The sequence below is a fragment of the Hemitrygon akajei genome, chromosome 4 (assembly GCF_048418815.1).
Source record: "Hemitrygon akajei chromosome 4, sHemAka1.3, whole genome shotgun sequence".
Taxonomy (NCBI): domain Eukaryota; kingdom Metazoa; phylum Chordata; class Chondrichthyes; order Myliobatiformes; family Dasyatidae; genus Hemitrygon; species Hemitrygon akajei.
The window spans coordinates 1,943,792-2,087,970 of record NC_133127.1 but is presented as its reverse complement, the minus strand read 5'-3'; the positions used below and the strand labels follow the sequence as shown (position 1 = coordinate 2,087,970).

The following is a 144,179-nucleotide window of genomic DNA, read 5'->3' as shown; positions in this document are numbered from 1 at the left end:
GCTTCCGCTCAACATGTGATAGCTTTTTCAACTTTACTGGTTCGGAGAGCTATCTTGTTATACTGGAAAGAATCTAACCCACCTGCTGTCTTTTATTGGCTCTCCTCCATCATGTCATGTCTAAGCTTGGAGAAAATTAGAAGCAGGACATTTGATACATCTTTTAATTTTGAACAAGTCTGGCGACCCTTTATTCAATATTTTCACATGATTTAATTTATTTTTTATTTATTTATTATCCTTTACTCTCTTTAGGGAAAATCCTTATCCGTGAAGGTTCGGAGATGACGGGAAGGATTTTTTTTATCTCTTTCTCTTTTTTCTAATTTTATCCTCAAATGGACTGCCCAATCTTTCTTTTCTTTTCCTTTTTTTTTGTTTTAGTTTAGTTAGTGTTTTTTTCTCTTTATTAAATAAAATTTCCAATCTTTTTTTCTTTATGATTGTTATGAGGAGTTGTAGTTCTTTCGATTATATTGTATATATAACAGCGTAACATTTTACCTATCTTATTTTGACAATATATACTTTCTTTTTTACTGCTGTTTATATGTCTTTTATATTATCTGTTTGCTAAACTTCTCATCTGATTTGTATTTTCTTTATTGGAAAATCAATAAAAAGATTGAAAATGAGATATTTCTCATCTGCCTCTGATACAGCAGTCTTGTCCGCAGATTGTCAATTTTATTCTCCAGCAATTGTACATTAGTCAACAAAATGCTGGGTAGAGGAAGTCTCATCCCTCTGCATTCCAGCCTGGCCAGGAGACCCCCTCTCCTGCCACAGTCCCGGCCATGGTGATGAGCCTGATTGGTGTGTAGGTTCTTTACTCCATCATGAGATCTGAAGGCTATTGATGTGATTTAGAAGTTCATTGTTAGGAGGAAGCTTAGATACTGCAGATTGCAACTGAAGTATGTTTAAGAGGAAATCTGAAAACAATTTTCTGCAGCTCACAGAAAGTCACTGATCATCAGCAGTGCCATCCTAAGAAGGGTAGTTTAGTAAAGTTTGCAGATGATATGAAGGTTGGTGGTGTTATAAATAGTGTAGAAGGACTACCATCAGGAGATAGATAGGATGCAGAGCTGGGCTGAGAAGTTAAATCCGGAAAAGTCTGAAGTGATTCATTTTGGAAGGTGAAACATGAAGGCGAGTACAGGATTAGTAGCAGGATTCTTAGCAGTGTGGAGGGACAGAGGGATCTTGGGGTCCACACCTTTAGATCCCTCCAAGTTGCCATGCAAGTTGCTAGGGTTGGTAAGAAGTCATATGGTGTGTTGGCCTTTATTAGTCAGGGGATTGAGTTCAAGAGCCATGAGGTAACGTTGCAGCTCTAATGAACCCTGGTTAGACAATACTTGGAATATTGTCTTCAGTTCTGGTCACTTCATTATAGGAAGTGATGTGGAAGCTTTCAAGAGACTGTGGAGGAAATTTAGCAAGATGTGGCTTGGGGTAGAGAGTATGTCTTATGAAGCTAAGTTGAGCAAAAGCTAGGACTTTTTCTTTGGAGAGGAGGAAGATGAGAGGTGACTTGATAGAGGCATAGATAGAATGGATAGCCAGAGACTTTTTCCCAAGACAGAAATGGTTAATACAATATGGCATAACTTCAAGGTCATTGGAGCAGCATAGGAGTGATAGGACCATAAGATACAGGAGCAGAATGAGGCCATTTGGCCCATCAAGTCTGATCTGCCATTTCATCGTGGCTGATCCAATTTTCCTCACGGCATCAATCTCCTGCCTTCTCCCCATATCAAATCATGCCCTGACCAATCAATAATCTATCAACCTCTGTCTTAAATATATATAAAGATTTGGCATCCACAGCAGCCTGAGGAAAAGAATTCCACAGATTCGCTACTCTGTCTAAAGAAATTCCTCCTCATCTCTGTTCTAAAGAGATGTCCCTCTGTTTTGAGGCTGTATCCTCTAGTCTTAGACTACCCCACATTAGGGAACATCCTCTCCACATTCACCCTCTCAAGGCCTTTCACCATTTGATATGTTTCAATGAGGTCACCCCTCATTCTTCAGAATTCTAGTGAATACAAGCCCAGATGCTCTTCATATGACAATTCATTCAATTCTGGAATCATTTTTTGAGCCTCCTTTGAACTCTTCAGTTTCAGCACATACTTTCTTAGATAAGGGACTCAAAACTGCTTACAATACTTCAAGTGAGGCCTCACCAGTGCTTTATGAAGTCTCAACATTACATCCTTGCTTTCATATTCTAATCCTCTTGAAATAAATGCTGACTTCACATTTCCCTTCCTCAGCACAGACTCAACCTGCAAATTAACTTTTCATTTTTTAGAATCTTTTATTGGTACATAATCTTCTACAGCTATAAAATGATACAAAACTTCAACAGATTAATATGTATACAATTAATAAAGCAGAAGGAAAAAAAGCTGATCGTAAAGTATAAAAATGGGAAAAAAATTATATTATATATATATATAGAGATAGGAAAAAGGAAAAAAAAGAACCCCGTCTAACTAGGAAAAAAAACCCACTAACTACAAAGGAAAATAAAACCATTAGGAATCAAACCACTGGAGCAATATGTTCGACCATCATCTAAATACTTTAAATAAAAGTCATCAACCGCCAATTCATATTTATAAAAAAAATAAAATTGGAAGGAAACCATATAGCATAATTCAAATTAAATGATAACATTGGCAAAAGAACCCCATCTTCTCTCAAAATTGAATCAAGGATCAAAAATTCTACTTCTAATTTTTTCCAAACTAAGACATAACATTGCTTGAGAAAACCATTCAATTAATGTAGGGGAAGAGATATCTTTCCATTTTAATAAAATAGCCCTTCTTGCCAGTAGTGTAACAAATGCAATTACATGTTGATCTGAAGATGAGATACCCTGAATATGATGCGGAACTATTCCAAATAGAACAGTCAATGTCAGTGCAGGTTGTAAATTAATTTTCAAAGCTTTAGAAATTGTGGAAAATAAAGATTTCCAAAACAATTTTAATGAAGAACATGACCAGAACATATGTGACAAAGTAGCTACTTCAGTTTTACATTTATCACAGTAGTTGGCTATACTAGGAAATATTTTAGATAGTCTCTCCTTTGTTAAATAATAACGGTGAACAATTTTAAATTGAATTAAACAGTGGTTAGCACATACAGAAGAATTTACATTTTTCAAAACTCAAAGCCAATCTTTATTAACAAAGGTCATATTAAGTTCTCTCTCCCAATCTTGTTTAATCTTTAGTGGTAGGTTCACTTTTTGTAACAAAAATAAATTATAAATTCTGCTAATGGAACCTTCATTAAGGGATTCAATTTCAAGATGGTATCCAACAAATCAGATTCTTGTAAATATGGAAACTTAGGTAAATATTGTTGTAAAAAATGTCTAACCTGAAAATATTGCAAATAATGTGTATGAGCGAGAGAATATTTGTTAATTAACTCTTCAAAGGTCATCAATCAACCATCACAAAATAAATCTGTAAAAGAATGTGTCACGTACCCCATAACCGGGGTACCAAACCAGCAGAAATGGAATGAAGCATTGGAGTCTGGTATTACTGTAACTAAAAGTGTTTATTAGTAAACTAAGTAATACAGTACAATAAAATGCAAATATACATATAAAACAGGTTAGCAATGATATATACAGAAGTGTGGAAATATAAATCAAAACCAAGTTCTATCGAAGTCTAGGGGTAAATGAATAGTCTTATGGTGCAGACTTCAGTTCCGTTTAGTTTAGGTCAAGGTAGTTGCTGTTGTACCGTTGGAGAGCGAGGGAGAGGTGAGCAGCTGCAGCAAGCAAACTTTCCATTGTCTTCTTGTCCTGTTGTGCTGTTGTGGTCACCGACTGTGACTCCTCCGTTCCCGGCCAGACCATTCTTCAGTGGTGAGCCTGTCACCCAGTCGAGGGTGGACACACACACAAGCCCCCCACTGGTCTGCCTTCTCAAACTGTGAGCCTCTGATCAATTCCCCCGAATCGATCCTCCAAGCCCCCACCTTCCTGTGGGTGCACAATGCTCTATCAGTGTCCCGTGGCATGTCTGCCTGTGTCTGAGAAGACCTGCTTTTATCTCCCCTAATGGGGTACCAGCCATCCTTCAACTGTCCATCACCTGGCATCGCTTTGCTGTCCCAGCAAGAATTCACACAAGCAGGCAAAGTGTCCTTGGAGCAAAAGTAAATAATCATCCATGGAGCCATAACATTAAATCTTTGTCTCTCTCTCTCACATCTGCTCTGGGTGCTTCCCCCCCCCCCACCTCTTCTTCTTTCTCTCTCATTAGCAGTACAAACAGTGTCCAAAAACCAGACTCATTCTCCTGACATTTTAAAGAGGTTGTCAACAGAAAATATGAACCCTAGGGGTACATAACAAATGGATCCCTTTATTTTTCCATAGGAGAAAAATGGGGTCAGTTGTTGAAGGTTTAAATGAAAAGTTTCAATGTAAAGAACTAGAAAACTTAAATTGTTTAAAATTTAAAAAATTACGAAACTGAACCCAAATCCATAAGGATTGTTTAATAACCAGGTAAAGATTTAAATTTGGAATTTTAGAGAGCTGTAAAGGTAATGGAGTTCCTAAAATTGAAGTTAAATGAAATTGTTTAACAGCTTTTAATTCCAAATCAACCCATAATGGTTTTGGTTCTTATCGAGCCAATATAACCAAAAACATAATTGTCTGATATTCACAGCCCAATAATACAATCTTAAATTAGGAAGTGCAAGTCCACCATCTTTTTTAGATTTTTGTAAATGATACTTATTAATTCTTGGTCTCTTATTGTTCCAAATAAAAGAAGAAATAAGAGAGTCAATTTGATCGAAAATTTTTTAGTTAAAAAGATAGGTATATTTTGGAAAATATATAAAAATCTAGGTAAAATCATAATTTTCACAGCATGACTACAACCTGTTAAAGAAAGAGTAAGTGGATTCCATCTAGAAGATAGTTGTTTCACGGAGTCCATTAAAGGAATTATATTCGCTTTATGGAGATCTTTATATTTTTTAGTAATTATAATACCTAAATATCTAAATGTGTTAACAATTCTAAAAGGAATATAATTATATATACTAACAGGGACATTTAATGGAAACAATTCACTTTTATTCAAGTTAAGTTTATATCCTGAAAATTTACCAAAACCTTTAAGTGTTTCCAAAAGATTAGGAATTGATTCCTCAAGATTTGAAATAAAAACCAAAAGATCATCTGCATAAAGAGAAATCTTATGTATGGTTCCATTCATAGAGATACCATGAATATTTTAGCTTCACATAGTGTTATAGCTAAAGGCTCCAATACAAGATTAAATAATAAAGGGCTTAATGTCTAGTGCCAGGAGAAAGTGAGAAAAAAGACCTGCAGTTATTTGTAATGACCGTGGCGATAGGATTCTTATAAATCATTTGAATCCATCTATTGAAATTATTACTAAAACCAAATTTTTCTAATACTTTAAACAAATTTGGCCACTAGACTCTATCAAATGCCTTTTCTGAATCAAGAGAGATAACACATTGAGGTTGCATAGATAATGATGAATATATAATGTCATCAATGTCCGAACGTTAGAGAAAGAGTAATGGCCTTTAATAAAGCCCGTTTGATCCATAGAAATAATGTTAGTTATAATATTTTCCAAGTGATTAGCCATTATTTTAGAGAGAATTTTTGCATCCACATTTAATAGAGAAATAGGTCTATATGATGAACAGTCAACAGGATCTTTATCTTTTTTAAAAATTAAGGAAATAGATACTTCATAAAAAGAAGGTAAATTACCCTTCTCAAAGGATTCATGAAATATTTCCAAAAGATACGGAGAAAGTAATCTTTCAAATTTTTTTGTAAAATCCCACTGAATAACCATCAAGTCCAGGAGCTTTACCTGATTGCATTGAGAACATAGCTTTCTGAATTTCATGCTCAGTAATTGGAGCATCAAGCATCTGTTGATCTTCAACAGAAATTTGTGGAAATTTAATCTTATGTAAAAAAGCCTTCATTTTGGAGGAATCTGCAGGAAATTGAGATCTATAAAGATTAGAGTAAAAATCTTGAAAAGTATTATTAATATCCTCATGGTTACTTGCTATATCTCCATTATTTTTATGAATCTTTAAGATTTGTCTTTTAGCTCTAGATGCTCTTAATTGAGAAGCTAAGAGCTTATTATTTTTTGCCCCAAAAATATAAAATTGACTTTTCAATTTAAGCAAATATCCTTCAATAAGATATGTTAGTAATAAATTATACTGTGATTGTAATTCTACTCTTCTTTAAAATGAAACAACATTTGGAGAGATTGCATTAATGTTATCTAATTCTTTAATTTGTTTAGAGATTTTATCTAAATCCATTCTTGTTTGTATCTTCAGTTTAGCTATATATGAAATAATTTGACCACATAAATAAGCTTTTAATGTATCCCAAATTACTAACTTAGAGATGTTTCCCATATTATTAAAGAGAAAAAACTTATCTGAGCTTCAATAAACTCAACAAATTCTGAACTTTGTAATAAATGTTCTGGAAAATGCCAAAATGGTCTGGTAAGAACAACACCTTTCAGTTCAAATATTAAGTTTAAAGGAGCATGATCAGAGATAGCAATCGTATCATACTCACATTTCTGAACATTAAATAAAAGTCGAGGGTCAACTATAAAATAGTCGATTCTCAAATATTTATTATGAGTATGTGAGAAAAAAGAGTATTCTCTATCACTAGGGTGCATATCCCTCCAGATCTCAATTAAACCATAATCAATTAAAAAGGAATTAATAAGTGATGCAGAATGATTAGGGAGTTGATATTTGGATGATGACTTATCCATTAAAGGATTTAGACAAGTATTAAAATCACCACCCATTAATAACATATGTTCATTTAAATCAGGTAATAGAGCAAAAGCAGCTTTAAAAAATGAGGGATCATCAACATTTGGTCCATAAATATTAACCAAAACCATTTTCCTGTTACAAATTATTCCTTTAACAATCAAAAATCTACTGTTAATATCAGCTATAATATCCTCCTGATTAAAAGGAATATTGGAATCAATAAAAATAGAGACACTTCTAGTTTTACTCTGGGAGTTTGCATGAAACTGAGGATCTACCAAAATTTAAAAAATTGATTTTTATCACATTACCTGATATGCGTCTCTTGAGCTAAGATTATATCAGGCTGGAATCGGTTAATAACTTTAAATGTTTTCTTACACTTAATAGGATGATTCCAACCATGAATATTCCAAGTTAAAACATTTAACTTTTTTTTTGTTTTTTTTAAATTTTTTTATTAGTTTTTCAAAACATTTTACAAATTAAAAACCCCAAATCCCAATGAGGAGCATTAATACAGTGCAAAATTAAGCATACAATAACAATATGCTACAAAGGAAGAGAATTTAACAAAAAAGCACCTAAATTAAAGACAAGTAAGCTTAGTGTCCTCCCCAAGCCCCACAACACAAGAAAAAAAAACAACTCGAGACCGACCACAACACAGTATAAAGAGTATAGGTCAGGACGGTCAAACTCCCAGACTGTGAATACACTTAGCAACAGAGGATAATAATGCCTACTACCAGAAAAAAAAGGGAGCTGAAAGCAAGGGACCGAAAAGAACAAAAAAAAAGAAAAAAAAACCCTAGTCAAGAGGAAGGTTATGAAAGTACTCGATAAAAGGTCCCCAGACCTTATGGAACTTTAGATCCGAATTAAGAACTGAATAATGAATTTTTTCGAGGTCCAAGCAGGCCATAATATCGTTAAGCCATTGTGCATGAGTGGGCGGGGCAACATCTCTCCATCTAAGGAGGATCAAGCGTCTAGCCAGGAGAGAGGCAAAGGATAGTATTCGGCATTTGGTCGGACCCAGACATAAATCTGTCTCGCCCCAAAAACCGAACAGAGCAATTAAGGGGTTTGGTTCTAGGTGCTGATTCAGAATACCCGATAATGTAGTGAAGACATCTTTCCAGAATTTCTCCAAGCTAGGACAGAGCCAGTACATATGGATGAGAGAGGCCACACCCCTCTTGCATTTATCACAGAGCAGACTAATGCCAGGGTAGAATCGAGATAGTTTAGATTTAGACATATGGGCTCTATGAACAATCTTAAACTGTAAAAGGCAATGGGGAGCACAAAGAGAGGTTGAGTTAACCGATTTGAGAACTGAGTCCCAGCTCTCCTCGGATAAGGAGATATTTAAATCCTGCTCCCAGGCCATTTTAATTTTATCCACAGGGGCCCGTCGTAAGGCTGTTAGTTTATCTCAGATAATTGATATTAAACCTTTACCTAGTGGATTGATGGAAAGAAATAGGTCCATAGCATTCTTCGCAGGCATTTCAGGAAAGTTAGGAATTAAAGGAGCAATAAAGTGTCGGATTTGGAGATATCTGAAAAAGTGAGCGTGAGGCAGGTTGAACTTAACAGAGAGCTGCTGAAAAGAAGCGAAGTGATTATCAATGAAAAGATCTTCAAAATGTCTAATGCCCTTCCTATACCAAACATGGAATGCTGAATCGTACGTAGTAGGTAAAAAAAGGTGATTATGTGCGACAGGGCTAGAAACGGAAAACCCCTGGAAACCATAGCATTTCCTAAACTGAGCCCATCTACGCAAAGTGTGTCTAACAAGAGGATTAGCTATTGATCTGGGCAGACTGCTAGGGAGTGCAGAGCCAAGAAGTGCAGATATAGATAATTCTTTAGTGGAGCTCAACTCCATTGCCACCCAGTTAGGGCACTCAGGTTGGCCGTGGAAGAAAGACCAGAAGGTAGCACAACGTATATTAGCTGCCCAATAATATAAGCGAAAGTTAAGTAAAGCCATGCCACCCTCTTTTTTAGATTTTTGGAGGTGGATTTTATTAATTCTAGAGCGCTTATTCTGCCACAGATATGACAAAATAATAGAGTCTAAGGAATCAAAAAAAGATTTAGGAATAAAAATTGGGATAGATTGAAATAAGTATAAAAATTTGGGGAGAACATACATTTTAACAACATTAATACGACCTACCAAAGACATAGATAGAGGTGACCATTGTACCAGACTCTGTTTTATAGCATATGAAAGATTGACAAAGTTTTCACGAAAGAGATCTTTAAACTTCCTTGTGACTGTAATTCCAAGATAAGTAAATTGATTATGGACTACTTTAAAAGGGAGATCACGAAATATTAGTTCTTGTGCTTCTTTATTAATTGGGAAAAGTTCACTCTTATGTAAATTAAGTTTATAGCCAGAGATCTGGCTAAACTGGTCAAGAAGTGAAAACGTTAGAGGTAAGGATGTAGACGGATTTGAGAGAAAGAGTAATAAGTCATCAGCATAGAGAGAAACTTTATGCTGAACACCCCCTCTCCAAATCCCGGTCAATTCAGGACAGTTTTGAAATGCTATCGCCAGAGGTTCTATAGCCAAATCAAAGAGAAAGGGACTTAGGGGGCATCCCTGACGGGTACCACGTTTGAGATTAAATACTTGGGATTTCTGAAAATTAGTTAAAACAGAAGCAGTAGGACACAGGTACAGCAATTGGATCCAAGAGATGAAACTTTGGCCGAGGTCAAATTTTTCTAAGACTGCAAAAAGGTAGTTCCACTCTATACGATCAAATGCTTTCTCCACATCGAGGGAAATAACACATTCAGGAGTCCCAGTTGGAGCTGAGTATAAAATATTAAATAGACGCCGAATGTTAAAAAAAGGGAGACGGTTTTTAATAAAGCCTGTTTGGTCATCAGAGATAATGGAGGGAATAACGGTTTCTAATCTATGAGCCAACACTTTAGCTAAGATCTTAACATCAACATTGAGCAGAGAGATCGGCCTGTATGAGGAACACTCTGTTGGGTCTTTGCCCTTTTTTAAAAGAAGAATAATAGATGCCTCATTGAAAGAGGGTGGCAATTTGCCGTAATTAAACGAGTCAGATAATACTGAAAGTAACTGAGGAGAGAGAAGTGAAGAGAATGATTTATAAAATTCTACAGGGAACCCATCAGGTCCAGGAGATTTCCCTGAGGACAGTGCAGAAATTGCAAAAGATATTTCTTCTGATGATATAGGCGCATTGAGTTTGGCTTTGAAATCAGATGGGAGTGAGGGGATATTCAGATTCTGTAAAAATTGATCAACAGAGATATTGTCATTCAGAGATTCAGAGGAATAAAGCCGAGAATAAAAATTTTTAAATGCGTCATTAATTTCTAAATGATCCGATGTAAAGTCTCCGTTCTCCTTCCGGATCTTTGTAATATGTTGTTTGGCTTTGGAACGCCTCAGCTGATTGGCTAGGAATTTACCAGACTTATCCCCATGAATGTAAAAGCGACTCTTGCTTTCGAGAAGTTGGCGTTCGACAGGTTGAGTGGACAGAAGGTTAAATTTAGTTTGGAGTTCAACGCGCTTCTTGTATAATTCAGGGTTCTTAGTTTGGGCATATGTTTGATCCAAATCTTTAATCTGGTTAATGAGGTCTGATCGATCTGCACGGGATCTTCTGTTGAGATTTGCTGTGTAAGAGATTATTTGACCCCTCAGATATGCTTTCATGGCATCCCAGACAATCTGGGATGGCACTTCAGGTGATGTATTAGTGTTAAAATAAAAGGTTATCTGATCCTTAATAAATTTTACAAAATCATCATCCGATAATAAAGTTGAATCAAACCGCCAGTGTTTATTCCTCTGAGGGAGACCAGGAAAGTTCAGAGAGAGGGTAATTGGGGCATGTTCAGAAATCAGTATACTCTGATAGTCACAAGAGTGGGCAAATGGGATAAGTTGGTTATCGAGTAAAAAATAGTCAATTCTAGTGAAGGTATGGTGAACATGTGAGAAAAAAGAATAATCTCTCTCCGTAGGATGGAGGAAATGCCATATATCAGAGATACCAAAATTAGAGAGAAACAATTGGATAGCTAAGGCAGATTTAGTAGGTGATCTGGTAACAGAGGACGATCGTTCCAGTTTAGGATCCAACCAACAGTTGGAAGTCACCACCCAGTATAAGAGAGTATGAGTTCAAGTCTGGTAGTGAGGAAAAGAACCGTTCAAAAATTAACATCATCAAAGTTGGGGGCATACAGGTTTGCTAGTGCAACTTTAGTGTTATATAGTTTACCAGAAACAATAATAAAACGGCCATTTGTATCAGATATTTTATTATGGAGTTCAAAAGGAATATTTGAGTTAATAAGAATGGAGACTCCCCTAGCTTTAGCGGCAAAGGATGAATGAAAGTGCTGACCCGCCCACTTGGACAGAAGCCGGGAGTTATCAAAACAACGAATATGAGTTTCTTGAAGGAAAGCAATGTCAGCTTTGAGTTGTTTGATCTGTGAGAATACCTTCCTCCTTTTAACAGGGTGATTCAATCCCTTTACATTCCAGCTCACAAATTTAAGTGCACTAGCCATTATCAATTACTAATGCATAAAAGGCAGCAGGCATATAAAAAGTCAAGCAGTACACTAGCAGTCTGGGAGCAGAGATGTAACCATAGATTCGTAAAATCAAAACATATACATGTCCTGAGCAATAAAGAGAAACAATACAGTGAGTGATGTTGGAACTGGAAAATCCACCCCAGCCACACAACCCAAAACTAGACGGCTACCAAAACAAGTAGCTAGCTCTACCAAAAAAATTAACCCAAATACAGCTTCCAGATCTGTGTCATTGACAACAGTTCCGTATAAATACTATAGCAAATAGTAACTAGTTTATGCACTAGAAAACATAACTACAGATTAGAACACCTTCTGCAGAAATTTAAAACTTAATACAGAGAAAATTGAAAGAAAACCAAAACTAACCTACCCGCGAAAAATTATAGAAGAATAAAGTAAGAGAAAGGGAAAAAAAAGGTTAAAAAAAAAGGAGAGGAAGGGGAAAATTATAAATTCAGGACGAGTATTTATCAACCATTTACAGAGAGGAGAGAAAAAAATTCAGAGATTAGAAAAAAGGGGTGAAGAAAGGAAAAAAAAGATAAAATAAATAAATATTTAAAAAAGGAAAAATAAATCAGCAATTAAACTGAGAACCAACAAACAGGGAGGCCTTCACTAAAGACTTTGAACCTCCAAAACAAGTTAGAGTCCATTGTAAAACTCTGTAGATAAGGTTATACAAGAGTAAAAATAGATTACAGACACACCAGATCCCGGGAGAGATTGTCAACAGCCCTTAGAGTTTCAATGAATAATGTCTGAGTGACTCAAGTGAAGTCTGAGTCCAGAAACAGTAATTTTACTACGAGGAGTACTTATCCACCATTTTAGGAGGTCCGATCAGATTCCGAAGATGACTGGATAGCCAGAAGACTTGCCACAAATGCTTCAGCTTGCTTCTCCGACCTGAACCAGTCGGTATTTTCCAGTATTAAGCTTGATTCATAGATCAGCAGGATTGCGGAGAGAGGGTTTAAAACCACGATCAAAGAGCACATTCATTACGCCTTTAAACTCAGCGCGCATCTTTAAGGTCTGGGGTGCAAAATCTTCCACAAAGCGAATGGTTGTATCCTGGAAAGGAAGAGACCCCCTGCGACATGCCTCCACAATCAGACTGTGCTTTACCTGGTATTGATGGAAACACAAGATTACTGGTCGCGGACAGGAGCCCAGAATTCTGAGGGGAACATAAACTCTGTGTGCCCGTTCGAGCTCGGGCGGGTTCGGAAGCAAATCTTTCCCGAATATCTCACAGAGAAACTCGGCGAAAAACTTCACGGTTGATCCCTGTTCGGTCGCCTCTGGCAATCCAAGAATTCTGAGATTGCAACGTCTGCTGCGATTTTCGAGATCCACCATTTTGGAAAGGAGTTTGTTAGATTTTTCCTCTAAGTTGGAACAGAGAGTCTCCAGTATCGAACACGACTTTCTAAATCTTCAGAAGTCGAATCGATGCGAGATAAGTGTTCAGCATGCTTGTCCACTTTATCGTTAATCCGATCCAGTTTGTCTTCCAACTTTTTGAAAGCGGTTTTAAATTCCTTTAAAATTTCATCTCGGAGCTTTCCGAGCGCAACCAAGGTCTCGTCTGAGGGCACCATAGCTTCCTTTCTCCCAGATTTAGAACTCTTGCTAGACATTGTAAGTTAGATATGTTCACAGGCAAGTAAGAGATACCGAAAAAATTCCTAAAGTTTAAAAAATGGAGACATTTAATGCAAAGATAGCGACATTAATGGAACAAAAGTTCGGAGCAGCTAAACAATCGCCATCTTACTGGAAGAAAACATTTAACTGTTTAGATATCATCATGGAACTTTGTATCTAAAAAGAGTAGTTAGACGCATGTCAGGATAAGGTAGTTGAAAACAGCGGAGATGAACAACAATAAAAATAATTGGCGTATGCTCCGGGATTCCATAAAGGGAAAAAGAAAAAAATCCCACCCAAAGTACAAAGCCCAGAAACAAGTCGATATCAATCGACGCAAGCCCCAAGAAAAGCGTAGATGCAGATACAAACTCCGCATACTTAAGTAATAAAAATGAAAAAAAGTAATCACTGTCTCCCTCTACTGAACATAAAACTCATTACAGTTGACATGTATCTCAATATAATTATATTGAGGAAAGTGTTTTTCTTGTAAAACAAAACGATCTTCAATTTGATAGTAACCTTCATAATATTGGATAAGGGAATAAAAAGACATCCAGAACAATTCTTGAAATATTTGCACAAAAGAAAAACAATCGCCATCTTTAAATTGTCCGGTCTATCTTTAAAACATAAGGAAATCTAATTAATTACTTAATAGATCTTTACAAAAGCATACAAAACAAAAAAAAACAATTAATTCATTTAAATGCTGCAGAAAAACAAATTCTAAATGGTTCAAACTTATTACAGTTTATCAACAGTTCTCCCGCTATGTCTTCTGAAGTTGAAGCCATCCAAACCAGTCTTTTTCAGAGATAAAAATGCATTTTAAGGTAAAGACTTCTGTAACCATCAAATCTTCCAATCTCATCACTCTTTACACCGCGAGATGATCAAGCCATTATAAATCATTCAGGCTTCAGACTCGTCATCGGATGCGTCTGGTAAAGAGTTAATAAAACACAATGCTTCGGCTGGATCATCAAAAATATGAGCGCCAGACTTTTTGACTAAAAGCCTTAATTTCACTGGGTACAGAAGCAGTGGAAAAAGTTTTTTTTTGATATGCTAATTTCATAACCAATGCAAATCCAGCACACTTCTTAACAATTTCACATGGAAAATCTTCAAAAAAGCGAATGTATGAATCTTGATACTGAAATAGTCTTTTTTTTCCTCACAAGCTTAATAATACAGTCTTTGTCTCTGAAACGGAGAAAATGCACAACAATGTGTCTGTTTTTACCTCGATCTAAAAATTTTAAAGTGCCAATTCTGTGAGCCATTTCGATATCTGAAGGCTGTAAATAAACCTCCAGAAATAAAGACTGAAACATTTTTGCAAAATAATCCAGTGTGTCGGCCGATTCTGATTTCTCTTTTAATCCAACAATTCGAATATTATTCCAATGTGATCGAGCTTCGAGATCAACAATCTGTTGTTGGGCTTTTTCCAAACGAGAAGGAAGGTTAGCAGCATTTCGACTAACTTCTTTAAGATCAAGGCTCAGAGAGTCAACTTTTCCTTCGAATTTCTCTTTTAATTGAGTTATCTCAATGCCGATATTGCTGATTTGAGATTCTAGTCTTTTCACCCAGGAGGGTTTCTCCGAGAATTCTTCAGCTTTTTTGGGCTTCCCATTGGCTGGGTCCGGATTTCTTTTGGCGCTTCTGAGAGTAGCCATAATTATAACTTACTCTACAGATCCGACTGAATAAAGTTGAAATTTCAAAGTTTAAGTCAGAAAAGGAAGAGATTAAAGGCGGACAAGAAGCGACTGTGTCTTATGTGCCCGTAAATGGGAGGCGGAGTCAAATTAACTTTTAGAGAATCAGGCAGAAGTCTTAATTGGTCAGGGCATCCAAGGATATGGCAAGGAGGCAGGAGTATAGGACTGAGTGGGATCTGGGATCAGCCATGATGGAATGGCAGAGCAGACTCATTGGACTGAATGGCCTAATTCTGGTCCCATGTTTATGGCCTTCTGGCCTTAAGTCCCTTTGCACCTCAGTTTTTTTGTATTTTCTCTCCATTTAATTTCTTCTATCAAAGTTCATGACCGTAAACATCCAGACATATTCCATCTGTGTTTGGTTCCCTATTCTCCTAATCTGTCTAAGTCCTTCTGTAGCCTCTCTACTTCCTCATAATTACCCGCCCCTCCACCCATCTTCTTACAATTCGCAGTGTCAGAGGTAAGTTTGTTTGGTTTTTTTTGCACATGATAGTGGGTGCATGGGTGCCAGGGTATTGGTAGAGGCAGATTTATCAGGGACATTTAAGAGACTCTTAGGCACATGGATGATTTTTTAAATGCAGGTTATGTAGGAGGGAAGGGTTTTTAGAGTAGATGAAAAGGTTGGCACAACATCGTGGGCTGAAGGGCATGTACTGTGTTATAGTAGTCTATATTCTGAAGAATGGGTCTGAAATTCCTTTTAGAAGGATGTCGAGTAGCGTGTCCAGATCTATATCTACAGTGTCAATGTTCTTACAATCAAATACAGTGGATTCCGGTTAATCGGGACACATCAAGACCAGTACATTTTGGCCCAATTAAGCTGCTGCCCACATTAGCCAAAGTTTCATGGAAATAGTTACAAAGGTATAAAGATAAACTATTGTTTAACTGAGTAACAATTAAGTATTTAAATAAAATACAGAATAAATTAGAACACTACCTAAACTACTACAGTACTATAAAATTGTGTATTAGTTCCTGATAGTTATTGATGGAGGAATTCATTCAGTTTTACGTTGCCGTATTCTTTTGATTGACTGTAAATGAACAAAAGTGGTGCACACACCTCGTGAGCTTTCAACGATTGCATCCTCCAAATCTTCATTTTCATTGTAATATCCAAGATGATTGTTGATGCCTTCAAATTCTTCATCGGTCCTAACTTGTTGAAGTAGTGAAATCGTTTAATTTTTACTCATGGCTGTTTCTCCAAGCCTGAATGCTTGAAACCACAGCAAGCAAAACAGTTCTGAATAATTTTACTGTTTATTAGTGGCAAAAATCACTGCTTTTGAGCACAAACATGCAACTGACGCTTTTTAAAAACTATTCACTCTAAGCATGCTGTAGTGTCTAATGGCTACATAACATGCAGATAACTGATTCCAGTTAGAAAATGTTCAGCAACAGTCTTCTGGCCCAATTAAGTGGCATAGTGTCCCAAATAAACAAAACGAATCCCAACTATTTTGTTCTTTAAGTGTTGTCCAAAAAAAGCAGCTCAACTGACCAGAATTCACTGTGTCACCTTTTCTTTACCGCAGACAATGGGGCTTGCTGACTCATTTTCTGTGCAGATGTCAGTTTCCTTTTGATAATCTTCTGAACTATAAAACTGATTTTCATTCCCACTCTCCAGTTCCCACAGCTCCATGCACATCTCTCTGTCCAGAAAGGGTTCCGATGCTGCATCTAGCCAGTCGAGTGCATAGGATTTCAGGCTGCAACACCAGTGATGTGAGTCCAGGGCAAGACGCTTGACCATATGCACCGGTCACTGTACCCTAGGTTTTGGAGACTGTCTACTGGGTATGTCTTAATCTTCAAATTCAAGGGTAGCATCACCCTGCATGTTTGGAAATATCCACGAAGAGCTAACTATTTCACTGAGAAGACTGCCACACCATCACAATGTCTGTTTCAATTTTGCTTCTTTTTTGGCATTTAGTGTACAAGCAATATAAAAACAATAATAAAATTTGGAGTGAAAATTTAAAATATGTTGCTAGGGGCATAGTTGTCGACTGTCTAGGGATTTTGTAGCCTTAGACATATAGGACAATACAGCACCAGCATTGTCCCTTCAGACAACAATGTATAAAACCATAAGACATTGGAGCAGAATTAGGCCATTTGACCCATTGAGTCTGCTCCACCATTACATCATGGCTAATTTATTATCTCTCTCAATCCTATTCTCCTGCCTTCTTCACATAATCTTTGACACCCTGACTAATCAAGAACATCAACCTCCACTTTAAATATACCCATTGACTTGGCCTTCACGGCCACCTATGGTAGTGAATTCCACAGATTCACCAGCCTCTGGCTAAAGAAATTCCTCCTCATCTATTTTCTAAAGGGAGAAACTTGTATTCTGAGGCTGTGCCCTCTGGTCTTACATTCACCCACTTTAGGAAACAGGCTCTCTATATCAACTCTACCAAGGCCTTTCATTGTGAGCCCTCCCTCATTCTTCTAAACTCCAACAAGTACAGGCCCAGAGCCATCAAACGCTTCTCATATGTTAACCCTTCCATCCCCAGGAACATTCTCATGAACAACTTATGGACCCTCTCCATTGCCAGTAGCCTTTCTTAGATAAGGGTTTAAACTAACTTAGCGGGGGGGGGGGGGGGGGGGGGGGGAAGGTGGGAACCGTAGTGAAGGGACTCAGGATAGGACAGATGGTAAAAAAGTAAAGATGGTGTATAGACTTAGTTGCAGCAAACAAGCTGAGTATCAAATCATTAGGGATGCAGAGCAAATACAGTACTCAAGGTGTTGTATCTAAATGTGCATAGTATAAGAAATAAGGTGGATGATCTTCTTGCAATATTATAGATTGCCAGGTATTATGTTGTGGCGATCACTGAATCATGGCTGAAGGATGGTTGTAGTTGGGAGCTGAATGTCCAAGGTTACACGTTATATCAAGGGATAGGAAGGTAGACAGAGGGAGTGGTGAGGCTGTACTGGTAAAGAATACGATCCAATCAGTAGAAAGATGTGACATAGGATCGGAAGATGTTGAATCCTTGTGGGTTGAGTTAAGAAACTGCAAGGGTAAAAAGACGTCGATGGCAGTTATATACAGGCCTCCCAACAGTGGCTGGGATGTGGACCGCAGGTTACAACAGGAAATAGAAATGGCAAGTCAAAAGAGCAATGTTATGGTAGTCATGGGAGATTTTAACATGCAGGTCAATTGGGAAAATCAGGTTGGTAATGGATCTCGAGAGTGAGTTTGTTGAATGCCTAAGAGATAGCTTTTTAGAGCAGTTTTTCATTGAGCCTACTAGGGGATCAGCTATACTGGATTGGGTGTTACGTAATGAACCGAAGGCGATTAGGGAGCTTAAGGTAAAAGAACCCTTAAGAACCAGTGATCATAATATGATTGAGTTCAACTTGGAATTTGACAGGGAGAAAGTAAAATCTGATGTAACAGCATTTCAGTAGAATAAAGGAAATTACAGAGGTATGAGAGAGGAGCTGGCCAAAGTAAATTGGAAGGAGCTGCTGGCAGGGATGTCAGCAGAGCAGCAATGGTGTGCGTTCCTGGGAGAAGTGAGAAAGGTAAAGGACATGTGTATTTCAAAAATGAAGAATTACTCAAATGTAATATAGTCCAACCATGGCTGACAAGGGAAGTCAAAGCTATTGTAAAAGTAAAAGAAAGGGCATACAACAAAGCAAAAATTAGTGGGAAGATATGTAGAAGATTGGGAGGTTCTTAAAAACCTATAGACAGCAACTGAAAAAATCATTACAAGAGAAAAGATGAAATATGAGAGCAAGCTAGCAAATAACATCAAAGTGGTTAGTAAAAGTTTTTTTCGAGTATTTTAAAAATAAGAGAAATGAGAGTGGATATAGGACCACTAGAAAATGAGGCAGGAGAAATAATAATGGGTGACAAGGAGATGGCTGATGAACTAAATGAGTATTGTGCTTCCAGGTGACTTATGTACCTTTAGTTCTTTCAACTTCTTGAGCACCTTCTCTCTTGTAATAGTAACTGCACTCACTTCTCTTCCTTCACACAGTACAACATCAGGCACACTGCTGGTGTCTTCTTCACTGTGAAAGACACAAGCAGTATGCCTGATGTTATAGTGTATGAAGGAAGAGAAATGGGTGCAGTTACTATTACAAGAGAGAAAGTGCTCAAAAAGTTGAAAGAACTAAAGGTTCATAAGTCACTTGGACCAGATGAACTGCACCCTAGGGTTCCGAAAGAGGTAGTGTTAGAATCTTTCAAAAATCATTGCACTCTGGCATGGTGACAGAGGACTGGAAAATCACAAACATTACTCCACTCTTTTAAGAAAGGAGGAAGGCAGCAGAATGGAAATTATAGACCAGTTAGCCTGACCTCAGTGGTTGGGAAGATGTTGGAGTCAATTGTTAAGGATGAGGTGATGGAGTACTTGGTGACACAGGACAAGATAGTACAAAGTCAGCATGGTTTCCTTCAGGGAAAATTCAGCCAGACAAACCAGTTGGAATTCTCTGAGGAGATGACAATTAGGATAGATAAAGGGGATGCAGTGGATGTTGTATATTTGGACTTTCAGAAGACCTTTGACAAGGTGCCACACATGAGGCTGCTTACCAAGTTAAGAGTCCATGGTATTACAGGAAAGTTACTAACATGGTTAGAGCATTGGCTGACTGGTAGGAGGCAGTGAGTGGGAATAAAAGGATCCTTTTTTGGTTGACTGCCAGTGACTAGTGATGTTCCGCAGGGGTCTGTGTTGGGGCCACTTCTTTGCATGCTGTATACAAAAATTGGTGGAGGGGAAGGTAGTGTTGAGGAAACAGGTAGGATGCAGAAGAACTTAGACAGATTAGGAGAATGGGCAAGAAAGTGGCAAATGAAATACAATGTTGAAAAAGTGCATGGTTATGTACTTTGGTAGTAGAAATAAATGTGCGGAATATTTTCTAAATGGGGAGAAAATCCAGGAATCTGAGATGCAGAGGGACTTGGGAATCCTTGTGCAGAATGCCGTGAAGGTTAACTTGCAGGTCAAGTCAGTGGTGAGGAAGGCAAATGCCATGTTAACATTCATTTCAAGAGGTCTAGAATATAAGAGCAAGGATGTGATGCTGAGGTTTTATAAGGCACTGGTGAGTATTGTGAGCAGTTTTGGGACCCTCATCTTAGAACAGATGTGCTGGCATTGGAGAGGGCCTAGAGGAGGTTCACTAGGACAATTCCAGAAATGAAAGGGTTATGAGGATCGTTTGATGGCTCTGGGCCAGTACTGGCTGGAATTCAGAAGAATGAGGGGGGATTTCATTGAAACCTTTTGAATGTTGAAAGGCTTAGATGGAGTAGCGGTGGAAAAAATGGTTCCTATGGTGGGGGAGTCTAGGACAAAAGGGCACAGCTTCAGGATGGAGGGGCTCCCTTTCAAAACAGAGATGCAGTGAAATTTCTTCAGCCAAAGGCTGGTGAATTTGTGGAATTTGTTGCCACGTGCAGCTGTGGAGCCAGGTCATTGGGTGTATTTGTAGCAGAGATTGATAGGTTCTTGATTGGAGATGGCATCAAAGGTTACAGGGAAAAGGCCGGGACTGGGGTTGAGGAGGAGAAAGAAATAAAGGATCAGCCATGATTGAATAGTGGAGCAGACTTGATGGGCCAGATGGCCTTATTACAGTGTTATAAAGGACCCAAACTGCTTACAATACTCCAAATGCAGACTGACTAATGCCCTATAAAGCCTCAATATTACACCTTTGCCCTTATATTCTTATACTTTTGAAATGAATGCTAACATTGCATTCGCCTTCCTTACCACTGACTCAAGCTCCAAATTAACCTTTAAGGAATCCTGCACAAGGATCCCCAAGTCCCTTTGCAAATCTAATTTTTGAATTTTCTCCCCATTTAGAAAATAGTCTGTGCCTTTATTCCTTGTATCAATGTGTATGACCATTTTCTCAATCTGTCTAAATCCTTCTGCAGACTCCTTGCCTCATCAACACTACCTGCCCCCTTCACTCATCTCTGTATTGTCCACAAACTTGGCCACAAAGCTATTAATTCCATCATCCAAATGACTGAATTATTGACATATATTGTCAAAAGAAGCTGTCCCAACACCAGAACCTGCAGAGAACACCCGTAATCACCAGTAGCCAACCAGTCAATCTTATAACCATGATGGTTTCTTTCCTGTAATACCAAGTTAAGAGTCAATGGTATTTCTTGTTAAGCCCTTTTCTTCTTTAGCAGCCTCATGTGCAGCACCTTATCAAAGGCCTTCTGAAAATCCAAGTAAACAACATCCACTGACTCTCCTTTGTCTATCCTGTTTGTTATTTCCTCAAAGAATTCCAACAGATTTTTTTCAGGCAAGATATTCCCTGAAGGAGGCCATGCTGACTGCAGCCTATTTTGTCATGATTTTATCAGGTCCTGATGAAGAATCTCGGCCTGAAATGTCAACTGTTTATTCTTTTCCATAGATGGTGCCTAGCTGACTGAGGCCATCCAGCATTTTGTGCATATTAACCCCAAAGCCTTATCCTTAATAGAACATTACAGCACAGAAACAGGCCCTTCGGCCCTTCTTGACTGTGCCAAACCATTTTTCTGCCTAGTCCCACTGACCTGCACTTAGACCCTATCCCTCAATATACCCCTCTCATCCATGTACCATCCAAGTTTTTCTTAAATGTTAAAAGTGAGCCTGCATTCACCACTTCAGCTGGCAGCTCATTCCACACTCCCACCACTCTCTGTGGGAAGAAACCCTTCTAATGTTCCCTTTAAACTTTTCCCTCTTCACCCTTAACCCATGTCCTCTGGTTTTTTTCTCCCCTGGCCTCAGTGGAAAAAGCCTGCTTGCATTCACTCTATCTATACCCATCATAATTTTAGACACCTCTATCAAATTTCCCAACGTTCTTCTACGCTCCAGGGAATAAAGTCCTAACCTATTCAACCTTTCTCTGTAACTCAGTTTCTCAAGTCCCAGCAACATCCTTGTAAACCTTCTCTGCACTCTTTCAACCTTATTAATATTCTTCCTGTAATTAGGTGACCAAAACTGTACACAATACTCCAAATTCGGTCTCACCAATGTCTTATACAACCTCACCATTACATTCCAACTCTTATACTCAATACTTTGATTTATAAAGGCCGATGTACCAAAAGCTCTCTTTACAACCCTATCTAACCATGACGCCACTTTTAGGGAATTATGTATCTGTATTCCCAGATCCCTCTGTTCTACTGTACTCCTTAGTGCCCTAACATTTACCTTGTATGTTCTACCTTGGTTTGTCCTTCCAAAGTGCAATACCTCACACTTGTCTGCATTAAACTCCATCTGCCATTTGTCAGCCCATTTTTCAAGCTGGTCCAAATCCCTCTGCAAGCTTTGGAAACCTTCCGCTGTCATAATGGGGGTGTTGGGAATGGACCCAAGTGCAGGACACAGACACTGAAGTACTAGGAACAGGATGGGACAGGTCGCAGACTAGGCTAGGGAAGCAGGACCAGGACGAGGGACTGGGAACAAGGAGCCTGGGCATGGACTCCGAGCTCGAGACTGTATTAGGACCCAGAACCTGGGTCTTGACTCGGGCTCGGATCCCAAACCAGGCGAAGACGTGACAAGGTCTGGTTTCTTGGAGCTGGAGGCTGGAGTCTCAAGGCTCGTGGCTTGTATAACTCGAAGGCTGGAGCTTGGAGGCAGACTAGGAACTGTACATCAACATAGAGCCAGGACTTATCCTTCGACAAGGCAGGACTCCTCTTTAACAATAGACAATAGACAATAGGTGCAGGAGTAGGCCATTCGGCCTTTCTAGCCAGCACCGCCATTCACTGTGATCATGGCTGATCATACACAATCAGTACCCTGTTCCTGCCCTCTCCCCATATCCCTTGAACCCACTATCTATAAGAGCTATATCTAACTCTCTCTTGAAAGCATCCAGAGACTTGGCCTCCACTGCCTTCTGGGGCAGAGCATTCCACATATCCACTACTCTCTGGATGAAACAATTTTCCACATCTCTGTTCTAAATGGTCTACCCCTTATTCTTAAACTGTGACCTCTGGTTCTGGACTCACCCATCAGCGGGAACATGCTTCCTGCCTCCAGCGTGCCAATCTCTTAATAATCTTATATGTTTCAATCAGATTCCCTCTCATTCTTCTAAATTCCAGTGTACACAAGCCCAGTCGCTCCAATCTTTCAACATATGACAGTCCCGCCATTCCGGGAATTAAACTTGTGAACCTACGCTGAACTCCCTCAATAGCAAGAATTAACAAGACACTAACATGAGACTGGACAGTACATAGACATAGAGTCGGGACTTCTCCTTTGACAAGCCAGGACTCAACTTTCACTCCACACCAAGGTGGGGCAGGACCATCCATCAGGTAACGGCAGAATGGCCTGATTTACCCGATGGAGACAAAGACAAGACAAGACAAGACAGATTCCCCCCGCAGGGCAACAGTAGATCCTATCTCTTAGTACTCCTTCCAATAATTTACCTACTTCTGACGTCAAACTTACCAGCCTATAATTTCCTGGAACACACACAAAATGCTGGTGGAACGCAGCAGGTCAGGCAGCATCTATAGGGAGAAGCAATGTTGACGTTTCGGGCCGAGACCCTTCGTCAGGACTAACTGAAAGGAAAGATAGTAAGAGATTTGAAAATAGGAGGGGGAGGGGAAAATGCGAAATGATAGGAGAGGACCGGAGGGGGTGGGGTGAAGCTGAGAGCCGGAAAGGTGATTGGCAAAAGGGATACAGAGCTGGAAAAGGGAAAGGATCATGGGGCGGGAGGCCCAGAGAGAAAGAAAAGGGGAGGGGAGCACCAGAGGGAGATGGAGAACAGGCAGAGTGATGGGCAGAGAGAGAGAAAAAGGAGGGGGAAAAAAACCAAAAAAAACTAAATATATCAGGGATGTGGTAAGAAGGGGAGGAGGGGCATTAACGGAAGTTAGAGAAGTCAATGTTCATTTATAATTTCCCAGACTACTTTCCCAACCATTGGTTGCCCGTGTCTTTCTAATGCATCTTAAAAGATCCTAACATCGTCTGATTCAACCTGTTAATACTCACTGTAATTTATATGGTGAAGATCATCAACATTGTCAGGAGGTCATGTTGCAGCTATATAAATCTGTGGTTAGGCTGCATGGAGTATTGTGTGCTCATTATGGAAAGGATATGGAGGCTTCAGAGTGGATGCAGAAGAGCTTTACTAGGAATGCTGTCTGAATTATAAGGAGAGGTTGGACAAATCTGGGTTGTTTTCTCTAGAGTGTTAGAGACTGATGGAGATCTGATAGAAGTTTATAAGGTTATTTGAGGCATTACTTAGAGGGTGGTGAATCTGTGGAATTCATTGCCACATACAGCTATGGAGGCCAATTCATTTAATATATTGAAAATGAAGGTTGAAAGGTTCTTGATTAGTCAGGGCATCAAAGATGAAAGGGGGAAGGCAGGAGAATGGGGTTGAGAGGGATAATTAATCAGCCATGATGGACTGACAGAGCAGACTCGTTGGGCTGAATGGCCTGATTCTGCTCCTCCGTCTTATGGTCTAAAAGCTTGATAAATGCCACTATCTATGTGCCAGCAGTAGATATGATAGTGGTACTCAATAGACTTTTAGACAGGCACATGAATATGCAGGCAATGGTGGGATATAGATCACATGCAGGCACACGATATTTGGCTTAGTGAGGCACAGACATTGTGGGCCAAGATCTATTCTGTGTTCTCAAAACCACTGTCCTGTCTGCTTCCATTACCACCCCATTGTGAAAAAAAACTTACCCCGCACATGCCCTATCTATGTTTTAGTCTTCATCATTTTGTACATCTCTGTCAGGTCTCCCTGGCGAACCTCTTTTGCACCCACTCTAAAGCCTCCACACCCTTCCTTTGTGTGGCACCATACACTACTCAAAATGTGACCGATATTTTACCCATCTGCAACAATACTTTCTGGTTCTTGTATTCAACACCCGAATCAATGAAAGCTTCTTTACCAAACATTCGGACATAAGATATGTAACATCTAGGTAGGATTCAATGCAGTGAGCCATTTTTCCCCTTGTTCCCCTTGAGAGCTAGGTAACAGAAAGTGATTAGTTAGAGCACCCTCATCTCTACTTTGTCACTCTTGATAAAATTAATTTAGGTTTATCGAGCAAGACCTACCTGAACAGTCATTGCTGGCTGTCTCTCATCAAATAATATATCTCAGAAGTTTGCCCTTTGTTTATAAACTATAGTTATTTCCCAAAAGGGTTGATAATAAATTAACTGGCCCTTATTTCCTGATTTCCCCCATTCTCTCCTTTCTTATACAACAGGAACATACATAATTTCCTAATGTAAAGGAATGATTCCGACATCTACATTATGTTTACTAACTCTATGATACTGGCAGCCTGTTATTCATTCATTACTTTGAATTTTGCCACATTCTGACCCATGCATGACATTTACTAATTTACACCTAAATTAACTCTGCTGATTGAGTGTATTTTCTCTAGAGTAGCAGAGGCTGAGGGGAGATCTGATAGAGGTTATAAAATAACGAGAGACCTAGAAAGGGTAGACATTCTTTTTCCCAGGGTGGAAGTATCAAATCCTTATTACTTATCATAGCTTTAAGATGAGAGGGGTAAGTTTAAAGGAGATTGTGGGCCAAAGGGCCTGTAATGTGTTGAAATGTTCTATTTTCTATCAGATTTTGAAGCAAGTTTTTGTATCGAGGCAGATAGTGGTGTTTAAGAGGCATTTAGACAGGCCGTGAATAGAAAAGCAATGAACTGCTAGAGGAACTCAACAGGTCGAGCAACATCTGTTGGAGGAAAGGAATTCAGGATTGAGAGAGGAGATTGTCAGAATACAGAAGAAGGGTGAGGAATGAGTCAGGAGTGAGTAGGTGATTGGTGGAGTGAAATATGATGAAGGACAATGAGCACATGGAGCCAGGAGTGGGAAGCAGAGCTTGAAGATGAGGAAAGCTGCTGGAGGGACATAAGTGGGAATACAAAGGGAATCAGTGCTCAACACTGGTAGGTTAGAAAGGTGATAAAGGGACCTTATTGAGAAAGTAAGGAGGCATGGGATCCAAGGGGACATTGCTTTGTGGATCCAGAACTGGCTTGCCCACAGAAGGCAAAGAGTGGTTATAGACGGGTCATATTCTGCATGGAGGTTGGTCACCAGTGGAGTGCCTCAGGGATCTGTTCTGGAACCCTTACTCTTCGTGATTTTTATAAATGACCTGGATGAGGAAGTGGAGTGATGGGTTAGTAAGTTTGCTGATGACACAAAGGTTGGAGGAGGTGTGGAGAATGTTGGGGGCTGTCAGAGGTTACAGCAGGACATTGATAGGATGCAAAACTGGGCTGAGAAGTGGCAGTTGGAGTTCAGCCCAGATGAGTGTGAGGTGGTTCATTTTGGTAGGTCAACTATGATGGCAGAATATAGTATTAATGGTAAGACTCTTGGCAGTGTGGAGGTTCAGAGGGAGCTTGGGGTCCAAGTCCATAGGACGCTCAAAGCAGCTGCGCAGGTTGACTCTGTGGTTAGGAAGGCATACAGTGATTTGGCCTTCATTAATAGTGGAATTGAATTTAGGAGCCGAGAGGTAATGTTGCAGCTATATAGGACCCTGGTCAGACCCCACTTGGAGTACTCTGTTCAGTTCTAGTCGTCTCACTACAGGAAGGATGTGGAAACCATAGAAAGGGTGCAGAGGAGATTTACAAGGATGTTGCCTGGACTGGGGAGCATGCCTTATGAGAATAAGCTGAGTGAACTCGACCTTTTCTCCTTGGAGCGACGGAGGATGAGAGGTGACCTGATAGAGGTGTATAAGATAATGAGAGGCATTGATTGTGTGGAGAGTCAGAGGTTTTTTCCCAGGGCTGAAATGGTTGCCACAAGAGGACACAGGTTTAAGGTGCTGGGGAGTAGGTACAGAGGAGATGTCAGTGGTAAGTTTTTTACTCAGAGAGTGGTGAGTGCGTGGAATGGGCTGCCGGCAGCAGTGGTGGAGGCGGATATGATAGGGTCTTTTAAGAGACTTTTGGATAGGTACATGGAGCTTAGAAAAATAGAGAGCTATGGGGAAGTCTTCCAATTTAAGCTTCCAATTTCCTGCCTAATAGACTCATTATTCCCCTTACTCCAATTAAACACTTTTCTAACTTGGCTGTTCCTATCTCTCTCCAATGCTATTGTAAAGGAGATAGAATTATGATCACTATCTCCAAAATGTTCTCCCACTGAGAGATCTGACACCTGACCAGGTTCATTTCCCAATACCAAATCAAGTACAGCCTCTCCTCTTGTAGGCTTATCTACATACTGTGTTAAGAATCCTTCCTGTACACACCTAACAAAATCCACCTCATCTAAACTCCTCACTCCAGGGAGATGCCAATCAATATTTGGGAAATTAAAATCTCCCATCACGACAACTCTGTTATTATTACACCTTTCCAGAATCTGTCTTCCTATCTGCTCCTCGATGGCCCTGTTATGGGTCGTCTATAAAGAACACCCAGTAAAGTTATTGACCCCTTCCTGCTCCTAACACCCACCCACAGAGACTCCGGAAACAATCCCTCCCTGGCGTCCACCTTTTCTGCAGCCGTGACTCTATCTCTGATCAACAGTGCCACACCCCCACCTCTTTTGCCTCTCTCCCTGTCCTTTCTGAAACATCTAAAACCTGGCACTTGAAGTAACCATTCCTGTCCCTGAGCCATCCAAAACTCTGTAATGGCCACCACATCAAAGCTCCATTTAGTTTAAATTTCTGTGGTGGTGCAGATGTGATGGAATGAAGGGCCTGTTCTTTTGCTGTGGTGTGCTATCTTCAGAGTAAGTTACTGGGTTTCTCATTTACCTCCTCAGATTTTTTACATCAATGTCTTCACCTTGATGACTCTCTGCAACCAGTATTGAAAGGACTGCTTCCTGGATATGAGAACATTAACACAGACGCACCCATCCAGAAATGTATACGTACTCCCTCAGCCAAGTCCCCCATGTCTGCACAGCAGCAATGAATAATCATTTCCCTTATAAAGTAATTTTCTGCAGTATGTTTCCAGAAATGCAGACTACCTATGTGAAGTGGTAGTAAATGGGTATTCTGTGTATATAAATTCTATTCCTATTAAATCTTGTATTTTAATATATCATAGTAAACTGCTTAAATAGAAAATATTAGTTATAGTTTGATAATAATAATTTATTGCCTGCTGTTGTTCCTGGTGTTTTTTGATTTACTTTAATAATTTGCATAATGCACAGTTGTCTGTAATACCAGTTCTTGGTTATGCATCCCAATGCAGCAGAATACTGAATGAGCTGCTATACAAACACAGTGTCAGTCCTTACTAGGCTGGACTTTCAGATATTAAAACAGAATGACAACAAGGAACACAGGGATTATGCCATATTGGATAAAATCCAATGTCACACGATATATCTACATGCTCAAGCTTTTCAGTCTGCTGTAAGTCAGCACTACAATCACCAAGATCCTTTTCCATAGTGAATACTGAAGTAAAGTATTCATTAAGTACCTCTGCAATTTCCTCCGGTTTCATACACACTTACCCACTGTCACACTTGATAGGTCCTATTCTTTCACATCTTATCCTCTTGTTCTACACATACTTCTAGAATGCTTTGGGGTTTTCCTTAATCCTGCCCACCAAGGCCTTCTCATGGCCCCATCTGGCTCTCCTAATTTCTTTTTTAAGCTCCTTCCTATTAGCCTTATAATCTTCTAGATCCCGAACATTACCTAACCTCTAAACCTTTTGTAAGCTTTTCTTTTCTTTTTGACTAGATTTATTACAGCCTTTGTACACCACGGTTCCTGTACCCTACCATAACTTCTCTGTCTCATGGGAACATACCTATGCAGAACTCCACACAAATATCCCCTGAACATTTGCCACATTTCTTCCATACTTTTCCCTGAGAACATCTGTTCCCAATTTAAGCTTCCAATTTCCTGCCTGATAGCCTCATAATTCCCCTTACTCTAATTAAATGCTTTTCTAACTTGTCTGTTCCAATCTCTCTCCCATGCTATTGTAAAAGAAATAGAATTATGATCACTATCTCCAAAATGCTCTCCCACTGAGAGATCTGACACCTGACCAGGATCATTTCCCAATACTAAATCAAATACGGTCTCTCTTCTCCACCCACAGAGACCTCCGTAGACAATCCCACCATAATGTCCACCTTTTCTGCAGCCATGACACTATCTCTGATCAACAGTGCTACGCCCCCAGCTGTTTTGCCTCCCTCCCTGTCTTTTCGGAAACTTCTAAAACCCAGTACTCGAAGTAACCATTCCTGTCCCTGAGCCATCCAAGTCTCCGCAATGGCCACCACATCAAAGCTCCAAGTACTGATCCAAGATCTGAGCACATCCCTTCTCTATCACCTGCCTATCCTCCCTTACACACTCTCTCCATGCTTTCCCTATTTGTGAGCCAACAGCCTCTTCTCCAGTCTCTTCAGTTTGGTTCCCACCCCCCAGCAATTCTAGTTTAAACTCTCCCCAGTTGCCTTAGCAAACCTCCCCCCATGATATTGATCCCCATCGGATCCAAGAACAATCCATCCTTTTTGTACAGGTCACACCTGCCCCAGAAGAGGTTCCAATGATCCAGAAATCGGAATCCCTGCTCCATGCTCCAATTCCTCAGCCACACATTTATCCTCCACCTCATTCTATTCCTATACTCACTATCACGTGGCACAGGCAGTAATCCCAAGATTACTACCTTTGCGGTCCTGCTTCTCAACTTCTTTCCTAACTCCCTGTAGTCTTTTTTCAGGATCTCTTCCCTTTTCCTACCTACATCATTGGTACCAATATGTACCACGACCTCTGGCTGTTCTCCCTCCCACTGCAGGATATCTTTGATGTGATCTGAAACATCCCGGATCTGGCACCTGGGAGGCAAACTATCATCCTATTTTCTTTCCTGCGTCCATGGAATCGCCTGACTGACCCCCTAACTATAGAGTCCCTTATCGCTACTGCCATCCTCTTCCTTTCCCGACCCTTCTGAGCCACAGGGCCAGACTCTGTGCCAGAGGCACGGCCACTGCCGCTTCCCCCAGGTAGGCTGTTGCCCCCCCAACAGTACTCAAACAGGAGTACTTATTGTCAAGGGGTACAGCCACAGGGGTACTCTCTAGTACCTGACTCTTCCCCTTCCTTCTCCTGACTTTTACCCACTTGTCTGTCTCCCATGGCCCTGGTATGACCACCTGCCTATAACTCCTTTCTATCACCTCCTCACTCTCCCTGACCAGATGAAGGTCATCGAGCTGCATCTCCAGTTCCCTAACGCAGTCCCTTAGGAGCTGCAGCTCGGTGCACCTGGCGCAGATATGGCCGTCCGGGGGGCTGGGAGACTCCAGGACCTCCCACATCTGACACCGAGCACAGAAAACTGGCCTCACACACATACTACTTCCTTTCCACAATTAACACAGGTGGACCTACCTCACCTTGTTACCGTCTAAGCCCATTGAGCCAAAGCCTTATCACTCTGCTACCCCTTACTCTGCTGCCCGCTCCAAATGCTGCCCGCTGGATATGGCAGTCTTCTTTTTAAACTTTTCCCTCTCTGCTGGCTGACATTGTGCACCTGCTCAGTCTTTCTTCTCTTTTACCCCAAGTAGTAAAAATGCCTTCTCTCTGGAAATCCTTAGCCATTCATTCGCAGCCTTCTTGCTCCGAATCTTCCATGACTTGATGGTTGTTAAATTTGCCATGCGTCAAACCACCAGCAGATAACACAGTAAAAAGAACAGCTAGTGAGGTCAAGGATGGCCATTACAGATGTGGACTCCTCCACTGCATCTTCCTCCTTGTGTCAGCACACTAGCCTAATCACTGTGAGAAATCAAAACTATCATAGCATCTCCAAAAAAGATTTCACTCTGCCTCACAGAAAGAGAAGAAACAGCTGGGAGATTCACCAATATTGTAGGATCAAGAGTTTCACCATTTGTTGTCATACCTCTTCCAAGAGGACCACAACCTTGTCATGTAGTTTGGAGGCTTGCATGCCTCAATGACCTGAAGAGCTATGCTGGCTGAGTCAGGGCATTTGAAAGACTACTAGACAGGTATATGGAGGAATTTAAGGTGGAGGGTTATATGGGAGGCAGGGTTTAAGGGTCGGCACAACATTGTGGGCTGAAGGGCCTGTATTGTGCTATGATCTATTATACTCTGGCTCTTGGTAGGGTAACCCATGTCAAACAGGTCAAAGGGCAGAGGCCACCAGACCTTCAGGTTTGAGGATTCAGTTCAGGGCTAACAACCCTGAGTGGTAAAACAAAATTGTTACAGAAATAGCTATGAAGAATCCTTCTATGTCTGAGTGTGATGGTATTCCTGAGTCTCCAGCAGGAACTTGCATGACTGACAGTAGTAAAAACTGAAAGGAAGCTACTAATATGATGAAGGAAGTCAGAGATAGAGGACCTTCATTGCTGCCCTAAATACCAGTGGCGTAATGGGCAGTAAGTAAGTAAATCACACCTGTACATGTTACATCCCAATAAAGGTGACATGAAACTACCATATTACCATACGAAACAATGGTTGCTTTAATCTAATTTGATCTAATTGTGAGCCCAGGCCAAGAGCAAAATATATAACCATATAACAATTACAACACGGAAACGGGCCATCTCGGCCCTTCTAGTCCGTGCCAAACACTTACTCTCACCTAGTCCCACTGGCCCGCACTCAGCCCATAACCCTCCATTCCTTTCCTGTCCATATACAATAGACAATAGGTGCAGAAGTAGACCATTCGGCCCTTTGAGCCTGCACCGCCATTTTGAGATCATGGCTGATCATCTACTATCAATACCCGGTTCCTGCCTTGTCCCCATATCCCTTGATTCCCCTATCCATAAGATACCTATCTAGCTCCTTCTTGAAAGCATCCAGAGAATTGGCCTCCACTGCCTTCTGAGGCAGTGCATTCCACACCCCCACAACTCTCTGGGAGAAGAAGTTTTTCCTTAACTCTGTCCTAAATGACCTACCCCTTATTCGTAAACTATGCCCTCTGGTACTGGACTCTCCCAGCATCTGGAACATATTTCCTGCCTCTATCTTGTCCAATCCCTTAATAATCTTATATGTTGCAATCAGATCCCCTCTCAATCTCCTTAATTCCAGCGTGTACAAGCCCAGTCTCTCTAACCTCTCTGCGTAAGACAGTCCTGACATTCCAGGAATTAACCTTGTGAATTTACTCTGCACTTCCTCTACAGCCAGGATGTCCTTCCTTAACCCTGGAGACCAAAACTGTACACAATACTCCAGGTGTGGTCTCACCAGGGCCCTGTACAAATGCAAGAGGATTTCCTTGCTCTTGTACTCAATTCCCTTTGTAATAAAGGCCAACATTCCATTAGCCTTCTTCACTGCCTGCTGCACTTGCTCATTCACCTTCAGTGACTGATGAACAAGGACTCCTAGATCTCCTTGTATTTCTCCCTTACCTAACTCTACACCGTTCAGATAATAATCTGCCTTCCTGTTCTTACTCCCAAAGTGGATAACCTCACACTTATTCACATTAAACATCATCTGCCAAGTATCTGCCCACTCACCCAGCCTATCCAGGTCACCCTGAATTACCCTTACATCCTCATCACATGTCACACTGCCACCCAGCTTAGTATCATCAGCAAACTTGCTGATGTTATTCTCAATGCCTTCATCTAAATCGTTGACGTAAATCATAAACAGCTGTGGTCAATACCGAGCCCTGTGGCACCCCACTAGTCACCATCTGCCATTCCGAGAAATACCCATTCACCGCTACCCTTTGCTTTCTATCTGCCAACCAGTTTTCTATCCATGTCAATGTCTTCCCCCCAATGCCATGAGCTTTGATTTTACCCACCAATCTCCTATGTGGGACCTTATCAAATGCCTTCTGAAAATCGAGGTACACGACATCCACTGGATCTCCCTTGTCTAAATTCCTGGTTACATCCTCGAAAAACTCAAATAGATTAGTCAAGTATGATTTACCCTTGGTAAATCCATGCTGTCTCGGCCCAATCTTATCACTGCTATCTAGATATGCCACTATTTCATCTTTAATAATGGACTCTAGCATCTTCCCCACTACTGATGTTAGGCTGACAGGTCGATAGTTCTGTTTTCTCCCTCCCTCCTTTCTTAAAAAGTGGGATAACATTAGCCATTCTCCAATCCTCAGGAACTGATCCTGAATCTACGGAACATTGGAAAATGATTACCAATGCATCCGCAATTTCCAGTGCCACCTCCTTTAGTACCCTAGGATGCAGACCATCTGGACCTGGGGATTTGTCAGCCTTCAGTCCCATCAGACTACTCATCACCGTTTCCTTCTTAATGTCAATCTGATTCATTTCCTCTGTTACCCTATGTCCTTGGCCCATCCATACATCTGGGAGATTGCTTGTGTCTTCCCTAGTGAAGACAGATCTAAAATACTTATTAAATTCTTCTGTCATTTCTCTGTTTCCCATAACAATTTCACCCAATTCATTCTTCAAGGGCCCAACATTGTTCTTAACTATCTTCTTTCTCTTCACATACCTAAAAAAGCTTTTGCTATTCTCCTTTATATTCCTGGCTAGCTTGCGTTCGTACCTCATTTTTTCTCCTCATATTGCCTCTTTAGTTAAGTTCTGTTGTTCCTTAAAAATTTCCCAATCATCTGTCCTCCCACTCACCTTAGCTCTGTCATACTTCCTTTTTTTTTTAATGCTATGCAATCTCTGACTTCCTTTGTCAACCACTGTGGCCCCTTCCCCCCTTTGAATCCTTCCTTCTCCGGGGGATGAACTGATTTTGCACCTTGTGCATTATTCCCAAGAATACCTGCCATTGCTGTTCCACTGTCTTTTCTCCTAGGATATCCATCCAGTTAACTTTGGCCAGCTCCTCCCTCATGGCTCCATAGTCTCCTTTGTTCAACTGCAACACTGACACCTCCGATCTGCCCTTATCCTTCTCAAATTGCAGATAAAAACTTATCATATTATGGTCACTACCTCCTAATGGCTCCTTTACTTCAAGATCGCTTATCAAATCCTGTTAATTACATAACACTAAATCCAGAATAGTCTTGTCCCTGGTCAGCTCTCGTACAAGCTGTTCCAAGAATGCATCCCTTAGGCACTCTACAAACTCCCTATCCTGGGGTCCAGCACCAACCTGATTCTTCCAGTTCACCTGCATGTTAAAAGCCCCCATAACTACTGCGGCATTACCTTTGCCACATGCCAAAGTTAACTCCCTATTCAACTTGCACCCAATATCCATGCTACTGTTTGGTGGCCTATAGACAACACCCATTAGGGTCCTTTTGCCCTTACTGTTCCTCAATTCTATCCACACAGACTACACTTCTCCTGATCCTATGTCCCCCCTTGCAAAGGACTGCTAAACCTATATACCTATCTAATTTTACTTTAAATGACAATACCAAACCTGCCTCTACCACTTCTACTGGAAGCTCGTTCCACACAGCTACCACTGTCTGAGTAAAGAAGTTCCCAATCGTGTTACCCCTAAACTTTTGCCCATTTATGTACAAATGTTTGTAAAATTGCTGTTTTAACACACAAGATAATGGGAATAAAGTCAGACAGACTACCTAAGTAGAAAATCTGAAAGTAGCAAACACAATTCAGTCAACCTTGCTCAATATTTTAAGAATGCCTTTAACTTTGGAGAACAGTCCTACAAACCAGTCAAACAACAGTCTGACATAGCTGTACTGTACTGTATTCACAAAGAGTTATTGTACAGACATCACCAGGCTCTCTCGATGTGTCTCTCCAATGAGCAACACAGATTCACCGTTGCAGTATTCAAGGATATGGTTATACCCATGAAGTTCTCATGGCATCAAATCAAAGACCGGCAGAAAGCACTATGACTCTTTCATCAGCCACTGGTCCTCCAAAACCCACTGTGCCACTGTTGTGTATGGATGTTCTTCTGTTTGAAAGTCTGTGACCTGTGGTGTTATACAGTGATCAGAGCTGGCATCTTTGCTGGTTGTGATACATATTAATAATAGGAGGGAATGTAAAACGAGTACCCAAGCTTTTTTATGCCATGGGCCCCTCCATTAACCAGGTTGGGGACCCCTGATGTAGAAGGAATGATTGAAAAGTTTTCCCTAGAACTGAAATAAGATTATAAGGTTATTACAAAACAGAAATTGGATAGTCATAAGCTGCCCTATTTAGCTTTCATTTCAAAAAGATTAGCAGATAAAAGCAAGGGTGTAATGCTGAGGCACTGGTCAGACACCATTTGAAGTGTTATGAGCAGTTTTAGGCCACTTATTGAAAAATGGTGTGCTGACATTGGAGAGGGTCCAGAGGAGGTACACGAGTATGATTCTGGGAATAAAGGGGTTAACATATTGTTGGCCAGAAGAAACTGCAGTCTGATCAAAGACGGGGAAGCAGACAAGCCAGTTGTTTTTGTTTCTCCCATTTTGTGGACTCTGAACAGTTTCTTGGTCTTGGATAACCTGATCAGAGTAACTGAATGTGGACACAGGAAGCTTCAGGTAATGATCTGCTAAACCCGAGACCACTCTCAAACAAATAGCCATTTGTTATGTAAAGGGAATGGACTCTGAACTGATCCTTGCGCTGGGACAATCTTATCAGAGCAATATACCTGAGACCAATAGAAATATTAAAAAACCTACAGCACAATGCAGGCTCTTCGGCACACAAAGTTGTGCTGAACATGCCCCTATCTCAGAATTACTAGGGTTACCCATTGCTCTCTATTTTTCTAAGCTCCATGTACCTCTATGGTAAGGCCAAATTTGAAGTATTATGTACAGTCTGGCTAGGAGAGCTATCTTGTTACACTGGAAAGATTCTTATCCGCCTACTGTTTTTAATGACTCTCCTCCATTATGTCATGTCTAAGTTTGAAGAAAATTAGAAGCCAGACGTTTGATACATCTTTTAATTTTGAGCCAGTCTGGCGACCTTTTATTCAATATTTTCATATGATTTAATTTATTTTTTCTTCATTTATTTTTCTTAATTCTCTTTAGGGAAAATCCTTATCTGTGAAGGTTCAGAGGTGACTGGAAGGATGTTTTCTCTCTTTTTCTACTAATTTTATCCTCAAATGGACTGCCCAATCTTTCTTTTCTTTTTTCTTTTTTTTGTTCCATTTTAGTTTAGTCGGTTTTTTTCTTTTATTAAATAAAATTTCCAAACTTTTTTTTAACAATTTGTTAAGAGGAGTTGTGGTTTCTTGATTATATTGTATATATAACAGCATAACATTTTACCTATCTGATTTTGACAATATATACTTATTTACTACTGTTTATAGCTGTTTATATATCTTTTGTATTATCTATTTACCAAACTTCTCCTCTGACTTGTATAATTTTTACTGGAAAATTAATACAAAGATTGAAAAATTTAAAAAAAGAAATATTAAAAAACCTACAGCACAATACAGGCTCTTCAGTGCACAAAGTTGTGCCGAACATGTCCCTATCTCAGAAATTACTAGGGTTACCCATAGCCCTCTATTTTTCTAAGCTCCATGTATCTCCATGGTAAGGCCAAATTTGAAGTATTGTGTACAGTTCTGGTCACCGAATTATGGGAAAGATGTCAACAAAATAGAGAGAGGACAGAGAAGATTTACTAGAATGTTACCTGGGTTTCAGCACCTAAGTTACAGGGAAAGATTGAACAAGTTAGGTCTTTATTCTTTGGAGCGTAGAAGGTTGAGGGGAGACTTGATAGAGGTATTTAAAATTATGCGGGGGATAGATAGAGTTGACGTGGAGAGGCTTTTTCCATTGAGAGTAGGGGAGATTCAAACAAGAGGACATGAGTTGAGAGTTAGGGGGGAAAAGTTTAGAGGTAACACGAGGGGGAACTTCTTTACTCAGAGTGGTGGCTGTGTGGAACGAGCTTCCAGTAGAAGTAGTAGAGGCAGGTTCGATATTGTCATTTAAAGTAAAATTGGATAGGTATATGGACAGGAAAGGAATGGAGGGTTATGGGCTGAGTGCAGGCCAGTGGGACTAGGTGAGAGTAAGCGTCTGGTACGGACTAGAAGGGCCAAGATGGCCTGTTTCCATGCTGTAATTGTTATATGGTTATATACCTACAGTATCCAAAAGTCTCTTAAAAGACCCTATCGTATCCACCTCCACCACTTTTGTCGGCAGCCCATTCCACGCACTCACCGTTCTCTGCATAAAAAACTTACCCCTGACATCTCCTCTGTACCTACTCCCAAGTATCTTAAACCTGTGCCCTTTTGTGGCAGCCATTTTGGCCTTGAGAAAAAGCCTCTGACTATCCACACGATCAATGCCTCTCGTCATCTTATACACCTCTATCAGGCCACCTCTCATCCTCTGCCTCTCCAAGGAGAAAAGGCCAAGTTCACTCAACCTATTCTCAAAAGGCATGCCCCCCAATCCAGGCAACATCCTTGTAAATCTCCTCTGCACCCTTTCTATGGCTTCCGCCATTCTCAGAGGAGTAGCTACTTGTTATGTAAAATGCCAGACCTGCAATTGGTAATCTCGTTAGACTCTGTCTGGGTTGCCTCATTTAACTGGTTTGGACCGTCAGAGTGTAAAGACACAAATACACAAGGCTGGGGTGGACAGAACCATGAAACAGTGTTGGCTGTAGCCCTCTACAATGACCAGTAATAAGGTGACCCAAGTAGGTCAGGTGACCAACGGAGTGGAGATCCAATGGTTGGAACGATGAGGAACCGTATAAGACTCAGGAGCTCCAAATACGCAGGGGCGATAACTCTCCAGCAGCCAGAGACAAACTATCGCGGATAACAAGGACCCCACAGACACGTGGAGATTGGGACCACGAGGAACCTGGCCAGCGTAGACTCCTTCCCCACGTAATATCCTTTTCTCTTCATTGACTGTTCAGGGACTTACAGGGAGTTCTAGTATGATGCACACAGCGACAGTTCGTAAACCCACGTGCTCTTAGTTGAAACAATAAAAGTTACTTGTCAGTAACTACAAATTCTCTGTGCCTCACTGATCATTATTACAAGGGGTGATTCTTGTAACCGTATGAAGAGCATTTGAAGTCTCTGGGCTTATACTCGCTAGAGTTTAGAAGAATGGAGAAGGATTTCATTGAAACCTATTGAATATTGAAAGGCCTAGATGGAGTGGACATGTAGAGATAATGAGTCATCCCACTAGGGCCAGAGGGCATAGCCTCAGAATAAAAGGAAATCCCTTTAGAAGAGAGAGAAGGCTGAATTTCTTTAGCCAGAGGGTGATGAATCTGTGGAATTCATTGCTACAGGTGGCTGTGGAGCCCAAGTGATTGGGTATATTTAAAGCGGAGATTAATAGGTTCTTGATTAGTCAGGGTGTCAAAGGTTAAGGGGAGAAGGCAGGAGAAAGAAGTTGAGAGGGCTAGTGAAGTAACCACGATGGGATGATGAAAGTGTTGTGATGAGCCAAATGGCCTAATTCTGCTCCAATGCCTTATGGTCTCTATTTAAAACTAGAGGACATAGGAGGAAGGAGTTTTAAAGGGGATCTGAGGTGTAAGCTTCAACTTGTGTTTCTTCCTCCCCTCCCTTCTAATTCGGACTAATCTATTTTTCTCCAGTCCTGCTGAAGGGTCTCAGCCAGAAACATCAACTGTACTCTTTTCCATAGATGCTGCCTGGCCTGTTTTTGGGACCGGCTTTTGAGAAGCGGGGTATATGTGTCCAGGCAGAGATTAGTGGATCGTGTTTGTGTTTTAAAGGAGTGTTGTTTGTGTGGGGGCATGATTAGAGCAGGAGCAGAGATTGAACTTGGGTGATGATTGACCCAGGGTGAGGTTAGAGAGGGAGCTGGCTTGATTGGGTCGGGGTTTGACCCAGGGTGAGGTTAGAGGGACGGTGGGCTTGATTGGGTCAGGGTTTGACCCAGGATGAGGTTAGAGGGACGGTGGGCTTGATTGGGTCAGGGTTTGACCCAGGGTGAGGTTAAAGGGACGGTGGGCTTGATTGGGTCAGGGTTTGACCCAGGGTGAGGTTAGAGGGACGGTGGGCTTGATTGGGTCAGGGTTTGACCCAGGGTGAGGGTAGAGGGACGGTGGGCTTGATTAGGTCAGGGTTTGACCCAGGGTGAGGTTAGAGGGGGAGCTGGTTTGAATGGGTCAGGGTTTGACCCAGGGTGAGGTTAGAGGGGGAGCTGGTTTGATTGGGTCAGGGTTTGACCCAGGGTGAGGTTAGAGGGGGAGCTGGTTTGATTAGGTCAGGGTTTGAGCCAGGGTAAGGTTAGAGGGGGAGCTGGTTTGATTGGGTCAGGGTTTGACCCAGGGTAAGGTTAGAGGGACGGTGGGCTTGATTGGGTCAGGGTTTGACCCAGGGTGAGGTTAGAGGGGGAGCTGGTTTGATTGGGTCAGGGTTTGACCCAGGGTGGGTTAGAGGGACGGTGGGCTTGATTGGGTCAGCGTTTGACCCAGGGTGAGGTTAGAGGGGGAGCTGGTTTGATTGGGTCAGGGTTTGACCCAGGGTGGGTTAGAGGGACGGTGGGCTTGATTGGGTCAGGGTTTGACCCAGGGTGAGGTTAGAGGGGGAGCTGGTTTGATTGGGTCAGGGTTTGACCCAGGGTGGGTTAGAGGGACGGTGGGCTTGATTGGGTCAGGGTTTGACCCAGGGTGAGGTTAGAGGGGGAGCTGGTTTGATTGGGTCAGGGTTTGACCCAGGGTGAGGTTAGAGGGGGAGCTGGTTTGATTGGGTCAGGGTTTGACCCAGGGTGGGTTAGAGGGACGGTGGACTTGATTGGGTCAGGGTTTGAGCCAGAGCGGTTTTTGATTGGGCCGGACTTTGAACAGGGGCGGGGTTTGCGCGTGCGAGGTTTTTGATTGGGTGAACTTTATGGGGGCGTGGATTGTGCCTGGGAGAGGTTTTTGATTGGGGCAAGGCGCGGTGACATCGGAACGGCGCTGTTTTTCGCTGGCGTGCGGGATCTGTGACGGAGGCGACACGTGAGGAGTTTGAACCAACCATTAGCCTGGCTTGTTCTCGGCGGCAAACGCGATTCTAACCGCAATGCGCGCGGCTTGGCCGTTAATGAGAGCGTGACGGAGCGGGAGAGAGAAAGGGGAGGGAGGGAGGAGAAGGGGAAGGGGTGAGGCAGGGAAAGGCGAGTGAGTGAGAGTGTCGGTGAGTGGAGGATAGGGCAGAAGAGGGAGGGAGGGAAGGAAGAGGCGGTGTGGGAGAACATCGAAGGCAATGTCGGGCCAGCGGGCTGAATCCGGAGATCGATAGAAAGTGGAATTTGGGAGGGGGAGAGGGTCACAGAGACAGGCTGTAAGGGTAAAAGGGGATGGAGACTGAGTGGAGCTAGGGAAGGGTCACGGAGACTAGAGTTGGAGACGGGAGAAAGGGTCACAGAGAGTGGTGCTGGGGAGGGGAGAGAGGGTTACAAAGATAAGTTGTAAGGGTAATTGGGGACAGAGACAGAGTTATTCCAACCAGAGAGGGGAGTTGCCTGGGAAGAGAGAAAACAGGTAATGAATTAGGGGTCAAAACAGATAAGAAGAAAGGGGTTAGAAGGATTGAGAGAAACTGACAGGCATAGAGAAAAATGTAACAAGGAGAAGGGGAAGAGTGAGGGTGAGGAACAATGGGGAGAAGGTGAAGGAAGAAGATCCAGCTGGAAGTACAGGCTTAGGTTAAAGCAAAGCTATGCAGCAAATAATAACACTGAAAGCAAAAGAGAATAGGGTATTGAGAATGAAAGGAAAGGACCAGTAAAACTTATCTGACATAAAAATATTAACACACTAGGATAGAACAAGGAGGAATCAAGGCAAGGAGACAGCTTTAAAAAAGTGGGCAGAAGACACCAGAAGGAGAGGGAATAGTTGCCTGAGAGGATTCAGACAGTTCAAGGTTATCTTAACCACTTCAAATGTTTATTAGAGGTATAATTGTGATTTTAGGGATTTGGTCCCAGGTTGCAATTTCATTGCCTCTCATTAAAAAGACTTTTGTTGATGCTCCACAAAAGGAAGTATTTAATGTTGGATCAAAACAAAAAATAACAGAGGAATTCTCAGGAGCTCAGTTGTTCCCTGATCTTCATCTTAACCAAACTGGATTGCAGGCACAAGCAGGTAAAAATGAAGAACCTTTACCAAATGTGGATTAAGATAAGATTAATTAACACAGCTAGAAAAATGGTGCAGTTAATCCATTGGTAGAAGGATAATGAGAGGATGTTATTCCCAAAATGTGTACAGGACAACTTTGTGTACAGTTCCTACTCAACCCGATTCTGCTCAACCCTCTGATTCACTCCACCAGGTGGTTTGTTGTGATGTGAGTCTACTTTTTTTAAAAAGTGATCCATGTGTAAGATTGAGAAAGCAGAAATTTGACAGCCCCCATAAAGAATTTTTAAAAAGCTTGAAAGCACTCAAACGGTACTGTGAGGACCACAAGGATTCATGGCAAGTAGGACTATAAAATCCATATACATTTTATACATGCACTATAAACAAGTGGGAGGCTCAGGAGGGAGTAAGATCACTCAAGGATGAAAGAGAATTTATGTCTGAAACCAGAGGATACTAAACAATACTACACATCGGTACACACCAAGGAGGAGGACAGCAAGATCAGGGAAGAGAATCCTGATAATGCTGAGATCAAAAAGGAGGTGATATTGGGTCTATTGATGAGCATTGTTGGATAGGTTCCCAGGGCCTAATGGGGATCTATATGAGGTAGGAGATTGACAAAGACCTCTGTATCCTCTCTAACCAAAGGCCATATTGCAGAGGACTGGAGAATTGACCACAATCATTTTTTTTTAATATATGAAGGACTGTTGAGGTTTTCTAGGAAATTGTAGTCTGGTGAACCTCACATCAGTGGCAGGAAAGCTATTGGGGTGAATTATTAGCAATAGGGTTTATGTCTATGCGGTGTGAGATATATTGGTCTAAGGCATTGGTCAGACGCACTTGAAGTACAGTACCTGTACTATATTGTGAGCAGCTTTTATCTAAGAAACAGTGTGGCGGCATTGAACAGCATCCAGAGGAGGTTCATGAGAATGATCCTGGGAATGAATGGGCTAACATATAAGGCACGTTCGATGGTTCTGGGCCTATACTTGCTGGAGTTTATAAGAATTAGGGGGATCTCAATGAAACATTGAATATTGAAAGGTCCAGACAGAGTGAATGTGGAGAGGATGTTTCCTACAGTGGGAGAGACTAGGACCAGGGGGCACAGCCTCAGAATAGAGAGGCATCCTTTTAGAAAAGATGAGAAGTTTCTTTAACCAGGGGTTGGTGAATCTATGGAATTTGTTGTCACAGACAGGTATAGAGGATAAATTATTGGATGCTTAAAGTGGAGGTCGATTGGTTTTTGATTAGTCAGGGTGTCAAAAATTATGGGGAGAAATCAGAACAGGTTTGATGTACCCAACTCTTTCAAGTAGCCTCTACTTATACCAGTGTCTAATAAAAACATAGTAACTGCCTCCATAACTATCATTCAGCAGCACTTCCATCCACTGTGATGAAGTATTTTGAGAGGGTGGTGATGAAACATCAACTCCTGCCTGAGAAGCAACTTGGATCCTCTCCAATTTGCCTACCATCACAGCAGGTCCACGGTAGATGCCATCTCTTTGGCTCTTCACTCAACCCTGGAACACCTGGACAGCAAAGATGCAAACATTGGGATACTCTTTATCGACTATAGCTATCGACTATTCAGTCCCATCATCCCCTCCAAACTAATCAATAGGCTTCAAGACCTTGGCCTCAATACCTCCTTGTGCAATTTTATCCTCGATTTCCTCACTTGTAGACCCCAGTTTAGACTGGCAACAACATCTCCACAATCTCCATCAGCACTGGTGTGCCACACAGCTGCGTACTCAATCCCTGCTCTACTTGCTTTTTACATATGACTGTGTAGCTAAGCACAGCATCAACGCTATGTTCAAATTTGCTGACAGCAATACTGTCGTAGGCCAAATCAATGGTAGTGACAAATCAGCATACAGGAGGGAATTTGAAAATCTGGCTGAGTGGTGTCATAACAATAACCTCTTACTCAATGTCAGCAAGACCAAGGAGCTGATTATTGACTTCAGGAGGAGGAAGCCAGAGGTCCATGAGCAAGTCCTCTTTGGAAGATCAGAGATGGAGAGGGTCAGCAATGTTAAATTCTCCAAGTTGCTAGTTTGGAGGATCTCCCTTGGGGCCAGCACGTTCAGTTCAATTACAAAGAAACCACACCAGTGCCTCTACCTCCTTAGGGGTTTGTGAAGATTTGGCATGACATTTAAAATGTTGACACACTTCTATATATGTGAGGTCGAGAGTATACTTACTAGCTGCATAACAACCTGGTATGGAAGCACCAATGTTCTTGAATGGAAAATGCTACTAAAAGTAGTGGATATGGCCCAGTCCGTGATCGGTAAAGCCTTCCCCATCATTGAAAACATGAAACATTGCAGGAAAGCAGCATCCATCATCAGGAACTCCCACCACCCAGGGCATGTTCTCTTCTTGCTGCTGCCATCAGGAAGAAAATGCAGGAGCCTCAGGACTCTCACCGGGTTCAGGAACAGTTATTAGCCCTCATGAACCAAAGGGGATAACTTCACTCAACTTCACTTGCCTCATCATTGAAATGTTCTCACATCTGTGGACTCACCTTCAAGGACTCTTCATCTCATGTTCTCGATATGTTTTCCTTATTTATTAATTATTATTATTATTTATTTTTGTATTTGCATAGTTTTCTTTTCCACACTGGCTGAACACCTAAATTGGTGCGATCTTTCATTGATTCCATTATGGCTAATATTTTATTTTGGATTTATTGAATACTGTATTCCTATAAGAAAATGAATCTCAGGGCTATATATGGTGTCATATATGTACTTTGATAATAAATTTACTTTGAATTTTGAGAGTGTTAATAAACCAGCTGTAGTGGAATGGCGGAACAGGTTGGGCAAAAATTGTTTTATTTTGCTCCTGTCTTATGATCTTATAATCTTCTGGTCTCATCAGTCCATTGTTTCCATAATTATCCCTATTTTCCTCCTTGAACAATGGAACTACATTAGCTAATCACCAGTCCTCTGGGACTTTGTGGCTATGGAGGACACAAGGATCTTGATCAAGGCCTCATCAATCTCATCTTGTACCTCTTCTAATGCCTAGCCCTAGGGATTTTTTTAACTGAATGTTCTTTAAATGACCTACCATTACATCCTTCATCTTGAACTGCCCTAATGTATTAGCATGCTGCATACTGATCTCCCTATCTTCACATTCTTTTCCTTGGTAAGCACTGATGCAAAGTACTCAGTTAAGTCCTGACCGGCATCCTCCCTCCCAAGCTCATTCCCCCCTTTAACTTTGAGTGGTCCTACCCTTTCCCTAGTTTATCCTTTTGCTCTTGGTATATGTGTGGAATCACTTTAATCCTAATTGTCATGGATGTTCATGCCCCTCCTGTAGGATAGTCACACACTATAGAAACCTTTCAAAAGCAACTCAACAGGTTCTTGATGAAGGGCTTTGTGGAGAAAGGTAAAGTACAAGGCTGAATTGGATGGTCCTGTCAATGAGCCAGATCCAAGTACCATGTGATGAACAACCCCTTTCTAAGATGTTGTAATTTTAAGAAGCATTTAAAATGGGTGGCCTTTGAATAGGAGACTACTTGAAGATCAAAAAATACTTGGAGTGCATTACCTGGAAAGATAATGGAAGTTACTTTCAGAATAACATTCAAAGAGAATATGGATAAATGCAGAAAATATTTTATGAAAAGTGTGGTAAGGGAAAGAAAAGGCAGCTAATGAAATAACCTGTTGGAAGAGCATGCATATTCGCAAAGTCAAATGGTCTCTCCTGTTCTGTATAAATCTGTGAATGTCTGTTAGTGAGCTGATTCTAATCACTTACATTCTTATCTTTTATACTAACAGCTATTAAAGGATTTCCACACAGTTTAAATTGTGCACCAGGTAAGGAATTTCACTTTTTAGGAATTTAAAATGCTGAATTAACAATTGAGATAATCTAGACAGCAAAAGAACCTGCAGCTATAAAAGACAATAACTACAAATTTATTAAGGAAATATAAACAGACTTTGTTTTGAGAGTAGTTAGAATGTGGAAGTTGTGGTGATCTCAAAAGACAGAGGAACAAGGCGAGAGTCAGCGGGACTTTTAGTGAGCAACACACACAAAATGCAGGTTAGGCAGCATCTACAGTATGAAGGGAGATAAACAATTGACGTTTCAGACCAAGACCTTTCATCTCAGCTGGAAAGGAAAGGGGCAGAAACCAGACAGTGATGGAACATTGAATAATACAGCTAAGGAATAGGCCTATGGTCCACAATGTTGAGCAGAACTATTTAAATTAGCTATGGAATGCCTACTAACCAAACATCCCTGGTGCCTACACAATATTTATATCCCTTCATTCTTTATATATCCATGTGCCTATGTAAGAGCCTCCTAAAAGCATCTATCAGACTTGCCTCTACTGCCACCCCTGGCAGTATATTTCAGACACTACCACTCTGTATTTTTTTTTAAACTTGCCCACACATCCCCTTTGAACGTACTAATACGAGACACGCAGGTTCATACTGTGAGTGTTACTTTAAGAGCACCTGAGTGAGGCGGGACTATGACGTCAGTCACAGGCTGCTGCAGATTTAAACTCATATTACCTCACAGTCTTCGCAAGACTTGGATCTACGAACTGTCGGGGCAAGTTTGCTCCAGAATGGGTAAAGTCTAATGCTTTCCCATTACCCAAAAGGTTGAGTTAATCAATGTTACTGGGTACAACAAACGTGTGACTGTCACTTCGTATAATCCATAGGAGTGGATTATGGAATATCCTGTGGGACCACTTGTGTAACCCTTGCCCGGGCATGTTGTGTGGTAACCACTCGAAGACAATATTACTGTGACAGATCACTCTTGGTGATAATTCGTATGTGGATACGGACGGATTCCATGGACAAGGTCTTCGGTGGCTATTACTTTGTTTACCTGACGTGGAGTACTTTGTACTTACCTTCTCTCTACATTACAACATGGATTACAAAAATCTCTCCATCATTTATTCCATGGATTACTGAACCTTACTAATTTGCCATCCTAAGACTTTAATAACTATTCCTATGAACTGTAATGTTTTAGAAACAAATCAGCAGCAAGAGATTTCACACTGAGTCCGGTTTTAATAATAAAACCACTATCTTTATTAGTATCTACTTATAATATAGTAACTTAATGAGATAAACAAAAGTTAACAGTGTTATGTGTGTGTGTAACTATCAAGTTTAGGAATAATGATTTAAGTTTTAGGATGGCAAATTAGTAAGGTTCAGTAATCCATGGAATAAATGATGGAGAGATTTTTGTAATCCACGTTGTAATGTAGAGAGAAGGTAATTACAAAGTATTCCACATCAGGTAAACAAAGTGACAGTCATACGTTCATTGTACCCAGTAACATCAATTAACCCAACCTTTTCGGTAATGGGAAAGCCATAGACTTCACCCATTCTGAAGCAAACTTATTTTTTTAAACAAAATATACTTTATTCAAAAATGAAATTATGTACAATAAACCATTCAATGACTCTCAGGCATCAACTGCCCCGGCAGTTCGTAGTTCCAAGTCTTGCGAAGACTGTGAGAGTAATTGTTCTCTCTCTTTCTCTATATGAGTTTAAATCTGCAGCAGCATGTGACTGACGTCATAGTCCCACCTCACTCAGGTGCTCTTAAAGTAACACAGTATATATTAGCTGTTAATCTATGCCCACACATCTCCTTTGAATGTATCCCTCTCTCATACTTTATTGGACATTTCACCCTGGGAAAAATACTGACTGTTCATCCATGCTTCTCATAATTTTCATATCAGGACTCCCCTCAGCCTCTGCTGCCTCAGAGAATATAACCCTAAATTGTCCAACCTCTTATAAACACATGCCCTCTAATCGATGCTGCATCCTCTTCAAAGCCTCAACATCCTTCCTTCAATGGCGTGACCAGAACTGTATGTAATACTGGAGTTTTATAAAGCTGCAGCATAATTTCCTGACTTTTGAACTCATTTCCTTGACATAAAGCTAAACATGCCATTTGCCCTTTACCACCCTATCAATTTGTGTAGCCACTCTCGGGGAGCTATAGACATGGACCCAAGATCCCTCTGCTGATCCACAATGTTAAAGGTCCTGCCATTAACAGTATACTATCTAATTATATTTGTTCTCCCTAACTGAAACTCTCCACGTTTAGCCATGTTAAACTCTGCCCATATCTATATCCAGCTATATTATTTACCAGTCTTCTATGCTACCCACAACACCACCAATCTTATTGTTTCCAGATTTTCTACCCACCCATCTACACTTTCATCCAGGTCACTTATATACATCACAAACGGCAGAGGTCCAGTACAGATCTCTCTGGAACATCACTAATCACAGACCACCAGCCAGAATCAGTCACATTGACAACTACCCTCTGTGTTCCATCACTGAACAATCCCTCAGCAATTTTATCTTGGACAATTGCCATTATGTTCTTGATCAGAAATGCATCTTCCCTCTCCTCTCTTTGCTCCACCTCTATCCCAATGAAGCACTTGCTCCCTGCAACATTCAGCTGTGTCTTGTCATTCCGTAAGCCATGGTTCTCCAACAGCTATTATATCTCAATCCAATGAAGTTATCTGTGTCCTGAGTTCATAAGACCACAAGACAAAGGAGCAGAAGTCAGCCATTTGGCCCATCGAGTCTGCTCTGCCATTTTATCATGAGCTGATCCATTCTCCCATTTAGTCCCACTCCCCCGCCTTCTCACCATAACTTTTGATGCCCTGGCTACTCAGATATCTATCAATCTCTGCCTTAAATACACCCAATGACTTGGCCTCCACTGCCACCCGTGGCAACAAATTCCATAGATTCACCACACTCAGGCTAAAAAAATTTCTTCACATCTCTGTTCTGAATGGGCGCCCTTCAATCCTTAAGTCATGTCCTCTCATACTAGACTCCCCCACTATGGGAAACAACTTTGCCACATCCACTCTGTCCATGCCTTTCAACATTCAAAATGTTTCTATGAGGTCCCCCCTCATTCTTCTAGACTCCAAGGAGTACAGTCCAAGAGCAGTCAAATGTTCCTCACATGTTAACCCCCTCATTCCTGGAATCATTCCGGTGAATCTTCTCTGAACCCTCTCCAATGTCAGCACATCCTTTCTTAAATAAGGAGTCCAAAACTGCACACAGTACTCCAAGAGAGGTTTTACCAGTGCCTTATAGAGCCTCAACATCACATCGCTGCTCCCATACTCTATTCCTCTAGAAATGAATGCTAACATTGCATTCGCCTTCTTCACCACCGACTGAACCTGGAGGTTAACCTTAAGGGTATCCTGCACGAGGACTCCCAAGTCCTGTTGCATCTCAGAACGTTGAATTCTCTCCCCATTTAAATAATAGTCTGCCCGTTTATTTCTTCTACCGAAGTGCATGACCGTACACTTTCCAACATTGTATTTCATTTGCCACTTCTTTGCCCATTCTCCTAATCTATCTAAGTCTCTCTGCAGACTCCCTGTTTCCTCAGCATTACCGGCCCCTTCACCTATCTTTGTATCATCAGCAAACTTAGCCACAAAGCCATCTATTCCATAATCCAAATCATTGACATACAACGTAAAAAGAAGCAGCCCCAACACAGACCCCTGTGGAACACCACTGGTAACCGGCAGCCAACCAGAATGGGATCCCTTTATTCCCATTCTCTGTTTCCTGCCAATCAGCCAACGCTCTATCCACATATGTAACTTTCCCGTAATTCCATGGGCTCTTACCTTGTTTAGCAGCCTCATGTGCGGCACCTTGTCAAAGGCCTTCTGAAAATCCAAATACACAACATCCACTGCATCTCCCTTGTCTAGCTTACTTGTAATTTCCTCAAAAAATTGCAATAGGTTTGTCAGGCAGGATTTTCCTTTAAGGAAACCATGTTGAGTTCTGTCTATCTTGTCATATGCCTCCAGGTACTCCGTAACCTCATCCTTGACAATTGACTCCAACAACTTCCCAACCACCGATGTCAAGCTAACAGGTCTATAATTTCCTTTTTGCTTCCTTGCCCCTTCTTAAATAGCGGAGTGATATTTGCAATCTTCCAGTCCTCCAGAACCATGCCAGAATCTATTGACTTTTGAAAGATCATTGCTAATGCTTCTGCAATCTCCACAGCTTATGCAATCTTCCTTCAGAACATGAGGATGCATTCCATCCGGTCCAGGAGATTTATCTACCCTTAGACTATTCAGCTTCCTGAGTATTTTCTCTGTCGTAATTGTGACTGCGCACACTTCTCTTCCCTGACATCCTTGAGTGTCCAGTATACTGCTGATGTCTTCCTCAGTGAAGACTGATGCAAAATACTCGTTCAGTTCCTCCGCCATCTCCTTAACTCCCATTACAGTTTCTCCAACATCACTTTCTATTGGTCCTATATCTACTCTCACCTGTCTTTTACTCTATATACTTGAAAAAGCTTTTAGTATCCTCTTTGATATTATTTGTTAGCCTCCTTTTATAGTTCATCTTTTCCCTCTTAATGACCTTCTTAGTTTCCTTTTGTAAGCTTTTAAAAACTTCCCAATCCTCTGTCTTCTCACTAATTTTTGCTTCCTTGTATGCCCTCTCCTTTGCTTTTACTTTGGCTTTGATTCCCTTGTCAGCCACGGTTGCATCCTTTTTCCATTCGAAAATTTTTTCTTTTTTGGAATATATCTGTATTGCACCTTCCTCACTTCTGGCATAAACTCCAGCCACTGCTGCTCTGCCGTCCTTCCCGCTAGTGTCCCTTTCCAGTCAACTTTGGCCAGTTCCTCTCTCATGCCACTGTAATTTCCTTTACTCCACTGAAATACTGACACATCGGATTTCGGCTTCTCTTTCTCAAATTTCACAGTGAACTCAATCATGTTATGATCACTGCCTCCTAATGGTTCCTTCACCTCAATCTCTCTAATCACCTCTGGTTCATTACACAATACCCATTCCAGTACAGCCAATCCCCTAGTGGGCTCAACAACAAGCTGTTCTAAAAAGCCATCTCGTAGACATTCTACAAATTCTCTCCCTTGAGATCCAGTGCCGACCTGATTTTCCCAATCCACTCGCATGTTAAAATCCCCCACAATTATCATAACACTGCCCTTCTGGCAAGCCTTTTCTATTTCCTGTTGTGATTTGTAGTCCACATCACTGCAGCTGTTAGGAGGCCTGTATATAGCTGCCATCAGGGTCCTTTTACCCTTGCGATTTCTTAGCTCAACCCATAAAGATTCTGCACCTTCTGAACCTATGTCACCTCTTTCTAATGATTTAATATCATCTCTTACTGTTAAAGTCATGCCACCTCCTCTGCCTACCTGCCTATCCTTCCAATACACCGTGTATCCTTAGACGTTCAGCTCCCAGAGACATGCATCCTTCAGCCACGTCTCAGTGACGGCCACGGTATCATACCTGCCAATCTGTAGCTGTACGACAAGATCATCCACATTATTCCTTATGCTGTGTGCATTTAAGTATAAAACCTTAAGTCCAGTATTTGGTATTTTTTGCTTTGATTGCCCTGCAACTCATCCCAATGGCTGCAAATTTGTCCCATCACCTGCCTGTCCTCCTTGACATCTTTACTGCTCACTATCTTAGATTTATTCCCGTTTTCCACTCCACCGCTCTATCATTTCAGTTCCCATCCCCCTGATAAATTAGTTTAAACCCTCCCTAACAGCTCTATTAAACTTCCCTGCTAGGATATTGGTCTCCTTCGGGTTCAGGTGTAACCCGTCCTTTTTGAACAGGTCATACTCCTCCCAGAAGAAGTCCCAATGATCCAAGAATCTGAAGCCCTGCCCTCGCTAGCACGTGGCACAGGTATCAGTCCTGAGATTACTACCCTGGAGGTCCTGCTTCTCAGCTTCCTTCCTAACTCCCAGAAATCTCTCCTCAAGACCTTCTCCCTTTTCCTATCTATTTCATTGGTGCCAACATGTACCAAGACAGCTGGCTGCTCGCCCTCTCCCTTCAGAATATTCTGGACCCGATCCAAGACATTCTGTACCCTGGCACCTGGGAGGCAACACACCATGCAGGTAACTCTATCAGGCTCACAGATCTCCTGCCTGTTCCCTTGACTATGGAATCCCCTATGACTACCGCATTCCTCTTCTCCCTCCTTCCCTCCTGCACAACAGCGCCAGGCTCAGTGCCAGAGACCCGGTCACCGTGGCCGTCCCGTCAGGTCATCTCCCTCAACAACATCCAAAAACGATATACTTGTTGCTGAGGGGGGCAGCCACAGGAGTGCTCTCCACTATCTGGGCATTTCCCTTCCCTTTCCTGACACTCACCCAGTTTTCTGACCCCTGTAGCCTAGGGATGACTATCTCCCTGTTGCTCCTGTCTATCACCTCTTCACTTTCCCTAATAAGCAGTAGGTCATCAAGCTGCAGCTCCAGATCCCTAACACGGTCTCTGAGGAGCTGCATCTCAGTGCACCTGGCGCAGATGTGGCCATCAGGGAGGCTGGAGGTCTGCCTTACTTGGAAATAAATTCATCTTAATTCAATGCATGCCTCAAATGCCATCTATAAATTTGCTGTTGTTGGCAGAATCTCAGATGATGAGGAGGAAGGAGTACAGGACTGAGCAATTTCCACCACTTGCTTAACTACAATCCTCCTCACAACTTACACTGCCACCATTTGTGTCTCTCAGTTTCATCAGGCTGCACCCTATCATAGACCTTCCCTTATATTCTCCTCACCCCATCCCTTTCTCTGTAACTTAAAATTTGTTTTATTTCTAATTTTTACTGTTGAACGTCATTGAACACAGTACTAATTCTGTTTCTTTATCAATTGATGCTAGTTGATCGCCTGAATATTTCCCATACATTCTCTTTAAGTAATAGTTTCTCCAGATCTGTCCAGTTTTAGAATAATGTTCAGGGTAGAGCTCATTAAGTAATTTCACTTTGTCGTTCTTCCCTTTGCCAAGGTACTCCGCTTTGGCTCATATGCCTTGTAGTGCTGGTACTGGTTCTACTTATTACAGATGGAATCTTGATGTTATTCGTGTGCAAGAAGTGTTGTAGAACTACTTCACAGTGAACATTAACCTCCATTGCCTAGAAAAGTTCCAGGTAAATTGCAATTCAATATACAATTTATAATTAGTCTATGCTCTTACATGCCAAATGTACATCATGCATTACTGATTTTGATTTGACAATACAGTTTAGAATTTTCAAATATTAAAAGTATTAAAATGCCCAATTTGTGCTTGGAATAAATGATTACAACTAGTGGTTTACACTTAGCATCTAAGTGCAGGGTCTTACAGGATGGATATGGAGAGAACGTTTCCTCTTGTAGGGGAATTTAAAACTAGAGGTCTGAGATAATCACACGTTTAGGGCTTACATGAGGAGAAGTATTTTCTTTCAGGTGGTGGCTCCTCCTCAAAGGGCAGTGAAACCAGCACTTTCCAATATTTTGAAGATTGAGGTTGACAGAAACATGACAAACAGGGTATGAAAGGCCCCAGCATGTACACTAAAATGCAAAATTGAGGTTACAATAAGATCAGCCATGAGCAGAGGAGGATTGACATGCTTTGAGGCCTGCTCCTATACTGCCACGATGAGGTCATTCTTGGGTTGGAGGGGCAATGTCTCAATCTCCGGCTGGCTGGATAGCCTCCAACCTGATGGCATGAACATTGATTTCTCCAACTTCTGTCAATTCTCCCCCCTCCTCATCTCTCTTTTTTTAAGAGTCATTGAGAAGTACAGTACAGAAACAGGCCCTTTGGCTCAGCTAGTCCATGCCAGAACCATATAAACTGCCTGCTCCCTATACCTGGACCACAGCCCTAAATGTCCCTACTACCCTCTTAAACTTCGAAATTAAGCTTGCATGTCCCACTCGTGCTGGCAGCTCATTCCACAATCTCACAACCCTTTGAGTGAAGAAAGTTTCCCTCATGTTACCCTTAAACTTCTCACCTTTTACACTTAACCAATAACTTCTGGTTGTAGTCCCACTCAATCTCAGTGAGAAAAGCCTGCTTGCATTTATCCCATCTATACCCTCATTATTTTGTGCACCGCTATCAAATCTCCATTCAATCTCCTACATACTAAAGAGTAGAGTCCTAACCTATTCAATCTTTCCTTATACCTCAGGTCCTCCAGACCCAGCAATATCCTTGTAAATTTTCTAGGCACTCTTTCAAGCTTGTTTACATCTTTCCTTCAGGTAGGTGACCAAAACTGCACACAATACTCTAAATTGGGCTCACCAATGTCCTGTACAACTTCAACATAATGTGCCAAAAGCTTTCATGATGATCCTACCTAACTGTGACATTATTTTCAACAAATTATGTGCACGTATTCACAGATCTGTTTTGTTCTACCACACTCCTCAGTGCCCTACTGTTCACAATGTAAGACCTACCCTGGTTGGTCCTATCAAAGTGCAAAACTTCACACTTGTCTTCCTTAAATTCCATCTTCCATTTTTCAGCCCATTTTTCCAGTGATGCAGATTCCTCTGCAAGCCATTATAACCTTCCTCACTGTTCATTACTGCCCCAATCTTGGTGTCATCTGCAAATTTGTTGATCCCGTAAACCACATTATCATATGATATATATATATATATAACATTCTGGGAAAGGTTTTGCTGCTAACTTAATGGTCTTTCAAACAACAAAGAACCCAGCACGGATCCCTGCGGCACACCAGTAGTCACAGGCCTCCAGTCAGAGAAGGAACCCTCTATTACTACTCTCTGGCTTTTCCCATAATTCAATGTTCAATCCAATTTACTACCACACAGTACATAGAAATTTACAGCCTGTTAGAGGCCCTTCAGCCCACAATGTTGTACCAACCATGTAACCTACTCTGGAGACTGCTCAGAATTTCCCGAGCACAGAGCTCTCTATTTTTCTAAGCTCCATGTACCTATCTAAGAGGATCTTAAAAGACCCTATTGTATCGGCTTCCACCACCACTGCCAGCAGTGCATTCCATGCACCCACTATTCCGTGTGTGGAAAAACTTACCTCTGGCATCCCCTCGGTACCTACTTCTAAGCACCTTAAAACTATACCCCCTCGTGTTAGCCATTTCAGCCCTGGGAAAAAGCCTCTGCCTACCCACACGATCAACGCCTCTCATCATCTTATACATCTCTATAAGGTCACCTCTCATCCTCCGTTGCTTGAAGGAGAAAAGGCCAAGAACACTTATTCTCATAAGGCATGCTCTCCAATCCAGGCAACATTCTTGTAAATCTCCTCTGCACTCTCTCTATAGTATCCACATCCTTCCTGTAATGAGATGACCAGAACTGAACACAGTACTCCAAGTGGGATCTGACCAAGGTTGTGTAGCTGTATAGCTTATATAGCTGTAACATTACCTCACAGCTCTTGAACTCAACCCTGTTGATGAATGCCAACACACCATATGCTTTCCTAACAACAGTTTTGAGTGTCCTATCGAAACAGACCCCAAGATCCCTCAGATCTTCCACACTGCCAAGCGTCTTACCATTACCAAGTGCGAATGGGTAACTATGATGTTGTTGGGATAACGGAGACATGGCTGCAGGGAGATCAGACCTGGGAAATGAATGTACAAGGGTATGTGTGCTATCGTAGGGACAGAAATGTGGGCAGAGGAGGTGGGGTGGCCCTGTTGGTGAGGAATGAGATTCAGTCCTTTGCAAGGGGGGACATAGGATCAGGAGAAGTAGAGTCTGTGTGGATAGAACTGAGGAACAGTAAGGGCAAAAAGACCCTAATGGGTGTTGTCTACAGGCCCCCAAACAGTAGCATGGATATTGGGTGCAAGTTGAATAGGGAGTTAACATTGGCATGTGGCAAAGGTAATGTCGCAGTAGTTATGGGGGATTTCAACATGCAGGTGAACTGGAAGAATCAGGTTGGTGCTGGACCCCAGGATAGGGAGTTTGTAGAGTGCCTAAGGGATGCATTCTTGGAACAGCTTGTACAAGAGCCGACCAGGGACAAGGCTATTCTGGATTTAGTGTTATGTAATGAACAGGATTTGATAAGCGATCTTAAGTAAAGGAGCCATTAGGAGGTAGTGACCATAATATGATCAGTTTTTATCAGCAATTTGAGAAGGATAAGGGCAGATCGGAGGTATCAGTGTTGCAGTTGAACAGGGGAGACTATGGAGCCATGAGGGAGGAGCTGGCCAAAGTTAACTGGATGGATATCCTAGGAGAAAAGACAGTGGAACAGCAATGGCAGGTATTCTTGGGAATAATGCACAAGGTGCAAAATCAGTTCATCCCCCGGAGAAGGAAGGATTCAAAGGAGGGAAAGGGGCCACAGTGGTTAACAAAGGAAGTCAGAGATTGCATAGCATTAAAAAAAAGTATGACAGAGCTAAGGTGAGTGGGAAGACAGATGATTGGGAAATTTTTAAAGAACAACAGAACTTAACTAAAAAGGCAATATGGGGAGAAAAAATGAGGTACGAATGCAAGCTAGCCAGGAATATAAAGGAGAATAGCAAAAGCTTTTTTAGGTATGTGAAGAGAAGATAGTTAAGAACAATGTTGGGCCCTTGAAGAATGAATTGGGTGAAATTGTTATGGGAAACAGAGAAATGGCAGAAGAATTTAATAAGTACTTTAGATCTGTCTTCACTAGGGAAGACACAAGCAATCTCCCAGATGTCTGGATGGGCCAAGGACATAGGGTAACAGAGGAAATGAAACAGATTGACATTAGGAAGGAAATGGTGATGAGTAGACTGATGGGACTGAAGGCTAACAAATCCCCAGGTCCAGATGGTCTGCATCCTAGGGTACTAAAGGAGGTGGCTCTGGAAATTGTGGATGCATTGGTAATCATTTTCCAGTGTTCCTTAGATTCAGGATCAGTTCCTGAGGATTGGAGAATGGCTAATGTTATCCCACTTTTTAAGAAAGGAGGGAGGGAGAAAACTGAGAACTATCGTCCTGTCAGCCTAACATCAGTAGTGGGGAAGATGCTAGAGTCCATTATTAAAGATGAAATAGTGGCATATCTAGATAGCAGTGATAGGATTGGGCCAAGCCAGCATGGATTTACCAAGGGCAAATCATGCTTGACTAATCTATTGGAGTTTTTCGAGGATGTAACCAGGAAGTTAGACAAGGGAGATCCAGTGGATGTACTGTACCTCGATTTTCAGAAGGCATTTGATAAGGTCCCACATAGGAGATTGGTGGGTAAAATCAGAACTCATGGCATTGGGGGGAAGATATTGACATGGATAGAAAACTGGTTGGCAGATAGAAAGCAAAAGGTAACGGTGAATGAGTGTTTCTCGGAATGGCAGGTGGTGACTAGTGGGGTGCCACAGGGCTCGGTATTGGGACCACAGCTGTTTACGATTTACATCAACGATTTAGATGAAGGCATTGAGAATAACATCAGCAAGTTTGCTGATGATACTAAGCTGGGTGGCAGTGTGACATGTGATGAGGATGTAAGGGTAATTCAGGGTGACTTGGATAGACTGGGTGAGTGGGCAGATACTTGGCAGATGACGTTTTATGTGAATAAGTGTGAGGTTATCCACTTTGGGAGTAAGAACAGGAAGGCAGATTATTATCTGAACGGTGTAGATAGATAGATAGATAGATACTTTATTCAGAGTTAGGTAAGGGAGAAATACAAAGAGATCTAGGAGTCCTTGTTCATCAGTCTCTGAAGGTGAATGAGCAAGTGAAGAAGGCTAATGGAATGTTGGCCTTTATTACAAAGGGAATTGAGTACAAGAGCAAGGAAATCCTTTTGCATTTGTACAGGGCCCTGGTGAGACCACACCTGGAGTATTGTGTACAGTTGGTCTCCAGGGTTAAGGAAGGACATCCTGGCTGTAGAGGAAGTGCAGCATAGATTCACAAGGTTAATTCCTGGAATGTCAGGACTGTCTTACGCAGAGAGGTTAGAGAGACTGGGCTTGTACACGCTGGAATTAAGGAGATTGAGAGGGGATCTGATTGCAACATATAAGATTATTAAGGGATTGGACAAGATAGAGGCAGGAAATATGTTCCAGATGCTGGGAGAGTCCAGTACCAGAGGGCATAGTTTACGAATAAGGGGTAGGTCATTTAGGACAGAGTTAAGGAAAAACTTCTTCTCCCAGAGAGTTGTGGGGGTGTGGAATGCACTGCCTCAGAAGGCAGTGGAGGCCAATTCTCTGGATGCTTTCAAGAAGGAGCTAGATAGTTATCTAATGGATAGGGGAATCAAGGGATATGGGGACAAGGCAGGAACCGGGTATTGATAGTAGATGATCAGCCATGATCTCAAAATGGCGGTGCAGGCTCGAAGGGCCGAATGGTCTACTTCTGCACCTATTGTCTATTTATATTATATTCTGTCTTCCAATTGGACCTACCAAAATGAACCACTTAACACTTATCTGGGTTGAACTCCATCTGCCACTTCTCAGTCCATTTCTGCATCCTATCAATATCCCACTGTAACCTCTGATAACCCTCCAGATGATCCACAACACTCCCAACCTTGTGTCATCCGCAAACTTCTTCATTTACGTCATTAATAAAAATCACAAAGAGGAGGGGTCCCAGAACAGATTGCTGCGGAACCCCACTGGTCACCAACCTCTGGGCAGAATACGAACCATCTACAACCACCCTTTGCCTTCTGTGGGCAAGCCAATTCTGGATACACAAAGCAAGGTCTCCTTGGATCCCATGCCTTACTTTCTGAAAGAGCCTTGCATGGGGAACCTTATCAAATGCTTTACTGAAATCCATATACACTACATCCACTGCTCTACCTTCATCAATGTGTTTTGTTACATGCTCAAAGAATTCAATCAGGCTCATAACGCATGACCTGTCCTTGACAAAGCCATGCTGACTATCCCTAATCAGATTATGTCTCTCCAAATGCTCATAAGTCCTGCCTCTTAGGATCTTCTCCAACTACTTGCCCACCACTGAAGTCAGACTCAGTGGACTAAAATTTCCAGGGTTATCTCTTCCCCTTCTTGAACAAGGGAACAATATTTGCAATCCTCCAATCTTCCGGTAGAAACATAGAAAATAGGTGCAGGAGTAGGCCATTCGGCCCTTCGAGCCTGCACCGCCATTCAGTATGATCATGGCTGATCATCCAACTCAGAACCCTGCATCTGCTTTCTCTCCATACCCCCTGATCCCTTTAGCCACAAGGGCCATATCTAACTCCCTCTTAAATATAGCCAATGAACTGGCCTCAACTGTTTCTGTGGCAGAGAATTCCACAGATTCACCACTCTCTGTGTGAAGAAGTTTTTCCTCATCTCGGTCCTAAAAGGCTTCCCCTTTATCCTTAAACTATGACCCCCTCATTCTGGACTTCCCCAACATTGGAAACGATCTTCCTACATCTAGCCTGTCCAATCCCTTTAGAATTTTATATGTTTCAATAAGATTCCCCCTCAATCTTCTAAATTCCAGCGAGTATAAGCCTAGTCGATCCAGTCTTTCTTCATATGAAAGTCCTGCCATCCCAGGAATCAATCTGGTGAACCTTCATTGTACTCCCTCTATGGCAAAAATGTCTTTCTTCAGATTAGGGGACCAAAACTGCACACAATACTCCAGATATGGTCTCACCAAGGCCTTGTACAACTGCAGTAGAACCTACCTGCTCCTGTACTCGAATCCTCTTGCTATGAATGCCAACATACCATTTGCCTTTTTCACTGCCTGCTATACCTGCATGCCCACTTTCAATGACTGGTGTACAATGACATCCAGGTCTCGTTGCATCTCCCCTTTTCCTAATCGGCCACCATTCAGATAATAATCTGTTTTCCTGTTCTTGCAACCAAAGTGGATAACCTCATATTTATCCACATTAAATTGCATCTGCCATGAATTTGCCCACTCACCTAACCTATCCAAGTCACCCTGCATCCTCTTAGCATCCTCCTCACAGCTAACACCGCCGCCCAGCTTCGTGTCATCTGCAAACTTGGAGATGCTGCATTTAATTCTATCATCTAAATCATTAATATATATTGTAAACAACTGGGGTCCCAGCACTGAGCCTTGCGGTACCCCACTAGTCACTGCCTGCTTCTCCCATCCCTATTGATGATGCAAAGATCATTACAAAAGGCTCAGTAACCTCCTCTCTCACTTCCCACAGTAACCTGGGGTATATCTCATCTGGTCCCGGTGACTTATCTAACTTAATGCTTTTCAAAAGCTCCAGCACATCCTCTTTAACATCTATATGCTCAAGTGTTTTAGTCTGCTGTAAGTCATCCCCGCAATTGTCAAGTTCTTTTTCTCTTGTAAATACTGAAGCAAAGTATTCATTAAGTACCTCCACTACATCCTCTGACTCCATGCACACATTTCCACTATTGTACCTAATTGGTCCTATTCTCACACGGCTCATACTCTTGCTCTTCACATACTTGTAGAATGCCTTGAGGTTTTGCTTAATCCTGCTTCCCAAGGCCTTCTCATGACCCCTTCTGGCTCTCCTAATTTCATTCTTAGGCTCCTTCATGCTAGCCTTATAATTTTCTTGATCTCTATCATTACTTAGTTTCTTGAACCTTTTGTAAGCTTTTCTTTTCTTCTTACCTAGATTTTCGACATAGATTGTACACCATCTTGAATGTCAAGCGACTAAACCTTCTTGACCAGCCTCCCATTTGGGACGTTGTAAAATACCTTACTAGAATCCATGTAGACAACATCCACTGCTTTGCCTTCATTCACTTTCCTGGGAACTTCCTTGAAAAACTACCATGCGCAAAGCTACGCTGACTATCCTTAATCAACCTATATCTATCCAAATACTTACGTATCCTGTCTCTTAGAATATCTTCCAATAACTTTCCCACAACTGATAACAGACCCACCAGCCTATAATTTACAGGTTTCTGTTTAGAGCCTTTTTTAAACAGTGGAACAACATTAGCTATCCTCCAATCACAAACAAGAGAAAATCTGGAATTCCAAGCAACACACACAGAATGCTGGAGGAGCTCAGCAGGCCAGGCAGCATCCATTGAAAAGAGTACAGTCGACAGGGGCTGAGACCCTTCAGCAGAACTGGAGGAAAAAAAGCTGAGTAGATTTAAAAGGTGAGGGAAGGGAAGAGAGAAACTCAAGTTGATAGGTGAAACCTGAAAGGGGAAGGGTGAAGTAAAGAGCTGGGAAGTTGATTGGTGAAAGGGCCGCAGAAGGGGGAGTCTGATAGGAGAGGACAGAAAGCCAAGGAAGAGAGGGGGAGGAGCACAGAGCAAGGTGATGGGCAGGCAAGAAAATAAAGTGAGAGGGAAAAGGTGAAGGGGAGGGGAGCATTTGAGAAATCGATGTTCATGCCATCAGGCTGGAGGCTACCCTGACAGAATGTAAGCTGTTGTTCCTCCCTGAGTGTGGTCTCATTGGGACAGTGGAGGAGGCCATGGATAGACATATTGGAATGGGAATGGGAGCGGGATTAAAATGGGTGGCCACTGGGAGATCTCGCTTTTTCTGGCAGAGCGAGCATAGGTACTCAGTGAAGCGGTCACCCAATCTACGTCCAGTCTCACCGATACACAGGAGGTGAAATCAGGAGAGATAGAGTCAGAATAATGAGAGAAGGGGATGGTCAGGGTCAGAATCAAAATCAGGTTTATTATCACCGGCATGTGATGTGAATTTTGTTAACTTAGCAGCAGCAGTTCAATGCAATAAATAATCTAGAAAAGAGAAAAATAATAAGTATATCAATTACAGGATATGTATATTGAATAGATTTAAAAATATGCAAAAAAATCAAATACTGTACATTAAAAAAGTGAGGTAGTGTCCAAGAGTTCAATGTCCATTTAGGAATCAGTTGGCAGAGGGGAAGAAGCTGTTCTTGAATTGCTGAGTGTGTGCCTTCAGGCTTCTGTACCTCCCACCTGATGTAATAGCGAGAAAAGGGCATGCTCTGGGTGCCAGAGTCCTTAATAATGGATGCTGCCTTTTTAAGACTCCTTGAAGATGTTCTGGGTACTTTGTAGGCTAGTACCCAAGATGGAGCTGACTAGATTTACAACCCTCTGCAGCTTCTTTTGGTCCTGTGCAGTACCAGACAGTGCTGCAGTCTGTCTGAATGCTCTCTATGGTACATCTATAGAAATTTCTGAGTGTATTTGTTGACATGTCAAATCTCTTCAAACTCCTAATGAAGTATAGCCGCTGTCTTGCCTTCTTTATAACTACATCAATATGTTGGGACCAGGTTAGATCCTCAGAGATCATGAAACTGCTCACTCTTTCCAATTCTGATCCCTCTATGAGGATTGGTATACGTTCCTTTGTCTTATCCTTCTGAAGTCCACAACCAGCTCTTTCATCTTTCTGATGTTGAGTGCCAGATTGTTACTGCTGCAACACCACTCCATTAATTGCCTTATCTCACTCCTGTATGGCCTCATGTCACCATTTGAGATTCTACCCACAATGATTGTATCATCAGCAAATTTATAGATGGTATTTGAGCTATGCCTAGCCACACAGTCATCTGTATATAGAAAGTAGAGCAGTAGGCTAAGTACACACCCCTGAGGTGTGCCAGTGTTGATTGTCAGCGAGGAGAATGTGTTATCAACAATCCGCACAGATTGTGGTCTTCCGGTTAGGAAGTTGAGGATCCAGTTGCAGAGGGAGGTACAGAAGCCCAGGTTTTGAAATTTCTCAATCAGGATTGTGGGAATGATGGTATTAAATACTGAGCATCCTGACGTAGGTGCTTGTGTTGTCCAGATAGTCTAAAGCCGTGTGGAGAGCCATTGAGATTGCGTCTGCTGTTGACCTATTGTGGCAATAGGCAAATTGCAATGGGCCCAGGTCTTCACTGAGGCAGGAGTTCAATCTAGTCATGACCAACCTCTCAAAGCATTTCATCACTGTTGATGTGAGTGCTACCGGGCAACCGTCATTAAAGCTGCTCACATTATTCTTTTTAGGCACTAGAATAATTGTTGCCTTTTTGATGCAAGTGGGAACTTCTGCCCGTAGCAGTGAGAGGTTGAAAATGTCCTTGAACACTCCAGCTAGTTGGTTGGCACAGGTTTTCAGAGCCTTACCAGGTACTCCATTGGGACCTTCCACCTTGTGAGGGTTCACTCTTTTTAAAGACTGCTTAACATTGGTGTTTTTACAAGTAACAGGGTGGGAGGAGGTGTAGTCAAGGGAGCTGTGAGAGTCTGTGGGTTTGTAATAGATATTAGTAGATAAGCTATCTCCAGAGATGGAGACAGAGGTTGAGAAAGGGGAGGGAGGTGTCAGAAATGGACCAGGTAATTTTGAGGGCTCTCAATTACTCCGTCTCCACTGCATCTGCTCTCAGGGTGAGGCTTTTCATTCCAGAACGAAGGAGATGTCCTCCTTCAAAGAAAGAGACTTCCCTTCCTCCACCATCAATGCTACCCTCAGCTGCATCTCTTCCATTTCACACGTTTGCTCTCACTCTATCCTCCCGCCACCCTTCCAGGGATAGGGTTCCTTTTGTCCTGACCTACCACCCAACTAGCCTCCAAACCAGCACATAATTCTCCACAATTTCCACTACCTCCAATGGGATCCCATCACCAAGCACATCTTTCCCTCCACCCCCCACCCTTTCTGCTTTCCGCAGGGATCATTCTCTACACGACTTCTTTGTCCGTTCATCCCTCCCCACTGACCTCCCTCCTGGCACTTATCCTTGCAAGTGGAACAAGTGCTACACCTGCCCCTACTCCACTGCCCTCACTACCATTCAGGGCCCTTAACAGTCTTTCCAGGTGAGGCGAAACTTCACCTGAGTCTGTTAGAGTCATGTACTGTGTCCAGTGCCCCATGTGTGGCCTCCTATCAACTTCCCTACTCTTTACTTCATTCCTCCCCGTCCAGGTTTCACCTATCACCTTGAGCTCTCACCTCCTTTGACGTCTACTCAGCTTTTTTTCTCTAGTCCTGACGAAGGGTCACGGCCCAAAATGACTGTACTCTTTTCCATAGATGCTGTCTGGTTTGCTGAATTCCTCCAGCATTTTGACTGTGTTACTATCCTCCAATCCTCTGTCACCTCTCCTGTTGCTAAGGATATTTTAATATATTTGCTAGGACCCTGGCAATTTCTGCACTTGCCTCCCATAGGGTCTGAGGGAACACCCTGTCAGGCCCTGGAGATTTATCCACTCTGGTTTGCCTCAGGGTAGCAAACAAATCCTCTGTAATCAGTACAGGGTCCATGAAGTTGATGCCACTTTGCATCATTTCTATGGACTCTGTATCAAGCTCCTGAGTAAATACAGATGCAAATAAATCATTTTAGATCTTCCCCATCTGTTTTGGCTGCACACATGGATCACCATTCTGATCTTCCAGAGGACCAATTTTGTCCCTTACTCTTCACATATCTGTAGAATCCCTTAGGATTCTCCTTCACCTTGTCTGCTAGAGCAATTTCATGCCTTCATTTCACCTTCCTGATTTCTTTCTCTTATACTTCATAAGCACCTCATTTGTTCCTATTTGCCTATACCTGCTATGCACCTCCTTTTTTCTCTTAACTAGGATCTAAATATCTCTTGAAAACTGAGGTTTTCTACACTAGTTATCTTTCTTTTATTCTGAAAAGCACATACAAACTTTGTACTCTCAAAATTTCATTTTTGAATGCCTCCCACTTACCAAGTACACCTTTGCCAGAAAACAGCCTGTCCCAAACCACATTTGCCAGATAATTTCTGATACCAAGATTGACCTTTCTACGATTTATTTATTTACTTTGAAATTAATGGCATTGTGGTCACTGGATGCAAAATGTTCCCCTACATAAACTTCTCTCACCTTCACTGTCTTATTCCCTAATAGCATGCTCTGTCATTGGGACTTCTACGCACTGAGGAAGGATGCTTTCCTGAACACATTTGTCAAACTCTATCCCATCTAGTCCTTTTACAGTATGGGGTTCCCAGTCAATAAGTGGAATGTTAAAATCACCTACTATAATAACATTGCATTTCTTTGCAACAGCTACAATCTCTTTCCAATTTGTTCCCCTAAATCCCTAGGACTGTTGGCTGATCTGTAATACAGCCCCATTAAAGTGGTCATTCACCCCCTTCCTTTTCAGTCCTGAGTAAGGGTCTCAACCCAAAACATCAACTGCTTATTCCCCTCCATAGGTGCGGAATTCTCCCAGTATTTTGTGTGATTTCTTCAGTCCCAGCCTTCCAGTCATTTCCTTGTAACTATCTCTCTACCACCTCCCTGACTTTCCTGCCACCCAACAGCAACTCATTAACCTAACATCAGCACCCTTTTGGGATGGGAAAGCCCATACTGTGGGCCAGGTAGCATCTAGTTTACTATTGAAGCTGATGCACTAACTGACGCTGTGTAATCATAGAGATAAGATACTGCAAATGAAATGAGCAGAGTTAGGCCATTTGGCCCATCAAGCTGCTCCTCCATTTCATCATTAATCCATTTTTCCTCTCAGTCCCAAACTCCTTCCTTCTCCCAGTATCCCTTCATGCCCTGACCAAACAACAATCTATCGACCTCTGCTTTACATATATATACAGATTTGGCCTCCACAGCTGCCTGTGGGAACAGATTCACCACTCTCTGGCTAAAGAAATTCCTCCTCATCTCTGCTCTAAAAGGATGTCCCTCTGAAGCTGTGTCCTTTGGTCTTAGACCACCCCATCATTGGAAACATCCCCTCCACATCCTTCACCATTCGATACGCTTCAATGAGACCCTCATCATTCTTCTGAATTCCAGTAAGTACAGGCCCAGAGCCATCAACAGTCCTCCTATGTTAACCCTTTCATTTTTGGGATAATTTTCATGAACCTCCTCTGGGCCCTCTCCAATCTTGGCACATCCTTTCTAAAATAAGGGGCCCAAAACTGCTCACAATACTGCAAGTAAAGCCTTACCAGTGTTTTATAAAGCCTCAACATTACATCCTTGCTTTTATATTCTAGTCCTCTGAAAATGAATGATAACATCACATTTGCATTCCTCACCACCAAATCAATCTGCAAATTATTCTTTAGGGAATCCTGCACAAGAGCTCCTAAGTCCTTTTGCATGTTGGATTTTTGAATTTTCTCTCCAATTAAAAAATAGTCTACACTTTTATATTTTCTATGGAAGTGCACGACCATACACTTTACAACACAGTTTTCCATCTGCCACTTCTTCGTGCACTCTCCCAATCTAAGTCCTTCTGCAGACTCCCAGGACAAGCTGAAAGATGATGGCAAAATGAGTGGGTGGGGAAGGAGTGAAGTGAGAAGCTGGGAGGTGAGAGATGGAAAAGGTAAAGGGCTGAAGAAGGAATCTGTTCGGAGAGGACAGGGAACCATGGAAGAAAGGAAAGAATGTGGGGAACCAGAGGGAGGAGATGGACGGGGAACCAAAATGGGGAAATAAAAATTACTCGAAATCGGAGTAATCGATGTTCCTGCTGTCAGGTTGGAGGTTATCCAGATGGAACGTGAGGTGTTGCTCCTCCAACCCGAGTTTGGCTTCATCGAGGCAGCAGAGGAGGAAATGGACAGACAGAAATCGGAAGTGGCCGCCTGGAGCTGATGCAGGGAAGTGCTGTCGAGCTCCATTCTTCCTGATTTTGTTAAACAGCCTGCTCACTCCCGGATCATGCGTCTTTGCATCGCTCTGAACCTGCCACTGCCCTCGGCGCTTGACTCGGAGTGCGAGTCCTCCGAACATCGGCTCTTGCCGACCCGACGTTACTCTTGTCGGCAATGAAGTGCCACTGGCAGCATTGTGATTGGCGGAGTGAATGCAGATCCGGTGAGCTACTGGCCTGCGGTTAGTCAGCGGGCTGGGCTGCGATCGGGGTTTGGACCTGGGCACCTGGCTGCATGAGGGGAACGCTCCGTCAGGGCAGGGGGTAAGTGCGGCACCAAAAAAAGGGGCTCAGATGTCTACTTCATAACGGATGGTGTATGCTTGCAGTCCTCGGCCATCGCTGGTCTTTAGTCATCTGTCGTTTCACTTACTCATAGATTACATTCTGGATGCCTATCAATCCGATATTGAAAAAAGGTACTAGGAACAACAGTTGGATTTGTGTATCCATTGTCAGATAGTTTCCGTCCTTTGGAGTACAGTCGTTGCATACCAATTCACATGGACTTTGATAAAGCTTTCGAGAAGGTCCCTCAAGGTAGGCTGTACCAGAACACCAAGACGGATTTTAAATTGGGTTGGTCATATAAGACAGAGGGTAGTGGTTATGTCTGTGCCCAGTGGTGTTCTGCAAGGGTTGGTACTGGGACTTTTGTAATATAATAAATGATTTCAACCAAAATGTACTGTGCAAATCAAAACCCACTTTATCCTCACTGATTTACAGTGGAAAGGCAGAATTACTGTAAATCGCGAAATAATTATGCAAAAATGAGGATGAATCATTCAGAAATCTGGAGGAATGAAGCTGTTCCTAAATTGTTGGGAATGGGTCAACAATTTAGGCTGCTGTACCTCCTGCCCGATGGTCATAACAGGAGTAAGGACACAAACATTGGCAGAGTTGTTGACAGTGAGGTGAGAAAGTTGTCAAACAATTCAATCAGATAGAGACCAGTTGGAAATATCAGCAGTTAAAAATAGCAGGTGCTGTTTTAGAACAGTACAACACAGGAACAAGTCCTTCAGCCCACGAGATACTGAATTAATTAAAGCAATAACTCCTGATGAGCTCATGCCTCTTCCCTGCACATTAACCATATGCCTCCCTTGTCTGCCTATTCATGTGCCTGTCTAAGAGTCTCTTAATCACCCTGATATTAGCAGCCTCTTCCACTACTTCATCAGGATGGGGGCATTCCAGGCCCCCATCACTCACTGAGTAAAATAATCACCTTTATACTTTTTTCCCTCTCTCACCTTAAACACATGCCCTCTAATACGAGATATTTCAATCCCTGAGGAAAACTGGCATTCTTCTCAATCTATGCCTTGCATAACTTTATAAACTTCCATCAAACCTCTCCTCAGCCTCTGCCACTCTCAAAAAAACAGCTCAGCTTGTCCAACCTCCCCTCATAGCACAGCATCCTAGTTAACCTCCATGAGGCCACCAAAACTGAATACAATACGGTAAATGTGGCCTGACCAGAGCTTTATAAAGCAGTGATATAATTCCCCATCTCTTGAATTTAATCCCTCAACTAATAAAGGGAAGAATCCTGTCAACCTGTCAGGCACTTTTATGGAGCCACGTACCTGAACCCATGATGCCTCTATTCAGGATCCTGACATTAACTGTGTACTCTTCCTTTATGTTTGACCTCCTGAAGTGCAGCACATCACAGTTGCCTGAATTAAACTCCATCTGTCATTCTCCACCCTTACCTGCTGAATCACTTAGCAATTCTTTAATCCACAAATTATTGTGTCATCTAAACTTACTGAGCCACCTTACTATATTTTCATATGACAAACGAGGTCCCAATACAAATCCCTGCTGAACAGCGCTAGTCACAGACCACTATCCAGAACACGTCTGGTTTCCATGGCAGAAATACCAATATTGAATCCAATCAACCAAGTCAGTATAGATCCTATGCATCCTAATGTTCTGGATGAGCCTACCATGTGAGACCCTATCATATGCCTTACAAAAATCTATGTAGACAACATGCACTCCTCTACCTTCATCAATCACCTTTGTCATGTCTTTGAAAAACATTGACAAATTGTACTATGCAGTGACAATAAAGATATTTCAAAAACTCAGATTGGTGAGGCATGATCTGTCCTGCACAAAGCCATGCTGACTGTCCCTAATTAGACCATGGTTTTACAAATGTCCATAAACCTGATCCCTAAGAATCCTCTCAGTTGTGGGAAAGTTATTGGAAGGCATTCTAAGGGACCAGATACAAATATATATTTGGATAGATATGGATTGATTAAGGATGGTCAGCATGGCTTTGTGAGTGTTAGGGTCAAGTTCAACCAATCTTACAGTTTTTCTGAGGAAGTTACCAGGAAAGTGGATGAAGGCAAGGCAGTGGATGTTGTCTACATGGACTTTAGTAAGACATTTGACAAGGACTTACGTGGGAGGTTGGTCGACAAGGTTCAGCTGCTCGGCATTTAAGATGAGTTGGTAAATTGGATTAGACATTGGCTTTGTGGGAGAAGCCAGTTGGTAGTAGATGGTTGCCTCTCTGAATGGAGGCCTGTGATTAGCGGAGTGCCACAGGGATCGATGCTGGGTCCGTTTAGTGTGTCATCTGTATCAATGATCTGGATGGTAATGTGGTTAACTGGATCAGCAGATTTGCAGATGACACCAAGATTGGGGGTGCAGTGGACAGTGAGGAAGGCTATCATGGCTTGCAGAGGCATCTGGACCAGCTGGAAAAACAGGCTGAAAAATGGCAGATGGAAATTAATACAGACAATTTGGTCTTGTGCAGTGAATGGTAGAGCACTGAGGGATGTGGCAGAACAAAGGCATCTGGGAATACAGGTCCATAACTCATTGACAGTGGTAGATAGGGTCGCAAAGAAAGCTTTTGGAACATTGACCCTCATAAATCAAAGTATTGAATACAGGAGATGGAATGTTATGTTGAAGTTGTTTAAGGTGTTGGTCTATCCTAATTGACATTATTGTGTGCAGTTTTGGTCACCTGCGGAAAAGATGTAAACAAGGTTGAAAGAATGCAGAAAAAATTTACAAGGATGTTCCTGGGAGGACCTGAGTTATAAGGAAATATTGAATAGGTTGGGACTATTCTTTAGACGTAGAAGATTGAGAGGAGATTTGATAGAGGTATACAAAATCATGAGGGGTATAGATAAGGTAAATGCAAACAGGCTTTTTCCACTGAGGTTGGGTGGGACTACAACCAGAGGTCATGGGTTAAGGGTGAAAGGTGAAATATTTCAGGGGAACATGAGGGGAAACTTATTCACTCAGGGGTGAGTGTGAAATGACCTGCCAGTGCAAGTATTCCATGCAAGCTCGATTTCAACATTTATGAGAAGTTTGGATAGGTACATGGATAGTAGGGACATTGAGGGCTGAGGTCCAGGTGCAGATCATTGGGAATAGGCAGTTTAAATAGTTTTGGCATGGACTAGAAGGGCCAAAGGGCCTATTTTTGTGCTGTACTTCTCTATGACTCTCATTTAATCTCCCTACCACTGATGTGAAATTCACCAGTCTATCAAACATAGAGCACTACAACACCGAAACAGTCCCTGCTGAACTGTTATTCTGCCTCGTCCCATCAACCACACCTGGACTATAGCCATCCATTCCCTACCCATCCAAACATTTATCGAAATTTCTCTTATATTTTCATAGAACATAGAAAATCTATAGCACATTACAGGCCCTTCAGCCCACAATGTTGTGCCGACTATGTAACCTACTCTAGAAACTGCCTAGAATTTTCCTACTGCATAGCCCTCTATTTTTATGAGGTCCATGTACCTATATAAGAGTCTCTTAAAAGACCCTATTGTATACGCCCCTACAGCCTTCACTGGCAGTAGCACACTGGCACACACCCACCACACTCTGTGTGGAAAAACTTCTCTTTGACGTCGCCCCTCAGTACCTATTTTCAAGCACTTTAAAACTATGCCCGCTTGGGTTAGCCATTTCAGCCTGGGGAAAAAGCCTCTGGCTATCCACACAATCAATGCCTCTCATCATCTTATACACCTCTATCAGGTCACTTCTCGTCCTCCATCGCTCCAAGGAGAAAAGACCAAGTTCACTCAGCCTATTTTCATAAGGCATGCTCTCCAATCCAGGCATGTAAATCTCCTCTGCACTCTCTACAGCATTCACATCCTTCCCGTAATAAGATGACCAGAACTGAACAGGTTTATTCCTATTTCCCTTGAGCAAAAAAACAATATTAGCGACCAACTAGTCTTCCAGCACCGCCCATTGCTGGTGAAGATGTGAAGAAGTTGGTCAAGGGCCCAGCAGTCTCGCCGCTCACCTCTCTCAATAACCTGAGGTATCTCCCATCTGACCCTGGGGACGTAGCCATCTTAATATTTTTCAAAACATCCAACACTATCAGAATCAGATTTATTATCACCAGCATGTGATGTAAAATTTGTACATTTGCAGCAGCAGTTCAATGCAATCCATAATCTAGCAGGGAGAGAAAATAATAATAAATAAAATAAAACCTAATAAATATATAAGTAAATCAATTAAGTATATTGAATAGATTTTTAAAAAATGAGCGAAAACAGAAATACTGTATATTTTTAAAAAGTGAGGTAGTATCCAAGAGTTCAGTGTCCATTTAGGAATCAGATGGCAGAGGGGAAGAAGCTGTTCCTGAATCACTGAGAATGTGCCTTCAGGCTTCTGTACCTCCTACCTGATGGTAACAGTGAGAAAAGGGCATGCCCCGGGAGCTGGAGGTTCTTAATAATGGACGCTGCCTTTCTGAGATGTCACTCCCTAAAGATGTCCTGGGTACTTTGTAGGCTAGTGCCCAAGATGGAGCTGACTGGTGCACAACCTTCTTTCTTTATCTTGTAATGCCCTAGCATCAATGTTCCCTCTTAATTGTTTTTTACAGCTGTCATGGACCAACCATTACTCTGAGCAGGAAATTTTTACATAGTCAGAAAATTGCGCAGCTGACCTTTTTTGTGATATGCATACTATGAATAGATGAAGAGTAGAGTTAAAAGGTGGAAGAAGGAAGGGAGAAACATAAGGTGATAGGTGAAACTGGGGTGAAGTAAAGCGCTGGGCAGTTGACTGGTATAAGAGATACAGGGCTAGAGTAGGGGATATCAGGCTCTAATAGGGGAGGACAGAAGGCCATGGACGAAAGAAAGGGGGGAATGGGGGGAAGGAGCACCAGAGGCAGGCAACGGGTCCTATACTCAATAAGTTGATTTATGAAAGCCAGTGTACCAAAAGCTTTCTTTATGACTGACTACCTATTTCATGACTTTCAAGGAATTATGGATTTGTATCCCCAGATCCCACTGCAGTGTCTTACTAATCACTGTATAAGTCCTACCTTGGTTTATCCTCCCAAAGTGCAATGCCTCATTTGTCAGACCATTTTTCCATTTGGTCCAGATCCCAATGCAAGCTTTGATAGTCTTCCTCATCGTCTACAACATTCCGAATCTTATTGTCATCTGCAAATTTGCTGATCCTGTTTACCACATTATCATCTAAATCATTAATATTGGATGACAAACAACAGTGGACCATATACTGACACCTATGGCACATCACCAGTCACAGGCTTCAAGTCAGAGAGGCAACCAACTACTACAACTCTGGCTGATCCCACTAAGCCAGTGTTGCATCAAGTTCACTACTTCACCTTGAATCCCATGCGACTTAACCTTCTGCAGCAGCCTCCCGTGACTAGAGGTAATGGGTTAAGGATGAAAAGTGAAATGTTTAAAGGAAACATGAAGGGGTAACATCACTTAAAGGGTGGTGCGAATGTGGAACAAACTGCCAGCGGAAATGGTAGATGCAGTTTCAGTTTCAACATTTTAAGAGAATTTGGATAGGTAAATGTATGGGGGGGTTGTAGAGGGCTATGGTCCAGGAGCAGGTTGTTGGTCTGCTTTAGTGCTCTATGACTCTTGACTTTTTGCATAAATGTAGAAATCATCCACCACCTTTTCTTAACCGTATAACCATATAACAATTACAGCATGGAAACAGGCCATCTCGGCCCTTCTAGTCCATGCTGAACGCTTACTCTCACCTAGTCCCACCGACCTGCACTCAGCCCAAACCCTCCATTCCTTTCCTGTCCATATACCTATCCAATTTTTAAAAAATGACAATACGGAACCTGCCTCTTCCACTTCTACTGGAAGCTCGTTCCACACAGCTACCACTCTGTGAGTGAAGAAGTTCCCCCTCGTGTTACCCCTAAACTTTTGCCCCTTAACTCTCATCAACTATCCTGGTAACCTCCTTGAAAAACTACATAAGTATTGTTTAACCTGTATATAACCTGTTTAACCTGTATAATAAGTATTGTTTAACTTAACCTGTTCTTCAATAGATTTGACACTGTGGCCCCTGCCCATCCCCCACATGATTCATCTGTTGTCGGCCCCCAACCAACACATACTCCACTCTCCCTTCCTACCCCTCCTCACAGCCCCCCACCCTGCTCTCGTGACGACACCCCTCCCTCACCTGAAACCACCACGGTGGGCTTCACAGCTGAACAGGTGAGAAGACAGCTGAAACATCTCCATCCAAGCAAGGCTGCAGGCCCAGATGGTGTCAGCCCCAGGGTGCTCAAAGACTGTGCCCCCGAGCTATGTGGAGTACTTCACCATGTTTTCAACCTGAGCCTGAGTCTCCAGAGGGTTCCTGTGCTGTGGAAGACATCCTGCCTCGTTCCTGTGCTGAAGATGCCACGCCCCAGTCGCTCCAATGACTACAGACCGGTGGCATTGACCTCCCACATCATGAAGACCCTGGAGAGACTTATTCTAGAGCAGTTCCGGCCTATGGTTAGGCCACAGTTAGAACCCCTCCAGTTCGCCTATCAGCCCCGACTAGGAGTTGAGGATGCCATCGTCTACCGGCTGAACCGTGTCTACACCCACCTGGACAAGCCGGCGAGCACTGTGAGGGTCATGTTTTTTGACTTCTCCAGTGCGTTCAACACCATCCACCCTGCTCTGCTGCATGAGAAGCTGACAGTGATGCAGGTGGATGCTTCCCTGGTGTCATGGATTATTGATTACCTGACTGGCAGACCACAGTACGTGCGCTTGCAACACTGTGTGTCAGACAGAGTGGTCAGCAGCACTGGGGCTCCACAGGGGACTGTCCTGTCTCCCTTTCTCTTCACCATCTACACCTCGGAGTCTTGCCATCTTCAGAAGTTTTCTGATGACTCTGCCATAGTTGGATGCATCAGTAAGGGAGATGAGGCTGAATACAGGGCTACGGTGGAAAACTTTATCACATGGTCACATGGTGCGAGCAGAATCATCTGCAGCTTAATGTGAAAAAGACTAAGGAGCTGCTGGTGGACCTGAGGAGGGCTAAGGCACCGATGACCCCTGTTTCCATCCAAGGGGTCAGTGTGGACATAGTGGAGGATTACAAATACCTCGGGATACGAATGGACAATAAACTGGACTGGTCAAAGAACAGGCTGTCTACAAGAAAGGTCAGACCAGTCTCTATTTCCTGAGGAGACTGAGGTCCTTTAACATCTGTCGGATGATGCTGAGGATGTTCTACAAGTCTGTGGTGGCCAGTGCTATCATGTTTGCTGTTGTGTGCTGGGGCAGCAGACTGAGGGTAGCAGACACCAACAGAATCAACAAACTCATTCGTAAGGCCAGTGATGTTGTGGGGGTGGAACTGGACTCTCTGACGGTGGTGTCTGAAAAGAGGATGCTGTCCAAGTTGCATGCCATCTTGGACAACGACTCCCATCCACTCCATAATGTACTGGTTAGGCACAGGAGTACATTCAGCCAGAGACTCATTCCACCAAGATGTAACACTGAGCGTCATAGGAAGTCATTCCTACATGTGGCCATCAAACTTTACAACTCCTCCCTCAGAGTGTCAGACACCCTGAGCCAATAGGCTGGTCCTGGACTTATTTTTCCACTTAGCATGATTAACTTATTATTATTTAATTATTTATGGTTTTATATTGCTATATTTCTTCACTATTCTTGGTTGGTGTGGCTGTAACGAAACCCAATTTCCCTCAGGATCAATAACATATGTCTGTTTGTCTGTTTAGGCTCAATCTACCACACACACACAACCATAAACAAGAAAATCTGAGCAACACAGACAAAATGCTGAAGGAACTCAGCAGGCCAGGCAGCATCTATGGAAAAAAGTACAGTCGACATTTTGGGCTGAGACCCTTCAGCAGGACTAGAGAAAAAAAGCTGAGGAGTAGATTTAAAAGGTGTTGGGGGGGGGGGGAGAGAGAAACAGCAGGTGACAGGTGAAACTTGGAGGGGGAGGGATGAAGCAAAGAGCTGGGAAGTTGATTGGTGAAAGACAGAAGGGCATAGAAGAAAGAAAAAAGGGGAGGAGCACCAGAGTGAGGTGATGGGCCGGCAAGAAGATAAGGTGAGAGAGGGAACGGGGGATGTGAAATATGAAAGGGGTGAACTGGGGTGCATTACTGGAAGTTTAAGAACTCAATGTTCATGCCGTCAGGTTGGAGGCTACTCAAACAGAATATAAAGTGTTGTTCCTCCAGCCTAAGTGTGGTCTCATCACGACAGTGGAGGAGGCCAAGGGTGGATATATTGGAATGGGAAGCGGAATTAAAATGGGTAGCCACTGGGAGATCCTGCTTGTTCTGGTGGATCACGTGATCTCCCACAAAACGACGTTGACAATCCCTAATCAGGTCCTGTCTATCCAATACTTACACATATATCCTGTCCCTTAAAATGCCTTCCAATAATCTACCTATTGCAATAACAGGCTCACCAGCCTATATAACCATATAACAACTACAACACGGAAACAGACCATCTCATCCCTTCTAGTCTGTGCAGACTCTTACTCTCACCTAGTCCCACTGGCCTGCACTCAGCCCATAACCCTCCATTCCTTTCCTCTCTATATACATATCCAATTTTACTTTAAATGACAATACCGAACCTGCTTCTACCACTTCTACTGGAATCTCATTCCACATAGCTACTACTCTCTGAGTAAAGAAATTCCCCCTTGTGTTACCCTTAAACTTTTGCCCCCAACTCTCAAATCATGTCCTCTTGTTTGAATCTCCCCTACTCTCAATGGAAAAAGCCTATCCACGTCAACTCAATCTATCCCCCTCATAATTTTAAATACTGGTACCTCTATCAAGTCCTCCCTCAACCTTCTATGCTCCAAAGAATAAAGACCTAACTTTTTCAACCTTTCTCTGTAACTTAGGTGCTGAAACCCACGTAACATTCTAGTAAATCTCCTCTGTACTCTCTCTATTTTGTTGACATCTTTCCTATAATTCGGTGACCAGAACTGTACACAATACTCCAAATTTGGCCTCACCAATGCCTTGTACAATTTTAACATTACATCCCAACTCCTATACTCAATGCTCTGATTTGTAAAGGCCAGCATACCAAAAGCCTTCTTCACCACCCTATCCACATGAAATTCCACCTTTATTCTATGCCTTTAGAACCATTATTCCTAGATCACTCTGTTCTACTGCATTCCTCAATGCCCTACCATTTAATATATATGTCCTATTTGGATTAGTCCTACCAAAATGTAGCACCTCACACTTATCAGCATTAAACTGCATCTGCCATCTTTCAGCCCACTCTTCTAACTGGCCTAAATCTCTCTGCAAGCTTTGAAAACCTACTTCATTATCCAAAATGCTACCTGTCTCAGTATCATCTGCATACTTACTAATCCAATTTACCACCCCATCATCCAGAACATTTCCCAGTTTGTTCTTAGAACCTTTCTTGAGCGATGGAACAACATTTGCTACCCTCCAGACTTCTGGCAACCCACTCATGACTAAGGATGTTCAAAATATCTTCGCAATTTCTGCACTAGCCTCTCAAGGTCTGAGGGGACATCTTGTCAGGCTTTAGGGAGTTATCCACCCTAATTCACCTCAAGACAGCCAGCACCACCTCTTCTGTAATCTGGATATGGTCTGTGACCTCACTGTTCCTTTTCTTCAGTTCAATTGTCTGTGTCTATCTCTAGAGTAAAGACAGATGTAAAAAAAATAATTAAAAATCTTTCTCATTTCTTTTGGCTGTAAGCTAGATGACCACACTGATCTTCAAAACGAATATTGTCCCTTGCTTTTGCTTTTAATATTACATTAGAAACCCTTGGGATTCTCTTTTGATTTGTTGAGTCAATGGTAAGAAAGGCAAATGCAATATTAGCATTCATTTTGAGAGGGATAGAATATAAGAGCTTTGTAAGACATTGGTCAGACTGCACTTGGAGTGTTGTGGGAAATTTTGTGCCCCTCATCTAAGAAAAGATGTGCTGCCATTGAGAGGGTCCAAAGAAAGTTAACAATAATGATTCTTTGTATGTGACCTACCAGCGGCATCAACACAGCTTTACCAAGAGGGATTTCTCGCAGGTCGGTGGCGTTTATTTAAAAAGGGAGCTTCAAGAGCGTTTGTCCATTGTACGTGGCCTATCAGTGACTATAATTGGAGCACCAATCATGAGTTAGTTAGCAGGGAAGGTTCAGGCATAAAAGGGAGATACTGCCAAGCGGAGCAGTCATTGACAGAGTGATCTGAGACAGAGTGGTAGGGCTTTGGCTCATTCGGGCTTTGCAGATAGCGGTTTGAGGCGAGGTAAGTTACCTGTGAGGAATAGAAACAGGAAGTATGTCTGTGAGGCCAGTGTTCTATACTGGGTGTCAAATGTGGGAAGTCCGAGAGAGTCCCAGCCTTCTAGACGGCCACATCTGCACCAGATGTATTGAGCTGCAGCTCCTTCGGGACCAGGTTAGGGAACTGGAGCTGCAGTTTGATGACTTTTGTCTGGTCAGGGAAAGTGAAGAGGTGATAGAGAGGAGCTATAGGAAAGTAGTCACACCGGGGACTCGGGAGACAGTTAAGTAGGTAACAGTCAGGAGAGGGAAGAGCAGGGGTCAGAGCTAGAGAGTACCCCTGGGGAAAGCAACAGTGGCCGTGCCTCTGGCACAGAGTCTGGCCTTGTGGCTCAGAAGGGTAGGGAAAGGAAGAAGATGGCAGCAGTGATAGGGGACTCTATAGTTAAGGGTTCAGAAAGGTGATTCTGTGGACACAGAAAAGAAACACGGATGGTAGTTTGCTTCACAGGTGCCAGGGTCCTGGCTGTTTCTGATCGCGTCCACGATATCCTGAAGTGGAAAGGTGAACAGCCAGAGGCTGGTACACATTAGTACCAATGACATAGGTAGGAAAAGGGAGGAGGTCCTGAAAGCAGACTACAGGGAGTTAGGAAGGAAGTTGAGAAGTAGGACCTCAAAGGTAGTAATCTTACAATTACTGCCTGTGCCATGTGACAATGAGTATAGGAGTAGAGTGAGGTGAGGTTAAATGCGTAGCTGAGGGATTAGAGCAGGGGGCAGGGATTCAGATTTCTGGATCGTTGGGGCCGGCATGATGTGTACAAAAAAGATGGGTTGCACTTGAATCCAAGGGGAACAATATCCTGGCAGGGAGGTTTGCTAAGTCTATTGGGGACAGTTTAATCTAGAACCGCTGGGGGGTGGGAACTGAACTGAAGAAACAGAGGAAGGGGCAGTTGGCTCAGAAATAAAGAAAGCTTGGAGTCAGTGCAAGAGGGAAGATAGGCAGGTGATAGAAAAGGGATACACTCAGACTGATGGTTTGAGATGTGTCTATTTTAAAGCAAGAAGCATCATGAACAAAGTGGCTGAGCTTAGAGCATGGATCAGTACTTGGAGCTATGATGTTGTGGTCATTAAAGAGACTTGGATGGTTCAGGGGCAGTAATGGTTACTGAGAGTGTCAGGCTTTAGATGTTTCAGCAAGGAAAGGAAGGGAGGCAAAAGAAGTGGGGGTGTGGCACTGCTGATCAAAGATAATGTCACTGCTGTAGAAAAGGAGGAAGTCATGGAGGGATTATCTCCTGAGTCTCTGTAGGTGGAAGTTAGAAACAGGAGGGGGTCAGTAACTCTACTGAGTGTTTTTTATAGACCACCCAATAGTGACAAGGACATCAAGGAGCCGATAGAGAGACAGATTCTGGAAAGGTGCAATAATAACAGGGTTGTCATGGTGGGAGATTTTAATTTCCCAAATATTGATTGGCTTCTCCCTAGAGCAAGCGCGTTAGATGGGGTAGAGTTTGTTAGATGTGTTCAGGAAGGTTTCCTGACACAATATGTAGATAAGCCTACAAGAGGAAAGGCTGTACTTGATCTGGTATTAAGAAATGAACCTGGTCAGGTGTCAGGCCTCTTGGTGGGAGAGCATTTTGGAGATAGTCATCACAGTTCAATTTCCTTTACCATAGCATTGGAGAGAGAGAGGAACAGACAATTTAGGAAAGCGTTTAATTGGAGTAAGGGGAAATATGAAGCTATCAGGCAGGAACTTAGGAGCATAAATTGGGAACAGATGTTCTCAGGGAAATGTACAACAGAAATGTGGCAAATGTTCAGTGGATATTTGCGTGGTGTTCCGCATAGCTACTTTCCAATGAAATGAAGAAAGGATGGTAGAGTTTGTATGTTTCTGTCAGGATTAAAGGGAAAGTGAATAAGAATAAGGAACCTTGTTTCTCGAGGGATATTGGAACTCTGATATCTCCAGTCATAACCCAAACACTGCTGCTACAGAACAACCATTACATTAGCAGTGAAAACTTTCCCAGGGCGTTACACCTGATATATGCGACCTTTTTCTTTACCAGAGCTCTCTAAACCTGTTAGCCTTGGCTTTTGTTCTAACAGGAACAAAGTCCTCCAATTTACTAAGCATTCCTTTGCCAGAAAATAGCCTACCCCAATCTACACTTGGCAGATCCCTTCTGATGCCATCAAAATTGGCCTTTCTTCAATTTAAAATCTTAACCCAAGGGCCAGACTTGTCTTTCTCCATAATTATCTTGAAGCTAGTAGAATTATGATTGCTAGATCTGAAGTGTTCTACACAGACTCTTGTCATCTACCCTGTCTTGCTGTCTAAGAGAGATCCATTATAACGCTGTCTATTTGGGATCTCCACACATTGATTAAGGAAATTCGGATTCATACTTATCCTCATTCAATTGTGATTGTTGTTCCCTAAATGTTCTCTCACTGAATGGCCAGTCACCTGGTCAGGCTCATTCCACAGTACAGGATCTGGTTTACTCTCCCCTCCAGATTTAAGAAACACAAACCTATGAATAGGTAGAAGATGGACCACGTGCTGGCTGATGTGACAGTTTAAATTGTCATTTTTGTTGGCACAGACATGGTGGGCTGAAAGGCCTGTGCCTTTGCTGTACTGTTCTATCTTCTATATATGCTATGTTCTCTCTTCCCCCAGAGTAAAGAATGGCACGGCAGAGGCTGAAAAAAGAGAGGCTGCTTGATACAAAAGTGGATGGTAAAAATGGAAAGAATACAGGAATTCATAAGAAGGCTCCAGCCAAGGAGAAGAAGAAAAAGTCCAACTTGGGGAATATCTTCATCAACATAGCAATCGTTTTATGTACTGTGAGCTGTGTCTGGTTTTGCTATGCTATTTACATGAGATCGTGGTTTGCTAACAGAATCATAACACCTCACCCTTCATTCAGGATATTGAACAGCAACAGCTCTAGTCCCACATTGTCACCAGAAAGATACTGGGGATCGTACCGACCTCAGGTATACTTTGGAATGAAAACACGGAGTCAGAAATCCATTGTAACAGGTAGAGTGAATTTATTGTATCATGACAGGCAGGTTTTCCAAGTCTTGTGTTCTTTTGTGAGTGTCCATGCTTAATTTTAAGTGGCATAGAAAAGGCACATGGAAAAACAATATTGCGTGATCATGGGAACTTAAGTATGTAGGTAGACTGAGAAAATCAGGTAGGGCTCTGTGAGAAAATGGATTTGTGGAATGTCTACAAGGTGACTTTTTAGAGCTTGTGGTAGAGCCCAATAGGGTGGCACGATAGCATAGTGCTTAGTGCAACGTAATTGCCAGTCAGGGTTCTGTTCCACTGCTGTCTAAGGAGTTTGTACAGTACTTTGCAGAACTCTTAGGCCCCCTAGCTCAACTCTCAGTAGCACATGGCACATGCGTCATTCTAGAGAATACTCCCCTGGAGGTCCTGCTTTTCAGCTTTCTACCTAACACCCTATATTCTCTCTTCAGGACTTCCTCTCTCTTCCTATCTATGTCATCGGTGCCAATAAGCAAACTGGCTGGTCACCCCACCCTTTACAATGCTTTTAACCTACTCCGGATCAATCTAATCTTTTCTTCCTGCATAGCCCTCCATTTTACTTTCATTAATGTGCCCATATAGGAATCCTTTAAGTATCCCTAATGTATCTGCCACAATTTCTACCCCTACACCAGGCAGCATATTCCATACGTTTACTACTGATGATTATATCAACAAAATACAAATTTTTCTGAACTACAGCTTTTTGATACCACCACTGAAACAGATCAAAGAAGAAATGTATCAATAAACAATGAATTGATTCAAAATATGTTACAATAATTCATCAACATATTTTATCAGAATAGTATACCTACACCTAACTGGCAAAGACAAATTTCCAAAATAAATGTCTAACTCACCAGTGAATTGCAGTGTTTCTTGAGCCGAGTTGTAGTTAACCTAAATACTTTCAGGGCTATTCATTAAGTGTAGTGTATGAATACACTTCTCAGTTACCACTTTCATTGCATCAGTAAGAGGTTCCAAAAGTGGTTTTAGTTACATAAAGCATAAAAGAGAGACTAAGGTGGCCATTGGACTGCTTGTAAATAATGCTGGGGATATAGTAATGAACTTTGAAGTACTTATTTAATTCCCCCACCATTGCGCTTGGGTTCCTCCTTCACATGTCAGAAATTTGAGAGTCAGAGCCAGAGTGAGTATTGTGGCCATTACTAAGGAAACGGTGATGGGGTTGCTGAAATGCTAAAGGTGGAAAGATCAGCTGGACTAGATGGACATGTTACAGTTGGTTAAGATGTTGGTGAGACCTAATTTGGAGAATTATGTGCAATTCTGGTAAACTACCTGCCTAGAAAGATGTCGATAAGATTGAAAGAGTTCAGAGAAAATTTACATGGATGTTGCTGGGATGTGAGGACCTGAGTTATAGGGAAAAATTGAATAGATTAGGACTGTATTCCCGGACATATAGGAGAATGAGGGGAGATTTGATACAGGTATAAAAAATTGAGAGCTATAGACAGGGTAAATGCAAGCAGGCTTTTTCTACTGAAGTTGGGTGAAGTTATATATGGAAGTCATAGGTGTGGGGTTGAACCTGAGTTGCACTGCAAACGATCGCCAACGGGAGTACATAAAGAGAGCTACCTTTTCAGTCAGGTCCACAATCTAGAGTTAAAAGGCACAGCTTCGCAGCAGTTCCTCAAAGAGTTGCACTGCAACCAATTTCCAAGTGGGATTCATTAGAAAGGGCAAATAAAAATAACACATGCAAGCAGAGCGGCAGAGTGTACTGGTGTTTAGAGTTGCTTAGGCACGGTGCAGTATCTGGTCATTTTCTTTTTTCTTATTTGTTCATTCCTCCTCTGTTAGGGCAGGTGAATGCATGGCTGAGGAACTGGTGCAGGGGGCAGGGGATCTGATTTATGAATCATTGGGATCTCTTCTGGGAAAGGTGCAACCTGTAGAGGAGGAACGAATTACACTTGAATCTGAGGGGGACCAATATCCTTGCGAACAGGTTTGCAAGAGTTGTTTGGGAGGATTTTAACTATTTGGCAGGGGGATGGGAAACAGAGTGATAGTGCTGAGGATGAGGTAGTAGGTTTACAAACAAAGTGTGTAGCGAGGCACTGAGAAAGGAGAGGCTGATGATAAGGTAGAATTGCAGTCAACAGGGTGAGTTCTGTCGTAAAAGGTGGACAAAATCAGGAAGGGTGAATAAAAGACTAAAGGTGTTATATTCATGCGCAGTATACGGAATAAGGTATCTGAACTTGGGGCATGTATGCTGTTCTAGGCATCACTGAATTGTGGTTGAAAGAATATTATATCTAGGAGCTTAACGTCCAAGAATACACATTGTATCGAAAGGACAAGCAGGTCGGCAGAGGGGATGGTGTGGCTCTGTTGGTAAAGAAAAATGAAATTGAATCATTAGAGGTGACATGGGGTTGCAAGATGTTGAATTATTTTGGGTAGATCTAAGGAAATGCAAGGGTAAAAAGACCCTGGGAGTTGTATACAGACCCCCAAACAGTGATAGGGATGTGCTGTACAAAAAACAACGGTAAATACAAAATGCGTGCCAAAAGGGCACTGTTACAATAGTCATGGGGGATTTCCATATACTGGGAAATTGGAAATTCAGGTTAGTGCTGGATACCAAAAGGGGTAATTTCTAGATGTTGCTTTAGAGCAGGTTGTGGTTAAGCCCACCAGGTGATCATCTATTCTAAATTGGGTGTTGTACAATGAGCCAGAATTGATTAGAAAGCTTAAGATAAAAGAACCCTTAGGGCCAAGTAATCAAAATATGATAGAATTCGCCCTGAACATAGAACATAGAAATTTACAGCACATTACAGACCCTTCAGCCCACAATGTTGTGCTCACCATGTAACCTACTCTAGAGACTGCCTAGAATTTTCCTAGCACATACCGGTAGTCCTCTATTTTTCTAAGCTCCATGTACCTATCTAAGAGGCTCTTAAAAGACCCTATTGTATTCGCCTCCACCACCGTCACCGGTAGTGCTTTCCATGCACCCCCCACTCTCTGTGCAAAAAACTTACCCCTGACCTCCCCTCGGTACCTATTTCCAAGCACCTTAAAACTATACCCTCTTGTTAGCCATTTCAGCCCTGGGAAAAAGCCTCTGGCTATCCACATGATCAATGCCCCACATCATCTTACACACCTCTATCAGGTCACCTCTCAGCCTTTGTCGCTCCAAGGAGAAAAGGCCAAATACACCCATTCTTCTCACCTGAAATTTAAGATAGACAATTTAAAGTCAGATGTATCAGTATTGCAGTGGAGTAAAGGGAATTACCCAGGCATGAGAGAGGAGTTGGCCAAAATTCATAGGAAAAGAACACTGGCAGGGGTGAGAGCAGAATAGCAGGAATTTCTGGAAGCAATTTGGAAGGTACAGGATGTATACACCCAAAGAGGTCAAAGTATTCAAAAGGAAAAATGACCCAACCTTGGCTAACAAAAGGTCAAAGCCAATATTAAAGCTAAAGAGAGGATATATAATAGAGCAAAATTTAGAGGGAAGTTAGAGGATTAGAAAGCTTTTACAAACCAACAGAAGGCAACTTAAAAAGTCATTAAGAAGGAAAAGATATGATACCAAAGTAAGCTAGCCAATAATATTAAAGCAGATACCATAAGTTTCTTCAGATACATAAAGTGTAAAAGAGAGGGAAGAGTGGATATTGCACCGCCAATAAACGATGCTGGAGAGGTAAAATGGGGGACAACAAAATAGTGGACAAACTGAATGAGTATTTTGCATCAGTCTTCACTGTGGAAGACACTGGAAGTTCTAGAGTGTTAGGAGTCATGAAGTGTGAAATTACTAGAGAGAAAGTTCTCGGGAAACTGAAAAGTCTGAAGGTAGATAGGTCACCTGGACCAGACGGTGCCCACCCCAGGGCTCTAAAGGATGCTGAAGAGATTGTGGAGGCATTCGTAATGATCTTTCAAGAATCACTAGGTTCGGGAATGGTCCCGAAAGTCAGGAAAATTGCAAATGTCACTCCACTCTTCAAGAACGGAGAGAGGCAGAAGAAGGGAGAATTATAGGCCAGTTAGTCTGACCTCAGTAATTAGGAAGAGAGTTGGGATACCTGGGTATTTCTCTGGTTGGCAATCAGTGGTGAGCGGTGTGCTGCAGGGATCGTTGCTGAGCCCACAACTGTTCATGATATACATTAATGATCTGGAAGAGGGGACTGAGTGTAGTGCATCAAACTTTGCTGATGACACTAAATTGAGTGGAAAAGCAAATTGTACAGAGGATACGGAGAGTCTGCAGAGAGATATAGATAGGTTAAGTGGGCAGGGGTCTGGCAGATGGAGTACAATGTTGGTAATGTGAGGTCATCCACTTTGGAAAGAAAAATGGAAGATCAGATTATTATTTAAATGGTAAAAAGATTGCAGCATGCTTCTGTGCAGAAGGACTTAGGAGTGCTTGTGCATGAATCACAAAAGGTAGGTTTGCAGGTGCAGCAGGTTATCAAGAAGGCAAATGGAATGTTGGTCTTCATAGCCAGAGGGATTGAATTTAAGGGTGGGGTTATGCTGCAACTGTACAGGATACTGGTGAGGCAGTATCTGGAGTACTGCATGCAGTTCTGGTCCCCTTGAAGGATATACAGGCTTTGGAGGCAGTGTACCAGGATGATTCCAGAGATGAGGGGGTTAGACTAAGAGGAGAGATTGAATAACCTGGGACTGTACTCGCTGGAATTCAGAAGGATGAGAGGAGATCTTGTAGAAACATAAAATTATGAAAGGGATAGATAAGAAAAAGGCAGGCATTCTGGCATTGTACCGGATGACTGGAAATTTGCAAAGTTGCACTCCGTGACTTAAGAAGGGTGGGAGGCAGCATAAAGGAAACTATAGATCTGTTAGCCTGACATCAGTGATTGGGAAGTTGCTGGAATCAATTGTTAGGAATGAGATTACGGTGTACCTGGAGGCACATGACAAGATAGGCCAAAGCCAGCATGGTTTCCTGAAAGGAAAATCTTGCCTGAAAAACCTACTGCAATTCTTTGAGGAAATTACAAGCAGGGTAGACAAAGGAGATGCAGTAGACATGGTGCAGAAGGCCTTTAACAAGGTGCTGCACATGAGGCTGCTTAGCAAGATAAGAGCCCATGAACTACATGAAGGTTAAAAGAATAGGTGGAATATGGCTGATTGAAAGAAAACAGAGAATGGGAATAAAGGGATCTAATTCTGGCTGGCTGCCAGTCACCAATCAAATTCCACAGGGGTCAGTGTTGGGAATGCTGCTCTTTACAATGTATGTCAATGATTTGAACTACGGTATTAATGGATGATACAAATTTGCCAATGATACAAAGATAGGTGAAGGAATGGGTAGTGTTGAGGAAACAAAGCGCCTGCAGACAGTTTAGGGGAAGGGCAAAGAAGTGGCAAATGAAATACAATGTTGGGAAGTGTATGTTCATGCACTTTGGTGGAAGAAATAAACGGGCAGATGATTATTTAGATGGGGAGAGAATTCAAAATGCAGAGATGCAAAGGGACTTGGGAGTCCTTGTGCAAGATACCCCAAAGGTTAACCTCCAGGTTGAGTTGGTTGTGAAGAAAGCGAATGCAATGTTGGCATTCATTTCTAGAAGTATAGAATATAAGAGCAGGGATGTGATGTTGAGGCTCTATAAGGCACTCATGAGACCACACTTGTGTTTCGGGTTCTTATTTCAGAAAGGATATATTGACATTGAAACATAGAAACATAGAAAACCTACAGCTCAATACAGGCCCTTCGGCACACAAAGTTGTGCCGAAAATGACCCTCTTAGGAATTACCAGAGTTACCCATAGCCCTCTATTTTTCTAAGCTTCATGTACCTATCCAAGAGTCTCTTAAAAGACCCTATCGTATCTGCCTCCACCACTGTTGCTGGCAGCCCATTCCACGCACTCACTACTCTCTGCGTTTAAAAAAATTTACCCCTGACATCTCCTCTATACCTACTCCCCAGCACCTTAAACCTGTGCCCTCTTGTGGCAGCCATTTCAGCCCTGGGAAAAAGCCTCTGACTATCCACATGATCAATGCCTCTCATCATTTTATACACCTCTATCAGGTCACCTCTCATCCTCCATTGCTCCAAGGAGAAAAGGCTGCGTTTACTCAACCTGTTTTCATAAGGCGTGCTTCCCAATCCAGGCAACATCCTTATAAATCTCCTTTACACCCTTTCTATGGTTTCTACATCCTTTCTGTAGTAAGCCGACCATGCTGGGCAGTACTCCATCTGCCACTTCTCAGTCCAGTTTTGCATCCTATCAATGTCCCGCTGTAACCTCTGACAGCCCTCCACACTATCCACAACACCCCAACCTTTGTGTCATCAGCAAACCTACCCATCCCTCCACTTCCTCATCCAGGTCATTTATAAAACTCACAAAGAGTAAGGGTCCCAGAACAGATCCCTGTAGCACACCACTGGTCACTGACCTCCATGCAGAATATGACCCGTCTATAACCACTCTTTGCCTTCTGTGGGCAAGCCAGTTCTGGATCCACAAAGCAATTTCCCCTTGGATCCCATGCCTCCTTACTTTCTCAATAAGCCTTGTATGGGGTACCTTATCAAATGCCTTGCTGAAATCTATATACACCACATCTACTGCTCTACCTTCATCAACATGTTTAGTCACATCCTCAAAAATTCAGTCAGGCTTGTAAGGCATGACCTGCCTTTCACAAAGCCATGCTGACTATTCCTAATCATATTATACCTCTCCAAATGTTCATAAATCCTCCCTCTCAGGATCTTCTCCATCAACTTACCAACCACTGAACTAAGACTCACTGGTCTGTCTCTATTCCCTTTCTTGAATAAGGGAACAACATCTGCAACCCTCCAATCCTCTGAAACCTCTCCCGCACCCATTGCTGATGCAAAGATCATCGCCAGAGTCTCAGCAATCTCCTCCCTCGTCTCCCACAGTAGCCTGGGGAAAATCTCATCCGGTCACAGCAACATATCCAAATTGATGCTTTCCAAAAGCTCCAGCACATCCTCTTTCTTAATATCTACACGCTCAAGCTTTTCAGTCCACTGCAAGGCTACACTACAATCACCAAGATCCTTCTCTATAGTGAATACTGAAGTAAAGTATTCATTAAGTACCTCTGCTATTTCCTCCAGTTTCATACACACTTTCCCACTGTCACACTTGATAGGTCTTATTCTTTCACGTCTTATCCTCTTGCTCTTCACGTATTTGTAGAATGCCTTGGGGTTTTCCTTAATCCTGCCCACCAAATCCTTCTCATGGCCCCTTCTGGCTCTCCAAATGTCCTTCTTAAGCTCCTCAAATAAGTTGCTGAGGCAGGATCTTCCCTTCATGAAATCATGCTGGCTTGGGCCTATCTTGTCATGCACCTCAAGGTATTTCATAACCTCGTCCTTGGAGGATCGACTCCAATAACTTTACAACTACCGATGTCAGACTAATAGGTCTGTAATTTTTTTTTTGCTGCCTCCCTCCTTTCTTAAACAGCGGAACTACATTTGCGACCTTCCAGTCCTCTGGAACCATGCCAGAGTCTATTGATTCCTGGAAGATCATTTCCAATGCCTCCACAATCCCCAATGTCACCTCCTTCAGAACCACCTAGCAAACTCAACCCCATCTAAACCCCTTGCTCTAGGGAGATGCCAATCAAAAATGGGGAAATTAAAATCTCCAATCATGACAACTCTGTTATTATTACACCTTTCCAGGATCTGTTTCCCTATCTGCTCCTCGATGTCCCTGTTCTATTGCCTATAAAAAACACCCAGTAGAGTTATTGACCCCTTCCTGTTCCTAACTTCCACCCACATAGACTCCGTAGACAATCCCTGCATGATGCCACCTTTTCTGCAGCTGTGATACTATCTCTGATCCACAGTGCCATGCCCCCACCTCTTTTGCCTCCCTTTCTGTCCTTTCTGAAAAATCTAAAACCTGGCACTTGAAGTAACCATTCCTGTCCCTGAGCCATCCAAGTCTCTGTAATGGCCACCACATCATAGCTCCAAGTACTGATCCACGCTCTAAGCTCATCCGCTTTGTTCACTATACTCATTGTGTTAAAATAGACACATCTCAAACTATCGGTCTGAGCACATCCCTTCTCTATCACCTGCCTATCCTCCCTCACACACTGTCTCCAAGCTTTCTCTATTTGTGAGCCAACCGCCTCTTCCCCAGTCTCTTCATTAGAGGGAGAGCGTTCAGAGAAGATTAATGAGAATGATTCCAGGAATGAAAGGGTTACCGTATGAGGAGCATCTAGCAGCTCTTGAGCTGTATACCTGGAGTTCAGGAGAATGGGGGGGGGGGGGGGTCTCACAGAAACATTGTCCCACTTGGTGGCACAATAATATCAGCACCGGACTCTGGAGCGAAGGTTCTCGAGTTGGAATCCAAGTCAGGTTGAGCGTCGAGCTAGCAACTCGACCTCATAAAAGCAAGAATAGCTTGATACGGAAACACCGTCATGACGGTGCCCCGATAACTCCACTGCCGACTTAAGGGCTATTTTTCTTCTTCATAGAAATATTCCAAATGTTAAAATCTTAAATGTATCTATTTTAATGCTAGGAGCATTGTAAGAAAGGTGGATGAGCTTAAAGTGTGGATTGATACCTGGAATTATGATGTTGTAGCTATTAGTGAAACATGGTTGCAGGAAGGGTGTGATTGGCAACTAAATATTCCTGGATTTAGTTGCTTCAGGTGTGATAGAGTAGGAGGGGCCAGAGGAGGAGGTGTTGCATTGCTTGTCCGAGAAAATCTTATGGCGGTGCTTCGGAAGGATAGATTACAGAGCTCCTCTAGGGAGGCTATTTGGGTGGAATTGAGGAATGGGAAAGGTGTAGTAACACTGATAGGAGTGTATTATAGGCCACCTAATGGGGAGCGTGAGTTGGAAGAGCAAATGTGTAAGGAGATAGCAGATATTTGTAGTAAACACAAGGTGGTGATTGTGGGAGATTTTAATTTTCCACACATAGATTGGGAAGCTCATTCTGTAAAAGGGCTGGATGGTTTAGAGTTTGTGAAATGTGTGCAGGATAGCTTTTTGCAACAATACATAGAAGTACCGACTAGAGATGGGGCAGTGTTGGATCTCCTGTTAGGGAATGCGATAGGTCAGCTGACAGATGTATGTGTTGGGGAGCACTTCGGGTCCAGTGATCACAATAGCATTAGCTTCAATATAATTATGGAGAAGGACAGGACTGGACCTAGAGTTGAGATTTTTGATTGGAGAAAGGCTAACTTTGAGGAGATGCGCAGGGATTTAGAGAGAGTGGATTGGGTCAAGTTGTTTTATGGGAAGGATGTAATAGAGAAATGGAGGTCATTTAAGGGTGAAATTATGAGGGTACAGGATCTTTATGTTCCTGTTCGGTTGAAAGGAAATGTTAAAGGTTTGAAAGCGCCATGGTTTTCAAGGGATATTAGAAACTTGGTTCGAAAAAAGAGGGATGTCTACAATAGATATAGGCAGCATGGAGTAAAGGAATTGCTCGAGGAATATAAAGAATGTAAAAGGAAACTTAAGAAAGAGATTAGAAAAGCTAAAAGAAGTTACGAGTTTGGTTTGGCAAATAAGGTGGAAGTAAATCCGAAAGGCTTCTACAGTTATATTAAAAGCAAGAGGATAGTGAGGGATAAAATTGGTCCCTTAGAGAATCAGGGTGGTCAGCTATGTGTGGAGCCGAGGGAGATGGGAGAGATTTTGAACGATTTCTTCTCTTCGGTATTCACTAAGGAGAAGGATATTGAATGGTGTAAGGTGTGGGAAACAAGTAAGGAAGTTATGGAACCTATGACAATTAAAGAGGTGGAAGTACTGGCGCTTTTAAGAAATTTAAAAGTGGATAAATCTCCGGGTCCTGACCGGATATTCCCCAGGACCTTGAGGGAAGTTTGTGTAGAGATAGCAGGAGCTCTGACGGAGATCTTTCAGATGTCATTAGAAACGGGGATTGTGCCGGAGGATTGGCGTATTGCTCATGTGGTTCCATTGTTTAAAAAGGGTTCTAGAAGTAAGCCTGGCAATTATAGACCTGTCAGTTTGACATCAGTGGTGGGTAACTTAATGGAAAGTATTCTTAGAGATAGTATTTATAATTATCTGGATAGACAGGATCTGATTAGGAGTAGCCAGCATGGATTTGTGCGTGGAAGGTCATGTTTGACAAACCGTATTGAATTTTTTGAAGTAGTTACGAGGAATGTTGACGAGGGTAAGGCAGTGGATGTAGTCTATATGGACTTCAGCAAGGCCTTTGACAAAGTTCCACATGGAAGGTTAGTTAAGAAGGTTCAGTCGTTAGGTATTAATGCTGGAGTAATAAAATGGATTCAACAGTGGCTAGATGGGAGATGCCAGAGAGTAGTGGTGGATAATTGTTTATCGGGATGGAGGCCAGTGACTAGCGGGGTGCCTCAGGGATCTGTTTTGGGCCCAATGTTGTTTGTAATATACATAAATGATCTGGATGATGGGGTGGTAAATTGGATTAGTAAGTATGCTGATGATACTAAGGTAGGAGGTGTTGTGGATAATGAGGTGGGTTTTCAAAGCTTGCAGGGAGATTTATGCCGGTTAGAAGAATGGGCTGAACGTTGGCAGATGGAGTTTAATGCTGAGAAGTGTGAGGTTCTACATTTTGGCAGGAATAATCCAAATAGAACATACAGGGTAAATGGTAGGGCATTGAGGAATGCAGTGGAACAGAGAGATCTAGGAATAACAGTGCATAGTTCCCTGAAGGTGGAGTCTCATGTAGATAGGGTGGTGAAGAAGGCTTTTGGAACGCTGGCCTTTATAAATCAGAGCATTGAGTACAGAAGTTGGGATGTAATGTTAAAATTGTACAAGGCATTGGTAAGGCCAAATTTGGAATATTGTGTACAGTTCTGGTCACCGAATTATAGGAAAGATATCAATAAATTAGAGAGAGTGCAGAGACGATTTACTAGGATGTTACCTGGGTTTCAGCACTTAAGTTACAGAGAAAGGTTGAACAAGTTAGGTCTCTGTTCATTGGAGCGTAGAAGGTTGAGGGGGGATTTGATCGAGGTATTTAAAATGTTGAGAGGGATAGATAGAGTTGACGTGAATAGGCTGTTTCCATTGAGAGTAGGGGAGATTCAAATGAGAGGACATGATTTGAGAGTTAGGGGGCAAAAGTTTAAGGGAAACACGAGGGGGTATTTCTTTACTCAGAGAGTGATAGCTGTGTGGAATGAGCTTCCTGTAGAAGTAGTAGAGGCCAGTTCAGTTGTGTCATTTAAGGTAAAATTGGATAGGTATATGGACAGGAAAGGAGTGGAGGGTTATGGGCTGAGTGCGGGTAGGTGGGACTAGGTGAGATTAAGAGTTCGGCACGGACTAGGAGGGCCGGAATGGCCTGTTTCCGTGCTGTGATTGTTATATGGTTATATATGGTAAAAGGCCTGAGCAGATTAGATATGGCAAAGTTATTTCCCCGGTAGGGAAGTCTAGGACAAGAGGGCACATCTTTAGGATTGAAGGACGTCCATTTAGAACTGAGATGTGGAGAAATTTCTTTAGTCAGAGGGCAGTAAATCTGTGGAATTTGATACCATGAGCGGCTGTGGAGGCCAAGTCATTTGTTGTATTTAAGGTAGAGATAGGTTCTTGATTAGATAGATAGATACATAGATAGATACTTTATTCATCCCCATGGGGAAATTCAACATTTTTTCCAATGTCCCATACACTTATTGTAGCAAAACTAATTACATACAATACTTAACTCAGTAAAAATATGATATGCATCTAAAATCACCCTCTCAAAAAGCATTAATATAGCTTTTAAAAAGTTCTTAAGTAGTTTACTTAAATACATTGAGTCCTAACCCCGGCACTTTAACATATTTTACTCCTGGCGGTTGTATTGGACATCAAAGGGTATGGAGAGAAGGCAGGGGAGTGGGGATGACTGGAAGAATTTGATCAGCTCATGATTGAATGGTAGAGCAAACTCAATTGGCCGAATGGCCTACTTCTGCTCCTATATCTTATAGGAAAGTTGTTTCCACTGGTATGTGAGAGTAAACTAGGTGACATAGCCTGAAGATTTGGGGGAGTTAATTTAGGATGCAGATGAGGAGGAACTGCTTTTCCCAAAGAGTGGTGAATCTGGAATGCTCTGCCCAATGAAGCAGTGGGGGCTACTTTAGTAAATATATTTAAGGCAAAGTTGGATAGATTTTTGCATAGTAGGGGAATTAAGGTTATGGGGAAAAGTCAAGTGGATGGAGATGAGTCCATGGTCTTATCAGCCATGATCTTATTGAATGGTGGTGTTGCTCAATGGTTCGGATGACCTACTCCTCCTATTTCTTATGTTGAAGTCAATTGTTAAGAATGTGGTTTCAGAGTACTGGAGGCACATGATAAAATGGGCCATAGTTAGCATGGTTTCCTCAAGGGAAAATCTTGCCTGACAAATTTGTTGGAATTTTTTGAAGAAATAATAAGCAGCATAGACAAAAGAGAATCGGTTAATGTTGTGTACTTGGATTTTCAGAAGGCCTTGGATAAGGTGCCACACATAAGGCTGCTTAACATGCTATGAACTCATGGTATTACAGGAAAGATTCTAGCATGGATAGAGCAGTGGTGGATCGGCAGGAGGGAAAGAGTGTGAATAAAGGGAACCTTTTCTGGTTGATGCCAGTGACTAGTGGTGTTCCATAGGGGCCTGTGTTGGGATCAGTTCTTTTTACATTACACGTCAATGATTTGGATTTTGGAATTGATGGTTTTGTTGCAAAGTTTGCAGGCAATATGAAGATAGGTGGAGGGTCAGTTTAGGAGAATGGGCATAGAAGTGGCAAATGGAATACAGTGTCGGGAAGTGTATGGTCATGCACTTTGGTAGAAGAAATAGGGTTGACTTTTCTAAATAGAGAGAAAATGCAGAAAACTGAGGTGTAAATGGACTTGGAAGTCACTGTGCATGATACCCTCAAGGCTAGCTTGCAGGTTGAGAGTGATGAGGAAGGCAAATGCAATGTTAGTGTTAATTTCAAGAGGACTAGAATATAAAAGCAAGGAAGTAATGTTAAGGCTTTATAAGGCATTGGTCAGACCACACTTATAGAGTATTGTGAGTAGTTTTGGGACATTTATCTAAGAGAGAATGTGCTGAAACTACAGAGGGTTCATAGGAGGTTCACAAATGGTTCTGTTATTGAAAGGCTTGTCACACGAGGATCATTCAATGGCTCTGGGTCTGTACTCAATGAAGTTCCAAACTCGCAATGAAACCTATGGAATGTTGAAAGGCCTCAATAGAGTGGATGTGGAGAGGATGCTTCCAATGATGGTAGAGTCCAGAGGACACAACCTCAGAACAGAGGGATGTCCATTTAGAACGGAAATGTGGAGGAATTTATTTATCCAGAGAGTGATGTACCTATGGAATTTGTTGCCACAGGTGGCTGTGGAGGCCAAGTCATTGGGTATATTTAAGGCAGAGTGTGAGAGAATCTTAATTAGTCAGTGCTTGAAGGATATGGGGAGAAGGCGAGAGATTTGAGCTGAGAGGAAACTGGATCTGCATGATGAAATGGTGGAGCAGACTTGATGGGCCAAATGGACTAATTCTGTTGCTCCTATATCTTATGGTCTAATGGATACTGTTTCGGGGAGTGGGGGGTGTGGATCAACCTATGAGGGGGAAGCTGTGGCGACCAGGTCTCTGGGACTGAGGGTGGGAGGAGAGGAGAGCAGTGGTGATAAGACATTCATTACTTAGAGCAGGCAGGAGATTTTGCGGGTGTGAAAGAGACATCCAGATGGCATGTTGCCCCTCAGGTGCCAGAGTCAGGAACGTCTCAGATCACATCCACGGCATTCTGAACAGCCAGAAGTCATGGTACATATTAGTTCTAATGACATAGGTAGGAACAGGACTGAGGTCTTGAAGGGAGAATATAGGGAGCTAGGTAGAAAGCTGTAAAGCAAGACCTCGAGGTCTAATGTGAGGGGAGGGAAGGGTTGGATTGATTGTAGAGTTGGTTAAAATGTTGGCATATAATGGTGGGCTGAAGGGCCTGTAGTTTGCTGTAGTGTTCTATTATGGATGTACAAAATGTTGATGGAACTGCACTCTGCAGCTCAGGTTACTATACTAAAGGAAGGATGTGATTAAACTAGGGAGGATGCAAAAAAATTTTCAAAAATGTTGCTGACGTGACCTGCTGAGTTCCTCCAGTGTTTTGCGTGTGTTGTTGGGATTGAAGGGAATAAATTATGGTTTTATAGATAGGCTGGCACTGTCTTCCTGGAGTGAAGGAGACTGAGGGGTGACCTTATAGAGCAATAGATGTAAGGGATTGTTACAGTGTTTTCCCAGAGTTGGGGAATCCCTAACTGGAGACATAGGTTTGGAATGATAAGGGAAAGATTTAAAGGGAACCTGAGGAACAACTACTTCACACAGAGGATGGTGGGTGTTTGGAACAAACTGCCAGAAGAAGTGGTAGAGATAGAATATAACATTTATGAGACATTTGAAAGATGCATGGGTAAGAAAGGTTTAGAGGAATTTTGGCCAAACACAGTCAAATGGGTCAAACACAGTCACATTCCATGGGTTAGCTTAGGTAGGTACCTTGGTCATGATGGACCTACAGGTAGGGCGGAAGGGCCTGTTTCTGTGCTATATATCTCTATGACTACAAAACTCAAGCATAATGTTTGCCGCCTTAATTCCCCATGTGCCTGCATGTTAACTTTCAGTAGTTATGTACAAGGACACTCAGATCAACACTAATGGATGCCACTGTAGCATAGCAGCAGCGTGACGCTATTACTTCCCAGGCTGTTCTGGAGTTGAGACTGCAATTCCCATGCCGTTCTGTGTGAATCATTGTGCTGCTCCCTATGGAATGTGTGGGTGTTCCAGTTTCCTCCCACTGTACCGGGTAGGTTAATTGAGCATTGTAAATGGTCCCGTGACATGATTAGCTTAGGGTTAATAGGGGTTGTGGGGTTGCTGAGGCACTGTGGCTCAAAGGGCCAGAAAGGCCTATTACTCCACATTGTATACTAAATTAAAAAACTGCCTTTGTTTATAATTGATCTAATGTGAACTTGTTTGTGATTTTAGGATTGATGTGGCTCCAGCAGTTCAAGGCAGAGGTGAACTTGCGCCATACATGTGAACAGGGTGATCGGCTGCCCAGCTATGGCTGGCTAATGCATGATGGCATCAACTTTGGGGTGCAGGAAATTAAGGAGAATGATTTCATTTTAACAACTGAGTTTGTGAAACGTCTTGGTGGGCAACATGGTGGTGATTGGACTTGGAGAATTACTGCCAAACCACAGGTGTGTTCATTGTATAAAGAAATCTAAATCTTACTTTTATTATTCATGTGATAATCTATCTGCACTGAAACATCATACTGAGAAAGTTTCATTAAAAATAGAAACTCCACACCGAAGTACTCTTCCACATGTATTGTTCCTCAACTGTCTTGTCTACAAGCCACGTAAAGCACTACATCTATTCAGATCATTTTTCCTGATTTCATTTGCAGTCATTTCTTCGCATCATCTCTCTGCAAATGTGATCTTTCAGTCAAAGTCATGAAGTCACCAGTACCACATGAATGTGTGCCTGAAGAGTTAGTTCGGGAGGCAGGGAATAAGATTTTTGATCTCTTCTGGGACACAGGTGACCTGTACCAGAGGGCAGTGTGCACCTGAGCTGGAGAGGTCCAATATCTTGGCAGGCAAATGGGCTTGTACTACTCAAGAGAGTTTAAGCTTAATTGGCTGAGAATGAGATCTAAGCAGCAGTGATGTAGATGGGAGACTGAAAATTGATACAAAATTGAGTGGGAGCCAGAGAACGGGGTCAGAAAGTAAAGTGAAGTGATTGAGTAAAGTGCAGGTTTGCAGGTGCAGCAGGCCATCAGAAGGTAAATGGGATGTTGGCCTTCATTGCTAGAGGGATTGAAATTAAGAGCAGGGAGGTTATGCTGCAACTATACAGGATACTGATGAGGCTGCACCTGGAGTATTGCATACAGTTCTGGTCTCCTTACTTGAGGAATGAAATACTGGCAGTGGAGATGGTGCAGAGGAGGTTCACCAGGTTGATTCCAGAGATGAGGGGGTTAGACTATGAGGAGAGATTGAGTCATCTGGGATTGTACTCACTGGAATTCAGAAGAATGAGGGGATCTTATAGAAGTAGATAAAATTATGAAAGGACTAGATAAGATAGAGACTAGATAAAGTTGTTTCCTTTGATAGATGAGACCAAAACTAGGGGATATAGCCTCAAAACTCGGGGGAGTAGATTTAAGATGGAGATGAAGAGGAACTGCTTTTCCCAGAGAGTAGTGAATCTGTAGAATTCTCTGCCCAATGCAGTATTGGAGGCTACCTCAGTAAACATATTTAAGACAAGGTTGGATAGATTTTTGCATAGTAGGGGAATTAAGGATCATGGGGAAAAGGCAGGTAGGTAGAGATGGGGCCATGGCCAGATCAGCCATGATCTTATTGTATGGTGAAGCAGGCTTGACGGCCAGATGGCCTACTGCTGCTCCTATTTCTTATGTTCTTGACAGGCAGGAGCAAAGTAGTAGACATTAGAGCAAGGGTGCTTATTTAAATGCAAGGAGAATTAAGGATAAGAGAGATAAACTTAGAGCATGGAACAATGATGTGTCCATTACAGGGGCTTAGTTGAGAGAGAGAGATGTTTATTATTCCAGGAAATGATAGAGAAATAAGTTAAAAAGGGGAAGGAGCTGCAAAATGAATCAGGGACAAAATCACAGCTGCACTCAGAAGGGGACATAATGGAGGTCTCATCCACAATATGGGTTGAACTCAAAAATAGGAAGTGCAATCCTAACCATCCCTCCCCCTCAAAAGCTACTGGCACATTGATCACAGATATGCCAGCAGATTAGGGAAAGGTACAAAACAACAGTTCTTGTAGGTGGTAGTTTACTGTTCCTCAATTTAGATTGGGACCTCCTTAGCACAAGAGGATTAGTTGGGATTGGAATTTATGAGGTATGTCAAAGAGATTTCTTCATACTGTATGGGAATAGTCAAAGTAATGGAGGGGGCCATACTGGACCTGGTATTAGGGCATGACCTGGCCAGATGACTTAACATTTGAGTGGAAGAACATTTACGAAACTGTAATCATAATTCTATCTTAGATTGGGTGTTGTGTAATAACCCAGATCTTATTAGGAAATTTAATGTAAATGAATCCTTAGGAGGCAGTGATAACAATATGATTGTGATAATAATACTGCAATTTAAGAGGGAGAAGCATAAGTCAGATGTATCAGTATCACAATGAAATAGAAAGAATTACAGAGGCATGAGAGAGCAGCTTGTCCAGGTGGATTGGAGGAGGATACTGGCGGGGATGACGGCAGAGCAGAGATGACTGAAGTTTCTGGGAATAGTTCACAAGGTGCAGGATAGATATGTCCCACAGAGTTCTCAAATGGCAGGGGTAGACAACCACAGCTGACGAAGGAAGTTAAGGACTGCATAAAAGCCAAGGAAAGGGCAAATAAGGTAGCAAAAGTGAGTGGGAAGCCGGATGATTGGGAAGCTTTTAAAATCCAACAGAAGGTAACTAAAAAGCTATAAGAAGGAAAGAGGTGAACTATGGGGGCAATCTAGCCAATAGTATAAAGCAGGATACTAAAAGTTTTCTGAGTTATATAAAGAGTAAAAGGGAGGTGAGAGTTGATATTGGACCACTGGAAAATGATACTCGTAAGGTAGTACTGGGGGATGAAGAAACGGCTGATGAACTTAATAGGTACTTTACATCAATCTTCACTGTGGAAGACACTGGCAATGTGCCAGAGGTCCATGAGTGTCAGGGAACAGGAATGAGTGCCATTGCTATTACAAAGGAAAAAGTGCTAGGCAAACTGAAGGGTGGATAAGTCACCTGCACCAGATGGACTACATCCCAAAGTCCTGAGAGAGGTTGCTGAAGAGATAACAGATGCACTGGTCATGATCTTTCAAGAATCACTTGATTCTGGCATGGTCCTGGAGGACTGGAAAATTGTAAATGTGTCTCCACTCTTTAAGAAGGGAGGAAGACAAAAGAAAGAATTTATAAGCCAGTTAGCCTGACCTCAGTGGTTTGGAAAGTGTTGGAGTCTATTATTAAGGATGAGGTTTCAGGGTACTTGGAGACTAATGATAAAATAAGTCAAAATCAGTATGGTTTCTTGTTACGAACCCCGTAACTGGGTCACTTACCAGCAAAGATAGAGAGGTCCACTGAAGTCTGATGGTACTATTTTTAAAACGTTTTTATTTATAAAGGGGCACAAAAGTAAGGTTAATACAAACATTCAGATAATATACGTCGTCAATACTCAATCTAAAGCGCGGGTATAGTAATAATCAACAATAAGAAGTAGCTCTATCGTTTGTCTAGGAGTAAAACTATTGTCCGATGGAAATATCAAAGTCTCGGAAGTTCATACAGGCTTTTAGCCTTTCGGGGACCGCTGGGGTCTCACGTGTTGGAGAGAGAAAATAGACTTGCCAGCCTTTTGGACTCAACTCGTTGAATCGGGAACATGGGTTCCCCGTTGTCATTTCGAAGTCTTTTTCGGGGTTATCAGCCACTCGTTCCCCAAGCTAGGGGAACCGAATCACACATGGCTCCCGAACAGCTTCCCATCCTCACGGGAGCGATGAGCGATGGTCTCTCCTTCTGGTGCGTCGCTGGGGTACTGCCTCCTGCAGTCTCCTTTTTATCATGACTGGCAGATTTGTAAATGTCAATCAAGGTAGGGTGATACAATCCCCACCCCACATTGCCCGAGGTGTCCATGTCCCTGATAGCTGGCACGTACTATAGAGTTGCAATTCACACAGGTGTCTCTAAGAATAATGGTCAAATCCGTTGCATTGTCTCTCATTTCCTGGGTCCAAGACCCGAATTAATCGCGATCTTGCGATTCTCCGGAAGGAGGGGGCTGGTCCCGCACCCTTCGGCCCCTCAGAGCTGTGGTACATTCATAACATCTATAAATGTGAAATCTTGCCTGACAAATCTGTTGGAGTTCTTCGAGGAAGTAACAAGCAGGGTAGACAGAGGAGAGGCAGTGGATGTCATTTACTTGGATTTTCAGAAGGTGCTTGATATGGTGTCACAAATGACGAGTCAAGTCAAGTCACTTTTTATTGTCATTTTGACCATAACTGCTGGTACGGTACACAGTAAAAACGAGACGTTTTTCAGGACTATGGTGCTACATGAAACAGTACAAAAACTACACTGAACTACGTAAAAACAACACACACAAAAAACTACACTAGACTACAGACCCACCCAGGACTGCATAAAGTGCACAAAACAGTGCAGGCATTACAATAAATAATAAGACAATAGGCACAGTAGAGGGCAGTAAGTTGGTATCAGTCCAGGCTCTGGGTATTGAGGAGTCTGATGACCTGGGGGAACAAACTGTTACATAGTCTGGTCGTAAGATCCCAAATGCTTCGGTGCCTTTTCCCAGATGGCAGGAGGGAGAGGAGTTTGTATGAGGGGTGCGTGGGGTCCTTCATAATGCTGTTTGCTTTGCAGATGCAGCGTGTAGTGTAAATGTCTGTAATAGCAGGAAGAGAGACCCTGATGATCTTCTTAGCTGACCTCACTATCCGCTGCAGGGTCTTGCGATCCGAGATGGTGCAATTTCCAAACCAGGCAGTGATGCAGCTGCTCAGGATGCTCTCAATACAACCCCTGTAGAATGTGATGAGGATGGGGGGTGGGAGATGGACTTTACTCAGCCTTCGCAGAAAGTAGAGATGTTGCTGGGCTTTCTTTGCTATGGAGCTGGTGTTGAGGGACCAGGTGAGATTCTCTGCCAGGTGAACACCAAGAAATTTGGTGCTCTTAACGATCTCTACTGAGGAGCTGTCGATGTTCAATGGGGAGTGGTCGCTCCGTGCCCTCCTGAAGTCAACAACCATGTCTTTTGATTTGTTCACATTCAGAGACAGGTTGAAATGAGGCTGCTTAACAAGATAAAATCCTGTGGCGTAACAGGAAAGGTACTGGCATGGATCAAGGAATGGCTGACAGGCAGGAGGCAGTGAGTCGGAATAAAGGGGGCCTTTTGTGGGTGGTTGTCAGTGACTAGTGGTGTTCTTCGGGTCAGTATTGGGACCGCTACTTTTCATATTGTTTGTCAATGATTTAGATAATGGAATTGATGGCTTTGTGGCAAAGTTTGTAGATGATATGAAGATAGGTGGAGGGGAGAGATAGTGCTGAGGAAGCAATATGATTGCTGCAGAACTTTGACAAGTTGGAAAAAATGACAAAAAAGTAGCAGAGTTAATACAGTGTTGGGAAATATACAATGTTGCATTTTGTTGTTAGTGCAGACTATTTTCTAAATGGAGAGAAGGTTCAAATATCGGAGCTGCATGCAAAACTCCCAGAAGGTTAATTTATAGAGTGAATCTGTGGTAAAGAAGGCAAATGCAATGTTAACCATATGACAATTACAGCATGGAAACAGGCCATCTCGGCCCTTCTAGTCCGTGCCGACGCTTACACTCACCTAGTCCCACTGGCCCGCACTCAGCCCATAACCCTCCATTCCTTTCCTGTCCATATACCTATCCAATTTTACTTGAAATGACAATACCGAACCTGCCTCTACCACTTCTACTGGAAGCTCATTGCACACAGCTACCACTCTCTGAGTAAAGAAATTTCCCCTCGTGTTACCCTTAAACTTTTGCCCCCTAATTCTCAAATCATGTCCTCTTGTTTGAATCTCCCCTACTCTCAATGGAAAAAGCCTATCCACGTCAACTCAATCTATCCCCCTCATTGTTTTAAATAACGATTGAACCTTCCTAACTTACCTTCCATGCGGAACCTTGTCAAAGGCCTGACTGAAGTCCATATAGACAACATCGACTGCTTTACCCTCGTCAACTTTCCTCGTAACCTCTTCAGTAAGATTTGTCAAACATGACCTTCCACACACAAATCCATGCTGACTTTTCCTAATCAGACCCTGTCTATCCAGATAATTATATATACCATCTCTAAGAATACTTTCCATTAATTTACCCACCACTGACGTCAAACTGACAGGCCTATAATTGCTAGGTTTACTCTTAGAACCTTTTTAAACAATAGAACCACATGAGCAATATGCCAATCCTCTGGCACCATCCCCATTTCTAATGACATTTGAAATATTTCTGTCAGAGCCCCTGTTATTTCTACACCAACTTTCCTCAGTCCTAGGGAATATTCTGTCAGGACCTGGAGATTTATCCACTTTTATATTCCTTAAAAGTGCTAGTACTTCCTCCTCTTTAATTGTCATAGTTTCTATGACTTCCCTACTTGTTTCCCTTACCTTACACAATTTAATATCCTTCTCCTTAGTGAATACTGAAGAAAAGAAATTGTTCAAAATCTCCCCCATCTTTTTCGGCTCCACACATAGCTGTCCACTCTGATTCTCTAAGGGACCAATTTTATCCCTCACTATCCTTTTGCTATTAATATAACTGTAGAAACCCTTCAGATTTATTTTCACCTTACTTGCCAAAGCAACCTCGTATCTTCTTTTAGCTTTTCTAATTTCTTTCTTAAGATTCTTTTTACATTCTTTATATTCCTCAAGCACCTCATTTACTCCATGCTGCCTCTATTTATTGTAGATCTCCCTCTTTTTCTGAACCAAGTTTCCAATATCCCTTGAAAACCATGGCTCTCTCAAACTTTTAACTTTTCCTTTCAACCTAACAGGAACATAAAGATTCTGTACCCTCAAAATGTCACCTTTAAATGACCTCCATTTCTCTATTACATCCTTCCCATAAAACAAATTATCCCAATCCACTCCTTCTAAATCCTTTTGCATCTTCTCAAAGTTAGCCTTTCTCCAATCAAAAATCTCAACGGTGGGTCCAGTCCTATCCCTCTCCATAATTATATTGAAACTAATGGTATTGTGATCACTGGACCCGAAGTGCTCCCGTCCGTCCATCACAATCTCCCACAATCACAACCCTGTGCTTACTACAAATATCTGCTATCTCCTTACAAATTTGCTCCTCCAATTCTCGCTCCCAATTAGGTGGTCTATAATACACCCCTATAAGTGTTACTACACCTTTCCCATTCCTCAATTCCACCCAAATAGTCTCCCTAGATGAGCCCTCTAATCTATCCTGCCAGAGTACCGCTGTAATATTTTCTCTGACAAGCAATGCAACACCTCCTCCTCTTGCCCCTCTGTTTCTATCACACCTGAAGCAATGAAATCCAGGAATATTTAGTTGCCAATCACACCCCTCCTGCAACCATGTTTCACTAATAGCTACAACATCATAATTCCAGGTATCAATCCACGCTTTAAGCTCATCCACCTGTCTTACAATGCTCCTAGCGTTAAAATAGATGCAATTAAGATACTCTCCACCTCTTCCTCTCTGTTTATTCCGAACGATGCGATCAACTTTATTATCTTTTTCTTCCTTCTCCCCTACATCTTCGGTCTGAGCGCTCCCCTTCTCTATCACCTACCTATCCTCCCTCACACACTGTCTACTAGCTTTCTCTATTTGTGAACTAACCTCCTCTCCAAATTGATTCCCACCCCCCCAACCATTCTAGTTTAAAGTCTCTCCAGTAGCCTTAGCAAATCTCCCTGCCAGGATATTGGTCCCCCTATGATTTAAGTGCAACCTGTCCTTTTTGTACAGGTCACACCTGCCCCAAAAGAGGCCCCAATGATCCAGAAACTTGAATCCCTGCCCCCTGCTCCAATCCCTCAGCCATGCTTTTATCCTCCACCTCATTCCATTCCTACTCTCACTGTCACTTGGCACAGGCAGTAATCCCGAGATTACTACCTTTGTGGTCCTTCTTCTCAACTGCCTTCCTAACTCCCTATATTCTCCTTTCAGGACCTCTTCCTTTTTCCTACCTATGTCATTGGTGCCTATATGTATAATGACCTCTGGCTCCTCACCCTCCCACTTCAGGATATATTCGACACGATCAGAAACAGCCCGAACCCTGGCACCAGGGAGGCAAGCTACCATCCGGGTCTCCTGACTGCATCCACAGAATCACCTATCTGACCCCCTAACTATCGAGTCCCCTATCACTACTGCCTTCCTCTTCCTTTCCCTACCCTTCTGAGCTACAGGATCAGACACTGTGCAAGAGGCACAGCCACTGTTGCTTCCCCCAGGTAGGCTGTCGTCATCCCCCAACAGTACTCAAACAGGAGTACTTACTGTCAAGGGGTACAGCCACTGGAGTACTCTCTGGTACCATCCCCTTCCCCATCCTAACCGCGACCCAACTGTCTGCCTCCCGTGGTCCCGGTGTGACCACCTGCCTGTAACTCCTATCTATCAACTCCTCACTCTCCCTGACCAGACGTTGGCATTCATTTCAAGGGGAATAGAAATTAAATAGAGTATTGTCAATAGTTTTGGGCCCCATATCTCAGAAAGGATGTGTTGTCATTGGAGAGAGTGCAGAACAGGTTCACAAGGATGATTCCGGGAATGAAGGAGTTAACATGTGAGGAGCTTTTGGTAGCTTTGTGCTTGTACTCATTGGAATTTAGAAGAATGTGGGTGGGGGGTGGATCTCATTGAAACTTACTGAACATTGTAAGGACCAGTTAGGGTGAATGTGGAGAGGATGTTTCTTACGGTGGGGAGTATCCAGAACTGGAGGTAAAGAGGAATTTTTTAGCCAGAGAGTAGTGAATCTGTGGAATGCTCTACCACAGACTGGAGGCCAAGTCTGTGAGTATAATTAAGGGGAAGTTAATCATTTCCTGATCAGTCAGGGCATCAATGGATGTGGCGGGAAAGCAGGTTTATGGGGTTGAGTGAGATCTGGGAACAGTCATGATGGAATGGTGGAGTGGGCTTGATGGTCTGAGTACCCTTACTCTGCTCCTATGTCTTATGGTCTAAGATGTGAGTGAGGCCACATTTGGAAAATTGTCTTTAGTTTTGGTCACACTGCTGTAAAACAGGTGCCATTAGGCTGAAAAGAGTGCAGAGAAGTACTGCAAGAATGTTGTTGGGACTCCAGGGACTGGGTTATGGAAAAATATGCAACTGGTTGGGACTTTATTCATTGATGCAAAGGAAAATAAGTGATCTTATAGAGGTCAGTCTCTATAGAGAGGGTGTTTCCTATGGTAGAGGAGTCTTGGACCAGATGACACAGCCTCAGAATAGACATCCATTTAGAACAGAGATGCGGAGGAATTTCTTTAGCCAGAAGGCAGTGAATCTGAGGAATTTGTTGCCACAGGTGGCAGTAGAGGCCAAGTCATAGGATATATTTAAGGCAGAGGTTGATAGATTCTTGATTGCTCAGGGCATGAAGAGACACAGAAAGAAGGCAGGAGAATGGGGCCGAAAGGAAAATTGTATCAGCCATGATGAAATAGCGGAGCAGACTCAATGGGCCAAATGGCCTAAGTCTGCTCCTTTATCTATGGTCTTAGATATAAAATCATGAGGGACACAGATAGAGTGAATGTGTAGTCTTTTTCCTAGGTTTGAGGAATAAAGTACTAGAAGGCATAGTTTTAGGGTTAGAAAATCCTCTGGAGAGGATTCTTAAGGACAGAATTTAAATCCTCCTCTTACTTGCCCCTCAAACAGGATCCCACTAAGGAGCATCAGGCCATTATCTCCCACACCAACACAGACCTTATTAGCTCTGGAGATCACCCATCCACTGCCACCAACCTCATAGTTCCCACACCCCGCAGCTCCTGTTTCTATCCTCCCTAAGATACACAAACCCGCTTGTCCAGGTAGACCCATTGTTTAAGCTTATCCCTGCCCTACTGAACTCATGTATTGACATAGCTCAACTTTGTCTTATCTTCCCCCCCACCCTCCCAGTTCAGTCCCTTCATACCTACATCCAGGACACTTCACATGCTCTGGATCTGTTCAATTATTTCAAGTTCCTTGGCCCCCATCATCTTTTCACTATGGATATACAGTCCCTATCCACTTCCATCCCCCACCAGGAAGAACATAAGAACATAAGAGATAGGAGCAGGAGTAGGCCAATCGGCCCCTCAAGCCTGCTCCGCCATTCAACAAGATCATGGCTGATCCAATCTTAACTCTAGTTTTCACCGAATCCCACAAGGCAACAGTGCCAACCAACAGGGCACCATGCCGCCCATTTTATTTTATCATTCATCCCGCCCAAACCCATGTGATCACCCGGGGGAAAAAAAACCGAGTTGCCAATTGAGGAGAAAAAATCTGGAAAATTCCTCTCCGACCCATCCAGGCTATCAAAAACTGGTCCAGGAGATCACATGGCTGATCTAAACCTAGCCTCATGTCCACTTACCTGCTCGCTCACCGTATCCCCTAATGCCATTTTTATCCAGGAAAATGTCTATCTCCGTTTTGAATTTATTGAGTGTAGTAGCTTCCACAGCTCTCTGGGGCAGTAAATTCCACAGCCGCACTACCCTCTGAGTGAAGAAATTTCTCCGCATCTCAGTCCTGGAACGGCATCCCCTTATTTTAAGATTATGCCCCCTAGTCCTAGTTTCACCCATCATTGGGAACATTCTCCCCGCATCCACCCGATCAAGCCCCTTCACAATCTTATATGTTTCAATAAGATCGCCTCTCATTCTTCGGAACTCCAATGAGTAGAGTCCCAATCCACTCAACCTCTCATCATACATCAACCCACCCATCCCTGGAATTAACCTAGTGAACCTTCTCTGCACTGCCTCAAGAGCCAGTATGTCCTTTCTTAAATATGGACACCAGAACTGCACGCAGTACTCCAGGTGTGGTCTCACCAATACCCAGTACAACTGCAGTAAGACCTCCCTGTTCTTATACTCCATCCCCCTAGCAATAAAAGCCAGCATTCCATTGGCCTTCTTGACCACCTGCTGCACACAAGGCCTCAAAGTTCTCTGTTTCTTTCAGGACTCCAGACCCAACCAGTTCCCCTCCACCACCACTCTCCTCCATCTAGCGGAACTTGTCCTCACCCTTAATACTTTCTCCTTTGTCTCCTCCCACTTTCCTCAAACAAAAGATATAGCTATGGGCACTCACATAGGTCTCAGCTTTGTCTGCCTTTTTGTTGACTACGTGGAACAGTCTTTGGTGTCTGTCCTCCACTTTTCCTACACTACATTGACGACTGCATTGGTGCTGCTACCTGCACCCATGCAGAGCTTGTTGACTTCACCAACTTTGCTTCCAACTTCTACCCTGCCTTCAAATTTACTGGTCCATTTTTGACACCTTCCTCCCCTTCCTCGATCTCACTGTCTCTAACTCTGGAGACAGCTAATCTACTGATGTCTATTATAAACACACAGACTCTCATAGCTATCTGATCTATACCTCTTCCCACCCAGTTACTTGTAAAAACACCATCCCCTTTTCTCAATTCCTTCATCTCGCCTCTTCCACTCTCAGGATGAGGCTTTTCATTCTAGAACAAAGGGGATGTCCTCCTTTTTCAAAGAAAGGAGCTTTCCTTCCTCCACCATCAATGCTGCATTCAACCATTTCACGCACATCTGCTTTTACCCCAATTGTCCCGCCATTCTTCTGAGGATAGGGTTCCTCTTGTCCTCATTTACCAGTCCACCACCCTCCGCACCCAGCACATAATTCTCCGGAACTTCCACCATCTCCAACAGGATCCCACAACCAAACACATCTATCCCTCCCCCCCCCCACCATTTCTGCTTTCTGCAGGGATCGCTCCATACATGACTCACTTGTCCATTCATCCCTTCCCAATGATCTCCTTCCTGACATTTACCCTTGAAAGTGGAACAAGTGCTACACCTGTCCCACTCTTTCTCCCTCACTACCATTCAGGACCCCCAACAGCCCTTCCAGTTGAGGCAATACTTCACCTGTGAGTCTGCTAGGGGTATATACTGTGTCTGGAGTTCCTGATGTAGATTGGGAGACCATTTTGCTGAGCACCTACGCTCTGTACACCAGAAGAAGCAGCCTCTCCCAGTGGCCACCCATTTTAATTCCACTTCCCATTCCGGTAATGCCCCCCACCCCTTCACCATTCCCCATCACCTTCTCCCTCCCTCCTTGCCTGCTCATCACCTCCTTCTGGTGCTTCTCCCCACTTTTCTTTCTTCCATGGCCTTCTGATCTCTTCTATCCAACTCCCCCTTCTTCAGCCCTGTATTTCTTTAACCAATCAACTTCCGAGATCTTTACTTCATCCCTCCCCCTCAAGGTTTCACCTAGCACTTTATGTTTCTCCCTTCCCTCCCCCACCTTTCAAATCTACTCATCAGCTTTTTTCTCTAGTCTTGCTGAAGGGTCTCGGCCCAAAAGGTTGACTGTACTTTTTTTCATAGATGCTACCTGGCCTGCTGAGTTTCTTCAGCATTTTGTGTGTGACGCTCGGATTTCCAGCATCTGAAGGTTTTCCCTTGTTTGAGATTAAAATTGTTTTTTTTTATCATTGACACATGTCATGAGATTTGTTGTTCTGTGGCAGTGGTAAAGTTCAAGCCATTAAAAAAATTGCTATAAGATAAAATAAAAGAGGAATAGTGAGGTAGTATTCATGAGCTTCCTGTAGAAGTAGTAGAGGCCAGTTCAGTTGTGTCATTTAAGGTAAAATTGGATAGGTATATGGACAGGAAAGGAGTGGAGGGTTATGGGCTGAGTGCGGGTAGGTGGGACTAGGTGAGATTAAGAGTTCGGCACGGACTAGGAGGGCCGGAATGGCCTGTTTCCGTGCTGTGATTGTTATATGGTTATATGGTTCCCCTGTGCTTCACTGTGTTGGTAATAATGAGAAGAAGGCATGTTCCGGATGGTGAGTGTCCTTATGATGGACGTGTAACACACTGTGAGGTTTCATTGCTAATGTAATGGTTTCTCTGTAGCAATATTTGGGTTATGACTAGAGATGACGGGGCTTTGGATTGAGGGGCTATCCAATGAGAGGGATGTTGTTTTTTCTTGTGGGACTGGGAAAAGGGGTTTTGTGGTCTTTTGCCGGAGAGAGATGAGAAAAGACGCAGATGGAGAGAGTTGGTAGACCGCCGAACAGAGTGGACTTGGAGTGAGGATCCGAGGGTCGGCTTCGCTCGGAGTAGGTCGACAGGAAACCAGTGGACTGAACAGTGAGCTCCAATGTTGTGCATTAGACTGTTTCATGAGAATGGGCTCTTTTCTTTGTTTTATTTCTTTACTAAATATATAGTCAAATTAAGAATTATAAAGCTCAATCATTTAATCGCATATTGTGTACTGTTTGTAATTTCATGGTACTGATTTGTAACGGGGGTCACATCACACAGCATCCACCCAAACAAGATTTCTTAAGTTTGGCTGGGCTGAGGGCTGTCTTCCCCTAGATTAAGCCACTAGCCAAACCGAGAGTTACAGATGCTACCTTGAGGCACTGTCTTTTGAAGATGGGTGATGGAGCTGACTTAGTCTACAACCCTGTTGACAAAGTTGATTGATGAAGGTAGATGTATGGATTTATACCACGTGGACTTCGGTAAGGTGGTTGATAAGGTCCCTCGTAGGAGGCATGTTCAGAAGATTTAAGATGTATGAAATCCATGGTTATTTGGCCATTTGGATTCGGAATCGACTTGCCCATAGAAGGTAATGGTTGATGAAACTGACTATGGTTGGAGGTCTGTGACCAGTGGTGGTCTTTAGGCATCTCTGTAATGGGTCTTCACTGTTTGTGATATCAGACTCTGGGAATGATGCTTGTGAACTATCACTGGTAAGCACTTAATCACATGATCAACCAATCTCACTTCTACACAGTTTAAAATAATTGTCTGCTTTCTTTATTACCACACCAAAGAATACTGGGCATGCTTTTGAATTAAGTAGATTTGGACAGTGTCTGTCAAGAAACATGACAACTCTACTGTACCAAATGATAAATCTGGACCAAATGTCATGTAAGTGAAATCCTACAACATGTACATTTATAAATTACCACAGGAAAATGTTGATGTGATTTTCATAGCTAACCTATTTTATTATAGAGCTCTACTCCAGAGAACCTAGTGATATCGCTGCTATTTTATGTCGCTAGTGATGGACAGGGAGTTCTACAGCCACACATTGAGGAGAAGAGGAGGTTAGTGGCTGTGTCTGGGTCATCAGAGGATTTGGGAAAATTCACAATTACTTTCCTGACACCAACTGATCTTAAATCCAGGAACTCCAAATATGCCAGGTGAGATTGTCCCTCATTGTCAATAAAACTGAAATGCCCATTTCTCTAAACAGGGCAGAATAAGCTGTTATGTCATTCTGGGTGTATATATGCATATGTATGGGATTGCACATATTTACATATTTTGAAGCTACTTTCCTTCCTTGCATTTAGGTTTTATAATGAGGTCAATTTGTGTTGAGATATATTTTTATGAAAATTTATTTATAAATATTTTAACTTCCTCAGTATTGACTGGGGCTTTCTTAATACCAGGAGCACAGAAGAGTGACGGATGACCTCATAGAAGTTTATAAAATCATGAGGGGTATGGATGAGGTGATCTCTTATAATCATGATCTGCTTCCTGCACCCATGCTGAGTTCGTCAATTTCAATTTTGCCTCCAACTTCCATCCTGCCCTCAAATTTACTTGATAAACATCTTCCCTTCCCCCACCTGGTCTCAGCTATCACCTGCCAGCTTGTACCATTTCCCTCCCTCCCCCCACCACTTTTATCTGGTTTCTGCCCCCTTTCTTTCAAACCTGGTGAAAGATCTCAGCCCAAAGCATCAACTGTTTATTCCCCTCCATAGATGCTCCTTGACTTGCTGAATTCCTCCAGCATGTGTTGCTCAGTCATAGTCATTTTTCCAAGATTGTGGAGCCCAAAACTAGGGGGCAGTGATACAAGATAAGAGGGGAGATATTTAAAAGCCATCTGGCAGGTTATGTGTTTACACAGAGGCTAGCAACTACCTGTATTAAGCTTCCAGAGGAAGTAGTCGAGGCAGGTACAATTGCAAAATATGAGAGGGTTTGTAGGATTATGAGCTGGATGCAGGCAACTGGGACTAGCTGGGAGGATACTGTGGTCAATATGTACAGTTGGGACATAAGACTCTATTTCCATCTTGCATCACTCTAAGACTCTGATTAATTCCAATAAGTGTAAGGTCTTGAACTTTGTAAAGTCAAACCAGGATAAAGTAAAAGGTCAGGCCCTGCGGAGGCACCTAGGAGTACAATTATATGGTTCCCTAAAAGTGGTGTCACAGGTAGACAGGGCATTTGCCATTCTCACCTTCATCAGCTGGGACTCATTCCATGGAATGTAGGGAAGGGAATGGGTGATCGTAATAAGTTGTACAACATTGTGCCCCAGGGAATCTTTTTTTTCTGCCCCAGGAAATCAAAACATAGTGAGCTTAAGGTGAGAGGAGAAAGGTTTAAGAGGGACCTGTAAGTTACTCTCTGTGTTCTTAGTGCATAGTATACTTAAATTGGCTACGGGGCAGTGTTCTGTACTGTGTGTGAGATGTGGGAAGTCTGGGAGACCTTCTGTCTCCCAGATAAACACATCTGCACCAAGTGCACCAAGCTGCAGCTTCTGAAGGAACACTTTAAGAAACTGGAGCTGCAGCTCGATGACCTGCGATGCATATGGGAGAATGAGGAGGTGATAGAGGCTACAGGGAGGTAGTTACCCTTGGGTTGTAGAAGAAGGGTAACTGGGTGACTGGAGAAGGTGGGGAAATGCACATCCAGAGCAGAGTACACCTGTGGCAGTTCCCTCAATAATAAGTATATAACTTTAGATACTATTGAGGGGGATGACCTACCGGAGGGGAAACACATCGACCAGGTCTCAGGCACCGAGTCTGCGGCTGTGACTCAGAAGAGCAGAGAGCTGAAGGGGGCTGCAGTGTTGATGGGAGATTCCACAGTCAAAGGAACAGAGACAAGATTCTATGGGCGTGATAGAGAAACCTGAATGGAATGTTGCCAAGACCAGGGTTGTCTTGAATTAATTTTCAAGAGTGAGGGTGACCAGCCAGAAGTCCTGGTACATATCAAGTCAAGTCAAGTCAAGTCACTTTTATTGTCATTTCGACCATAACTGCTGGTACAGTACATAGTAAAAATGAGACAACATTTTTCAGGACCATGGTGTTATATGACACAGTACAAAAACTAGACTGAACTATGTAAAAAAAAACAACACAGAGAAAGCTACACTAGACTACAGACCTACACAGGACTACATAAAGTGCACAAAAACAGTGCAGACATTACAATAAATAATAAACAGGACAATAGGGCAAGGTGTCAGTCCAGGCTTCAGGTATTGAGGAGTCTGATAGCTTGGGGGAAGAAACTGTTACGTAGTCTGGCAGTGAGAGCCCAAATGCTTCAGAGCCTTTTCCCAGACGGCAGGAGGGAGAAGAGTTTGTATGAGGGGTGCATGGGGTCCTTCATAATGCTGTTTCCTTTGCGGATGCAGTGTGTAGTGTAAATGTCCGTGATGGTGGGAAGAGAGACCCCGATGATCTTCTCAGCTGACCTCACTATCTGCTGCAGGGTCTTGCGATCCGAGATGGTGCAATTTCCAAACCAGGCAGTGATGCAGCTGCTCAGGATGCTCTCAATACAACCCCTGTAGAATGTGATGAGGATGGGGGGTGGGAGATGGACTTTCCTCAGCCTTTGCAGAAAGTAGAGACATTGCTGGGCTTTCTTTGCTATGGAGCTGGTGTTGAGGGACCAGGTGAGATTCTCCGTCAGGTGAACACAAAGAAATTTGGTGCTCTTAACGATCTCTACCGAGGAGCTGTCGATGTTCAGCGGGGAGTAGTTGCTCCGTGCCCTCCTGAAGTCAACAACCATCTCTTTTGTTTTGTTCACATTAAGAGACAGGTTGTTGGCTCTGCACCAGTCTGTTAGCCGCTGCACCTCCTCTCTGTAAGCTGACTCGTCGTTCTTGCTGATGAGACCCACCACGGTCGTGTCATCAGCGAACTTGATGATATGGTTCGAGCTGTGTGTTGCAGCACAGTCATGGGTCAGCAGAGTGAACAGTAGTGGGCTGAGCACGCAGCCCTGGGGAGCCCCCGTGCTCAGTGTGATGGTGTTGGATATGCTGCTCCCAATCCGGAATGACTGAGGTCTCCCAGTCAGGAAGTCTAGGATCCAGTTGCAGAGGGAGGTGTTCAGGCCCAGTAGGCTCAGCTTTCCAATCAGTTTCTGAGGGATGATTGTGTTGAATGCTGAACTGAAGTCTATGAGCAGCATCCGAATGTATCTGTCTTTTTTGTCCAGGTGGGTTAGGGCCAGTGGAAGGTGGTGGCAATGGCGTCATCTGTTGAGCGGTTGGGACGGTACACAAACTGCAGGGGGTCCAGTGAGGGGGGCAGCAGGGTCTTGATATGCCTCATGACGAACCTCTCGAAACACTTCATGATGATGGATGTAAGTGCATATTGGTACCAATGACATGGGTAGACAAGGTGAAGAGGTCCTGACAGGAGATTTTAGGGAGCTAGGTAGAAAACTGAGAAACAAGACCTCCAGAGTAGCAATCTCTGGGTTGATGCCTGTGCCATGTACCCGTGAGGGTAAGAATAGGGTGATTTGGCAGGTGAATATGTGGCTGAGGATCTGGTGCAGTGGGGCAGGGGTTCAGATTTATGAATCATCAGGATTTCTTCTGGAGAAGGTATGATCAATACAAAAGGGATGGACTACACCTGAACCCATGGGGGTCCAATATCCTTGTGGGCACATTGGCAAGAGTTGTTCAGGTGGGTTTAAACTAATTTGACAGGGGAATGAGAACCAGAGTGATAATGCTGAAAATGAGGTAGTTGGTTTACAAACAGAGGCAATGTGTAGTGAAACTCCTTGCAAGGAGAGACTGATGACAGGACAAAATTGCAGTCAACAGGCTGAGTTAAAAGGCAGACAAAATCAAAAAAGGTGAATACAGGACTAATGTGTTATATTTGAACGCACATTATGCAGAATAAAGTCTATGAACTTGAAGCACAGTTACAGATTGGCAAATATGATTTTGTAGGCATCACTGAATCATGGCTGAAAGAAGATTATAGCTGGGAGTTTAAAGTCCAAGGATACACATTGTATTGAAAGAATAGGCAGAAAGGCAGAGGAGGTGGCGTGGCTCTGTTGGCAAAAACAATTAAATCATTAGAAACAGGTGACATAGGGTCAGAAGGTGTTGAATTGTACAACGTTTGTGGATAGAGCCAAGGAACTGCAAGGGTACAAAGATTCTGATGAGAGTTATATACAGACCCCCAAACAGTAGTAAGGATATGGACTACATGTTACAGCGGGAGATAGGAAATGCATAAAGGGCAATGTTACAATAGTCATTTGGGGATTTCAATATGCTGTGAAATTGGGAAATTCAGGTTGAGGCTGGAGCCCAAGAGGGGTAATTACTAAAATGCCTACGAAATGTCGCTTCAGAGCAGGTCGTGGTTAAGCACACTAGGGGATAATCTATTCTAGACTGGGTGTTTTGCAATGAACCAGAATTTATTAGAAAGCTTAATGTAAATGAACCCTAAGGGACAAATTATCATATTATGATACAGTACACCCTGGCATTTGATAAGGAGAAACTATCAAATGTACCAGTATTACAGTGGAGTAAAGGGAGTTACAGAGGCATAAGAGAGAAGGCACAGGATATATACATCCCAAAGAGGAAGAAGTATTTGAAAGGCAAGATGTCACAACCATGGCAAACAAGGGAAGTCAAAGCCAAAGAGAGGGCATACAATAGACCAAAAATTAGTGGGAAGTTAAAGGGTTGGTAAGCTTTTAAATACAAACAGAAGGCAACCAAAAAAGTCATTAAGAAGGGAAAGGTGGAATATGAAAGTTAACTGTCCAGTAATATTAAAAAGCATATCAAAGTTTCTTCAGATACGTAAAGTGTAAAGAGAGGCGAGAGTGGATATCGGACCGCTGGAAAATGATGTTGGAGAGGTAGTAATGGCAGACAAACTGAATAAATATTTTATAACCATATAACAATTACAGCACGGAAACAGGCCATCTCAGCCCTTCTAGTCCGTGCCGCACTTACACTCACCTAATCCCACTGGCCCGCACTCAGCCCATAACCCTCCATTCCTTTCCTATCCATATACCTATCCAATTTTACTTTAAATGACAATACCAAAACTGCCTCTACCACTTCTACTGGAAGCTCATTCCACACAGCTACCACTCTCTGAGTAAAGAAGTTCCCCCTCGTGTTACACCTAAACTTTTGCCCCCTAACTCTCAACTCATGTCCTCTTGTTTGAATCTCCCCTACTCTCAATGGAAAAAGCCTATTCACGTCAACTCGATCTATCCCCCTCATTATTTTATTATCCCCCATCTCTTTCGGCTCCACACATAGCTGTCCACTCTGATTCTCTAAGGGACCAATTTTATCCCTCACCATCCTTTTGCTATTAATAGAAACCCTTCGGATTTATTTTCACCTTACTTGCCAAAGCAACCTTGTATCTTCTTTTAGCTTTTCTAATTTCTTTCTTAAGATTCTTTTTAAATTCTTTATATTCCTCGAGCACCTCATTTACTCCATGTTGCCTATATTTATTGTAGATCTCCCTCTTTTTCTGAACCAAGTTTCCAATATCCCTTGAAAACCATGGCGCTCTCAAACTTTTAACCTTTCCTTTCAACCTAACAGGAACATGAAGATTCTGTACCCTCAAAATGTCACCTTTAAATGACCTCTATTACATCCTTCCAATAAAACAAATTGTCCCAATCCACTCCTTCTAAATGCTTTCGCATCTCCTCAAAGTTAGCCTTTCTCCAATCAAAAATCTCAACCCTGGGTCCAGTCCTATCCTTCTCCATAATTATATTGAAACTAAAGGTATTGTGATCACTGGACCCGAAGTGCTCCCCAACACATATGTCCGTCACCTGACCTATCTCATTCCCTAACAGGAGATCCAACACTGCCCCTTCTCTAGTTGGTACCTCTATGTATTGCTGCAAAAAACTGTTCTGCACACATTTTACAAACTCCAAACCATCCAGCCCTTTTACAGAATGGGCTTCCCAGTCTATGTGTGGAAAATTAAAATCTCCCACAATCACAACCTTGTGCTTACTACAAATATCTGCTATCTCCTTACAAATTTGCTCCTCCAATTCTCGCTCCCCATTAGGTGGTCTATAATACACCCCTATAAGTGTTACTACACCTTTTGCATCAGTCTTCACTGTGGAAGACACAGTATAGTAGAAGTTCCAGGTGGCAGGAGGAGTGATGTGTGTGAAATTACCATTTCTTGAGAGAAGGTTCTTAGGAAACTGAAAGGTCTGAAGTTAGATAAGTAACCTGGACCAGATGGTATACACTCCAGGATATGAAAGAGGTGGCTGAAGAGATTGTGGAGGAATTCGTAATGTTTTTCAAGAATTACTAGATTCAGGAATGTTTCCGAAAGACTGGAAAATTCCATAGGTCTCTCCACTCTTCAAGAAGGGAGAGAGGCAGAAGAAAGGAAATTGTAGCCAGTTAGTCTGACCTCGGTGGTTAGAAGTCTATGAAGAAATAACAAGCAGAATAGACAAAGGAGAATCAGTTGTTGTGTACTTGGATTTTCAGAAAGCCTTTGACAAAGTACCACACATGAAGCTGCTTAATAAGCTATGAGCACATAGTATTACAGGAAAGATTCTAGCACGGATAAAGCGGAGGTTGACTGGCAAGAGGCAAAAAGTGGAAATGAAGGGAGCCTTTTCTGGTTGGCTGCCAGTGACTAGTGGTGTTCTACAGCGGTCTATGTTGGGACCGATTCTTTTAATGTTATATGTTAGTGATTTGGATGATGAAATTGATGCCTTTGTTGTAGTTTTGAGGAAATAAGAAGGCTACAGAAGGATTTAGATTAAGATAATAGGCAAAGAAGTTGCATATGGAATAAAGTGTCAGGAAGTGTATGGTTATGGACCCTGGTAGAAGAAATGAAAGGGTTAACTATTTTCTAAATGGAGAGAAAATACAAAAATCTGAGACACAAAGGCACTTGGGAGTCCTTGTGCAGGATTCACTAGAAGTTAGTTTTCATGTTGAATCTGTGGTGAGGAAGACAAATGCAATCTTAGCTTTCATTTCATATAAAAGCAAAGATGTTGAGACTTTACAAAGCCCTGGTGAGGGCTTACCTGGAGTATTGTGAGCGGTTTTGGGCCCCTTATCTTGGAAAGGACGTGCTGAAACTGGAGATGCTTCAAAGGAAGTTCAAGGGAAACTTCAGCCATCTCTGCTTTGCCGTCATCCCCGCCAGTATCCTCCTCCAACCCATCTCGGCAAGCTTCTCTCTCATGCTTCTGTTACTCCCTGTATTCCATTGCGATACTGATACATGTGACTTATGCTTCTCCCTCTGAAATTGCAGTATGAATTCAATCATATTGTGATTACTGCCTCCTAAGGGTTCCTTTACATTAAGCTCCCTAATAAGATCTGGGTTATTACACAACACCCAATCTAAGATAACCTTTCCCTGAGAAGGCTCAAGCATGCTGCTCTAAGAAGCCATCTTGTAGGCATTCAACAAACTCCCCCTCTTGTGATCCGACACCGACCTGATTTTCCCAATCCCCTTGCATATTGAAATCCCCCATTACAATTGTGTCATTACCCTTATATGCCTTTTGCAGCTCCTTTTGCAATCTCAAACCCACATCTTGGCTACTATTTGGAGACCTATTTATGATACCCAAAATGATTTTTTTACCCTTGCAGTTTCTTAATTCCACCCACAAAGATTCAACATTCTCTGGCCCAATATCACCTCTTTCTGATATAATTCCATCTCTTACCAACAGAGCCATACCACCGCCTGTGCCTTCTTGCCTGTCCTTTCAAAACAAATTATATCCTTTAATGTTAAGCTCCCAATTATTGCCTTCTTCCAGCCACGACTCAGTGATGCCTACAATGTCATACCGACCAATCTGTTATTACGCTATGAGTACATCCACCTTATTCTGAATGCTACACGCATTTAAATACAGCACCTTCAGTCCTGCATTATTCACGATTTTGAAGTTTGCTTCTATGGTACAATTTAAGTCTTTGCTCTGTCCGCATTTGTACCCAATTATCGCTTTGTCCTTTCTTATATTCATATTACATATTACATCATCTACTTGTAAACCTGCTGGCTCATCCTCAGCTCTGTCATACTGGTTCCCATCCCCCTGCCGTATTAGTTTAACCACTCCCAACAGCTCTAGTAAACCAGCCCGCATGAATATTAGTCCCCCTCAGATTCAACTGCAACCCGTCCCATTTGTCTGTACAGGTCCCATCTGCCCCACAAGAGGTCCCAATTATCCAGAAATCTGAATCCCTGCCCTTGCTCCAATTCTTTAGCCTCACATTTATCTGCCACCTCATCCTATTCCTATCCTTACTGTCGCATGGCACAATCAGTGAGATTACTACCCTTGAGTCCTGCTTCTCAGCTTCCTTCCCAACTCTCTGTGTTCTTTTTTCAGGACCTCCTCCCCTTTTCTACCTACATCGTTGGTACCAATATATACCACAACTTCTGGCTGCTCACCCTCCCTTTTCAGGATATTGTGGATACATACAGAAACATCACGGACCCTGGCACCTGGGAGGCAAGCTACCATCCATATTTTCTTTCTGCATCCACAGAATTGCCTATCTGTCCCCTGACTATAGAGTCCCCGATTAATGCTGCCATCCCCTGCAGTTCCCTACTCTTCTGAGTCACAGGGCCAGACTCAGTGCCAGAGGCATGGCCACTGTTGCATACCCCAGGTCATCCCTTCCAACAGTACTTAAAAATGAGTACCGTAGATTCCGGACTACAGAGCGCACCTGATTTTAAGCCGCTGGCACTAATTTTAGAAATAAAATCATTTTTTTAAATGTAAAGGCCGCACCGGATTTTAGGCCGCACCGGATTTTCGGCCGCAGGTGTCCCACGTTGTAATATGAGATATTTACACAGAAAGATATTACACGTGAGGATTTTTTTAACTTTTAATTAAATCCATATGGTAACAAAAACAAATACATATTGCAAATGCTTTTTTTCGAACCGTGCCCGTACGCGGCTACTTTTAAATATACGTTGCGTATACTTCTTTACTGAACAACATTCCAATATCTCCTAACGACTGGTAAAAAATATATATACTGCAGCCTACCAGGAAAAGTTATTGATACCTTTAACTTAAAAGCAGAGTTCGCTCGGATCCAAAGCCGCTCGCGTAATCCGCTCCCCCCTCCTTTCCGTTTCATCGCAAACGGCATTTAAAAGCAGATTTCGCTCGGATCCAAAGCCGCTCGCGTAATCCGCTCCCCCCTCCTTTCCGTTTCATCGCAAACGGCATTTTCCCACAAGACACCGCGAAACCGGGTGTGTCGTCATAGCATCCCGCGATGTAGTACAGAAAACAAATATAGTTTAAACTAAGTAGGGTAGGTAGCACAATGCTTCGAGTGTTTTCCATGTTGATGAGGGTGAGTACAAATGACTGATTTACAATAATTTAATTGTGAAAGTGCGCTTGATTTATCGTACAATTTCATTGGACCTCTGTGAACTACTCATCAATTTTATTGGTCTACTGTTACGAGGCAAAATGTTTACGAGGCGGCATGAAAAAAACCTTGCATTAGCCGCTTCGGATTATTGGCCGCAAAGTTCAAAGCTGTTCAAAATGTGGGAAAAAAGTAGCGGCTTAAAATCCGGAATCTACGGTACTTATTGTTCAGAGGGGCGACCACAGGTGCGCTCTCCACTATCTGACCTTCTCCCTCCCTTTTGACTGTCACCCTGTCTCCTGCAGCTCCTGTCTATCACTGCTTCACTTTGGCTAACATGCCGAAGGTCATTGAGCTGCAGCTCCATTTCCCAAACATAGTCTCTAAAGAAATGCATCTTGATGCGCCTGGTGCTGATGTGGCCATTGGGAAAGCTAGGAGTTTTCTGGAAATCCCACATCAGATACCCAGAACAGAACACTATCTCTGTAGACACTTTCTTTATTCTCTCAAGAGTTAAATAAGAAATATGGACTAAACTTATCCACTTACCTTGCCTCCACCTATTCTCACTGAAGCCTTGTTGATCCAAAGCCTTACTACTCAGATGATGACCGCTCCACAAGACAGTACCCCTCATTTATGGAGACTGTGTTTTTAAAGCTCTACGCTGGACCTGTGTGGCATTGCTTCTGTTGTGTCTGCGCAGTACTCCAATTTTATGGTCTTATGGCAACAATTTCTTGCAGAAATTGGTCAGTATATGGAACAGACTGCCCGAGGAAGTGATTGAGATACAATAACAATATTTAAATGGACATTTGAACAGGTACATTTCTTTGTAAATGTATTCGGCATCAACACTTTGGTCACAGAAAGCAGTATTACAGCCAGGGATTATCAGATAAATGTGAGGGGTTCATTTTGTTAGGTCAAATATGATGGCAGAATATAGTATGAATGGTAGGACTCTTGGCAGTGTGAAGGATCAGAGGGATCTTGGGGTCCGAGTCCATAGAATTCTCAAAGCTGCTGCGCAGGTTGACTCTGTGGTTAAGAAGGCATTCATCAACTGTGGGATTGAGTTTAAGAGCCAAGATGTAATATAATCCCCATTGATGATGCAAATATCATTGTCAGAGGGTCAGCAATCTCCTCCCTCGCCTTCCACAGTAGCCTGGGGTACATCTTGTCCAGTCCCAGACACTTATCCAACTTGATGCTTTCCAAAAACTCCAGCATATCCTCTTTCTTAATATCTATATGCTCAAGCTTTTCAGTCCACTGTAAGTCATCCCTAGAATTGCCAAGATCCTTTTCCACAGTTAATACTGAAGCAAAGTATTCATTAAGTACCTCTGCTATCTCCTCCAGCTCCATACACACTTTTCCATTGTTACACTTGATCGGTCATATTCTCTCACGTCTTTTCCTCTTCCCCTTCACATACTTGTAGAATGCCTTGGGGTTTCCCTTAATCAATGAAACCCCAAGATTTCCTTCTCATGGCTCTTCTGGGTCTCCTAATTTCATTCTTAAGCTCTTTCCTGCTAGCCTTATAATCTTCAAGATCTCTATCATTACCTAGTTTTTTGAACCTTTCATAAGCTTTTCTTTTCTTCTTGACTAGATTTAAAACGGCCTTTGTACACCACAGTTCCTGCACCCTACCATAACTTCCCTGTCTCATTGGAACGTACCTATACGGAATTCCACACAAATATAGAACATAGAATAGTACAGCACAGTACAGGCCCTTCGGCCCACAATGTTGTGCCAACCCTCAAACCCTGCCTCCCATATAACCCCCCACCTTAACTTCCTCCATATACCTGTCTAGTAGTCTCTTAAGCTTCACTAGTCTATCTGCCTCCACCACTGACTCAGGCAGTGCATTCCACGTACCAACCACTCTCTGAGTGAAAAACCTTCCTCTAATATCCCCCTTGAACTTACCTTCCCTTACCTTAAAGCCATGTCCTTTTGTGCTGAGCAGTGGTGCCCTGGGGAAGAGGCACTGGCTGTCCACTCTGCCTATTCCTCTTAATATCTTGTACACCTCTATCATGTCTCCTCTCATCCTCCTTCTCTCCAAAGAGTAAAGCCCTAGCTCCCTTAATCTCTGATCATAATCCATACTCTCTAAACAAGGCAGCATCCTGGTAAATCTCCTCTGTACCCTTTCCAATGCTTCCACATCCTTCCTATACTGAGGTGACCAGAACTGGACACAGTACTCCAAGTGTGGACTAACTAGAGTTTTATAGAGCTGCATCATTACATCACGTCTCTTAAACTCTATCCCTCGACTTATGAAAGCTAACACCCCATAAGATTTCTTAACTACCCTATCTACCTGTGAGAAACTTTCAGGGATCTGTGGACATGTACCCCCAGATCCCTCTGCTCCTCCACACCACCAAGTATCCTGCCATTTACTTTATACTCTGCCTTGGAGTTTGTCCTTCCAAAGTGTACCACCTCACACTTCTCCGGGTTGAACTCCATCTGCCATTTCTCAGCCCACTTCTGCATCCTATCAATGTCTCTCTGCAATCTTCGACAATCCTCTACACTATCTACAACACCACCAACCTTTGTGTCGTCTGCAAACTTGCCAACCCACCCTTCTACCCCCACATCCAGGTTGTTAATAAAAATCACAAAAAGTAGCGGTCCCAGAACAGATCCTTGTGGGACACCACTAGTCACAACCCTCCAATCTGAATGTACTCCCTCCACCACGACCCTCTGCCTTCTGCAGGCAAGCCAATTCTGAATCCACATGGCCAAACTTTCCTGGATCCCATGCCTTCTGACTTTCTGAATAAGCCTACTGTGTGGAAACTTGTCAAATGCCTTACTAAGATCCATGTAGATCACATCCACTGCACTACCCTCATCTATATGCCTGGTCACCTCCTCAAAGAACTCTATCAGGCTCGTCAGGCACGATCTGCCCTTCACAAAGCCATGCTGACTGTCCCTGATCAGACCATGATTCTCTAAATGCCCATAGATCCTATCTCTAAGAATCTTTTCCAACAGCTTTCCGACCACAGACGTGAGGCTTACTGGTCTATAATTACCTGGAAGATCCCTACTACCTTTTTTGAACAAGGGGACAACATTCGCCTCCCTCCAATCCTCCGGTACCATTCCCGTGGACAACGAGGACATAAAGATCCTAGCCAGAGGTTCAGCAATCTCTTCACTGGCTTCGTGGAGCAGCCTGGGGAATATTCCATCAAGCCCCAGGGACTTATTCGTTCTAATGTATTTTAACAACTCCAACACCGCCTCTCCCTTAATATCAACGTGCTCTAGAACATCAACCTCACTCATATTGTCCTCACCGTCATCAAGTTCCCTCTCAGTGGTGAATACCGAAGAGAAGTATTCATTGAGGACCTCGCTCACTTCCACAACCTCCAGGCACATCTTCCCACTTTTATCTCTAATCGGTCCTACCTTCACTCCTGTGATCCTTTTGTTCTTCACATAACTGAAGAATGCCTTGGGGTTTTCCTTTACCCTACTCGCCTAGGCCTTCTCATGCCCCCTTCTTGCTCTTCTCAGCCCCTTCTTAAGCTCCTTTCTTGCTACCCTATATTCCTCAATAGACCCATCTGATCCTTGCTTCCTAAACCTCATGTATGCTGCCTTCTTCCACCTGACTAGATTTTCCACTTCACTTGTCACCCATGGTTCCTTCACCCTACCATTCTTTATCTTCCTCACCGGGACAAATTTATCCGTAACATCCTGCAAGAGATCCTTAAATATCGACCACATGTCCATAGTACATTTCCCTGCAAAAACATCATCCCAATTCACACCCGCAAGTTCTAGCCTTAATAGCCTCATAATTTGCCCTTCCCCAATTAAAAATTTTCCTATCCTCTCTGATTCTATCCTTTTCCATGATAATGCTAAAGGTCAGGGAACGGTGATCACTGTTCCCCAGATGCTCACCCACTGACAGATCTGTGACCTGACCCAGTTCGTTACCTAATACTAGATCTAGTATGGCATTCCCCCTAGTCGGTCTGTCAACATACTGTGACAGGAATCCATCCTGGACACACTTAACAAACTCTGCCCCATCTAAACCCTTGGAACTAATCAAGTGCCAATCAATATTAGGGAAGTTAAAGTCACCCATGATAACAACCCTGTTATAACCATAACCATATAACCATATAACAATCACAGCACGGAAACAGGCCATTCCGGCCCTCCTAGTCCGTGCCGAACTCTTAATCTCACCTAGTCCCACCTACCCGCACTCAGCCCATAACCCTCCACTCCTTTCCTGTCCATATACCTATCCAATTTTACCTTAAATGACACAACTGAACTGGCCTCTACTACTTCTACAGGAAGCTCATTCCACACAGCTATCACTCTCTGAGTAAAGAAATACCCCCTCGTGTTTCCCTTAAACTTTTGCCCCCTAACTCTCAAATCATGTCCTCTCGTTTGAATCTCCCCTACTCTCAATGGAAACAGCCTATTCACGTCAACTCTATCTATCCCTCTCAACATTTTAAATACCTCGATCAAATCCCCCCTCAACCTTCTACGCTCCAATGAACAGAGACCTAACTTGTTCAACCTTTCTCTGTAACTTAAGTGCTGAAACCCAGGTAACATCCTAGTAAATCGTCTCTGCACTCTCTCTAATTTATTGATATCTTTCCTATAATTCGGTGACCAGAACTGTACACAATATTCCAAATTTGGCCTTACCAATGCCTTGTACAATTTTAACATTACATCCCAACTTCTGTACTCAATGCTCTGATTTATAAAGGCCAGCGTTCCAAAAGCCTTCTTCACCACCCTATCTACATGAGACTCCACCTTCAGGGAACTATGCACTGTTATTCCTAGATCTCTCTGTTCCACTGCATTCCTCAATGCCCTACCATTTACCCTGTATGTTCTATTTGGATTATTCCTGCCAAAATGTAGAACCTCACACTTCTCAGCATTAAACTCCATCTGCCAACGTTCAGCCCATTCTTCTAACCGGCATAAATCTCCCTGCAAGCTTTGAAAACCCACCTCATTATCCACAACACCTCCTACCTTAGTATCATCAGCATACTTACTAATCCAATTTACCACCCCATCATCCAGATCATTTATGTATATTACAAACAACATTGGGCCCAAAACAGATCCCTGAGGCACCCCGCTAGTCACTGGCCTCCATCCCGATAAACAATTATCCACCACTACTCTCTGGCATCTCCCATCTAGCCACTGTTGAATCCATTTTATTACTCCAGCATTAATACCTAACGACTGAACCTTCTTAACTAACCTTCCATGTGGAACTTTGTCAAAGGCCTTGCTGAAGTCCATATAGACTACATCCACTGCCTTACCCTCGTCAACATTCCTCGTAACTACTTCAAAAAATTCAATACGGTTTGTCAAACATGACCTTCCACGCACAAATCCATGCTGGCTACTCCTAATCAGATCCTGTCTATCCAGATAATTATAAATACTATCTCTAAGAATACTTTCCATTAATTTACCCACCACTGATGTCAAACTGACAGGTCTATAATTGCCAGGCTTACTTCTAGAACCCTTTTTAAACAATGGAACCACATGAGCAATACGCCAATCCTCCGGCACAATCCCCGTTTCTAATGACATCTGAAAGATCTCCGTCAGAGCTCCTGCTATCTCTACACAAACTTCCCTCAAGGTCCTGGGGAATATCCGGTCAGGACCCGGAGATTTATCCACTTTTAAATTTCTTAAAAGCGCCAGTACTTCCACCTCTTTAATTGTCATAGGTTCCATAACTTCCTTACTTGTTTCCCACACCTTACACCGTTCAATATCCTTCTCCTTAGTGAATACCGAAGAGAAGAAATCGTTCAAAATCTCTCCCATCTCCCTCGGCTCCACACATAGCTGACCACCCTGATTCTCTAAGGGACCAATTTTATCCCTCACTATCCTCTTGCTTTTAATATAACTGTAGAAGCCTTTCGGATTTACTTCCACCTTATTTGCCAAACCAAACTCGTAACTTCTTTTAGCTTTTCTAATCTCTTTCTTAAGTTTCCTTTTACATTCTTTATATTCCTCGAGCAATTGCTTTACTCCATGCTGCCTATATCTATTGTAGACATGCCTCTTTTTTCGAACCAAGTTTCTAATATCCCTTGAAAACCATGGCGCTTTCAAACCTTTAACATTTCCTTTCAACCGAACAGGAACATAAAGATTCTGTACCCTCATAATTTCACCCTCATCCACCTTTCTTACAATGCTCCTAGCATTAAAATAGATACATTTAAGATACTCTCCACCTCCTCCTCTCTTTTCATCCCTAGCAATGCATTCAAATTTATTATCCTTTTCTTTCTTCTCCCCTACAACTTCGGGCTGAGCACATCCCTTCTCCATCACCTGCCTTTCCTCCCTCACACACTGTCTACTTACTTGCTCTACTGGTGAACTAACCTCCTCTCCCATAGTTTCCTCAAATTGATTTCCGCCCCCCCCATCTTACTAGTTTAAAGTCTGCCCTGTAGCCCTAGCAAACCTCCCCGCTAGGATATTGGTCCCCCCAGGATTCAAGTGTAACCCGTCCTTCTTGAATAGGTCACGCCTGCCCCAGAAGAGGTCCCAATGATCCAGAAACTTGAATCCCTGTCCCCTGCTCCAATCCCTCAACCACGCATTCATCTTCCACCTAATTCCATTCCTACTCTCACTGTCGCATGGCACAGGCAGTAATCCCGAGATTACTACCTTTGCGGTCCTTCTTCTTAACTGCCTTCCTAACTCCCTATACTCTCATTTCAGGACCTCTTCCCCTTTCCTACCTATGTCATTGGTACCTACATGTACCACGACCTCTGGCTCCTCACCCTCCCACTTCAGGATATCTTGGACACGATCAGAAACGTCCCGGACCCTGGCACCAGGGAGGCAAACTACCATCCGGGACTCCCGATCACCTCCACAGAACCCCTGACTATCGAGTCCCCTATTACTATGGTCCTCTTTCTTCTATCCCTACCCTTCTGAGCTACAGGGCCGTCCTCTGTGCCGGAGGCCCGGCCGCTGTCACTTCCTCCATGTAGGCTGTCCCCCCCAACAGTACTCAAACATGAGTACTTATTGTCAAGGGGTACAGCCACTGGGGTACTCTCTAGTACCTGCCCCTTCCCCTTCCTGACCGTGACTCACCTATCTGCCTTCCGTGGCCCCGGAGTGACCACCTGCCTGTAACTCCTCTCTATCCTGACCAGGCGAAGGTCATCGAGCTGCAGCTCCAGTTCCCTAACTCGGTCCCTCAGGAGCTGCAGTTCGGCGCACCTGGCGCAGATGTGGACGTCTGGGAGGCTCGGAGACTCCAGGATCTCCCACATCCGACACTGAGAACAACAAGCTGCCCTCACACTCATACTTCCCGAATAACTGAAAATAACAAGAACTAAAAGATAAGCCTACTGTGCCCTCTTCCGCCTAAGCCCTCTGAGCCCAAGCCCTACACTCTGCTCCCGGCTCACTCCGCTGCCCGCAAACAAAGCTGCCCGCTGCTTAAGGCTGCGTTCTTTTTATATCTTCCCTCCTTCCCAAGCCTCCTTCACGCGCCTGCGCAGTCCCGCCTCTCAGAACTCCGATCTGAGAAGCAATTTGAAAATGGCCGCCGCTGCACTTCTTCTCAAAGCTTCGCTGTCCTCTTCCAAAAGAGAACTACCTCACTCCTTCTCTCCTTTTTATATCTTCCCTCCTTCCCAGGCCTCCTTCACGCGCCTGCGCAGTCCCGCCTCTCTGAACTCCGATCTGAGAAGCAATTTGACAATGGCCGCCGCCGCACTTCTTGTCAAAGCCTCGCTGTCCTCTTCCAAAAGAGAACTACCTCACTCCTTCTCTCCTTTTTATATCTTCCCTCCTTCCCAGGCCTCCTTCACGCACCTGCGCAGTCCCGCCTCTCAAAAGGTTATTTTTGCACCTTTCCAAAATCTGCCTCCCAATCTGCTCCTCAGTATCTCTGCTGCTATCAGGGGGCCTATAAAATACCCCCAGTAGAGTAACTGCTCCCTTCCTGTTCCTGACTTCCACCCATACTGACTCAAAAGAGGATCCTGCTACATTACCCGCCCTTTCTGCAGCTGTAGTAGTATCCCTGACCAGTAATGCCACCCCTCATCCCCTTTTTCTCCCCTCTCTATCCCTTTTAAAGCACTGAAATCCAGGAATATTGAGAATCCATTCCTGCCCTGGTGCCAGCCAAGTCTCCGTAATGGCTACTACATCATAATTCCATGTATTTATCCAAGCTCTCAGTTCATCAACTTTGTTCCTGATGCTTCTTGCATTGAAGTACACACACTTTAGCCCTTCTACCTTACTACGTTTATACCCTTTATTCTGCTGCTCTTTCCTCAAAGCCTCTCTATATGTTAGATTTGGCTTTACTCCTTGCACTTCTTTCACTGCTCTATCGCTCCGGGTCCCATCCTTCTTGCAAATTAGTTTAAACCCTCCCGAACCATGCTAGAAAACCTACCAGCAAGGAAATATCCCCTGAACATTTGCCACATTTCTGCTGGACATTTCCCTGAGAACATCTGTTCCCAATTTAAGCTTCCAAGTTCCTGCCTGATAGCCTCATGTTTCCCCTTACTTCACTTAAACGCTTTCCTAACTTGTCTGTTCCTAGCCTTCTCCAATGCTGTGGTAAAGGAGATAGAATTGTGATCACTTTCTCCAAAATGCTCTCCCACTCGGAGATCTGACACTTGACCAGGTTCATTTTCCAGTACCAAATCAAGTACAGTCTCTCCTTTTGTAAGCTTATCTACATATTGTGTCAAGAAACCTTCCTGAACACACCTAACAATTTCCGTGCCATCTTAACCCTTTGCTCTAAGGAAATGCCAGTCAATACTTGGGAAATTAAAATCTCCCACCACGACAACCCTGTTGTTATTACACCTTTCCAGGATCTGTCTCCCTATCTGCTCCTTGATGTCCCTGTTACTGTTGGGTGGTTTATAAAAAAATACCCAGTGGAGTTATTGACCCCTTCCTTTTCCTGATTTTGTCCTTTTTTGCAGCTGTGACTCTATCTGTGATTAACCGTGCCACGCCCCCATCTCTTTTGCCTCCCTCTCTGTCCTTTCTGAAACATTTAAAGCCTGGCACTCTAAGCAACCATTCCTGCCCCTGAGCCACCCAAGTCTCTGTAATGGCCACAGCATCATGGCTCCAAGTACTGATCCATGCTCTAAGCTCGTCCTCTTTGTTCATAATGCTCCTTGCATTAAAATAGACACACCTCAAACCATCAGTCTGAGCGCACCTGTCTATCCTCCCTCTTGCACTGTCTACAAGCTTTCTCTATTTGTGAGCCAACCACCTCTTCCTCCATCTCTTCAGTTCAGTTCACAAACCCAGCTATTCTAGTTTAAACTCTCCCCAATAGCCTTAGCAAATTGCCCCGCCAGGATATTGTTCCCCCCTGGGATTCAAGTGCAACCCGTCCTTCTTGTACAGGTCACACCTGCCCCAAAAGAGATCCCAAGGATCCAGAAATCTGAATCCCTGCCCCCTGCTGCAATCCTCAACCACACATTTATCCTCTACCTCATTATATTCCTATACTGGCACAGGTAGTAATCCCCAGATAACTACCTTAGAGGTCCTGCTTCACAACTTCCTTCCTAACTCCCTGTAGTCTGCTTTCAGGACCTATTCCCGTTTCCTACCTATGTTTTTGGTACCAATATGTACCATGACCTCTGGCTGTTCTCCTTCCCGCTTCAGGATATTGTGGATGCGATCAGAAACATCCCAGACTTGGCACCTGGGAGGCATGCTACCATCCGTGTTTCTTCCTTGCATCCACGGTATCGCCTGTCTGATCCCCTAACTATAGAGTCCCCTATTACTGTTGCCATCCTCTTCCTTTCCCTACCCTTCTGAACCACAGGACCAGACTCTGTGCCAGAGGCACGGCCACTGTTGCTTCCCCCAGCTAGGCCATTCTGCCCCCCCCCCCCCAAACAATACTCAAGCAGGAGTACTTATTGTTAAGGGGTATAGCCACAGGGGTACTCTCTAGCATCTGACTCTTGCCCTTCCCTCTCCTGACTGTTATCCACTTATCTGTCTCCCAAGGCATTGGTGTGACTACTTGCCTATAACTCCTTTCTATCACCTCCTCACTCTCCCTGACCAGATAAAGGTCATCAAGCTGCATCACCAGTTCCCTAATGCGGTCCCTAAGGAGCTGCAGCTCGACGCACCTGGTGCAACTGTGGCCATCCAGGAGGCTGGGAGTCTCCCGGACTTCCCACATCCGACGACAAGCACAGAACACCAGCCTCACACACATACTTCCTGCAACACACACAAAATGCTGGTGGAACACAGCAGGCCAGACAGCATCTATAAGGAGAAGCACTGTCGACGTTTTGGGCCGAGACCCTTCGTCAGGACTAACTGAAAGGAAAGTTAGTAAGAGATTTGAAAGTAGGAGGGGGAGGGGAAAATGTGAAATGATAGGAGAAGACCGGAGGGGTGAAGCTGAGAGCCAGAAAGGTGATTGGCAAAAGGGATACAGATCTGGAGATGGGATCATGGGACGGGAGGCCTAGGGAGAAAGAAAGGGGGAGGGAAGCACCGGAGGGAGATGAAGAACAGGCAGAGTGATGGGCAGAAAGAGAGGGGGGAAAAGGGGGGGAAAAAACTAAATGTATCAGGGATGGGGTAAGAAGGGGAGGAGGGCCACAAACAGAAGTTAGAGAAGTCAATGTTCATGCCATTAGGTTGGAGGCTACCCAGCCGGTATATAAAGTGTTGTTCCTCCAACCTGAGTGTGGCTTCATCTTGACAGTAGAGGAGGCCATGGATAGACATATCAGAATGGGAATGGGACGTGGAATTAAAATGTGTGGCCACTGGGAGATCCTGCTTACTCTGGTGGACAGAGCATAGGTGTTCAGCGAAACGGTCTCCCAGTCTGCGTCAGGTCTCACCAATATATAAAAGGCCACACCGGGAGCACTGGACGCAGTATACCACATCAGCCGACTCACAGGTGAAGTGTCGCCTCACCTGGAAGGACTGTCTGGGCCCTGAATGGTGGTGAGGCAGGAATTGTAAGGGCAGGTGTAGCACCTGTTCCGCTTACAAGGATAAGTGCCAGGAGGGGGATCGGTGAGAAGGGATGGGGGGAATGAATGGACAAGGGAGTCGCGTAGGGAGCAATCCCTGCGGAAAGCAGAAAGTGGGGGGGAGGGAAAGATGTGCTTGGTAGTGGGATCCCGTTGGAGGTGGCGGAAGTTACGGAGAATTATACGTTGGACCCAGAGGCTGGTGGGGTGGTAGGTGAGCACAAGGGGAACCCTATCCCAAGTGGGGTAGTGGGCGGATGGGGTGAGGGCAGATGTGCTGGAAATGGGAGAGATGCGTTTGAAAGCTGAGTTGATGGTGGAAGAAGGGAAGCCCCTTTGTTTAAAAAAGGAAAACATCTCCTTCGTCCTGGAATGAAAAGCCTCATCCTGAGAGCAGAGGCGGAGGAATTGTGAGAAGGGGATAGCATTTTTGCAAGAGACAGGATGGGAAGAGGAATAGTCCAGGTAGCTGTGAGATTCTGAAGGCTTATAGTAGATATCAGTAGATAAGCCGTCTCCAGAGATGGAGACAGAAAGATCAAGAAAGGGGAGGGAGGTGTCGGAAATGGACCAGGTAAATTTGAGGGCAGGGTGAAAGTTGGAGGCAAAGTTAATGAAGTCAAGGAGCTCAGCATGCGTGCAGGAGGCAGCGCCAATGCAGTCGTCGATGTAGCGAAGGAAAAGAGGGGGACGGATACCCGTATAGGCTTGGAACATGGACTGTTCCACAAACCCTTCATCAGATTTCGACCCGAAACGTCGTCACTACCTCCTCCCATAGATGCTGTCTGGCCTGCTGAGTTCTGCCAGCATTTTGTGTTTTTATTTATTTCCAGCATCTGCAGATTCACTCGTGTAACATAGGTTCATTGTCTATTCAGAAATCTGATGGTGGAGGGGAAGAAGCTGTTCCTAACACGTTGAATGTGTTCAACTATTCTCCTAACTTCAGGCTTCTATACCACCTTCCTGATGGTAGTAAGGAGGAGAGGTCATGTCGTGGGTGATGGGGTTCCTTAATGATACATGCCGCCTTTATAAGGCAGCTCCTTTTGAAGATGTTGGGGAAGCTACTCCGCTTGATGGAGCTGCCTGAGTTTGCAACTTTGCAGTTTTTTCTGATCCTGTACAGTGGCCTCTCCACACCAGACAGTGATGCAACCAGTTAGAATGCTCTCCATGTTGTATCTGTAGAAATCTTTGTTGACATACCATATCTCTTCAATCTCCTAATGAAATATAGCCACTGTCATGCCTTCTTTATGTTGAAATCATGAAAGATTATCATAGATGTTGACACCCGGGAATCTGAAACTGCACACCCTTTCCACTGCTGATCCTTCAAGTATCAAAATAAGAATCAGAATCAGGTTTATTATCACCAGCATGTGCTGTGAAATTAGTTAACATAGCAGCAGCAGTTTAATGCAATACATAATATTGAATAAATGAATAAATAAATAAATAAATAAATCGCAGTATATGTATATTGAATAGATTTTAAATTGTGCAAAAGCAGAAATAATATATATTTAAAAAGAGAGATAGGGTTCATGGGCTCAATGTCCATTTAGGAATCAAATGGCAGGGGGGAAGAAGCTGTTCCTGACTCGCTGAGTGTGTGCCTTCAGGCTTCTGTACCTCCTACCTGATGGTAATAATGAAAAAAGGTATGCCCTAGGCGCTGGGGGCCCTTAATAAGATGGCTGTGGAGACCAAGTCATTGAGTATATTTAAAGCTGAAGTTGATTTGTTCTGCTTGATTAGTGGAAGGTTCTTGACTAGTTGGGGCATCAAAGGTTATGGGGAGAAGGCAGGAGAATGGGGTTGAGAAGGATCAGTCGAGATGTAATGGTGGAGCATCTTGATGGGCTGAATGGCCTGACATTATTATAGGAAGGATGTCAAAGCTGTGGAGAGGGTGCAGAAGAGATTTACTAGGATGCTGCCTGGATTAGAGACCCTGAGGGACAAACTGATTATTTTCTCTGGAGTGACGGGGGTTGAGAAGAGATCTAATAGAGTTTATATGGTTAGCACAACACTATTATAGCATCAGAGTTTGTACATTCTCCCTGTGACCACATGGGTTTCCTCTGGGGCGGGCAAGAAGTGGTGACCCTACCAGAAATGACCAAGTTCCAAAAAAGGAATAAATAAAAGATAAACGAGACACCTGGACACACATTGACTCCACTATAAAATCTGAATGTATAGTATCTGTAGATAAAATGCCAACGTATATCATTGCAATTAAAATTAATTCATGGTAGTGCTGTAATCAGCAGCGAATTCTTTAACTTAATTCCCAGGTCAACGTTGCAGTCTCATTGTTTTGTTACTCCATATCTCTCTGGTTTTCTTTTCTCTTTAACAGTTACAACCATCTCCAAGCACCTTGTCCAAGTCTGGAGATGGTGACAGACATTGTGAAAAGCAGCTTGAATGGCCGTTTTGTCTACAGTGCCGCCTCTACAAGCAGGCGCTACTACATTGGTGTGGACAGTTACAGACCACCCCCGAAACAAGATGGGGACACCACATCAAACAAACTCCTGGTTCATCAAGTGACGGTGCAAGTTCCCTTTGAGGTTGAAGTCCTGTTTGAATCAGGAAGTTTTACACAACGATCAAATCAATTTTCTGGTGAGGTTTTCTCAAATGAACTTGAAAGGTGGAAGCAATCATTTGACGAAAAATTTGACAGCACTTTTCACTTGTCAAATAAAGGCTTTTCTCCGCAACAAATTAAATTTGCTAAAGCAGTTTTCAGTAATACAATTGGTGGAATGGGATATTTCTATGGTCAGTCATATGTTCAATCCAAATACAATGAGTATCCTTTGCCTTATCTGGAGGGCCCACTCTACACTGCAGTTCCATCCCGGTCATTTTTCCCCCGAGGATTTCTTTGGGATGAAGGATTCCATCAACTCCTGATTAGTAAATGGGACCGGTCTATTAGTAAGGAAGTGATTGGACATTGGTTAGATATGATGAACGTAGAAGGTTGGATACCCAGAGAGCAAATCTTGGACAATGAAGCACGGAGTAAAGTGCCAGCAGAGTTCATTGTACAGAGAAATGAAAATGCCAACCCTCCTACACTCTTCCTGACTTTGCAAAAGCTAATAGAAGATTTAAACGGGAAGTTGACTGAAGAAGACAGGTCCTACCTGAAGAAGCTGTTTCCGCGTTTGAAGACTTGGTATGATTGGTACAATTCAACACAAGTTGGACCTCTACCATCGACTTATCGGTGGAGAGGCCGTGACACTGACACCAATCTGTTCCTCAATCCTAAAACTCTGACCTCTGGACTTGATGATTACCCTCGGGCATCGCACCCTTCTGAGGATGAACGTCATGTGGACCTCCGCTGCTGGGTGACGTTGGCATCAAAGGTCATGACGGATATCACCAAAATCCTCAGTTTACCACATCAGGAGTATCAGGACATGTATGAAACCTTGAGTGACAACACTTTGCTTCAACAACTGCACTGGTCTGAAGATCTGAAGGCATTCTGTGATTATGGGAATCATTCTCAGTCTATCTTTCTGGAGCGAGAGAAGATCTATGTGCCCCCGGGTCAGCCTCGACAAACTGGCCATGCAGCCAGGCTTGTGCGCTCCGTTCGGAAACAGCCAAAGCTGCAGTATGTGAATGCGTTCGGCTATGTGAGTCTGTTCCCGTTCCTGCTACATATCTTGAAACCTGATTCTCCAAAGCTTCAGCACATCTTAAAGGATATAAAGGATGAAGAGAAGCTCTGGACCCCTTATGGCCTACGCTCACTTTCAAAATCTAGCCCTCTCTACTTGAAACGGAACACTGAATATGACCCACCTTATTGGCGGGGGCCTATTTGGATTAATTTGAACTACCTTGTAGTTCGAGCACTATATTACTACTCTACTCAGACTGGACCATATCAGGAAATGGCAGCAACACTCTATCAGGAGCTGAGGACTAACCTCATATCGAATCTGTATAAGCAGTATGTACAAACTGGTTACCTGTGGGAGCAATATAATGATAGTACTGGCAAAGGGCAGGGTAGTCACCCCTTTACTGGTTGGTCTTCCCTTATAGTTCTGATAATGGCTGAGCAATATTAAACTTCCTACCGCTTTCATCCTGTATAAAAGTTTAAGACTGATTATTTGGTATTAAATATTTCATTATTTCAATGATTGATTCAGTTATGGTTAAACTCCCCAGCATCCTAATCAGAGAGAAATTCAACCTGCAGGTATTACATGGCATTAACATAAGAGCAGGCACTGACAAGTTTAGTAGTACATCAACCAAACTCTGTACGCAGTGACTGCTACATTTTCAGGGATTTTTTTCAGGCTGCGAAAGCATTAGTTTCCCTTAAGAAATATTAATAAGGCGCCTGTCTATGTTTAATATCCCATGGAGAATCAGCATTCAACAAAATAGGTAGCAGCTATAGTCCATGCAGGTTTCACTGGACGACAGCCACAACTTTTAAAAATACTTCCTGTAACATGGTCTGCTGTTGACCCTTCAAACTTAGTGTGAGCTATTGTTGGCCCACAGTTCACCTCCTCATACCCTGTATCCTCCACTCCATCCAGCAGCATTGACAGTGAACCTCATCCTCCCACTTCTCAGTCTTCACTAAGAAGTAAATTAAAGGTGAAGATTTGTAATTGTCTACCAAAATACTCGTCTATAAGATTTAACATCACAGCACCTTTTCTATTCAGCTGAGTGTTAGTGTACTCAAATCTAAAGGAACCAAAAATATGCAGAGTCCTGTTTGATCTACACAATCTCAGCATGGGATTTAGTAGGGCTCTGCATTTCTTCCACTGTTAACAGACCAATTTTTCTATATTTAATTGTACTAGAATCTGAAAGGCTGGACCAATATGTATCACAGTAACTGGGCTTTTTTAGGAAGACTTTGGAATTTGCTGTTCAATTCCTTCCAGTGCCTCATGGACCCATTGCTGGTTCTCTCATTTTGTGTGGCATTTGTAAATAAATAAATTGACATGTTAAATAAATCAATTTGTGGCAACTTCAACACAAACAGTCAAAAATATAAGATGTGTACCTCTTTATAGGAACTATTATGCATTAAACTTAAAATTGTCATGGTTACCTCAGACAAAGTTTCATTTTATAAAGATTATAACACAGAATCTGAAAATACATTTGTCCATTTGATTCTGGTCTATGCATGTTTTTTTGTCGTTCATTCCATTCCCATTCATCCCATTCTTTCCACATCCCCCTGTATTTTCCTACTTTGACTGCTCTTGGGAAGACTTGCTGATTCTGGTTTGCTCACCTGACAAGTTGGCTATTTACTTGTTACCTAAACTGAGAGTGGCCTGAGGAAAAGAAACTTTATCACAAGGGAAAGTCATGATGTAAAGATGCAGTGAAAGGAAGTTTCATCATTGGCTTCAAATGGAACAGATTCCTCCAGATCCTACATCATCACATTTCCTATCAGTCTTCTAGTTGTTTGAGAAAAGGGTCAATGTTCCGTTACAGACAGACAGACAGATGTACTTTATTCATCCCGAGGGAAATTGGGTTTTGTTACAGCCGCGCCAACCAAGAATAGTGCAGAAATATAGCAATATAAAACCATAAATAATTAAATAATAATAAGTTAATCATGCCAAGTGGAAATAAGTCCAGGACCAGCCTATTGGCTCAGGGTGTCTGACACTCCGAGGGAGGAGTTGTAAAGTTTGATGGCCACAGGCAGGAATGACTTCCTATGACACTCAGTGTTACATCTCAGTGGAATGGGTCTCTGGCTGAATGTACTCCTGTGCCTAACCAGTACATTATGGAGTGGATGGGAGTCATTGTCCAAGATGGCATGCAACTTGGACAGCATCCTCTTTTCAGACACCACCATCAGAGAGTCCAGTTCCACCCCCACAACATCACTGGCCTTACGAATGAGTTTGTTGATTCTGTTGGTGTCTGCTACCCTCAGCCTGCTGCCCCAGCACGCAACAGCAAACATGATAACACTGGCCACCACAGACTCGTAGAACATCCTCAACATCGTCCAGCAGATGTTAAAGGACCTCAGTTTCCTCAGGAAGTAGAGACGGCTCTGACCCTTCCTGTAGACAGCCTCAGTGTTCTTTGACCAGTCCAGTTTATTGTCAATTAGCCTTTTTAAAATACTTAAGCTTTGTATATATGTATATGTATGTATATATATATATATATATATATATATATATATATATAGACACACACACACACACACACACATACAGTATCTAGTCAGGTACAATGTTTGTTCCTCTGCAATTTCCAATCTTTTGTTTTTCCAAAAGAAAGATTCTGATTGCTTTTTCTTGGATCTGAATGTGATCCAGTAGGATGGCTTGGAGCTGCTGTAGAAACCAAATGTTCCAAAACATAGCTCACAGCTCCAGAGACTTTCATTCAGCCCCAGACGTCAGTGCTGTTTCCCTCTGACTGCATGGGTTCTCCAGTCTACTGCTTTCTCCCTCCGCAGGTGTGTTAGACACTGAATGGTCACCATAAACATAATATTTCTGTCAGTGGGCCTTAGGAGATTCCAAGGGATTAATGAGCATGTAAGAGAAACTGTCACAAGAAATATGGAGCAATGAATGTATTAAGTGCCAGCATAGATTTGACGGTAGAATGACCTCCAATGTCAATGTCATAAGGACTTGGGAAATATGAGAACAAAGTCATCTGCTGTTCAGTAATATATCTTTACTCCCGTACAGGACATCGACTTCTTATATTTATTCTTACATTTCTTACATTTCTAAACAGGCTGTAAGTGTATCAGATATTTTTAGATATAACAGGACCTTAAGAACTGTATTCAAATCTTATTCCAGTGTTTTCATTTAGTCATGAAAATCTTGCTATCTCCTGTAGTTGCATCAGAATGATTGGGGTCAGTAATTGAAAAGAAAATCATTTCCATCCACATTTTGTGCTGTGCATAAATAATTATTTGACAGTCTATATGTATTTGTTGAACTTTAAAAAATGTAGTTTAAATTAGTAAAGTTAGTACTTGCGTCATACTGACCTTGCAGATCTTCACATTGCAACGTGCTCAGTATGTAAATACAATTCTCAGGAAATTGCAGCCTAACCTGCCAATAGTGCTGCTTCAGGGAAGTGCAGGCCAACAGGCTGGATGGAATAAGGGAAATTAATCTAATTATCTCTCATTTAATGATGGTTATGATGTTTGAAGTGTAATTGTTTATATGTAATCTGCCTGCATTGTAAGCTGCAATTTGTTTTGATCAGTGATCTGGAAAAGCCAAAATTAACAGCTCACCCAAGAAAAATTACTGTTTTTCACAACTTTAGATAAATCCAGGTAAATGTACTTCACAAGTGGATATTCACTGAACATATCTTGAACCATAATGCTTGCACAACAATCAATAAAATCTTTCCTTCTCACAATTTTGGTTAAAAAAACAAAAATATTGCCTATTTATAGTGATGTATGGGAACAGATGTGCCAATTCCATCTGATATCTAAACATTCTTCCTTATCTAGCCCAATTCTATGCATTCCACTTGTTGATAAATATTACTGCTTGACCCATACTGGGTATTGTTCCTTGCTAATTGATGCATCATTGCAAAATATTCTTTGTTTGAAAAGGAAATCTGTCATCTGGTTTATTTTTGTAAATACTGAAATCTCCAGCAGGGGGTAGCCCTGACATACGTGCTGGTTAAGACGGGTCATTTGTAAGACAGGACAGAGGTGGTTATGAGTCAAACTTGGGTAAAGCACGGGTGAGGTTGTTTCAGAGAGAATGAACAGAGTTTAATAATGATTAAAATTTTTAGTTAGGCCTCATTTAGAGTATTATATCTAGTTCAGATCGCCCCCTCCCCCACTACAAAAAGGATGTAAAGCTTTAGAAAATATGTAAAATAGGATATCTGCTGGATTTGAGGGCCTTAACTGTAAGAAGAAACTGGACAAACCTGGAGTTTCAGAGGCTGAAGAGCAACCTAATGTATAGAATTATGAGAAAACAGATGGGGTAGAATCCTTTTACCAGGGTAGAAATGCCACACACAATAAATGCCAGGCTTAGCTTTGAGGTGATACAGGGAAGTTTATTCATGGGGCAATCTTTTTTTACACAATGGTGAATGCTGGAATGTGCTGCCAGGAAAGCGGTGGAGGCAAATGCAATAGCAGTGTTAGACAGATGCATGAACAAACAGGATATGGGCCATACGCAAGTTGAGCTTAGCTATTATGGCCTTTGATATTTTTCACATTTATAAACGGTGAAGGACTACAGCCAAAGTTTTGTTTGTACCCTTAACCAGCTATTCAAAAGTGTAAAGCAGCAGCCAGTAGATAAGACTCCCTTCCAGCCCATCTGTGTTTAATAATACAGTTGTGATCAACAACTGCTGGAGATGAGCTGGCAGATGGAGTGATCAAAAGCACAGCCCACGCACCACACTTCCAGAATACCAGTGCAAAAGTATCAACAGTAAATGCTCAGCAGGTCAGGCGGAGGCAGTGGAGAGAGAATATAGCTAACTTTTTGGGTCCACACGAGACTGCAGGTATTTGGAATCTGGATCAGGAAGTCGGTGAATCAAGCAGGGCTAAAGGAGCTGTCAGTGTTTCAGGTTGAAACCCTGCACTGAGAGTGGGAAGGGCAGATGGCCAGCAGAGAGGCATGAAGGGAAATGGTGAGGCAGGAGCCCAAGGAAGTTGGTGTACTGAGGAGCAGTGAAGAATTTTGGACAGGTGGAGTTGAGTCGGGGAGTGAGGAGGTGGAATTGGGAGACAGAGACATTGGGAATACCCAAGTGCTTGAAACTGATAAATAAAGCAGGTAACGAAAGAGATGAAGAACAGATGGAACTAGACATGAATGGGAGATATGTGGGCTGAACCTCGTGTTGCACAGGCAGGAGGTGGAAGATAAACAATGGGAACTGATCTGTCTTTGGGATTGAATATAATTCTAGTTTGCAGATGGTCATGAGGATATTAATCTGTTGGTAAAATGGCCTGAGCAATAGCAGATAAAATGTAATCCTGATATTTTGGGGGTGCTGCGGTTGCAAGACGCTATTGCAATTCAGAGTTAAACCCTGGCATCCTTTGTAAGGAGTTTGTATGTCTTCCCTGTGGAATATGTGGGTTTTCTCTGGGTGCTCCAGTTTCCTTCTACAGTCCTAGCAGTTAGGTTAATTGGTCTTTGTAAATTATCGGCTAAGATTGAATTGGGAAATTGCTGAACAACGTGGCTCGAAGGGCTTAATCTGTGCTGAATCTCTAAATAACTACATAAATGTGAGGCGATATACTGACTAGGGATTAGCAAGAGCGGGGATATATACAGTGAAATGCAGGGCTGCATGCAACAGCTCAGTGTACAAGTCCAAGGCATCCTGAAGATGGCAGCACAGGTAGATAAGGTGGTGGTGAAGGCAGATGGGTTGCAGGTAATGGGAGCCAGGGAGTGGTGCTGGTAGGTGGCCCAACCCAAACATCTCTACATTGGGAAGTAGGCTCCGGCTGTCCACCTATGTCTCATAATTTTATATAGCGCTATGATACCATTTCACAGACAGGCCCATTCCTAATTATAACTCACATCCTCCAACAAGGCAACTCTTTGTGAATCTTTCCTGCACCCTTTCTAGCTTAATCACATCCTTCCTACATGATGCTGTACAGAATACTCCAAGTGAGGCCTAACCAACATTTTGGTCAATGGTAACATGATGTTCCAACTCTTATACTTAGTGTCTTGGCTGATGATGGCAAACATGCTGTATGCCTTCCTCACCAGTCATTGCTATTTTCAGGGGTCTACAGTAGTGCTAGAAAGTTTGTGAACCGGGTTCCGATGACGTCATTGTCGAGAATAGCAGCTTAAGTCACTAGCTCCTCTGGGAAAACGCGTATTAAGCCCCGTTATCCCATCAAATATAATATTTTTTGAAAACTATTTGAACTGAAAAGAGGGGCAAGAATGGGGAAAAAGAACGGAAATAAAAAAAGCAACACTGCGGAGCCTGCGGCCAAGAGGAGTGCAGTGAGCGGCTCTCCTACCCGACCACGTGTTAGCGAGGCGGACGCTGGGCCTCGTTCAGGTGAAGCAGCGAATATCTTCGAAATCCTGAAAGAAATAATGGTCCAGAAAGATTAAAAAACAGCAGCTCCATGATATTAAGTCAGAGCTCACCAGCGTCAATCAAAAAATAGTGGTGGCAGAGACTCGAATTGAGAAGGTGGAAGATCATGTTCAAAACGTGGAATGGATACTGAGTAAGACAAAAATATTACATCACCAAGAAGGTAAACTGCTTGACCTGGAGGGAAGATCACAGCGGAAAAATATCAGAATCTACAACGTTCCCGAAGGAGCGGAGGGCTCGTCTATGACGGAAAGCTCGTCTATGAGTTTGTCGGAAAGTTACTGTGAGATGCGCTGGATATTGCCTCGGCTATGAAGCTGTAAGTCGAAAGAGCCCACCGCGCGCTTGTCCCAAAACCTACCCAGGATAGAAAGCCACGCTCAATAATAATAAAATTCCTTCAGTACAACACCAAGGCAAAGATTATACGAAGGGCCTGGGGTAAGAAGAGAGTGTTTTTCGACGATAAATTAATATATTTCGACCAAGATTACCCCGCCCCCCACAATCCTGCAGAAACGCAAAGATTACTCTGAAGTAAAGCGAGTACTAAAGCAAAAAAAGATTAAATTTCAAACTCCGTACCCTGCTAAACTTTGAGTGTTTTATGACAACGGGACGCAGTTGTACCAGACAGTGGAAGAGGCGACTACAGACATGAAGGCCAGAGGGTTGCCCGTCAGCATGACCAAAACGAAGGAAAGCCTGACTGAGGAATTGTCCTGCTTCACTTCACTCAGGAATGATCCCGCTCCGCTTGGGAAATAGTGCGAGAATCGAGAAGGCAGGAGATGGGAGGGGGCTGAGAGAAATATATCAGGAAGAGACCAGGGGTTTCCTAAAGACAGTCCTCACCCCCTTCAGAAGAGCCATAAGGTTTGACTAACTTTAAAAATGTTGAGAAGCTAAACGGAAGCAAAAGTACACGGTGATATAACTATCTCGAGAAATACTTATTATAATGTGGATTTTTTAATATTACTTAGTTGTTATTCTTTATTTGCTCACTTACTCCTTTTTCCCCACCAAAATGAGAATATATATATAGATATAGATATATATATATATATATAATGTATGTGTGTGTGTATATATATATATCTATATCTATATATATATTCTCATTTTGGTGGGGATTATCATATTTGAAAAATTCTTCGAATATTCTCATATTTGTGTGTGTGCATATATATATAGATATATATAGGAGGAGTACACGGAAATCTTTTCTGTGTAATGGATTTGTTCACTGACTTATGAATACTGCAATGGGGACCCTCAACTCACAAGTAGGAGGAGTTATCCCCCACAGCTAGACATTTCCTCTAACTCAACGCAGGGTCATCTACTAGAGACCTCAGTCTTGGAATCACACGTTCTTTGCCATTTTTGTTATTATTTGCATTTCTTGGTTCTTATTTGTTCAGGGAGTAGATCGATTAAGTTTTATTCTAATTTCAGTGATACAGTGGCAGATAAATACAGATGGCTAAGGACAAGGTAAAATTCATTTCTTTTAATGTCAATGGGCTATTAAATCCAAACCAATGTAAGAGAATTTTATCCAATTTAGAACAATTTGATTCATAATGGGAAAATGGTTTAACTACATAATGCCTCATAGGCCTGATTTTATTCTCACAAATCAATGAATCTGTGGTAAAAAAAAAGATCACTCCCTACTTGTACATAGTTCTTTCCTTTTGCTTGTTTTTTCTTTCCACTCTTTTCTATGAGTGTATACCTCAGATAAATACTTTGTGGAGATTTGTGATATATATGATTATATGATATATATGTACAATGTCTGAAATACATCTTATGGAAATGTTTGTTTGAAGATGAACTTCAATAAAAAAATAAATTACAAAAAAAAGAAAGTTTGTGAACCCTGCAGAATTTTCTCTATTTCTGCATCAATATGACCTAAATATGATTAGATCTTCACACAAGTCCTAAAGCTAGATAAAGAGAACCCAGTTTATTAAATCTCACAAAAATATACTTGTTCATTTATTTATTGAGAAAAAGTTATCCATAATTGCATGTATTTGTTGGAAAAAGTATGAAAACCTCTGGAGTAATGCCTTCTATAAAAGCTACTTGGAGTCAGGTGTTCCAATCAGTGAGATGAGATTCCAGGTGTAGGTTGCAGATGTGCCCTGCCCTATAAAAACAGATACACAAAGTCAGGTTACTAACAGAGCCTAACTTTTTCAAGAAAGATCTGTTTATGTGCACCATGCCTCGACCAAAACAACTTTCAGAGGAGCTCGGAAGAATTGTAGAGATGTATGAAGCTGAAAACAGCTACAAAGGCATTTCTGAAGACCTTAGAGTTCAGTAAGAGAAATTGTCTACAAATGAAGGAAACTCAGTACTGTTGCTACCCTCTCTAGGAGCGGGCATCCTGTAAAAATTACACCAAGAGCACAACATGCAATGCTGAAGGAAGTAAAAAGAACCCAAGGGTAACAGCAAAAGACCTGCAGAAATCTCTAAAACTTGATATGTGTCCACTGCTCGCCAAAAAAAACATTGCTACACGTCTCAAGTTTGCAAAACACCACCTCGATGTTCTACAACACTTCTGGGACAATGTTCTATGGACAAATGAAACAAAAGTAGCAGTAGAGATTGTGGAGGCATTGGTAATGATCGTTCAAAAATCATTGTACTCTGCATGGAGCCAGAGGACTGGAAAATTTCAAATGTCACTCCACTCTTTAAGAAAGGAGGGAGGCAGCAGAAAGGAAATCAGTGGTTGGGAAGATGTTGGAGTCAATTGTTAAGGATGAGGTTATGGAGTAGTTGGTGACATAGGACAAAGCCAGCATGGTTTTCTTCAGGGAAGATGTTGCCTGGTGGACCTGTTGAAATTTTTTTGACGAGATTACACATAGAATTTAATTGACTTTATTTCTTACATCCTTCACATACACGAGGAGTAAAAATCTTTAATTATGTCTCTGTCTAAATGTGCAATCAGTAATTTATAATAAATGGAACAGTCAATGTAATATAGAAATACCCTCAATTAAGCATGAGTTAATCAGTCTGATGGCCTGGTGGAAGAAACTGTCCCAAAGCCTGTTGGTCCTGGCTTTTATGCTGTGTTACCATTTTCTGGATGGTAGCAGCTGGAATAGATTATGGTTGGGGTGACTCAGGTCCCCAATGATCCTTCAGGCCCCTTTTTTCATATCTGTCTTTGTAAATATCCTGTATCACAGGAAGTTCACAACTACAGATGCACTAGGCTGACCACCACTCTCTGCAGAATCCTTTGATTAAGAGAGGTACAGTTCTCATACAACCAGTCAGGATTCTCTCAATTGTGCCCCTGTAGAAAGTTCTTAGGATTTGGGGGTCCATACCAAACTACCTCAACTGTCCGAGGTGAAAGAGGTGCCATTGTGCTTTTTTCAGCACACGGTTAGTGTGAAGTCTCAGTAATGTGGATCCCAAGGAACTGTTTACCCTCTCAACCCCATATCCATTGATGTTGATAGGAGTTAGCCCATCTCCATTCCTCCTGTAATCCACAACGAGCTCCTTTGTTTTTGCAACATTGAGGGAGAGGTTGTTTTCTTGACACCACTGTGTCAGAGAGATGACTTCTTCCCTGTAGGCCGTTCAATGTAGTGTGGTCAGCAAATTTAATTAGCAGATTAGAACTGTGGGTGGCCACACAGTCACGGGTATACAGGGAGTAAGGGAGGGGACAGCACATAGCACTGAGGGTCTCCTGTGTGGAGAGTAAGAGGGGTGGAGGTGAGGGAGCCCACTTTTACCACCTGCCAGCAATCTGACAGGAAGTCCAGGATCCAGCTGCACGAGGCAGGGTCAAGGCCCAGGTCTCTGAGCTTCCTGTCAAGCCTGGATGGAATTATGGTGTTGAATGCTGAACTGTAGAAGAAGAGCATTCTCACATAAGCATCCTTCTTCTCCGGATGTGTAAGGACAGCATGTAGAGCTGTGGCTATTGTGTCGTCTGTCAATTGGTTGTGTCGGTAGGCAAATTGTAGGGGGTCCAGTTTGGGTGGTAGCAAGCTGCAGATGTAGTCCTTGACCAGCCTCTCAAAGCATTTGCTTATTATTGAGGTGAGTGTGACAGGATGTCAGTCGTTTAGACATGTTACCTTGGGCTTTTTTGGTACAGGGGCAATGGTGGATAATTTGAAGCAGGAGGGCACTCTAAACTGGAAGAGGGAGATGTCTGTAAACACACCTACAGGTTGTGCTGCGCACATCCTGAGTACTGGCCCTGGGATGATGTCTGGTCCCAGAGCCTTCTGATTGTCCACTCGTTAGAAACATCTGTGTACCTCAGCCTCAGAGATGACCAGGTTGCAGGCTGTAGTAGTGGCTTTCCTCAGAGGCTCAGAGCTAGTGACGTCAAAACAA

At 42.8% G+C, this 144,179-nt stretch overlaps 1 protein-coding gene across 2 annotated transcripts; it reads left to right on the top strand.

The window, feature by feature from the left end:
- Positions 1–66,028: 66,028 nt before the first annotated feature.
- Positions 66,029–134,774, top strand: mogs (mannosyl-oligosaccharide glucosidase). 2 transcript variants are annotated; one of them, XM_073041989.1, is made up of 5 exons: positions 66,029–66,168; positions 79,305–79,673; positions 94,877–95,097; positions 108,861–109,054; positions 131,947–134,774. In XM_073041989.1, exons 2-5 carry the CDS (start codon positions 79,313–79,315, stop codon positions 133,688–133,690), a joined length of 2,520 nt encoding a protein of 839 aa, XP_072898090.1. In that variant the 5' UTR covers positions 66,029–66,168; positions 79,305–79,312; the 3' UTR covers positions 133,691–134,774. The 2 variants fall into 2 exon arrangements, with proteins under 2 accessions (XP_072898090.1, XP_072898091.1); XM_073041990.1 differs by lacking the exon at positions 66,029–66,168 and adding an exon at positions 66,294–66,444.
- Positions 134,775–144,179: the final 9,405 nt, after the last annotated feature.

What these genes read in the sequence shown, in the direction of transcription:
- mogs (XM_073041989.1), top strand. Translation starts at nt 79,313, where the DNA reads ATGGCACGGCAGAGGCTGAAAAAAGAGAGGCTGCTTGATACAAAAGTG. An exon ending in GAATTACTGCCAAACCACAG is followed by an intron (nt 95,098 to 108,860) that starts GTGTGTTCATTG and finishes ATTTTATTATAG; the next exon opens with AGCTCTACTCCAGAGAACCT. An exon ending in AGGAACTCCAAATATGCCAG is followed by an intron (nt 109,055 to 131,946) that starts GTGAGATTGTCC and finishes TCTCTTTAACAG; the next exon opens with TTACAACCATCTCCAAGCAC.